This window comes from Bos mutus, chromosome 17 (genome assembly GCF_027580195.1).
Source record: "Bos mutus isolate GX-2022 chromosome 17, NWIPB_WYAK_1.1, whole genome shotgun sequence".
NCBI lineage: Eukaryota > Metazoa > Chordata > Mammalia > Artiodactyla > Bovidae > Bos > Bos mutus.
In genome coordinates, this window is record NC_091633.1 from 28,013,289 (window position 1) to 28,137,605 (window position 124,317).

Genomic DNA, 124,317 nt, shown 5'->3' on the forward strand with positions numbered 1-124,317 from the left:
TGATAAACTTTTAGTTAGACTCATCAAGAAAAAAGAGAGAGGACTCAAATCAATAAAATTAGAAATGAAAAAGAAGTTAAACTGACACTGAAGAAATACAATGGATCATAAAAGAATACTACAAGCAGTTACACACCAATAAAATGGACAACGTGGAAGCAATGGACAAATTCTTAGCCAAGTACAACCTTCCAAAGCTGAATCAGGAAGAAATAGAAAACAGACAGATCACAAGGAACAAAATTAAAACTTGTGAATTATTTAATCACAACTAGTGATTAAAATCTTCCAGGGCTTGATAGCTCATCACAGAGATGAGCTAACATCTATTTTTCTCAAACTCAAAAAATGCAGAGGGAGGAACACTCTTAAGTTCATTCTATGAGGCTACCATCACCCTGAAATCAAAATCAGACAAAAGATATCACCAAAAAACAACAACAAAAAATATAGGCCAATATCTCTGATTAACATATATGCAAAAGTCCTCAGCAAAATACTAGCAAACGGAATCCAACAACACATTAAAAGGATTTCACACCACCATCAAATGGGATTTACCCAAGGGATGCAAAGATTTTTCAATATACACAAATCAATCAATGTGATCCACCACATCAATAAATTGAAGAATAAAAATCATATGATCATTTCAGTAGCTGCAGAAAAAGCTTTTGATAAAATTCAACATCCATTTATGATTTTAAAAAAACCTCCAGAAAATGGGCATAGAGGGAATCTACCTTTACATAATAAAGACATTATTAAATTTTAGATATTAAATTAACTATTGGTTTACTAGTTTTTGAGAATTTTTGCATCTATATTTTAAGGAATTAGTCTGTTCTTGTCATGTCTTCCTTTTTTTCCCACAGAATAATACTAGCTTTGTAGGATGAGTTGGGATCTGTTCCTTTCTTTTTTAACTTTTAAAAGTTAACATTTAAAGAAGAACTAACATCAATCCTTCTCAACCTTTTCTAAAGAAATTGAGGGGTAAGGAACACATTCTAATTCAATCTATGAGGCCAGTATTACACTGATACCAAAGACAATACAAGAAAAGAAAACTACAGACCAATATTCCTCATGGATATAGATGCAAAAATCATCAATAAAATACCAGAAAACTAAATCCAACAGCATATTATAAGGATCACACACCATGACCAAGTGGGAATTATTCTAAAAATGCAAGAGTAATTCGACAATGAAAATTAGTCAGTACAATGTACCACATTAATAGCATCCAGGGTAAAAAGTGCATGGTTATCTCAATTGATGCAGAAAAAATTTTTCTTACAAAATCCAACATTCTTTCATGATAACAATCAGAGAAGTAGTAAAAGGCAGGAACTTTCCCGACGTGCTAAAAGGCATTTATGAAGAAGCCACACCTAACATCACGCTCAATGGTGAAAGAGTGAAAGTTTTTCCCCTTGCATCAGGAAGAAGACAGGATGCCTGCTATCGCCACTGCCATCCACACTGTGCTGGAAGTTCTAGCCTGAAAGATCAGACAATAAAAATTAAAGGCCTCCAAGTCAGAAAAGAAGTCTGTTTGTAGATGATAGGGTCTTTTTTAAAACTTTTTATTGTGTATTGGGGGTATAGCCAGTTACCAATGTTGTGATAGTCTCAGGTGAACAGCAAAGGGACTCAGGATCCATTCTCCCCTAAACTCCCCTCCCATCCAGGCTGCCACGTAACATTGAGCAGAGTTCCCTGTGCTATACAGTTGGTCCTTGTTGGTTATCCATTTTAAAATAGGATCTTATATACAGAAAGTCCCAAAGAATCCACAAGAAAACTACTAGAACTAATAAATGAGTTCAGCAAATTTTCAGGATAGAAGAACAACCCATAAAAATCAGTTGTGGTTCTACACACCATCAAGGAACAATTAAGAAATTGAGAAAATCATTCTCTTAAAGTAGCATCCAAAAAAATTACACAGAAATAGATTTAACCAAGGAAGTGAAAGAGTTGTATAATAAAAATGACAAAATATTGCTTAAAGGAATGAAAGAAGATGTAGATAAGTGGGATGACATCCTATGTTCATGTATTGGAAAACAATATTGCTAAGATACTACTACTCAGAGCAAACAAGATTCAATGCAATCGCTATCAAGATTACAATGGTCTTTCCTGCAGAAATGGTACTACTGATCCTTAAATCCATATGGGATTGCAAGGGGCACTGAATAACCAAAACAATATTGAGAAAGAAGAACAAAGTTGGAGGATTCACATTTTCCAATTTTCCCATAAAGCTATAGTTATCAAAACAATGTGGTGCTGGCATAAGGACATACAGATAGAACAATGGAATAGAATAGACAGAAAGACCAGAAATAAACTCTATGCCTATCAGTTCAGTTCAGTTGCTCAGTCATGTCCGACTCTCTGTAATCCCATGGACTGCAGCATGCCAGTATTCCCTGTCCATCACCAACTCCCCGAGCTTGCTCAAACTCATGTCCATTGAGTCAGTGATGCCATCCAAGCATCTCATTCTCTGTCATCCCCTTCTCTTCCTGCCTTCAACTGTTGTCTTCAGTCCTCCTGTCTTCAATCAGTTGTCTATGACAGAGACAATTGATTTTCCACACAGGTGCTAGACTCTCAGTAGGTAAAGAATAGTTTCTTTAACAATTGGTGCAGGAACAACCGGATATTCACATGCAGAAGAATGAAGTTGGAGCCCCTACCTCACATCGTATGCAAAAGTTAACTCAAAATGGATCAGTAACCTAAATATAATGTCTAAAATCACAAAACTCTTAGAAGAAAAGAGGGGCAAAATTTCACGACCTTGTATTTGGTAATGGATTCTTAGAAATGACTTCAAAAGCAAAAGAAACAAAAAAAAAAAAACAAAAAAGGATAAATTGGGCTTAATCAAAATTAAAGACTTTTGTACATCAAAGGTCATCACCAATAAAGTGAAAAGACAATTAATAATGGGAGAAAATATTTGAAAATCATATATCTGATAGGGGTCTACTATCCAGAATACATAAAGAATTCTTACAACTGAATAATGAAAAGGCAATCCAATTGAAAAATGGGCAAGGGACTTGAACAGACATTAATCCAAATAAATTATATAATTTCACCCAGTAGGATGGCAATTCAAAGTGAGTGGAAAATAACAAGTGTTTACAAGAATGTGCAGAAATTGGAATCCTTGTATATTGCTAACTGGAATGTAAAATGGCCCAGCTGTTTGGGAGACATTTTGGTGGTTCTTTAAAAAAGTTAAATACGGAACAGAATTACCATGAAAAAAGAAATTCCACTCCTAGGTATATATGACAAAGAATTAAATGTAGGTGTTCAAATACTTGTACATAGATGTTCATAGCAGCACTAGTCACACTAGACAAAATATAAAATACAAAAACTCAAACCTCTATTGGGTGAATAGATAAATTGTGGAATACCCATACAATACAATATTATTTTGCAATAAAAGGGAATGGAGTGCTGGCACATGCTACAACCCAGATGGACTTTGAAATCATCATGCTAATGAAAGAAGTCAGACACAAAAAAGGCAAAGATTCTGAGTCCATTACTTGAAATATCCAAAACAAGTAAATCATAGAGAGACAAGGTATATTGGTGGTTGCCAGTATGTGGGAGGATAGGGGAATAGGAAGTTCTTGTTAAGCATGGGTTTTATTTGGTGATGATGAAAATGTTTTAGATGTAGATGATGGTAGTTGCAAACTATTGTGAATGGACTAAATTTCAACAAATTGTTCATTAAAACAGTTAATTGAATGCTGCGTGCATTTCATCTCAAACGTGACATTATTCATTTGTGAAACACTATGATATCTGAGATTTGATCCAAACTAATGAAGTGAGAGTTGCTGCTGCTAAGTCACTTCAGTCGTGTCCGACTCTGTGCGACCCCATAGACGGCAGCCCACCAGGCTTCCCCGTCCCTGGGATTCTCCAGGCAAGAACACTGGAGTGGGTTGCCATATCCTTCTCCAATGCATGAAAGTGAAAAGTGAAAGTGAAGTCGCTCAGTCGTGTCTGATTCTTAGCGACCCCATGGACTGCAGCCTACTAGGCTCCTCCATCCATGGGATTTTCCAGGCAAGAGTACTGGAGTGGGGTGCCATTGCCTTCTCCAATGAAGTGAGGGTAGAGATACAAAAAGTAAAAACAAAAACAAAGCACAACAGAGTCGGAAATGGATAGAAACCTGGAGTGTCAAGTTATTGCCGAAATCCATGTGAGAAACGAGGCTGGGCGCTTGGGTGGAGGAAGAGGCTAGAACCGAACAGCGCTGAGGTGTGTCTGTAGATAAAAGCAAGAAGACTGGGGAAAGAAAGAAATCCACATTTTTATGTGAACCCTGGAGGCAGGGGTGTCTTTGCCGAGCTGCGGAGAACCGCGGGCGCGAATCAAGGGTTGCCCTTGGGAAATCATCTCCTTGTACACCTTAAACTCTACTTCACATGCCAATTGTATCTCAATAACATTGGGGATATACATATATTTATTTTTAAAGAAATTGCTATTCGGGCTTAATGCGCGCTGCACATTCGACACCAGTGGAGAAGCCGAGGAGGCGGGCCGTGCTCGGGCGTCTTCCTCCCGCGTCTTAAGTGTCTGATCTCCGAGGGACGCGAGGGCTTGGTCCGTCTCCACGCCCTGTCTGAGCGGGCTGGGTCTGAGGGCTGCCACGACCCGGGCTCTGCCGGCTCGGGGTCCTACCTGGTGACACCTGCCAGGTGCGCTGGGCGTCTCCGCCCCGCGCCCCGGCTGCTCGGGACTGATCTGGGGAAGGGAGAGGCGGGATAGGGCGGGGCGCGCGAGGCCACGCCCAGGAGGCGGCGCGCGGGAGCCCCCCAGCCCTTGCTCCCAGCCCTATCGAGCTCCGGGCCATGGCGGCCGCCGAGCCCAAGCCCCCCACGGGGGCGGTTGCGGCCCGACGCCTGGCCCAGAGCTGCTGGTCCGCGTTCTGGGACTACGAGACGCCCAAGGTGATCGTGGTGAAGAACCGGCGCTTGGGCATCGTGTACCGCGCGGTGCAGCTGCTCATCCTGCTCTACTTCGTGTGGTGGGTGCGCACGGGGCCGGGCGCGGGGAGGGGGCGCGTAGGGCGTCCGGCGGGAGGGGATGTCTGGCGGGTTCACGAGGGTGGGGAGTGCTCGCGGCCAAGGATGCTCGGAAGTCCCAGGTTGGAGGGGCAGCTCTGGGCTATGAGCAGGGAGAACGGATCGCAGGAGATGGAGAACGCGGGCGACCGCCGGGCTGGCTTCTCGGGCCCCCGCAAAGCCTACCCAGCCCTCGAGAGGCGGTGACGCAGCCTCGTTCCCGCCGGAGTCGAGCTCATTCGGCGTGGGAGACGTCCCAGTCCTGTCCCAGGATCGTCCCGAGAATCGGCCCTGCCCGTCCGCACAGGTACGTGTTCATCGTGCAGAAGAGCTACCAGGACAGCGAAACGGGCCCGGAGAGCTCCGTCATCACCAAGGTCAAGGGCATCACCTTGTCAGAACACAAAGTGTGGGACGTGGAGGAGTACGTGAAACCACCAGAGGTGCGCAACCCGAGCCCCGCCCTGCACCCCGCGCACCACGAGGGTAGGACTGATCGGTGGCCGAGCTGCCCCGCCGGCCGACCGTCCCTTCTTTCTGAGCCCAGGGAGGCAGCGTGTTCAGCATCATCACCAGGATTGAGGTCACCCCCTTCCAGACCCTCGGAACATGCGCCGAGGTGAGGCTGCGTCGAAAGCAGAGCTGGGATGGGAGGGGCCCTGCCTGGTCAGCTGCGCCTGTCCGGCTCCTGAGCAAGCGGTCTCCTCCCTAGAGTATGAGGGTCAGCAACGCCACCTGCGACTCGGACGAGGACTGTGTGGCTGGGCAGCTGGACATGCTGGGAAACGGTCAGTGTGCGCCAGCTGGGGGTGGGGGCGGGCCGCGCCCCTCGCCACCTGAGCGCGCATCTGCCCGCAGGCCTGCGGACCGGGCGCTGCGTACCTTATTACCACGGGTCCTCCAAGACCTGCGAGGTGTCGGGCTGGTGCCCGGTGGAAGACGGGGCCTCAGTCAGGTGTGCGCGCCCGGTGACCCCACCCACCTGGGACCAAACTTCTTCGCTCCTTTCTCCTCACTGACCGGGGGAGTCGGGATGCGTTGGGGGAGGGGGAAGGGAAGGACAAAGCAGCTGGGAGGCTGGGAGAGGCTGTGGAAGGGGAGACTAAACACGCCCAGTCTGCCTCCTCAGCCAATTTCTCGGTACGATGGCCCCCAATTTCACCATCCTCATCAAGAACAGCATCCACTACCCCAAATTCCAGTTCTCCAAGTAAGAGCCATTAGGGTGTGGTGACAAGGGGTGGGCTGGGGTGGGAGTTGCCTCTTGGAATGTGTTGTTTGGGGGTGCATGGCTTCTCAGCATCTGATGCCAGTGGGCCTTGTCCTTAGGGGCAACATCGAGAACCGGAAGGGTGGCTACCTGAAGCACTGCACATTCCATGAAGTCTCTGACCTCTACTGCCCCATTTTCAAGCTGGGCTACATCGTGGAGCAGGCAGGGGAAAACTTCACGGAGCTGGCACACACGGTGAGGGTGCCCGAGAGCGTGCAGGACAATTGTCTGGCCAGGTGCTGGCTGTCACCTGCATACAAAGGGTCTCGTTACAGCGCAGTTCCTTTTCAGTTTTGGCCAGCCCCGGCCCTGCTCGGGTAGAGGAAAGAGAAACAAGATCAGCTGACCCATCTGGGTGTGTGGCTGCTGCTAAATTATTGACTTCTGGTCACAGTTGGCTGCTGGCACCCCTTGTGCCTTGGAAGCAGGGCACTCAATAAGCCCCCTTCCCCAGTGAGCTGCCCTGAGCTGCCTAGGGTGCCCAGAATATGCACCCCATGGGCAACCTCAGTAGGACCCCAGGGTTGTTGAAAGTCCCCTGTGAGCCCGTCCTGACCCATCTCTGTGTCCACTTCTGGGCAGGGTGGTGTCATTGGGGTCATTATCAACTGGGACTGTGACCTGGACCTTTCAGCGTCAGAGTGCAACCCCAAATACTCCTTCCGGAGGCTGGACCCCAAGCACATCCCAGCCTCATCTGGCTACAACTTCAGGTATCTTGGCCTTCGGATGCTGGCTCCTTGTCTGCACTGGCTATGGAGGTCCAAGAACCAACAGGGCAGGTGCCCCAAGGCCCAGGGACGCCAGTAGTTGATGGTCTTGGAGCCACCCCATTGGGCAATGGGCGCACCCCGCTGTCATGCTTCCCAGCGCTCTTGCACCCGGGTCATCCCATCCCAGGTACTGACGTGCTTCTGGGTCATTCTGCCCTAGGTTCGCCAAGTATTACAAAATAAATGGCAGCATTACCCGCACACTCATCAAAGCCTATGGGATCCGCATTGATGTCATCGTGCACGGACAGGTAGGCCAGCCCACCCTGCTTACATGGGATCCGGCCGACCCAGTCTTGGTCTCCCTTACCACACCCCACACCTCCCTTGGGCCCCACTCCTGACTGTCTAAGGTAGTGCCTTTGCCCCCAGGCTGGGAAGTTCAGCTTGATTCCCACCATCATTAACCTGGCCACAGCGCTGACCTCCATTGGGGTGGTAAGAAAAGCACACTAAGGTTGGGGATGGGTGTGTGCCGGGGCGAGATGGGGGGCAGGTGCCAGGCCCTCATGCATCTGTCTTGCTGGCCTCAGGGCTCCTTCCTGTGCGACTGGATCTTGCTAACATTCATGAACAAAAACAAGGTCTACAGCCATAAGAAATTTGACAAGGTGTGTACTCCAAGGCACTCCTCAGGCAGCTGGCCTGTGACCCTGGCCCTTGTCTTGGGCCAGGCCCCTCCCCAACCCTATCCCTGCTCTCCAGACCCAGGCCAGGCTGGCCAACTGCAGGGTGAGGGGCAGAGCCAGGCCTGGGCTGTCCCACCTCCATGGCCTTGCCCCACCTCTGCCCCATCTGAGCAGATGGTGGATGCTCCCGAGCGGAGTGCAGGACCAGGGCTTTGTGCCTCCGAGCCTTCCCAACAGGACTGCGTGCTCACAGACGCCCGAGGTTTGGCCCAGCTCTGAGCCTACTTCCACCTTCTGCCACACTGCACTTAAGGCCTCGGGCGTGTCAGGGACCCCTGACATCTGAGGCCCCAGCACAGCCCCTGGCTCTCAAGGGCAGCACAGCTGGGACCATGGACATGGGCCCTGCCCATACACCTCAGCAAAACCAGCAGCCAAAGGCTTCCCATGCAGCTAGACCATGGGGTGACATGAATGGGACGACGACTCCTGCTCCATCTTATCCCCAACTGTAGGGGCAAGTCCCCACCTCCTCCCTAGCTGCCTTCCTCCCAGGCTTTTTGCTCCTGCCCACTCACCCAGACCTTCTGCTTGCCTCACAGCTAAGAAATCACACATCCACTGTGCAATAAAACTGTGACCAGAACCTTCTAGCCTCATCTTTGGGGGAGAAGCAGCTTGAGGCTCTTGACAAACACAGCATGGCAGGTCTCTGCACGTGGTGGGCGGTGGGTGTGCTGGGTCCTCATCTCCCCTAGCCAGCCTGGGCAGTGTGTGGGTGCACCTGCTGCCCCCAAATCCAGTCAGGTTACAACCAGGTCTCACGGGTGGATCAGTGGTGGGGGACACAGGCTGAGTGCATCCCAACACCTGTCCTTCAGCTTCCTGTAGGCATCATCCCAGACCCCAAACCTCAAAATAGGGGAAAAGGGTGGTGTCTAGAGGAGGAAGAAAGCCAGGAGGCGGGCAATGAGGACTGTTCCCAAGGAAAACAAAAGCTTAGGCTGACACCAAAATGCCCACCCAGAACCCGAGGCTCTATTTAACATGGGGATGGGGGCCAGGGAAGGAACTGGGTCCTGGGGAACAGGAGCGGACACAGCAGCAGGGCGAGGTTGGAACAGCCGGCACCAGCCGGATCAGGCCTATGGATAATCTGGTTATGTCCTTGGATGCTACAATGGTCACTCCACTCAGCAGCTCTGACACAGCTTGGCCAGATGGCGGTTTCAGTTTTCTCAGCAATGGCAATGACCAGTGCACAGGTCTGAGGAGGCACAGTGCCTCCCACAGATTGTTTCACCTGTGACCCTGTCACAACCAAGGTCAGAGCTGGTCTTCCCACCTGCTGACTGGACCAGCACCACTCACTGGACCCAGCAACCCCCCCAAGAAGCCCCCCTCACCCCTGCAGATCCTCCTGTGCCTGTGATGTCAGCTCCATGGGCCACTCACATGCTCAGAGTTCCAGCTCTAGTTTTAGAGAAACTGGCTTTTCCAGTTGGGGTTGGGCTGTAGCTCAAGAATTCGGGCCAGGGGCTCAGGTTTCCCATCCCCCACCATGAGAGTGACCCTGGGACCTCCACCACCCCCAAATACCCCCAGCCCCAAAGCTGGCCTCTGAGGGAACCATTGGGAGCTGTGGTGCCCCTGCCCTGCTGCAGGGAGGGGGTGAGCCACACAGCCCCAGCTCCTCACTGCTCGGTGCTCCCCTGGGACTTGTCTGGCTCCATTTCCAGGAAGACTGGTTAGTCCTCCTCCCCCACCCAGCCCTAATTTGATTTGATCTCCATCTGGGGGCTGCCGGGCGCCATCACCTTCCAAGCAGAGTCAAGTTTCCTGCAGTCACTGGACCTGGACGTGCCAGTGGGCAACAGCAGTACCCAGCCGACAAACCTAGCCGGACAGACGTCAGTTACTAAGTCTTTTTTCCTCCTTCGTTCCAGAGACCCAGGCGCGAGCACACACACACACACAGTAAAGACTCTAGGAAATGTAGAAGTCAAAGTGTAAATTAGGTAACAGGGACAGATCTAAACCAGGCTCCAGAGCCAACAGTGCGACTTCCACTGCCCACCTGTTTGGGTTTCTGAGTTTATGATTTACATTTAATGTGCTTGCTGCCTTGCCAATCTGACTGATTTTCTTCTGCTTTCAGTCGCATTTAGTTAAAAATGAGGTGCAGGCAGGCAGTCTTATGTTCTGAGGTTGCTGGAGGAACACAGGGAGCAACTCCTGCTCAGCAGAGGGTTCCCTGGGCTGCTGGCAGGCAGACTCTCCAACCCAGCTCCGTCCTGGAGGGGAAAACAGCACAGTCCACATCTCTGTGAAGCAACAGGGTGCTGAACACACTGGTGGTGTCACCTTTTAAAGGCGGCACAGGCCAAGGACCCTCTTTGCCTCAGGCAGTCAGAGGCTGGACAGGCCCTTGGGGTCAGAGGTCTCGGACTGACTCAAGGCTGAGGCAAGAACACAGTGGCCTCCATCCTGATAGCATTTCTGTTGCCCTTTTCTCCGTCCTCTTCCCCCACCGCTCAGAGCTGAAGCAAAGAACCTTGTGTCGCACATGAAGAAATACTTTTTGAGAATCCAGGTGCTGAATATGATGTCAGAGTCTGTGATAACGGTGTACCTCATCCCCCTGGGGCCCCAGGCCTCCTGCTGCGGTGGTCCCCTCACAGCAGGTGCAGAGGGAGAGGTGCTGGGCCCCTCTGTGGCTGAGCCCCAGTCTGAGTCCCGCCCCCTACTCAGCCTTCCTGCCCCCAGCCCAGTCTCGCTGCTGTTGACGAGGTGACTGCGCCATACACAAACAACCCAGCAGACCTCACTCTGACCCTGAGTGAGGGTCAGAGAAGCCCAAGCCCCTGAGCTCAGTGTATGAGAGACGCCCAGGTGACCGCGGGTTCAGCCAGGATCCCTGGCACACAGCCCACAAGCTGCCAGCGCAGAGTGTAGGACAGCACTACTCCTGGAAGCCGGGGCTGCGCACTCCGCTCAGGCGCCCCTTCGCCCTGGGTCTGGCTTCCAGCCCTCTTCAGAGTCTCAGCTCAAACAGAGGACCTCCGAGGGCACCCCAGGTCAGCAAAGGAGGGGGCAGCAAGGGCTGAGGCTGCAGGAAGGGCCCTGCAGCAGCAGCAGAGTGTGTTCATCCAGTGAGAAACCAGCCCTGGGACCCCCTCGCTGGAAACGCTTCCTGGGCCTAAAGAGGGCTGCCCTGCTTGAGGCAGGGAACCCCAGAGCCGGGAAGTGAAGTCAATTCTTGCTCTGACTGGTTCACGCTTCTGGGCTGTGTGACCTGCTCCCCGAGGGCCGCCCTCCTGGGTGCCCGTCTTGGGTGTGGGACATGGGAGCAGAGAACAGGGACACTGCCCAGACTGCTAATGGCCCACTTGGGGGTTCTGAAGCTGCAACCAATCCAGGGTCTCCTTGAGGTATGACATGCCATAGTGCTGGGCGATGTTCTGGAAGATTCTGATCTGTTCCATGAAGACCTACAGAAATGACCAGTCATAGTGAGACCTAGTCCCAGAGGAGGCACAGGGAGGCAAGGCCAAGGCTCAGAGACGACAAATGGCCCGGGGTGGGAGAGGGAGGAGAGGGGTGGGCAGTAGGGGCGGCTGTCCATGGGAGCCCCCACCTTAGTGTGGATGGTGAGGGAGAAGCCCCCTGCACAGCTGCAGTACACGGCCATGTTGGTCTCCTTCACACCCCGGCACTTCAGGCAGACCTGCAAGGAGAAGCGGCCCCCGTCAGAGCCTCCCCGCCCCAGGCCAGAGCCGGCCAGTCACTTGGCACCGGACAGGCTTTTCACAATTACAAATAAAATCTGAGACTTGATATGGGCTTTATCCAAACATGCCAACTGCTTCCCAACACCCTCCCTGTGGACACCTCCCTTTGACTCTGGGTCTGCGGTCCCCTATCCATCACACCAGGCACCAGCTGTTCCCTGCCTGAACCCCAACACCTCCCTTGGGTCTTCACTCCCCCATCGAAGGCTGAAAGCTTCCCTCTTTCACACACACACTGCCTGTCAGGTCTTTACTCTGCCCGTTACTTTCTTGTCTTGTTTACTGTCCGTCTCCCTCTACTAGAATAAAGGTCCATGAAGCCAGCAATCGGCCCCTATAGGTGCCCAACAGATGCTATAAGAAAGAGTCAGCTGGGCCCGTGGACGAGGCCTGACCCAGGAGGTATCACCTTGGAGGATCAGGCTACAACTTGAGACTTGCACACACATAAGAGGTGTGAGAGCTCTCACACCTCTCACATAGGAGATGAGAGCTCCTATGGGTGCAAACTGCTTACTGATGAGGCCTCCACCTACTGGAGGGGTGGTCAGACTGGTTGCAGACCCAGCACTAGGCCCGCTGCTCACCAGGTCCTGCAGGGTAAAGGCCATCAGCTTCTTCTGTAGGGCTTCCACCAGGGCCATCTCAATGACTGATGAGTCGTAGGCAACCTGACAGTTGGAGCAGAGCCACTGAGGCAGCACGGTCCCATCCTGGACAGACAGGCAAAGGGACAGGTCACCTTCCTTGGTCCCCAGTGCTGAGAAGGGATGGAGGGATTCTCAAGAAGTGTGCCACCACGCTCACAGCTCCAGGGCACACTCATGTCTCCACTGTCATCACCCATGTGATTACCAGGACAAGGTTCTGGCATGTGGCAGCTGAGTGGCCTGAAAAAGGGTGCTTGTTTCTAATTCACATCAGAGTTGGTTGGGGGCCCTGCAGGAATCCCTGACCCGCTGAAGCCTGGATATTCTGACTGGACCAGCAAGGGGCCTGAGGGAGTCGGCCCACCTGAGAGAAGGAGGGGTCTTTGCACAGGTCCAGGTCCCGGCAGAAGTTACAGTTGTGGCAGATGACCTCAGGGAGCACGTAGGAACGGCAGGGGTCTCGGAACTGGGCCTCCTCTGAGAACTCGCCTACGTCTACCAGGCGCAGCAGGTCTCGGGTTAGCTTGTTCACCTGGTTTGTGATGTTGGTGTCCAGAGACAGGACCTGCGGAGAATAGAGCCCATGTCAGGGACGGCTCCCAGCCCTCCCTGTGGCTGTCTGGACCAGAAAACCCCGCAGCCAGTTCTTTAAGCTACAGTTTCTCAGAAGCATCTCAGCTCTTCCTTTTCCTGTTAGAAGCATCAAAGGTAAGAAGTGCCTCCTGCCCATCAGTGATTCCCCAAGTTAGGGTCACAGGCATGGAGGCGCTGTCCCCAGGCCTCAGGGTGTCTGGGACATACCAAAGCATGCTCTACCTGTCACCCTTAGGGACTCTTTCTTCCTCAATGACGAGCAGCCCCAAGTTCACCAGAGCTTTACCATCTCAAATGCAAAGGGGCTGACTTCAACCTTCCATGGTGGAGGGATTTCCAGGCCAGCCCAGAAAAGTCCCTGTAGCACACATGTGTGTTACAGCCTGCAGTGTGGACATGGGAAGTCTGGTTCCCACCGTGGTGCTGGCAGAGCCATAGGAGTCATCAAGCTTCCTGTCTGTAAATGAGAGGACAGGACCAACATCTTCCCCAGGCCTCTCCCAGCCCTAAAGCTCCTGTCCTAGCACAACGCTAAGAACACAGAACCAAACACCACTTAGAAAACACATCTCTGAGGGGAGTGTTTATGGTCAATGTGAAGCAAAGTGGGTGAATTTGAAAGTACATTTACAATGAAGAAGGGTGGCCTATTGGGAAGTATTGTTTAAAATATATATACATTACACATATCCCTTACATAGAGAGAACACTGGACTTAATTAAGAGATTAAAAAGATGAAAGTGAATTTACCAAACATGAAAGAAGAAGTGATACTGTTCTATACATAGTATCTTCCAGAAAACACAAGAGGGAGAACACTTCTAACTTCATTTGAAGGCCAGCATCACCTAGGTACCAACACCAGTCAAAGACTGTGTAAGGTAACTAGTGACTGTTATGTGCACAGACTCAAATATCCTCAACAAAATAAGGGCAAATTGAGCCCACTGATATTTTGACCAAGTGGGATTTACCCCCAGAATGCAAGGCTGGATCAACACTAGAAAATCAGTGCAATTCACCATATCAACAGACTAACGAATAAAAGCCAATATGATTATTTCAACTGAGGGAGAAAAAGTCCTAAACAAAATTCAACAACCATCCTTGATTAAAACTCTCAGGATGGGACTTCTTTGGGGATCCAGTGGTTAAGACTCTTGTGGTTCCAAAAACAGAAATATAGACCAATGGAACAAAATAGGAAGCCCTAAAATAAACCCATGCCCCTCTGGGTACCTTATTTTTGACAAAGGAGGCAAGAATATACAATGAGGCAAAGATAGCCTCTTCAATAAGTGGTGCTACGAAAACTGGACAGCTGCATGTAAAAGAATGAAATTAAAACACTTTCTAACACCATCAGATCAGATCAGATCAGTCGCTCAGTCGTGTCCGACTCTTTGTGACCCCATGAATCGCAGCATGCCAGGCCTCCCTGTCCATCACCAACTCCCGGAGTTCACTGAGACCCACATCCATCAAGTCAGTGATGCCATCCAGCCATCTCATCCTCTGTCGTCCCCTTCTCCTCCTGCCCCCAATCCCTCCCAGCATCAGAGTCTTTTCCAATGAGTCAACTCTTTGCATGAGGTGGCCAAAGTACTGGAGTTTCAGCTTTAGCATCATTCCTTCCAAAGAAATCCCAGGGCTGGACTGGTTGGATCTCCTTGCAGTCCAAGGACTCCTTGAGAGTCCAAGACTCTCAAGAGTCTTCTCCAACACCACAGTTCAAAAGCATCAATTCTTCGGCGCTCAGCCTTCTTCACAGTCCAACTCTCACATGCATACATGACCACAGGAAAAAATATAGCCTTGACTAGACGAACCTTTGTTGGCAAAGTAATGTCTCTGCTTTTGAATATGCTATCTAGGTTGGTCATAACTTTCCTTCCAAGAAGTAAGCGTCTTTTAATTTCATGGCTGCAATCACCATCTGTAGTGATTTTGGAGCCCAGAAAAATAAAGTCTAACACTGTTTCCACTGTTTCCCCATCTATTTCCCATGAAGTGATGGGACCGGATGCCATGATCTTCGTTTTCTGAATGTTGAGCTTTAAGCCAACTTTTTCACTCTCCACTTTCACCTTCATCAAGAGGCTTTTGAGTTCCTCTTCACTTTCTGCCATAAGGGTGGTGTCATCTGCATATCTGAGGTTATTGAGATTTCTCCCGGCAATCTTGATTCCAGCTTGTGCTTCTTCCAGTCCAGCGTTTCTCATGATGTACTCTGCATATAAGTTAAATAAGCAGGGTGACAATATACAGCCTTGATGAACTCCTTTTCCTATTTGGAACTAGTCTGTTGTTCCATGTCCAGTTCTAACTGTTGCTTCCTGACCTGCATACAAATTTCTCAAGAGGCAGATCCGGTGGTCTGGTATTCCCATCTCTTTCAGAATTTTCCACAGTTTATTGTGATCCACACAGTCAAAGGCTTTGGCATAGTCAATAAAGCAGAAATAGATGCTTTTCTGGAACTCTCTTGCTTTTCCCATGATCCAGCAGATGTTGGCAATTTGATCTCTGGTTCCTCTGCCTTTTCTAAAACCAGCTTGAACATCAGAGAGTTCACGGTTCACATATTGCTGAAGCCTGGCTTGGAGAATTTTGAGCATTACTTTACTAGCGTGTGAAATGAGTGCAATTGTGTGGTAGTTTGAGCATTCTTTGGCATTGCCTTTCTTTGAGATTGGAATGAAAACTGACCTTTTCCAGTCCTGTGGCCACTGCTGAGTTTTCCAAATTTGCTGGCATATTGAGTGTAGCACTTTCACAGCATCATCTTCAGGATTTGGAATAGCTCAACTGGAATTCCATCACCTCCACTAGCTTTGTTCATAGTGATGCTTTCTAAGGCCCACTTGACTTCACATTCCAGGATGTCTGGCTCTAGGTCAGTGATCACACCATAGTGATTATCTGGGTTGTGAAGATCTTTTTTGTACAGTTCTTCTGTGTATTCTTGCCACCTCTTCCACAAAGGTAAACTCAAAATGGATTAAAGACCTACATATAAGAGCAGAAACTATAAAACTCTTAGAGGAAAACACAGGCAAAATACTCAATGACATAAATCAAAGTAGGATCCTCTATGACCCACCTCCTAGAGTAATGGAAATAAAAACAAAAGTAAACAAGGGGAACCTAATTAAAAGCTTTTGCACAGCAAAGGAAACTATAAACAAGGCGAAAAGAGCCCTCCGAATGAGAGAAAACAGCAAATGAAACAGCTGACAAAGGATTAATTTCCAAAATATACAAGCAGCTTATAGAACTCAATGCCAGAAAAACAAACAACCCAATCAAAAAGTGGGGAAAAGACCTAAATAGACATTTCTCTAAAGAAGACATACAGATGGCTAACAAACACATGGAAAGATGCTCAACATCACTCATTATTAGAGAATGCAAATCAAAACTACAATGAGATATCACCTCACACTGGTTAGAATGGCCATCATCAAAAAGTCTACAAACAATAAATGCTGGAGAGGGTATGGAGAAAAGGGAACTCTCTTGCACTGCTGGTAGGAATATAAATTGATACAGCCACTATGGAAGACAGTATGGAGATTCCTTAAAAAAATCTAGGAATAAAACCACCATATGACCCAGCAATCCCACTCCTAGGCATACACCCTGAGGAAATCAAAATTGAAAAAGACACATGTACCCCAATCGTAGCACTATTTACAATAGCTAGAACATGGAAGCAACCTAGATGTCCATCAACAGATGAATGGATAAAGAAGTTGTGGTACAAATACACAGTGGAATGTTACTCAGCCATAAAAAGGAACACATTTGTGTCAGTTCTAATGAGGTGGATGAACCTAGAGCCTATTATACAGAGTGAAGTAAGTTAGAAAGAGAAAGATAAATATTGTATACTAACGCCTATATATGGATCTAAAAAGATGGTTCCAAAGAATTTCTCTGCAGGGCAGCAATGAAGAAAGACACAGAGAACAGACTTATGGACAACTGGAGAGGGGAGGAGAGGGTAAGATGTATGGAGAGAGTAACATGGAAACTTATATTACCATATGTAAAATAGATAGCCAATGGGAATTTGCTGTACGGCTCAGGGAACTCAAACAGGGGCTCTGTATCAACCTAGAGGGGAAGGATGAGGAGGGAGATGGGAAGGAAGTTCAAGATGGAGGGGACATATATATACCTATGGCTGATTCATGTTGAGGCTTGACAGAAAATAACAAAATTCTGTAGAGCAATTATCCTTCAATTAAAAAGCAAATAAATTTTTAAAAATCCATAAAAAAGAAAAAGACTCTGCTTCCACTGCAGGGGGCACAGACTGGATCCCTGGTCGGGGAACTAAGTACCACATGCCGCAAGATGCGGCCGAAAAACAAACTTACTCTCAGGAAATGACCATTATCAAGGCACCAAGGAACCTTCTCAACCTGCTTCAGGGTGTCCCTTCAACAGTCTACAGAGGATTTTTTTTTTAAACGGAAACTGATATACTGATTTGAAATTCGTAAGTAAAGGCAAATTAAGTCAAAATAATTTGAAAAAAAGATTAAAGATAAAGCATTCACACTACCTGGTTTCAAAACTTATTGATAAAGTTACAGAAATTAAGACAGTGTGGTGTTTTAGAAGAGACAGACATGTAAACCCAGAAACAGATCCATATACATACACAGCCAGTTAAGCTTTGAAAAAAGCACAAACATAATTAAATGGAGAAAGGCGAATTTTTTAACAAATGGTGCTGGAATAACTGGATATGCTTATGCACAAATATGAAAGTGTTAGGCACTCAGTCGTGAGTAACTCTTTGAGACCACATGGACTATAGCCTGCCAGGCTCCTCAGTCCATGGGATTTCTCCAGGCAAGAATACTGGAGAGGGTTGCTATTACCTTCTCCAGGGGATCTTCCCAACTCAGGAGTTGAACACAGGTCTCCTGCATTATAGGCAGACCCTTTATTGACTGAGCCACTAGGGAAGCTTCAATTTATAACATACACATTGTACAAAAATTAACTCAAAATGGACTGACTAAATATAAAACCTAAAACTATAAAAATTCTAGAAGAAAACATAAGTGACAAGCTTTGTGACTTTGGTTAAAACAAAGATTTCTTATATATGACATCAAAAGCTCAACCCTTAAAAAGTGAACGATTAGATCAAAACTAAGATCCATTGCTCATTGAAAAATACTGTCAAGGAAATTTTGAAAAGGCAAGGCAAAGTCTGGGAAGAAATATTTGGAAATCACACATTTGACAAAGGACTTATATCCAGAATATATTAAGAACTCTCAAAACTCAACAATAAGAATAATAACCCAATAACTGACTCACTTTGCTGTACACCTGAAACTAACACAATATTGTAAATCAACTATACTCCAATAAAAATTATTAAAAAAAAAAAAAAAAGTTCTTAATAATGGGCAAAAGATCTGAACATTTCACCAAAGACAAAGAGCAAACAAACACATGAATAAAATCTCCACATCATTAGTATTATGCAAAGTAAAAGTGATTCAGTCATGTCCGACTCTTTGTGACCGCATGGTCCATGAATTCTCCAGGCCAGAATACTGGAGTGGGTAGCCTCTCCCTTCTCCAGGGGGTCTTCCCAACCCAGGTATCGAACCCAGGTTTCCCACATTGCGGGTGGATCCTTTACCAGCTGAGCCACAAGGGAAGCCCAAGAATACTGGAGTGGGTAGCCTATCCCTTCTGCAGCAGATCTTCCTGACCCAGGAATCGAACCAGGGTCTCCTGCATTGCAGGCAGATTCTTTACCAACTGAGCTAACAGGGAAGTCCAAGTAGTATTAGGGAAATGCAAGTTAAAAACATGATGATATACCACTACACATCTATTTGGACAGATAAAACCTTGAAAATTAACAATTAAAGTTCCAGCGGGGTGTGGAGCAGTTGGACTATAGTCACTCACCACCGATGAGAATGCAAAACAGCCACTTTACAAAACACGATATGACCCAGAAATTCCTCTGCTGGGTTTTTACTTGAGAGAAATGAAACTTATGTTCACACAAAAACCTATATGAGAATGTTTATAGTGGCTTTATTGGCAGTCACCCATAAGCGCAAACAATCTGAATGTCCTTTAATCGGGAAGCTGTGGTCCTCCCATACAGTGGAGCACTGGTCAGCAATGGAAAGGAACAAGCAACAACATGGAAGAACCCCAAGTGCGTTTTGCTCAGTGAAGGAAATCAGACCTAAAAGGCTACGTGACCAACCACTCCACTCGTATGACATTCTGGAAGAGGTTTCAACGCAGGGACAGAAGACAGATTGGTGGTTCCAGGGATGCAGGCGAGAGGAGAGGCTGAGTCCCAAGGGGAAGCAAATGGAAAAACTCTCAGGGGTGGAGAACGTTCTGTACTTTGCTGTTGGTGGCCAGTTCACATATCCATATGTGAAAACACAAACAACTGCACTTCACAGAGAAAAATTTTTAAAGTAAATAAACATAGGGACATGGGGGCTTCCTTGGTAGCTCAGTGGTAAAGAATCTGCCTGCCAATGTAGTAGACACGGGTTCAATCCCTGATCCGGGAAGATCCCACAGGCTGAAGAGCAGTAAGCCCATGAGCCACAACTACTGAGCCTGTGCTCTAGAGCCCAGGAGCTACAACAACTGAGCCTTCGGGCCACAAGTACTGAAGCCTGTGTGCTCTAGAGCCTATGTTCTACAACAAGAGAAGCTGCCATAAAGAGAAGCCTTTGCACCACAATGAAGAATAGCCCCTGCTCACCTCAACTACAGAAAACCCAAAGAGCAACGAAGACCCAACACAGCCATAATACATAAAATTTTAAAAATAAAAAACAAACATAGAAACAGACAGATCAGCATGTACCAGGGGTGGGGAACTTTGGAGAATGATGTACGACTCTGTATCCTGACTGTGGTGGTGAATACATGACTGGCTGCCCCATGAAATGCACTCTAAAAATGGTAAATTTCACTGTATGTAAATTATACTTTAATAAAAATAGAACTTAAAAATTCTGAAGTCTACCAAGGAGTTAAAGTGTTATATTAAGCCATTTCTTAACCACCATGAGAAGTCACTTGATCACTGTGAAACAGAGTGCTGGGAGGTAACTTAATGGACAGTAAAGTGCTCTGTAAGGGGACGCCTGCCAGGTCCTTATCTGGTAACATTATCCCTCGTTTGAATCAGCCTACCTTTCCCAGAAGGCATTCAGCGTCCGAGCAAGCTCTCCTCTTAGGTTCCACAGCAGCCCGGATGCTGTGGGTGCCCTGTCCAGTTCCTGGTCTGGCCCACTGGCCTCATGTGACCCACGAGCTGGCTCTGCTATCCCACTGCTCACCTTTCACAGCATCGCCCCGTCACCCCTCCTCCCAGGGGCTCTGTATCCCTCTGCCCAGACTTCATTCTTCCGTCAGATCCACCCACTGCCAGGCCCTCTCGGTCCTTGTGGTCTCAGCCCAGGACCCATTAGAGGTCCTTTCTCACCTGCCCCTGCCCTGAACTCACCTCTTGGCACCTGTGCTCTCTGAGCTCACCTGTGCCCTCCAGGGGAGTGTGAGCTCTGTGAGGACAGGGGTCTTTCCCATAGCGACTGCACAGACTGGATGCAGTGGGTGTTTGTGGAATAGAGGAGTGACTTGCACACCCATCAGTGGGAGTGTCCTTACCTTGCACACGTATTTGATGAACTCCAGAGCAGGGTTATTGAGCAGCAGGTGAGAACCGGGGAGAACAGGAAACATTTCTGAGAGCTCAGTAGAGTTCCGAGAGCCTGTGACTTTCTTCTGAATCTTCTGAGTGATGGTGAAGAAGTTCTGAGTGAGTTCATTTGCCACATAATCTTGTGAGAAGGTGATCATTCCTGGGAGAGAAGCAACATGGCGCCTGCTCGCTACCTCACAGGGCGGCAAGGACACCAAGGGAAGGAGATGGGGACCCTGAGAAGCACACACTGGTGGCCTCACACAGCAAGGATGCTCACCAGGAAGGGCTCCGGCCTCCCCCTGGGCCTCCTGGGAGAGCTGGCTGGCTCCCCTCCTCCTCACGGGGGTGCTCCCTGGGGTGCTGCGCCTCAGTTCTTCCTTCATGCTGTGGTACACGGCCACGATGTATGCTGCAGAGAGAGGGCAGGCTCAGGCCACGAGAGTCGGCGACGCCTCACACATCCCAGAATCCGGAGGTACCCTGTGGCTGGTCCCGCAGCTAGCCAGACAAGGCTGAAATGTTATTGGTGATGATTCTATTTGCTGCACTGAGATGAGCCAGAGTCAATTAGACAAACAGGAACAATCAGGGCACTCTCTGATGCCCAGGTTCACGCTTAGAGACTGCTGCACAGCTGAGGCAGCAAGCACCAACCTTCACACCAACTGGTGCAAAAGAGGGCTCACCTTGCCTCTCGGGGTCAACACACTTCTCCAAAAACTCCACGGGTCCACTCGTTCCAAAAGAGAACTTGAGAAGGTGAAGAACTCAAATATAAATTGACAGGGGATAAAATAATCATAAGCAGAACTCCCTCTGTCGCTATATACACAGATGTACCTGTATCTATGTCTGCTGACAATTTATGATGCTCTTCATCAACTCTTCTATTCTATTGATTAGTTCTGAATTACAATGTGTGCTTAACTTCTCATTTCTTTTTCACATCAACCTAAATAACTTGGTTTGCAAACACTTTTATTTCTTTTTTTAAATTTTGATTGGAGTATAGTTGATTTACCATGTGGTGTTAATAATGACCACTAATGCCTTTAGCCCCAAATGAAAATATAGGGGTTTCTCACACTAGAAGTTAAGCCTGAGAGACCAGCCAGTGGGGCAGCTGATTTAGGAGTACCTAAACTCCTCTACTTTGGCCACCTCATGCGAAGAGTTGACTCACTGGAAAAGACTCTGATGCTGGGAGGGACTGGGGGCAGGAGGAGAAGGGGACGGCAGAGGATGAGATGGCTGGATGGCATTACTGACTCGATGGACGTGAGTCTGAGTGAACTCTGGGAGTTGGTGATGGACAGGGAGGCCTGGTGTGCTGCGATTCATAGGGTCGCAAAGAGTCAGACACGACTGAGTGAATGAACTGAACTGAAACTCCTCTACATGGGATCTCCTTTAGTCACTGTAAGTGTACATGCACAACCTCGGGGGTGGGACTATGAAGCCTTCGTGATGCCCCAGGGCAGCCTTCCTCACCATGGGGTTCTGTGAGAGGTCTGGGGCCTGGGCAGAGCCCGAGGGTCTTCTTTCTGCCTCTCACAGTGCTATGCACCCAGGGCACGCACGCTGGGCAGGCTCCCACCAGGGCCACATTATTCCCACCGAATGACTCAGATGTGATGGTGAGTGTGGACCACTCACCTGAAACGATCATGAGGAAGTAGCTCTGGCAGGAGGCTGCCTGGGGCAGGAACTGCAGGATGTTCCAGTTGTTTTCCAGCAAGTCCTCGACATCCAGTTCCTGTGCGCCTCCCTCGTCCTCCTCCTCCTCCTCCTCGTCCTCGTCCTCCTCCTCCTCAGGTTCCCCCTGCTGTGCTCTGCCCTCTTCTGGGGAGTCCTGCTTTGACACAAAGACAATCCCAGTAATGTCTGCCCACAGCACCACCGCACGGTGGGGAGTGTCCCAGTGGAGCCTGGGTCTGTCTTGTGTCCTGTTCATCTAGTCGTTCCAGCCCCCAAGCCCAAGATTCCTGCAGGACGGCTCCAAGAACAAGGTCATGTACAGAATGTGCCTGGTACATTCTCAGTAAGGCACTGACTGTTACTTTCATTTGCTGTTTCACAGGATTCACTTTAAAATTATTCAATTCGCACTTCTCAGGAAGGGAAGAATCAAGGGTGCTTCCTGGGTGACCACCTCTCTTGTTGAATTCTGGATCTCTTCCTGGGACGGTCACAGTTCTGAGAACTGATCCTTAGGTAGGTTGATAAGGAGTCCAGGCCCCTCAAGAAGGAGAAAGGGGTCTGGGGCTCTCAAGGAAGAGCAAAGGACAAACAATTTTTTTCTACACTCTTTGTCTTAGTCAATATAACAATGCATCTTGCTCCTTAACAAGAGCCTTCTGACTAATCTTGTTATCTTTAGACATATGTTGTGGGAGTGGGTCTGCTAAGACCTCTCTATTGTTAGTTCTAATCTTATTATCTTATATTGAGGGAGTGGGTCTGGTAAGATCCTTTACTGTAATAAAGTATATAGCTCCCTTGCTAAGACTAGCGAGGGGGGGCACTCTCTGTCCCCTTCTGATGTCTATGTCAGAAGCTTTCTCTGTCCCTTTTTCACTTTAATAAAACTACTACACAAAAGCTCTTGAGTGATCAAGCCTGGTCCCTGGTTCCGAAACTAAATCTTTGGAGACCACGAATCTGACATCATAAGTTATCAGTTCTACCAAAGATCTAGTTCTGGTGGACGACCCCCTGCCACCCTCCGACTAAGGTCCCCTTTCTATAGAGCACCTTTATTTCAACATCTGAACTCTGACAGCCACCATCCTTATTAAGAGCAGCAACTACTCCTGCCTTCCCCTATTCGTCGACATGGCTGCACTTCCTTCCCTTGCATGTGGTCTCAGTGAGCCTCCCAACTCCAGCACCAAGGGCAGCCTTTGCTTCTGGTCTGCTCTCGGCAGATGGCGACTTCCTTCTGGGGGTGCTCTCCTTCTGACACCTGAGGCCCCACCCCCCCAGCTCCCCAACCCACTGGTAGCTTCCTCCATGGGGACCTGCCCTGGGGGAGCTGTCCTCTCAACTCATACTTACCTCCAGGTGATCTCACCAGCCCCAACTGCCAGGCTCACAGATGACCCCAAGTTTCATGCCCCCCACCCAAGATGCACAGTCACTACCTGACCCCTGCATCTCCACCTGTGCACATTAAGCAAACAATAGGGGCAGCAAACACCACGTGACCCAGATAAGCACGGCTCCCTTCTCCCCACACTTGCTCTCTTGCCCTGCCCACTGGGGTTCACACATCCAGGCGCAGCCCCCTCACATACAACATACATGCTCAGACATCACCCCTGTGTCCCAAGCATCACCCCACTGGCCTGTCCACACCCACTTCAATACCCACCTGAGTCATTCTCCCTGACTCTACCTTGCCCTGCATCCTCCTCTGGGCCGACACTAACTAACTGAGCTCCACTTAGACCTTGACATCCTGCAGTAATGTCCACTCAGGACCCAAGTGGAAGTCAGGCCCTGACACCTGCCCATTCAGAATCTCCCCATCAATAAAAGCCAAGTCTCCATCACAGCCCTCAGGCCCAAGTGGCCTGGTCCCAGCCAGCTCTTTGTCCACATCTGTGACCACTGACCCTGCCTGTGCCATAACTCAAGGCAGCTTCACATCTCGGTCCCATCACCTCCTCGGAGGACTCCTAGACCCCTCATCCACATTGGCTCCTGCCCCAGGCCTCTCTGCCCCTACCAGCTTTGTCTGCCCTGAGCCCTTACTGTTGTCGACGCTGCCATATACATCTACTTGTCTGCTTGTTCATGATCCTTTCCCTTACAGAATTCATGACGTTTACTGCTGCATGACTGGGGCCCAGAACCATGCGTGGAACTCGGCTTGTGACCATCAAGTGTGCACGGAAGGGACAAAGTGGACCCTTCAAGTTGCTTCAGATTCCAACCTCAGCTCTCCAAGACTGGTTACCTCTTACCTGTCCACAGTGAATCCTAGATGGAACAGTTCCTTTGATTCCACCATAATTAGAGGGATCCATCCAGAGAAGAAATTCCCAGCATCGAGAAAAGGAAATTGTCAAAGAATGGAAGATCTCTTTAGAGTGGATGCTAAAAAGAAGCAAGACAGAAATCGCTTAAATGAAATCAACAGTCTTCCCCTTTTACTCTACTTTCCTTTTTTTTATTATCTGTTCACCCTCTACTTATTTAAAAATGAATTTAAAGTGGATTCACATTTTATCATCCCTCAGGCTTTCTAGGGAAAATGATTGGTGTGGCCACTATGGAGAACAGTATGGAGGTTCCTTAAAAAACTGAAAATGGAGTTACCATATAACCCTGCAATCCCACTCCTGGGCATATAGCCAGAGAAAAACATGGTTCTAAAGGACACACGCAACCAATGTTCACTGCAGCACTGTTTACAACAGCCAAGACATGGAAGCAACCTGAATGTCCATCAACAGAAGAATGGATAAAGATGTGGTACATATAGACAACGGAATATTACTCGACCATAAAAAGAGAATGAAATAACGCCATTTACAGTAACATGAATGGACCTAGAGACTGTCATGATGAGTGAAATATGTGAGAGAAGGAGAAATATCATATGACATCCGTTATATGCAGAATCTAAAAAGAAATGATGTAAATGAACTTATTTACAAAACAGTGACAGACTCACAGACTTAAGAGAACCAACTTATGGTTGCTGGGCGTAAGAGTTGGGAGAAGGGAAGTTAGGGAGCTTGACTGGGAGAGACATGTACACACTACTATATTTAAAATAGATAACCAACAGCACCTACTGTATAGCACAGGGAATTCTGTTCAATGTTACATGGCAGCCTGCATGGGAGGGGAGTTTGGGGGAGAATGGATACATGTATATGCATGGCTGAGTCTCTTTGCTATCTACCTGAAACTATCACAATATTATTAATTGGCTACACTCCAATATAAAATAAAATTTCAAAAACAAATAAAATAAAATGAATTTAAGGTGAATTCACATTATCCCTCAAGCTTCCTAGGGAAAATGATGATAAACATAATACTAAGGAGACATCTGAGGTAACCAGGAGTGGGAAACAGGGACCAGTGTTGAGAGAACGACAGGTGAGAGCTGCAGAGGGAACCCCAGGGAGTACAGTGGCTCGTCCTCCAGCACTTAGCAGAGCACAGATCACACTCGTGTGTGAGAAAAATCACACCAACCTTGAGTACCTGCTCCCACCAGTGTCAGAGCCTCACACATAGGGGCCTGTGGGGCTGTGCTCACAGAAGTCTTGCTTCAACAGAGGTAATAATGAGCCCTAGACTAAACATTGCTCTGGCTCTGACTATAAATCTCAATAAATACCCAAAAGGATCAAACTGTTTTCAAGTAACATAAAGCTCAAGAATATTTACAGGAATGCAAAAGTAGCCGACAGACAAGCCAAGGTTCTTAATGTCTGTCATCCAGTCCTGTATCACCAGGTGGGCAAAGAAGCAGAGAAACACAACAAATGAGAAGAATCTATCAGTTGAAAACAAATCAGAGTTGACATAGATATTATAATGAGCAGAAAAGAACATTAGAACAGTTATAATTGTAGTTATTATAATTGTATTTCATGTGTCAAAAAAAACTAGAAGGAAGACTGAACATGTTAAGCAGACTCTAGAAATGTAGGAGACCCAAATCAAGCTTCTAGAGATGAAAACTATTGTGTCTGAAATAAAAAATATACTGGATGGGATTAATGGCAGATAAAAACTCTAGAAGATCAGTGAGCTTAAAGATATAACAACAGAAACTTATCCAAAAAGAATCACACAAAGGAAAAAAGGGCTTTCAAAAAATATCTATCTACGGGCTTTCCTGGTAGCTCAGTGGTAAGAAATCCATCAGACAACACAGGAGACATGGGTTCCACCCCGGGTAGGTAAGATCCCACATGCTGCAGAGCAACTAGGCCCCTGTACCACAACTACTGAGCCTGTGGTTTAGAGCCCGATAGCCACAATTACTGAGCCCATGAGCCACAACTACTAAAGCTGGTGCACCCTAGAGCCTGCTCCACAACAAGACAAACACTGCAGTGAGAAGCCGGCGCACCACAACCACAGAGCAGTGCCCCTCTCTGCAACTAGAGAAAAGCCCAAGCAGCAGTGAAGACCCAAGGAAAGGGAATGAAAGTGGAGTCGCTCAGTCATGTCCGACTCTTTGCGACCCCACAGACTGTAGCCTACCAGGCTCCTCTGTCCATGGGATTTTCCAGGCAATAGTACTGGAGTGGATTGCCATTTCCTTCTCCAGTGGATTTTCCTGACCCAGGGATCGAACCCAGGTCTTCCGCATTGTAGACAGATGCTTTACCGTCTGAGCCACCAGGGAAGTCAATGAAGACCCAGCACAGTCAAAATAAATAAATAAATAAAATAAAATTATATATATATATATCCATCTGCAATTCTATGCCCAGCAAAAGTATCTTTCAAAAAAAACGGTGAAATAAAGGCTTTTTCAGATACCCAAAGGCAGAAAGGATTTGTTACCAACAGAGCCACACTACAAGATTTGTTAAGGAAGTCTGTCAGCAGCAGGTAAATGGAGCAGATGAGAACATGAGCAAACGAAGGGGACAGGAATGCTGACACCTGTTGGTGATGTACTCCACGTAGGCCAGGGCGTCCTCCACCCGCCGCTTCTTGGTGCAGAGGATGATGCGGTTGAAGTTGGCATAGACGACCGATGACCCCAGGCGCTTGAACTCAGCGATGAGCCTGCAGACCAAGTTCAGAATCAAAGGTCAAAACATCACAGAGAAAACAGTTAATGGTCCCGAAGCAGAACATATACCTAGAACCCAGAAGTAACAAAGAACAAAGAGGTCTGCACGGCCAAACCCTACCACAGACAAAACCATAGACAAAGGTAGGAAAAAATCTGCAACTCATATCACAGAAAAGTGGTTACTTTTTATCTAGGAAGAGCTCATACAGATCAATGAGAAAAACACAAAAGAAAACTATGGAAAAACGGTCAAAGGAAGTCCAATTTCATTCATAATTAGGACTGCAAATTAAGGGTATACCAAGAGAGCATTTTATCCCAGCAGGTTGTTAGTGGGGCTTGGCATGGGGACATGCATTCCCAATCTGGTTCCCAAGAGTTGGTAGTACAGCCAACTGTACAACCTTTACAGGGAGCTGACAATATTGATTCAAATTAGCATTTACCTCTCTCAATTTATCTGAAAATATCCATTAGACCTGCAGCAGTGTTACTTCCTGGAGATTATTCTAGACATGTTTGCATGACCTCATGCACAAGACCATTCCTTGGTTGGTTACCGTGACAACAATAGTTATGGAAGCAGCCGAAACATCCATTAGTGTGGTACATCCACACATAGCTCTCCAAGACCTACTGTTAACGAAGACAAGCGAGGTGCCGAATGATAAGCACAGTGTGCAATGACTTACAAAAAAGCAGCAGAGACTCTGCACCATATAGCGTGTCTCTGGAAGCTGTGACGGCAGCTAAGCTCTTCCTGGGCCCCATCTGATCACTATGGACCACTAGCCTAGAAGTGGACTCTTGATCCAGAGGTGCTGACTAGCCATCTTTCTGGTTTGGGGACCAAGGGATCAGCAAGCCTGGAGAAAGCCACTGGCAGCACTCACTGAAGGAAGAGCTTCTTCATCATGCTGTGCAGCGTGCGGTGCAGGGCAGGGTCGTGCAGCAGCGAGGACGGTGACCGGAGCCAGCGGTAGAAGTGCATCACCTGGTTGTCGGCGTAGACGTTGCGGTACTGCGTGATCTCCTTCACCCAGCCCACCACCATGCTCTTCAGGATCCTGCAGGAGGGGGTTCAGAGGGTGCCCCCCACTGTCGCTGGCACCAGCTCCTCACCATTCTGCTGTCGCCTCTGCGCCCTCTCTTCTCACTGTCCAGACTCCATTCCTTGCCCCTCTGTAACTCATCTGCACCCCCAACTCAACACCACCTTTCCGGCTTTTCCAACAGAGCCAGGACAGAGCTGAGAAGATGTGGGTGCCCTTCAAGGAGGTACCTAACTGCTGCGAGAACCAGAAAGAGACTCACAGCAGAGACCTCAAGGGCCCCCTCTCCCTTATGCCAGTCAGGATCCTAACGGACTGCTTCATCACAACTGCCCCTGGTTAAATCGCCCCAGATGACTCTGCAAACGGTATCACAAAGCCAGTATGATGGTTCTGTCACCTGCAGTCTGACTGCACCACCTTTTGGGACTGAACTGGCTGCTTCTCTGCCCAAACAGTCCTTGGCCCTGACTACACCACGTGCATTTTGGCTGCTGAGGCTTTCTTTCCACAAATCCCCTGGCCTGAAACCCCCTCCCTCCAGTTCTGTCCTCTTTCTGTGAGAAGGCAACAGGGTGGCAGTTGTAGAAAACAGTTCTGGAACCACAAGACTTGCTCTTGAGCACCAACCTTTCCCCTCAGCTGCACTATGGCCACAAGCCTGGGCCTCAGTTTCCTCATTTCTACAATGGGTGACAGCCATCTTGCCTAGTGGGGCTATGCGAGCACATGCTCCCTGCCCGTGCCACCGCTGCAGTTCTCTCCCGATACCCACACCTTACAACTTGCACCACTTTCTGTGTGGCTTTACCCATGTTCATATCCTGCTGTGCACCCCACAGCAGATGCTCGGTGAACACCCACACTCCAAGTAAATTGGCGACTTCTTGCAGGCACACCTCTGGCCATAGGAAGGGGGCCAGAAGGCAGCACCTGCAACTGTTACCGGTACCTGCAGGGCGGCACTTGTGAGTGCCACCCGTGAGCGAAGAAAAGAGTCTGGCCCCGTGCTGGTTTCTGACCAGGCAGAGGGAAGCCCCCCTGACACTGACTTAGCTCTCAGTTTCCAAAACAAGGACAGAGGATAAAAGGATTTCTACTGCTCCTTCTGGAGGCAAACTATTGTTCTGCCTTTGGAGAGCTGAGGGTACAAGAACCAAAGGGCAGGTGACGTTCTCAGGGTGGCAAGCCCCTGGGTACCTGAAGGTGTTGGAGCAGAGGGCTGTCTCGTCATAGCTGGCAGGGGCGCTGGCAGCCTGATTGCCTGTGATCATGTCCTCCAGGGAGGCCTGCTGGATCACATCGAAGCTGATGCCAATGCTGTCGGCCCCCTCCATATCATTGACGTGGTGAGACTGCAGGATGGTGTTGACGGCCAGGTTCTGAATATCCAGTTCCACGCACACTACACACAGACATCACCGCTTGTGCACTGACCCCTCCTGGGTGTGGAGCCTGATCCCAGCAAGCACCATCTCAGAAAAATCACTGCTGCTTAGGGCAGCTGACTGCACAGCTCACACCCACAGAGGCCCCCTGCAGGCTCAGCTCCCAGCCCAATACACCCGAGTGCTCCCACCAGCCCAGAATGGCAACAAACAGCAGGAACAGCAGTCCCTGGTGAGCCTTGCCCACCCACCTGTGGAGTAACAGCCGGAACTGTTGATCTCCACAGGGGCTTGGTCATCAAACTCCATGACGAGCCTGTTGTCGTCAGCCTCCTTCCCACCCAGGTCTGGGCGCGACGTAGGAGAGAGCCAGAGCAGGTGGTTGTGGCGCTGGAGGTGGCGGGCAAAGAAGAGGTCGGAGCCAAAGGTAGAGATGTCCTCAGGCAGATTCCCAACGGGGACGTGGAAGTACCTGCAGGGGCACAGGGTCAACCCCAGGAGTTGAAAATGACTGGGGAATGTCTTCTTGCCCCCAGAGTCCAGTGAGGCCAGTGACAACCAAGATGGCCAGAAGCACCCCTCCCCTCGGCCCACCTGCTCATCTCGAAGGCCTGTGACAGATACGTGTCCAGGTTGAGGTAGTGCCGGATCATGCGCCGGGCTCCGTGGCGCTGCCAGTCCAGGACCCCGTAGCTGATCTTGTCAGCCACGCGGACAGGCACCAGTGGGAATTCCTCCAGGACAGGGATGTCGCCAGTCAGCCTCTTCAGGTCCCAGTTGGACTGAACAGCAATGAGAGTTGGCCCACGGCGCTCCTCCTGAGTGCAGGGAAGGAAGCAGTGAGGTGGACCAGGCCCTGGGGAGGGGGCTCTCACAGCATGGGATCCCGATGGCACTCACTTTGTAGGTCAACAGGAAGCGCTGGATGGCTCTGCAGACGATCTTCAAGTCTGTTTCAGCACGAACTTCAAAAGCGTGTTTCTGTGGGGGCAGAAGCTCAGGGCCCACTTTCTCCAGCAGAAGGCTGTGCTCGGTTGAGTACAGGGCACTGAGGCTGGGCATCTGGTTGCTTCGCACCTAGACAAACAAGGGGTGGGTCAGCCGTCTTCCCGCTGGGAAGGAGGGGCAGCCCTGTGAGTGGACATAGGCGGCAGGGCTACCTCTGCAGATCCACTTCTCACTCTCGCAAGAACAAGGCAGTGGTGGGAGGGAGGAGGGAGCAGGAGCTTCCTGCCCAGGGCTGTGTGCCTCCCCCAGCGAGGCTGTCCCATGGCCTGCCCAGAACTCACCGTATCCAGCACAAACACAGCTGCCTTGCGCTGTGAGGGTATGAAGATGCCAAAGAGAGCCTTGTGGCCCTGTGCGTGGTGGTACAGGTAGATGTGGCGGATGCTGCCTGCAGGAGGACATGGCCTGTCACCCTGAGATGTGCAGGAAGTAGGGCCAAGCAAGGGCAGCCGGCACACGCCATACCTGGTTCCAGGTAGTTGAACTGGGCCAAGGAACGCATCTCCAGGTGCTCAAGAGTGAAGGTTTCTGCTTCCCAGCCTGAAAGGTGCCTCACCAGCTGTTTACTGACCACACACATGCAGCCCAGCTGCACCAGGGCCCGAAACACTAATGGAACCTGGAAGAGGGGCAGTCGGGGCTGTGTGAGGGCTGATGCGGGAAGGCAGAGGCCCAGCTGCTGCTGCTGGCCTGTCCATGCCTCGGCTGGGTTTGTTTCCCTCTATTCCATTTAGGTGGATCCTTGCACCGTTCAGCTGGGAAAATAATCACCTGAGTCTCATACACGCCCTCGATGTCTGGCGCCGCCAGCTCAGTGTTGATCTCGTTGATATGTTCTTGGTACATGTCCTCTGGCACCGAGTATTCGTAGAGGTTGTAGACCATATTGGAGCGAGGAAGGACTCGATTCACCTGGTGACACCATGTGACAGTGACCTCACCCCACAACTGAGCTAAGTGGTAACGTTTGCAGCAATGCACAGGCAAACACATGTGCACACACTCTTATACACATACATGCATTGTTTAAACAGTCCTAGGATGTCTGCACACAACCAGAGAGTAAAGTCCTATAGCCCATTTCTCCCTATCAGTAAAATTAAAAGGTCTGGGCCTGGCTTCAAGAAGCCGCCTGAGGCTTCAAAAAGTAGACAAGTTCCCAGACTGTGAGGGGCAGGTGCTCCTGCTACATTTTCCTCTGTTCTCTCCTGGGTGTAACCTAAGGGTGCAGGAAGCAAAAACCCAGAGAGAAGCTATGTTTTCGTGGACAGAAGACTAGGAATGGAACCCCTGTCCAGCCAGTGTGGGTACCTTGGCGAGGAGGGAGCAGGAGAGGGATGCCTCAAGGGGAAAACACCCTAAAGGAAGGATGTTCTACTCACTCACATCACACACATCTAAGAAAGCTCAGAATCCTAGATCATTTGTTCTCTGTTGCCCACTCCTTCCCTGTCCTCTTCCAGGATCCACATTCTGCTGAATCTTCTGGTGGGAACTGGATTTCACCTTTTCCAGAAGCATCCTCTGTATAGCTGCCAGTTACAAATACTCTAGTCTCATCTCCTCAATCAGATGTCATTTGCTCAGTAAATGATCCCTGGGCAGAGCTAACTGGGAGCTCGGATGGAGACACTGGGCAGGAGCCTCTGAGGACGCCCCAGCTGAGAGGAGGACCACCTGCTGTAGGATTCCACATATGTGAAATGTCCACGGCAGGCTAACCTAGAGGCAGAATCTGGACCAGTGCTTACTGAGGGCTGGGAGAGGGGAAAGGCTGCTAAGGGGCTGGGGTTTCTTTGTGGGGTGGTGAAAATGTTCTAAGATTGACAGGGGAGATGGCCGCATAACTCTGAATACACTAAATGCCACTGAGTCGTATACTTTGAGAGAGCTGTATGGCATATGAATTATACCCCAATAAAGCTGTTCACATCAGAAGAACCTATGGAGACAGAGCCCGCAGCCTCTGACAAACGTCCACCTAGCGCTTTCCCTGCTACATGGACAACAGATACAAGAGATGGTCCACCAAGACAATGATACCCGCAGCTTCCTCACTGAGCATTCACTCAGTGCTCCACAGCATCATTTCAATTAATTTTTGCAGCATCCCAAGAAGGTTCTCAGGAGAGATAGAGGCACCAGAACACCTTGCTCAAGGTCACAAAGCTCACATGGTCTTTGTATCTGCAAAGGCTGAATCTGTATGTGGCCTCTGCCATAGTGGAGGCAACCTCAGAGGCTGAGCAGGCCGCTGACCTCAGTGACCAGAAACAAGAGCTGCCCCGTACCTTCCGATAGGAAGGGCCCTCCTCCGCTTTGGCCACCCGCTGGTTCACGTAGAACACCCGGGGAATGTTCAGCTTGATGCAGTGCAGGTCACTGCCGATGACAGCCCATACCCTGAACAAGCCAGCCTGGCTGGTCTCACTGATCTGAAAAGGAAACACAGATCGTATAGCACTCCATGTCTCACCCTGTCACAGAAAGCACTCAATACCTGTGCACAGGCCATCTCCCAGGTGGCCTCCAGAACCAGCTCCTTTACAGAGGCACACAGGTAAAGCCCTGCCCCTTCTGCCCCACTCCAGACCAGGTCCCCAGGATCGTGAGCTGGTCAAATACCCCTTCCCATCAGCCATGCTCCTGCCCTCAGGGGTGTCCTGCCCTCCCTCTGATCACTGTCTGCACCTGCACAATCTGCCATGGAAGGTCCAGAATGCTGCGAGCTGTTCTTCGAAAGAAGCCCCCCAGTCCTGTGGAGGGCCCCTCTCGGATGGCCCCAGGCCTTGGTGTGCCCTCTGCCCCCTCCAGACGCCGCCTCTTCTTGTGAGCAAGGCGCTGTTGAGCCTGCAGCTGCCACTTCTTCTTGTGGAATTGGAGCCAGACCAGCCACTCTTCCTGGGACAGGTCAAGAGGAGGAGATGGCAAACAGAGCTGAGCATACAGTGAAACAGAAACACCCTTCCACAGCAACTAAATCTCACAGCTCCCAAGCTCTGTAAGATCTGGGCACATCATACCAACTTCCTCAGGGGTCAAGCCCCATTTCTAGGCCCCTGCACTACTCAGGAGACCCCACAGGGAGATGGCTTGTCACAGGTTAGGCCTGACCAGCATCCCTGCTCCCCTCTCCCACCAGCCACTCCAGACTCCCTGAGAATTCTTGCCTGGGTGGTTCCGAGTGCCGGAGGCTGCCCCAAAACCTCCTGCCAGGGCATCGTCAGCTCCAGGTCCTGCGATCCCTCTTGCCTCTCACAGTGGATACGCTTTCTCTTGGTAGCAATAGGCACTGCCGAGTGAGGTGGCTTTGTGAGGCCAAAGTCCTCCATGTCGGGGGAGCCAAGGCTTTGGGAACCTTCTGAAGCTTGGGCCATGCCCACCTGCAAAGATCCAAAGGAGCCTTAAAATAGCTCTCTCTCTTGATAAATCTCCCTTCTAGAAACCCACCCAAAGTGAACTCCTAAATAAAGTAAAATACTTGAACACACTCATTTACAGACTAACCTATTCTTTTAATATTTTAAAAAATCCATTTATTTGGCTATGCCAGGTCTTAGTTGTGGCATGCGGGATCTTTTTAGTTGCAGCATGCAAACTTTTAGTTGTGGTACGTGGGAGCTAACTTCCTGACCGGGGATGGAATCCGGGCCCCCTGCAGTGGGAGCAAAGAGTCTTAGCCACTAGACCACCAGGGAAGTCCCAAACTAACCTACTTTTAAACTTTTAACAGTGAAAAGGTCAGAAAGAAAACGTCACTTGGGTACCACCATTACAAAGTGAATGTTATATTTTTCTGTGTTTGCTTCAGAATCCTCTCCTTTTAATAAGAAATATTGTAAAACATAGGTAAAGGACTCCTCTTTCTCAAGCCCAGCCCCCAAGTGTCTATCACTCCCCGCACATTTTGTACTTTTACTCTGAATCTATAAACCCATAAACTGTTCCTTTCAGCTGCAGTTTTATATGAATAGAGGTACATGGTACACATACTGTGACTTCCTTTCTTTACTCAATGATACATTTTTGAGATTGATCCCTGTTGATACATGTGGACACTGTCCATTCATTCTAACTGTAGAATACTCTATTATGCATATAAACCAGCTGACCTATCCATGATATTCTAAAATGACGAACTGTTCATTTCCACTCTTTCAGAACCAGAAACTGGGTTCAACAACCATCCTTTCACGTGCTGCCTGAAGACCTGTGCTTACACTCCCATCAGAAATACAGACAAGATCCTATTTCCCCACGTGTTAACACCTGATGTCACCACACTCATTTTTTTTGCTGTGATGTGGTATCTAAATATTTGATTTTCCATTTACCTAATCAACAGTGGGGTTGACCCTGGGGTAGACAGTCTTCTAAAATGACCCCAATGACCCCAACTCCAGTTGTTCATGCCCTGTATGACTCTCCTGAGTATGGGCTGGACCGTGACTGACCTGCCTTTAATGAAGAGATTACAACAAAAGTGACAGGACGCCATTCTGAGACTAGACTATAAAATACAGTGACCTCTGCACTGCGGGCACCCGCTCTGGCTGATATCTAGGGCCTGCTCTGGAGTCAGCCGCCAGGCTGTGAGCTGTCCTGTGGAGAGGCCCGTGGAGCCAGGAACGAGTACGGCTCGACCAGAGTGAGCTTGGGAGCACATCCCTCCTCACCTCCTGGGGAGGCCTTCATATGGGAGCACAGCCCTGGCTGACACCTGACTGCAGTCTGCAGGAGACCCTGGGCCAGGGGACCTGGATAAGCTGTGCCCAGATTCCAGACCCACAGGGCTCAAAAAGTGCAAGATAATAATAAACCCATGATATTTAAGCTTCCAGGTTCTGGGATCACTTGCTACACAGTAAACAGAAAAATAACATACGTGTTTATGGATCATTTCTAATTTTGTACATTTTAAATATCTTCTTTGAATTGTGACTTTTCTCTTCCTTTTATGGTGACTTCTGTGTTAGAAAAAAGTTTGTTTTTTAATTACAAAAGTAACAGAAGTATAGTAATGAACACCCATGTTCTTATAATGCAAATTCAGTAAACACCAACATTTTGCCTTTCTTGTTTCAGACTACAGAAAATTTATATTTTAATTAACTGAATTTATTGGTCTTTTCTTTTGCGATGTGTGTTTTTTAGTTATGACTTAAGAAGCTCTTTCTACCCCAGCATCATAAAGATAGCCTCCTGTGCCTTTTCCCCAAAGAGTTCTCTTTTTTCAACTTACATCTTTCTTTGGAATTTGTTTTCATACTCTGTGAGATAGCTACTTTCTCCTTAAAATATGAAAAAACATTTTCCCCAGCATCATTTATTGAATAAGCACTCTATTCTCCTTAATAGTGTATAACACTACCTCTGTGATAGACCAAGCTCCCAGGTGCGTTGGGATCAGTTTCTAGGGTCCCTATTAGTAGTTCCACTGTTACATGGTCTTGCTTTAATAAGAGTAAGTTTTGTTACACACTAAGACAAACTTCCCCTTTTTAATCTTCAAAATTGTTTTCGTTTTTCTTATCCTTGTTCTTCACATGAATTTTAGGATTGTCAAGTTAACCCAGATGACTTCACCTAGGCCCCTGTTCTGGTGTGCATTTAGTGTGAGCTTTTGCCTGCCTGTGCTACTCTTACTTGTAAAGCTAGAGCACTCAAGTTTCTGCCTTCTGGAATACAGAGAAATAGTTTCACCCCTATGCTACCCTTATTCTGTAGTTACTCTAATGACAGCCAGTGGGGTTCTTAAAGTCGGCAGTATTCTCCCCTAATTTAAATGGTTGAAAGAGGGGAAGTAAAAGAACATGCTATTTCTTTTATGATAGAGAAAATTGGCCAGTTTAAATTACTTGTTTGTATTTCCTTTTAATCAAAATACTGTTCAATTTGTTTTTTATAGACAAGAAAAAATATTTTGCGTAAATTGACTCCCACTGTTGAAAACAGGATGTTTTAGATGGAACCATTAGAGCTTCAGACTCAATCTTTTCCTAAATAAAAAACATTAAAGCCTCATGTCTGAAATATATTTAAAAATTTTTTTTCTGGATTTAAAGAATTATAGATAAACAGATACCTCTCTGTGATTTTAAGTACTTAGAGAGTGAAGAAAAATTATCACCTAAAATATACTCATCAATATAAGATAAGCAGAAATCTTAACCTGGCAGCCATTCCACCATTGCTATGACACTGTCCTCTAGTTCATGGTAGGTTTATTTTTACTTTTGCAGAAGAAACTTTAGTAAGCTAGAACTGGAAGGTACTTTAACTTTTTGTATATATATATTTTTGTTTTCTTTAATGAAGGCTCAATTACTTGAAATGTAAAAGCATTCTCTGAATACAAATGAAAAAGTGACGTGTTAAATCATTATTGCTTTGTGTCCATCTTTGTGGATTAAAATAGTCTATCCTCTTTGTATTTTTCACCTACAAAATTGGCAAGCTAGCAAAAAATTTTTTGTTTTTTTAAACTGGGAGAGAGGAGACCTGCCCAGTTATCAAATCTCTTTATGTGTTAAAAGCCTATCTTCTGCAAAACTGACTTAGCAGACAAGTTGAATTTAAAATGGACTGTGAAGTAGGCTGTAAATTGTAGAGTAATCTAAATTTTTTTTAACATCAGTCACTGACTTAAATAATGTGTTGAAAACCAAGATAAAAGAAAATGCACCTAAAAACTAATTAAATGTGTCTGTGGTCACCAAGTCAAGGTGGTATTGATCTGTGTTAATAAGAGTAACTTATTGCCCAGCTTACGAATAAATTCCAGAATATCCAATTAAAAAAAAAAAAAGAAAACTTTTTGTAGATATTTTAACTGAAATTACACTGAATTTTACAAATTACCTTGGGGCAAATCACCCCAAGGATTCTAATATTGAATCTTTTCATCCATGAACATGGTATGTCTCCTTTTTTATTTAGGTGAATTTCTCTACTCTTCAATAAAGTTGTATAATTTTTTTCCATGAAAGTTTTACACACATTTTGTTACTATGATTTATTCCTTGGTATATTATTTGCCATCATTGATAAATAGCACCTTTCAAACAATACTTTCTAAGGAATTCTCTAGTGGTCCAGTGGTTAAAACTCTGCGCTTCCTTTGCAGAGGGTGCAGGTTCAATACCTGGTTGGGAAACAAAGATCCTGCATGCCACATAGCCAAAATTAAAAAAAAAAAAAATTAATCAATTTTTAAAAATTCCTAATTGTCTCTAATATAAAAGAAAGATATAGGTTTTTATATACGAGCTTTGTATCTAATGACCTTGTTGAAACGTCTTAAGTTAAAATAATTTTGGGGTTCCTTACATTTTCTGTGTTGTTATATTTACCTTCAAATGATGTTTTATATCTTTCTATCCTTAAAATTTAACTTCTTTTTCTTGTTGAATTATGCCAGCCAGGAGTTCCAAACAATTTTGAATAGAAGTGGTGGTAACTAACAGGCATCCATCTCCTCTTCTTCACTTCAATTATTCTAATGTTGTGCCATTAAATATGATGCGTGCTATTGAGTTTCAACAGATGGACTTTATCAGAGAAATATATCGTCTTTTCTGATTTTGACTGTTCAAAGTTTTATCATGCACAGACATTCAAGTTTATCAAATGTTCTTTCTTGACTCTATTGAAAATGACACCTTAAGTCTTCTCTTTGTGATGAATTGATTTTTCCTAAAATGAACTAAATTAGCAGATTTCTGAAGTTAACACCTGCCATTCCTTGCATAAATCATACTTGGACACAATGTTACTGTCTTTACACAGTACAAAATTTAGTTTGTTAGTATTTTTGTACCTATAGTTCTATCTGCCAATGGCCTTCCTTTTCCTGGCTTGTTAGTTTGTTACCAGGGTAATAAAAGTTATAAAGATTACCAAATGAGCTAGTGAAAGTGAAGTCGCTCAGTCCTGTCCGACTCTTTGCGACCCCATGGACTGTAGCCTATCAGGATCCTCCGTCCATGGGATTCTCCAGGCAAGAGTGCTGGAGTGGATTGCCATTTCCTTCTCCAGGGGATCTTCCCAACCAGGAATCGAACCCGGGTGTCCTGCATTGCAGGCAGACTCTTTACCGTCTGAGCCACCAGACGAAACCAACCAAATGAGCTAAGGACCTTCTTTTTTTTTAATTCTCTGGAATCATTTGTTTAAAAAGTTTGGTAGGGGGCTTCCCTGGTGGCTCAGTGGTGAAGAATCTGCCTGTCAAAGCAAAGGACACAAGTTTGATCCCTGGTCTGGGAGGATCCCACATGCTGTGGAGCAGTTAGATTCCTGTACCACAACTAGTGGCACTCTAGGTCCCAGGAGCCCCAAGTACTGAGCCCATGTCCCTAGAGGCCATGCTCTGCAACTAGAGAAGCTGCCGCATTGAGAAGCCTGCATACCACAATGAAGAGTAGCCCCGCCACCTGCCACAACTAGAGAAGTCCACATGTAGCAACGAAGACCCAGCAGTACCAAAACAAATTTTTTTTTAAAGTTTGATAAAATCCCTCTGAGAAACCATTTGGGCCCAGTATTTGTTTCTTTTTAATGCCTGAAGTTCTAATCAGTTCTTCTATTGTTTCTTAGGCTAATTTGAATAACTCTTCTAGGATATTGCCCATTCCATCTAAGTTTTCCAATTGTTTAGGAAAGATAATTCAGTCTTTATTTTTTTTAGACTTTATAATAGCTGCACTGATAATGTTTCATTAACATAAAACCTGAAATATCTACCTTGACAAAGATTTATCTATTTCATCAGTCTTTTCAAATATAAAGGTTTTGCCTTTATTGTTTCATTCATTGCTGCTCTTGCCTTTATAACTTCTTTCTACTTTCTTGGTTTCTACTGTTTCTGAATTTTTCAGTTGGAAGTTACTTAATTTTCTATTGGTTTTTCTTTTCTATATATTAAAATAGATTATGTGCTATTTATAGTCTTCTTTAGTTGCAAACTACAAATTTTAATAGTATTTTCATTTAGTATTTCTAATTTGCATTGTGACTTCTTGACCCATGAGTTATTTATAAATATATTTCTTTATGGTTTTCAAACAACAAGATCTGTATATATATAAATTATTTGGAATCTGTTACAATTTGCTTTGCAGCATTCAGTCTTATTTTAGGTGTTCTTAAAAAGAATGTGTATTCTTTAATTACTGAGTGCAAAGCTCTATTTGTTAACTAAATCTAGTTAGCAATTCTGTCATTCTAACCTTACATATTTTTACTAGTTTTTGGTCTGCTTGATCAATCGAGAGATGTGTTAAAATCCTAAACTGATTAGATGTCAATTTTTTTCTAATAGTTAAGTAAATTTTCACATTATTTAATTTGAAGCTAAACTATTAGAATTACTAAATATTTCTAGTGAAATTTGACTACTACTTTAATAGTAGTATTTAATACTATCGTTATCATTACTAATACTTTTTAATTTTTTTTTTGGTCTTGCATTAATATAGCTACATCAGCTTTGCTTTGCTTAATATTTACTTGATATATATGTTTTTGCATCCTTCTAATTTTTGTGAGCCCTTTTAGGTATAACTCATGAAAATAACTGATTTTAAAATTCAGTCTGAGGATCTGGTTTTTAGCAGGTGAGTTTGTATACTGCTCTGGTTTAAAGCTCAGTTTCCATTTTTAGCATCTGAGAATTTTCTTCTTGCTCTTCTGATTTTAGCTATGCTTTTCATTACACTGGTCTTCAGTATTTTTTTGCATTTCTAACAGCTTTTTTTATAGTTTAGAAAACTGAAGTCTCAAGGTGAAGTGATGCATTCCAAGTTACTGAGTCTATTTAGTACATCATATATGTAGATAGTTTTTCATCCTAAAGTGATGCATTACAAAGCTTCCTATCACAGAAGAACACAGAAGAACTAAAGGGTTAAGTATCAAGATACGTATTTTTGGAAAGAAAAAAACATTCCAGATGCTTGAATGGAAGTATCCAAAATGATGAGCAGCAGTATGGAGACTGGTGCCTGTGCGCCCACAGGACCCAGCCCAGCCCCGACTGTCACAGCCTCTGTTGTCCTGGGCCAGGCCCCATTACCTGTCTCTTGCCCTCAAGGACGAAGAGCTCACTGATCTTCTTCTGCTTGTAGACGTCATTTTTCTCTAGCAGTTTTTTGTGCAGCCAGTCAGGGTGTTTGACACGCGGTACTGGGTTCTTCACCTACACGAAGGCGATACTAATCACTTGTCTGACTCTGTTAGTTTAATCAGGTCCAGGTTTCACACTGGGCTCTGTTTCTGCTGGTCTCAGCCTCACCTGCTGCAGGGCCGCAGGGATCGTGATGATCTTCTGTATGGCACTCCCCAGCCGCTCAATGTAGTAGTCCCAATCCAGAATCTGAGCATGCAGGAAACCAGCAACGGAGTGCATGAGAAAAGCAGAAGAGCAGCAACACACCATGCCAAGCACTGTGCTGAATGCTTCATGTGTTTTATTTAATCCTCTTAGAAATTCTATGCTGAAAGGCCCCATTTCACAGAGGAGGAAATGGAAGTGGAGAGGATAAATGATCCCCCAGGATCAGAGCAAGTAAAGGAGCCAGCAGTAGAACCTTGTGCCAGACCCCAAGCCTTAGTCCATCCCAGAGAAGAGTTAAAAAGGCTTCCCCAGCATCTAGCTTTTCCAGGTTTTCCCTAAAGTGTAACTATTTCTTCATTCATTCCATAATAGAAAAGAGGAAATCAAGAGTGAAGTCTCCAGACAAAAACATGACCCGAGTCTGGGATTCTCTGCCCTATCTAGTTTTTCTCCTCAATTTCTAAGAGTAGGAAAAAAAATCAGCACTCACTGTCCGAATATCAAAGTCCTGAAGGGAAGAACTCTTTAGCCATTTTCGGAGAAAGTGCTTCCTCACAGTGGGCTCTGCCTGGAAAATGGCCAGTGGAATGGCTCTGGTCGAGAAGAGATAAAAAACTCACAAATGTGAAAATCTCCTGTAGTTTACATGGAACTAAGTACTTATGACCTACTTTGTAACCTATGCTTTTAGTTCATGTAGTTATTTTGTATAAACTATACCTGTATCTGATGTTTATCATAATAAATATTAATACTTCATATTAAAATGTCATGATTTCGTGCACCACCCCTCACCATTGGCCACCTGGTGTATGTCTGACCATTGTTATCAGAGCTATTTACAGATGTCTTTACATAAATTATATATTCATGTGCATGTATATAAATAAACATTAAAAATGTTATTCACTGAGTAAAATATAGACAGAGACCACCGCTTGCCTGAAAATGAAACCAGTTTTCACATCACTAGCAAAGCAACACGGCAACTGTCACTACCCCTCTTTCTCTCACTGGAAGAAGTATTTGTTATTTTGAAATATCATAAAGAAACTTAGAAAGAACAGAAACCTGTGCACCCACCACCTAGTTCTATCAAACCGGCCATGCCATTTTCATGTCATGGATGAAAAATAAAGATGATGATGAAGTCCCCTGTGTAGCTCTGTCGACCCTCCTAATATAGAAGTGAATACAGTGTTTATCTTGGTGCGTATCAATCCCCTACGTGCTTTTATAGTACTCCTACTGTACTTTCCCTGTGTGTAAACTTAAATAGACAGAAGTACACTCTGCCTTCACGCATCACCCTGCTTTTCTTGCTGTCAGTGTGATAACATGTAGCTGTGGTTCAATAATCCCAACTCGAGAAGTGCAGCATCAGTCTGCTTGTGTGTGAGTGACCCAGAGCTCTGTCCTAAACCTGAACTGAACCTTGTGTTGTGCTCACTGTAGCAGACCCTTCAAGACATTCCCACTGCCCTATGCCTGACTGAGAGGGTACTCTCAGTCTGCCCACCCAAGAACCCATATTCTCTGGGCTCTGAGTGGACAAGCTCACTATACCCTCTCAGGATTCCCACCAGGGCCCCAGCAGCCTTCCCAGCATCTGCTCTAAAGGAAGTCCAAGGTCTGGTTCCTCCCTCTTCTGAGTCCTGACTACCCCTGCTCTGTTTAAGGAAGCTCATCTCTCTATGGAGGGACACAGGCTCTACAGAAGATGCAGGTTTTCAGACAGCAACCAAGACCCTTAAGGAATTCCTTCCTTGACACTGGAAACCCTTACCTCTCTGTGACTGGAGACCCCTCAGGCTTCCGGGAGATGATGTAGCGGCAGCTCAGCCCTGCATCCTTCACCATCTGATCTCCCAGGAACTCAGCCAGGCGCTTGGCCGTGCTGATGGATGTCGACTTCTGCTCCCCATAATCTTCCAGCTTCCGAGACATGGAACGGTTCTCGGAGATCAGCTCGAACAGTTCGGAATCAGGCATGTTAGCTGCCTGGAGAGAGAGGCAACGAGCAAAAATATCATACAGAGGAAGGGAGCACCAGCCTGAGCTCACCCAAGACTTTCTCCATGTGAAACTGCGTTTATCTAACCTGATGAGCTGAAGGCAGTGGTGTAAAAGGGCTGTCTCATACCACTGCACAGCAACACACCACACACAAAACCTTAACTTTTATTAAACTGTGCAGGAAAATATCAAGAAACATTTATTGAGCTTTTAGTACCAGGACTGCAGAATAATAGGAAAGACAAAGAATTGATTTTTGTCCTAAAAGGAAGAGAAAGACAGGGAAAGGAGGAGCCAGGAGGGAGAAAAGAAGAGAGACATGGGCAGGTTGGACAGCAGATGGACCAACTGAGGAACCAGCCACTTTCTTCAATGATGAGGAGGAGCCCAAGGGGCCTGTCTGAGGTTGAACAGCTTACAACTGGCTCATTATCATGCTAATATTTGTTTCCTTCACAGATTTCTGTCACTGGACACAAAACTTAAGGGGGATTCGGGGTAGCCCTGGCACTAAAGAAGTTACAGGATTTCATCAGAATTAGCCTTGAGTTCATCTGTCACCTTGCTTACCAGGACTCTGACTGCAGGACCCTCAGAGCCAGATGAGGAGCCTTACCTTGCTGTATAGTACGTCCAGCCAGTAATCAGCCACCTTGGCGACAGAGCCATACACTTCTTCTAGGGTGCTGCCCTTAAGAAAGGCCTCAAACACTGAGGACTGGAAGATTTTAATCAGCTGCAGCTCCCCACGGCGTTTGACCTCAAAGCCCTTGAGCTCAGCCAGGGAACCATCCTCATTGAACACGGCATACCTAGAAACATAGGCAAAGAGAGCAGAGGAGAGAGCCTGGGATGCTAGCTGCTTCTCATCACCCCTCTGCCTTTTTCCTTCCCTTTCTCATCCTCCCTTCTAGCATCCATCAAGCAGCAAACATCTCTCTACCCTGATCTCCAAAATGAAAATGACTTAGGGCCTGCAATCTGTAGAACCAGAATATAATAGGTGGAGAACAGAGTTTGTGGGTGTCAAGAAAAGCTTTCCAAATTGAATCAAAAAGGTCAAGAAACCAGAACCGAGGTCTGTTCCTGTTGTGGGTCCTGGTCCATTTACTAGAGGAGTTGTTAGACCTTTCCCAAGCATAAAGACTGTGGGATTCCTACCTCTTCTTCAGTTTCTTGCCTTCTTCCTTGGAGGCTGGAAGGATCATGGCAAGGTAGGGCCCATCAACCTCGAAAAAGATGCTGTTCTCTGAGCGAGTGACATAGGTTAGTGAAGAAGGCTCAGCCAGCTCCTGGTACTGATCATTGGTGAAGCCTTCCTGCCAAGCAAGAGTGAAGAGGGGGTTGGCCTCACTCATCATCACCCTAACCTGGAGACGACCAGCTGCCCTCTAAAGGGTGGATGGATCAGCAAGCTGGGGCTCTTCCATACAACGGACACCACTTGGCAAGAGAAAGGGATCAAGTTCTGACATATGTCCAACATGGATGAACCAAAGTGCTTCCTGCTTGGTCTACCAAGGTTACACAGCATGTTTCAATTCACAGGACACGCTGGAAAAGACAAAACCATCGCACAAAAGAGCACATGGGGGAATCAGGGCTGGGCCTAATGAGAAGGGCCGACAACAAAGGGGCAGGGCCCAGGAGCCTTTGGGGTGGCAGGCTGTTCTATATTGCTCTGTGATGGTGGACATACGCCTCTACGTCTGGGTCAAAACCCATAGAAGTGCTCCCTGTAAAGCATGAATTTTGGACTTCCCTGGTGGTACAGTGGATAAGAATCTGCCTGTCAGTGCAGAGACACAGGTCGATCCCTGGTCTGGAAAGATTCCACATGCTGAGCGGCAACTAAGCCTGTGTGCCACAACTCCTGAGCCCACGTGCTGCGACTATTGCAGCCCACGCACCCTAGAGCTCGCGCTCCACAACAAAAGAAGCCACTGCAATGGGAAGCCCATGACCAGCAACAAAGACCCAAAAGTAAAGAAATGAATAAAAACAACAACAGAGTGAATCTACCGGAAGCAAAAGAAACAACATTCAACTAGGATCTAGGTGGACCCCAAGAACGCCTGCAGATTGGAACAAACGAACTCAACTGCACTATCATGGCTTGACAGAACCCTGCCAGAGGGCTGGCTTAAGTGACTCTGGCAAATCTCACATGGTGTGGGTGGTGTAAGATTAAAGACTGAACATTGTATGGCAGCTGGTGGGCTGACTGCTCACAGACACACGGCTCTGAACCTACTTTACACAAATACTAGGGTTGAAAAAATAAATACACACACTGGGAAAATCAGAGATAGGCCAAAGGAGTCACTAATAAGGAAAGGAGAATAGACTGGAGCTGGATATATCGATATGCTCATGTTATATCTATTTAAATGTGTATGCAGATAAACAGAGAAATAAATATAGACACACATGTGGGGTTATTACACACACACACAACTTCCTAGCCAATCTGCTGTGAGCAGCAGAGACACCCCATCTTGGTTTCTACCACTGCTTCCTAATAAAAGGAACCTGGCGTCCTTGGAGAAATGGGTGATTCCAAGGTGGGACAGGGGAAATACAAGAGGAGGCTGGAGTGTCTTGTATTCCCAGGAAGTAAAGCTCCCCCAAAACCCAAATCCAAACCACATAACAGGGTATGTCTCAAGGACACAGGGGGCTAACGTGAAGGAGCCCCTAGTGGCCAAAGTGGAATAAGCTGAGTAACAAAACACACCAGGATGGAACTGGGTTGTTACCCCACACAGCAAACACCCACACACCCACAATGACCTAACAAATGACTCAATAAAGTGATAAGTGAGGGACTAAGTAGGAGAAAGGGGCTTCCCAGAAGGTAAGAGGAATTGATACAGTGGTGAAGAATCCGCCCACCTAGCAGGAGACTTGGGTTCAATCCCTGGGTTGGGAAGATCCCTCGGAGAAAGGAATGGCAACCCACTTCATTATTCTTGTCTGGAGAATTCCATGGACAAAGGAGGCTGGAGGGCTACAGTAAGTACGTGGGGTCACAAAAGAGTTGGACAGGACTGAGTGACTTAACAACAAAAGTAGGAGAGAAGTGCGACAACTCTTCCTTACAAAAGGTTCCAATTAATAATGTACAAAGAACGAGGGAAATACAGAGTAGCCTTGGGCAGACTGATGCCCACTGTGACAGGATACTCCCAGTGCTAAAACCAGAGGGCGAAGGTTCACAGTGAAACAGCACATCTGCAGGGTCTCAGTGCAGAGCAGAGTATCTCCTCCACGGTCTTTACTAATTACCGGGATGCTCTGCTGTGTGGCTGGGATCTGCCACTCCTCTTGGGAGTGTGGACTCATGGACTAGTTCCTGTACCGTGATAGTTGGGAAGCCAGCAGGAGTGCTGATCCTGATTCAGTGCTCCGCAAGAATGCCAACACAGCGCACGTATCTCTGTTTTTTTCCTTCAAAAAACCCAAATAACCTCAATCTAGTAACGAAGAACAAGGGACAAATTCAAATGGAGGGTGAGTCCGCAAAGCACCTGACACGTATTCACCAGAGTGTCTGGGTCATAACAGACTGGAAAGACCAAGGGGGCTGCCAGGCTGGAGGGGACTAAGGAGACAGGCTGGCCAAATGCAGGGCGTAGTCCTGGAAAAGCTGAGAAATACAAAGCTGTAGTTGAGTTATGGTGTGGTGCTGGCACGACTTCTCAGTTCTGACAATTACACTGGGGTTTATAGAAGATAAATAGAAACAGGCAGGACTTCCCTGGTGGTCTAGTAATTAGGAATCCGCCTTGCAATGCAGGGGACGTGGGTCAGATCCCTGGTTTGGAAACAGCCCATGTGCCACAGAGTAGCTAAGCCCGTGTGCCACAAATTACTGAGCCTGTGAGCTCCAAAGCCCATGCACCACAACAAAAGACCCCAGATGATGCAACGGAGACCCCATGTGCCACAACTAAGACCCATCACAGCCAAATAAAAAAATAAAGAGAAGCAGGCTAAAGGATATACAGGAATTCTTGTTCTATTCTTCCAATTTTGCTGTAAGTCTGGTAATTATGCTAAATAGGAACAGAGACACAGGTAACTTTTGAACACAACATCTCTGGAAGATGTTCAAGCTAGAGAAAGATTATCTGAAAGTCAGAGACATTCAGAAATGGGAGCACCCACTCAGAAAGGGGAGCACCTCAGTGTAAGGGCCAACGCTTTCCCCTTTCCCACACTCCTATCAAGAGAGGTGGCACGAAGAACCCCACCCCAGACAATAGGTCTTTGCTAGAGATGCAGGCTCACCTTGACCATGATGTTTAACATAGCCCCAGGGTAAGAGATGGTCACCTTGGGCTTTTTCACATTGGTGGTCTTGATGACAAAGTTTTCGGGGAAGCTGTTGGGCAGGACACACCATATCCCATCTGTGTCCAGCTCTAAGGGCCTCCTTCAGAGAAACAGAGAAATGAGACCATATGAATGATGGGCACGGATGTCTACAGAGCAAGAACCCTGTGTCAATGCCTGACAGTGGACAAGGTTCCTCCTGGCTGGGAACCCACAAAACGAAACACCTTCTCAGCCCCTGAGTCCAGCCTCCTCACCTCAGGCCGTGCTCCCCCAAGTCCCAGAAGCTGGTGACCAAGTGCAGCACTCACCCGATTTGCTCGATCAGCTCCCGTGCCTGGGTGATGATGTTGGCCCCTGTGAAGCAGACGATGCCAGCCATCTCCATGGAGTACCAGCGGGCCCTGGGGGGACAGTCACAGCTGAGGGGTGGGAGGGGTACCCTCAAGAAGGACGTTAGAGGAGTCAGGGTTGGGAGGAGGGGACATCTGAAGCAGGGAAGAACTAAGGTGGGATTAAGCTCTGTGCTGAGGATATTCCTCTGTTCCTACTTCAAAGCAGTGCTCAGCTCAGGAAAGTTCTGAAAGGATGCAGCATGCTGCCACGGCAACAGCTCACAACCTCAGCTCAGCAGGACTCTCCAGGGCAGTGGCCGAGAGAGCCCCCTCGAGTTCCCTCCCACTCTCCCAGGCACCACCTCAAGCCTTCCTTGTTCTCCCAAACCCCACACTCATCCTCTAACTTCTCAGGCAAAACACCAGCCCACCTGGCTCAGCACTCACATCAGGTCTCACAGGTGTCAAGTGACCCGAGGCCAGGCCCTCCTGCCCCAGGGAACTCTGCTCAGGCTAGCCCTGCTCTCAGCCCCTCCCTCTCTGCCATTAAAAGGCAACAACAAATAAATAAAGCCACTTTCCCTCAAACCAATCTGCCCTACCACCACCTTGCTCCTCCAGGGCCACCTATGTTGACCCTCCTGGGTTCCACCCACAACAGCTAGGCCTCACCTTCAATGACCTGCTCTACCGAGGCCCCACCTACCTAGCTGCTGGTTCACCGGACACACTCAGGTCCCACCTTGCCTCATCTTCCTTTGGCACCCTACCCTGGGAACATACTCCATGTTGGCTTTAGGATGCCCCCATTTCTGGCTTTCTTGACTTCTCAGAAGACTTTGCACCCCTCACTAGTCATATGCTCTGGAGAAGGAAGTGGCAACTCACTCCAATATTCTTGCCAGGATAATTCCAGGGACAGAGGAGTCTGGTGGGCTACAGTCCATGGAGTCACAAAGAGGTGGACGTGACTGGGCACGCATGCACTAGTTGTATGCCAGAGACTACCAAACCGCTCTGCAGCCTGGGATGCTCAGAAGAACATGTCCAGGAGTGCTAACGCCCCAGCTTCCCAGAACCCTCTGAGTCAGTGTGACCTTAACCCCCACTCAACCCACCCTCTCTCGCACTCCTTGAACAAGGCCCTGACTCTCCCCTTTTGCTTGCGCCCACAGGCCCCACCAGGCAAGTGCCTACCCCTTGCGCATGACGTAGCCATAGAAGGAGTTGAGGATGCACTTGTGCGCCAGCTGCAGGGAGTCGTACAGGACCTCCATGTTCCTGCAGCGCTTCACCTCCGCCGCGTCCCCCACCTCCACGGCTGCGGAGAGCTTCTTTTTCCACACCTGCAACCCACACAAAGACTGTCACCTCCTAGACTCTTCCACCTCACATTCTGGACATAGGCCCAAAGTTATGATATTTTGAAATTTTCAAATCTATAGAAAACTTAAAAAAAAAAATTACAACAAAGACCATATACCAGAGGGGTTACTGTTGATACTTTTTTACCATATTTCCTTCATTCCATTCTAGAGAAAAACTCTACCGGCAACACCAACGGCAAGTTGAAATTATCATGACCTGACCCCCCTAAATACTTCAGCAAAAAATTTCCAGGAACAAGGACATTCTATATAAGCTCAACGCTATCACTACACCTGAGATATTTAACATGGATACATCAGCTTGTCCCCCATAGTGTCTGCATGCTTAGTTCTCACCTACCCTGAAACACTTTCAATCTAGAACTGCCCCATGTAAGACAGATATCCTGAAAGGACTTATGAATACAAAGAAACATATCAATATTACATTTTTATTACTCGTGAGACTAAGGACTAGGAGAAAATACTTTGTGATAGCAACAACCCACTTTGACACCTCAGACTTAGGGCAATTTCAACCCCCATAGAACAGAATCCAGAACCTGGCAGCTAACTGGAGAAGCAGATGAAACCTACATCTCAAGACCAGTGACAGAGGCTGGGGCTTCACTCCACCGAAGAGGCCCAGGGGCTCCCAATCCAAGTCCTGTTACTTAATTTACTCTTATTAATGCACTCAATGGGCTGAGTTATAGGGTTTCTCAAACAACAGAACTCAGAAACCACTGACAGGCTGAAAGCAAAGTGCACATTCTTAGAGGCAACATCTGGGAATAACAATTTACTCCTTAGCCAATGCTCATGGACCAACAACTGTTTATCAGATACTATACCAACCGCTGGAAGATGGACACAGCTGTACTAACAAGGGCTGTGTGCTATTGTAAATGGTTGAGAAGAAAATGTTCTTGTCACTGTGGTGGTGGTTACAAATTTTTTGCTTAAGTATTTAGGGGGGTCAGGTCATGATAATTTCAACTTGCCTTTGGTGTTGCCAATAGTTTTTCTCTAGAATGGAATGACGGAAATATGGTAAAAAATTATCAACAGTAACCCCTCTGTGTATGCATTTGTCAAACTCTATAGAACTGCCTCGGAGAAGGCAATGGCACCCCACTCCAGTACTCTTGCCTGGAAAATCCCATGGACGGAGGAGCCTGGTAGGTTGCAGTCCATGGGGTCGCTAGGAGTCGGACATGACTGAGCGACTTCACTTTCACGCACTGGAGAAGGAAATGGCAACCCACTCCAGTGTTCCTGCCTGGAGAATCCCAGGGACAGGGAGCCTGGTGGGCTGCCGTTTATGGGGTCGCACAGAGTTGGACACGACTGAAGTGACTTAGCATAGCAAAGAACTGCCCATCTGAAAGGGTCAGATGTACCCCACATCAATTCTACCTCAATAAAGCGGACATGGTCACCACCAGGGAGGGTGAGACAGGGATGTGACTCAGGGGTATCTGAACTCACTTCCGGCCTGAGTGGCATTTCTTTCTGTTTGCTAGGCTAGCTGCTGTCACAGTGGTCAAACACTGGGTATTCTCCTTCATCTCAGAACATTCCACTGTTACTTCCCCACCTGATGTCTTTTCAGTACCTAGAAAAGGGTCTGGCACAGAACAGGTGCTCAACCAACGTGCTGAGTGATACAAAATTTGGATCACACTGAAAGACATTAGATTGTTACTGCTGAGGGGAGTGGGGAAGGGGCATGAAGGACCTCAGGAATGCCCAGTGCCAGTCGGGGCTGGGGTGAGGCGCAACATGGTGACGCCCATCTCTCGCATCCACACAAGCTGCACCTCCTGGGATGCTGAGCTTCTAAGAGGCCAATGGACAGCTCAGCTCCCCAGCATGCTGCAAGGCTTGCGTTTGGCAGATTAGCTCCTTCTGCTTCACTCTGACAAAGTGAGTCTTAGCTAACAGGAACTGTGGGGCGGGCTTGTGACACTGCACTGGCAGCTTCCACGATGTGAATGGCCATCCAGAAGTGTCCCAGGACAAGGAGTCAGGCCCGTCTGTGTCTTATTAACTTAGGGTAACAAGAGCTACTCAGGAGGTCCTTAGTAAAAGTGACTGATAAAGAAATGCAGGGAAGGCCATAAATATCTCAGCAACTTTCCCATCCAACGTGAGAAGAAAAATTTTTTTAAAAGTTTGGAATTTAAAGAACAACAACAACAACAAAAAACCCAAAAGACATTTACTAAGTGCCTACTATGTGCCAGGCACTGTGTTAGATTCTAAAAAATAAAATGGACAGTCACAACACTGTCAACACTCATCTGATGAGGAAGACATAGACACGTAACTCAAACAGTTTAATTAAGATAAACTGAGGCAGCATGACGATTCCTCTGAAGATTAAAAATACAATTACCATATGATTCAGCAATTCCACTTCTGTGTATATACCCAAAAGAACTAAAAGTTGGATCTTAAAGAGACGTCTGCACACCCATGTTCACAGCAGAATTATTCAAAATATCTAAAACATGGAAGCAACCCAACTATCCATCGATGGGTGAATGGATAAACAAAATGTCCATACAGTGGAGTATTATTCAGCCTTAAAAAGGAAATTCTGATACATGCTACCATGAATGAACCTTGAGGGCATTAGGCTAAGAGAAATAATCTAGTCACAAAAGGACAAATCCTGTATGAATCCACTTACATGAGGTTCCCAGGCTCACAGTCCACAGAAACCAGAATGGAGGATCATTGTTAAGGGAATGCAGTGTTTCAGTGTTGCAAGATAAAGAGTTCTGCAGATGGGTGGTAATAGTAATTGCAATGTAAATGTACTTAATGCCACTGATCTGTACACTTAAAAATGTTAAATTTCATTGTACATATTTACCATAATAAAAATATAAACTTAACAATGATAACAAAGCCTGATGATGACAGTCTATCAGGGCAGTTCGGGATGTGAACAATGAGTCTAGCAGTGAAGGAAGGTCTCTCAGAAAAAAACTCGATATGCTTAAATATAAAACACTTACCTGCTGATATTACAACTGAGGTATTGTTGTGTATTTCCCTAGTCCTACTGGTAAAACATGTCAGTGAACACACTCCCCTCACTCCCCCTGGTCAGAGGCTGGCAAAGTAAAGCGCCACACCTGTACACACAAAGTAAAGGGCCACGTGTGTGCAGTGCTCGCCCTCAGTCTCTGCTGCCCCCTCCCTGCTTCGGGCAAACGCAGCTCAGACCCAGGAAAACTTATTTATAAACATGGCCAGCCCAGCCGCAGTTTGCTAACCCCTGCTCTAAATAATTATTTTAAAAGCAACCATTCAGAATAGCTTCAAGGCCCCAGGCCCTTAATTCTTCAAAGTTAAAAACAACTGCATGTTTATTGTCTGAGTGCATGCACTGGGCTCAGAGATTGGGAGTAACACATGGAGACAGTGCTGAGCAAGGATTTTCACCCCAGAAACTAGATCCTGCTCCAACCTCACTAAGGTCAGGCTCACCTTGTGGAGACCTTTGAACTCATAGCGCCTGTCCCGAAAAGCACGTACAGTGTCCACATAGAAGGAGTTCTCCCGCTGGCAGATGGTGGTGAGACGCTCTTCCACCTTGGTCACGTGGATTTTCTTGTATGCCTTCCGGCAGTAATCTGAAGCACAATTGAGAATGGTGGGCACGTGAGACTCCACACAGGGGACAGGCCTCCTGGACACAGCCAAAGAAAGCTAGGCAATGGATGCCAACAAACATGGGTTTTTTTGGTTAACTCAAAGGAGCAGAAAACTCAGAAAGACAAGTTCCTAATCAATCACATCAAAGGGCAGCCCTGTATGAACAGACCAAATACACAAAGACTACAGGAAGGAGGGTTTGGGAGCCAGAAACTTGCAGAAGGATAAATGACAAAAGGAAGCCTATAGGACAAACTAATTCACAGTGGTCTCATCTACTTCAACTGGTTCGACTGACCTCAAGGTGTGACACACCAACACGGCCCAACTGCTCACCTGCCAGCCTCCGCTTCTCATATTTAGCCTGCTCCTCACGGGACAGCTCGTGAAAGGCCCGGGCTGGGCCCTCGGGGGTCAAGGGAGGGAACTTCTCTGACTCCAGTTGGTGCTGGATCCGATGATACTCACTGCGACTGGCTGGCACTAGAAGGAGTGATGGGAAGAGAGGATGTGACAGAGACCCGCCCACCCGCTTCCTGCTGAGCAGCCCCCCAGGGCTGACACTCACTGAACTCTCCCCTCCACTGCCAGGCCATCTTCCTCTGGCAGTTCGCTCCAGGCTTGTTGAAGTCACAAGCTGCGCAGGTGGCCTCATCCACCATGGCAGAGGGCTGAGAGGGGACAGGAAGAGAGCAATTAGGGTTTAGGCAGAAAGAGCTTGATTCTGATTTGAGAATGTGTCTCACCTGCAGGCGGTTCGTCAAGATGATGTTGGGGTACATGGCCCCCACGTCCAGGTGGTAGATGAGGGGACACTCAATTCGGTTAGGAACATCTTTCAGGGAGGTGAGCTTGGTCTTAATCTGATCACACACCTACAGAGAAAGTGGAAAGAAGTGAAGGCTGGTGACCAAGATGGAAACTGGAGATTGTACAGAGTAACAGAGAAAACACCATGGGTCCCAAATGGACGACAGACAACATGCACCAACACACCAGACCCTGGAGGTACAGGACAGAGCACCGCAGCACGGGAAGCAGCAGACTCCACCCCAAGAGAACTCTGGGGTTGGGAGAGAAATGCGTAATATGTGGCCTCATATGGCACGGCCCATCTGCTAACAAGTAGGGAGACCCGCTAGATTACCAACAGCCACACTTCCTGGGTGCCCCGAGTGCCCCCACAGTGCAGGCAAGTGACACACCATCAATGTCCTTGCAATTCCTCATCTCACGTATGAGAAGCTTCAAGTTAGTATGGACCCTCTGAGGGTCCTCTGAGACCAAACACCACGCTCTCAACTGTGATACAAGATGGTTTCCAGCATTACTTTATAAACCAATGAATCAGATTCTGTTTCCAGCCAAGGCTCTTAGCTTAAAAACCCTCTTGACACCAAACACATGGAAATCCTAAATGAAATATGAAAACTATCCGTGTAAATGCAGATGTGATCTTCTAAGTTATCCCCAAAGAACAAATGTGATGAGAAGACTCAACATCAGAGCAGTGAGTTGACTCAATGGTGTCTGGCAGAGGCTGGGCCCTGTGTTGGGATCCCCAAGACCACCCCTAGATTTGGTGACTCACAGGGGAAAGACAGAGCTCAATGAGCAAAGGGCAAAGGCACTTGGGGGAAAGTTGGGAGGAGCCCAGGTTCAAGCTGGGACGAGCTTCATTCTTCCAGCAACAAGCCGTGATAACACACGAGAAGTGCTGTGAAAAGCACTGTCCCCCAGGGAAGCTCATGGAGACCCAGTGCCCAGAGTTCTTACGGAGGGCTGCTCACGTAGGCAACTCTGCCTGCCTGGACCAAAACCCAGACTCCAGGAAGGAAAGTGGGCGCTTAACACAAACCACTGTTTGCACGAACAACCTGAGCACGAGTGAGTGAGCCATTCTTATTAGAGGAAGGTGAGAAACCTCCTGAAGTCCAAGTTCCTGGACACTGGCTAAGGGCAGCCATGCAGCAGGCCTTTCTGAGGTTTGTGGCCTCAGGCCTATGCCGTGAGCTCTTTAACTCACATTTCTCATGCTACCTCAAGGAGGGGCAGGCTACACACAACAAAAGGGAGACAAAGTGCAGAGCCCCAAATAAAGGCAGGACTCTCAAAAGCCACCTCCATAAAAGAATAAACTACAACAAGTCTGCTCACCATGTCTATTTTGAACTCTGGGCAAAGAAAGCATTTTCCTTGAGCATTTATCATAACAGGCACTAACAGGTCTCCACTGGCTCTGGGACTCTTCAGCCAAGGAACCAGGTAAGAAGGGGCATCGGGCCCATGTTACATTTGGGGAACCAGGAAGAAACTGTCAAACTACCAACGGCCCTCCTGCTGAAGAGGAGTTCAGATTCCAAAATTGCAGAGCGACAGGACTTCCCTAGATGTCCAATGGTTAAGACTCTGCACTTCCAATGCAGGGGGTGGTGCATGTTCGATCCCTGATTAGGGAACTAAGCTTCCACAGGCCACATGGTACATCCAGAAAGGAAAAAAATATCTCAAAATTGTGAAGCATGGGGAAAAAAAAAAACTCTACCATGACAGACAGCAGACACAGTGGGAGGAGAACCCTAAGAACATCAGACAATAAACCTCCTGGAGTAAACATGGTAAAATAACGCTAAAGATAAGTGAATATGCAAAATCTAAAACACAGGATGAGAAACAACAAGGACCTACTGTAGCACAGAGAATTATATTCACCCCTTGTAATAACCTATAATGTGAAAGAATCTGAAAAAGAATACATGTATACACACACACACACACACACACACACACACACGGGCTTCCCTGGTGGTTCTTGAATTCACCTGCCAATTCAGGAGACACAAGAAATACTTCCTGATCCCTGGGTCAGGAATATCCTCTGGAGAAGGAAATGGCAACCCAACTCCAGTATTCTTGCCTGGGAAATCTCATGGACAGAGGACCCAGGCAGGCTACAAGTCCATGGGGTGTGAAGAGTTAGTTGGACATGACTTAGTGATTAAATAACAGGAACAACAATATATATACATGGAATTCCCTGGTGGCCCAGTGATTAGGACTCTGTGCTTCACTGTAGGGGGTACACATTCGATCCCTGGTTAGGGAACTAAGATCCTGCAAGCCACGTGGCACAGCCAAAAAAAGGGGGGGAAAAAAAAAAGAATATATATGTGTGTGTGTATTTTAAAAATTTGAATCACTTTGCTGTATACCTAAAACATTATAAATCAGTATACTTCAATAAAAAGGTTTTAAAAACAAAACACAGAAAGAGAAAGTCCACTATAAAGAAAGAAATAAAGCACATTTGAAAAAGAACCAATAGAGAGCGTCTAGAAATAAAAATATTGTCCCAAAACACAAAAACAGTCACTGAAACTAAAAAAGGCTAAACAAGCTTCTGATAGTCATATACTTTTATTTTCTCTCCCAAATGTAACACCTAAATCAGAACATTAGATATGTATTTATTTGATAAGTTCATTTTGTCCAAAACTTACACAACAATAAGAAATACAACGTTAAAACTTGAGAATTACTGTACTTAGGAGTTATTTCGAGAAAAATTGGCTTTAAAAAAAACACCTTTAGATCTGGGGTCAGCAAACCTCTGTGAATGCTCATGCTAATGCTAAGTCACTTCAGTCATGTCTGACTCTGTGCGACCCCATAGACAGCAGCCCACCAGGCTCCTCTGTCCCTGGGATTCTCCAGGCAAGAACACTGGAGTGGGTTGCCATTTCCTCCTCCAATGCATAAAAGTGAAAAGTGAAAGTGAAGTCGCTCAGTCGTGTCCGACTCTTAGCGACCCCATGGACTACAGCCTACCAGGCTCCTCTGTCCATCTGATTTTCCAGGCAAGAGTACTGGAGTGGGGTGCCAGGTTTTGTGGCTACGGTCTACTTTTTCTTTTAAAATATTTTAAAAATATGAAAACCATTCTTAGCTTGCTGACTGTACAAAAACAGCCCTTCTGTACTATAGCTTGCCAACCTCTGGACATTCAAAGTATAAATTGGAAAACATCTAAATCACACAAAAATCAACCAGAAGAAAAAAGGAATATCTATCAAGTAGAACAGGAAATACCAAAAAGATAATACTTGTTTCTAACTGAATTCTAAGCAAATGAATCATTCAGAGAATAATTCCCCCATCCTTCTCTGTGCTAGGGCATGCTCTGAAATGCTGCTCGGAGAGGGAAGATGAGACCACAGTAGTGGGAAGGCTGGGATGATGGGATGACACCTGGACAGGCCAGACGCCGCTGTGTGCCCCCAGCTGACACCTCCCACTAGCTATCACCACACTACTACCGAGGCGGTCACTCAGGAACAAAAAGGTGAACCTGCTACCCTTTCCCTAAAGACCCTAGGCCACCCTACAGAGAACAATTTCAGGGACTCTGGATGACCATCTGTCATCTATAAAAGTCCACGTCCAAATTCACTAAGGTGTCTGGGGTCCCTCCAATTAGCACACCTTCAGCCCATTTCTCACTCATTTCATTGGTTCATAGACTTAAAAGTAGTATCTTCGGGGAATTCCTTGACAGCCCAGTGGTTATGACTCAGAGCTCTCACTGCCAGGGGCCTGGGTCTGATCCCTGGTTGGGGAACTAAGATCCCACAGGCCTCACGCCAAGGCCAAAAAAGCAGTTATCTTTGTTTTGTTCAAGTTGCTCTTTAACTTCTATTTGTCATTCAGCCTACACTCTCTTCTTCCCAAGTTGGTTCATGGAAAGTTCCCAAAGCATATGAGCTGTAGCTGACAAGAGCTGTACAGAACTTTGTACTATGCAGAGCACGTGCACACGTTCTTGTTTGAACTTTGCCTGGTGAATATGTTACATTTCTTGAAATCAATCCTAGAAGCAGGGCCTGACAGAGACCCAAAATGCGCCACATCCAAAGGAATAGGATCAGCAAAGCAGGCGGTGCCTGGTGCCTCTGGTCATGTGACACACTTTGCAAATGGTGCTTTCTAACTACTACGTGAAGGACTTTGCAGTTATGATATTCTACCCTGTAATTTATAGGAACTCCTATCATTTTTAAAGTCTATAGACAGAAAGAAAGTAAAAACCTCCAATGGCTCCTTGCTGCCTACAAGACACAATTGTATCTACCCTTCATTTGCCTTTCTCTCCCACATCAGCCCACCACTTTGTTCTGAAAGCCATCGCCTCCTCTGTGAAATTCTCCTGTACAGAAAGTCGAGTCCCTCACTGTGCCAATACACTGTCCTGTCCTAACTACATGGGACCAGGCCCCGTGTCCTGTCTCGGCAACCAAGCACTATCACACAGTAGGTGCACAATGAATAGGCCACTGAGAGAAGCCACTCTGCAAGGCAGGGCATGTAAACAGACTGTTCTCCCCACACCACTTCCCTGAGCCTGTGCATCACCTCTTGGAAGTTGATGACCTGCTCCATGGGCACCTTCTCCTCTTCCTCGATGGCATGACGCATGGTTTTCTCCACCCGCTGCAGCAGGAAGTCAAAGGCAGCAGGATTCTAACACAAACAACCAAGAGAGGATGTGAGAAAGACAGGAAAATGGCCCCACACCATGTAACCTACTTCAGGTGGGACTCTACCAAGAGAACACTCCAGAAGGAGTGGCACCCTAAAGGGCAGGCCAGACAAAGGACAACTGGTGAGGGGTCCATGGGTGAGAAGGGGGAGAGGGCTTTATTTCAGCCCTTGTGGCTGGGTCCCTCCTGCGTCCTCCCACAGCACTAGCGGGATGAGGCCCAGCCTCAGGAGTGGCGCACCATCCGGAACCGGCAGGGGATGTCACTGCGGAACACGCCGGACTCCAGGGCTTCTACGTGGCCACCCACGTAGGTCTCAGCATCCAGCACGTGGCCGTCATCTGTCAGCTTGTTGAACTCCTGCTCCTGCTTGTTGGGGAAGATGATGTTGGCATGGAAGGCCTGCACCATTAGCAAGGCCTCGCACAGCGTCCCAGAACCTTTCCGCAGCACCTACCGGGAAATACCAGGCTGTGAGCCAAATACAGAAATCAACGGCTGCACCCGCAATAGCTGCCTGGGACCACCCAGTCAGGCAGCGGGCCAGGAGAGGCACTGACCTCATCGGGCTCCATGGGGATGATGGTACACAGGGCGAATATAAACGGGTGGACATACTTCATGTACAGGTAGTATGTGGCCACTGCATCCGACACCGAGTAGGTCGCCAGAGTCTGAGGAGAGGACATCAGACAGTAAGGTCAGTGAGGGGTCCAGAGGCCGCCACCCCCCAGCAGAAGGTGACTCAGCGAGGCAGCACACGTGCCTGGGGCTGCTCAGTGGCCATCCGGCACATGTCTTCAGGGTCCAGTTCCACTGGGTCGTAGCCCAGCTTGGCTTTGGCCGCCGCCTTGAGGTTGTGGCTGCCCACGGGCAGGTAACTGTCCCTTTTCACCCACCTGCAAAGGAGAAGAAAAGCAAAAGCCAGAGATAATTCTGAGACGAAGTCTAGGAACCTGTGAGATGTGGTGAAGCTGGACACTCTACAGGAAGATGCAGGGTCCTGACAGGTACCCCAAAAGATCACCAAGACCTCACGTGGTGCAGGCCCCTTGTGAAAAGCTTTCAGCTGGACCCAGTCAACTTCACAGAGAAACCCACAAACACAAGGAGACGACACAGCCGGTCCTCCAGTCCTTGCGAGGCCTTCCTCTCACCCTCAAGGAGAAATACAAAGGGGACCAGGCAGGAACCTGCTGTCTGATTCCTGCTGTAGATTCCTCCACAGCTTATTCGCTACAGGTGCTGCCAGGCTCTGCCCTGCTCTCCCTGCCCCTCACACTCTGCTGTCAAACTCCCATCCTCTTCTTACACAATCCCTTCTGTATAAAAACACTTGAGGTCCCTTCGTGCCATCTCCACCTCTTCCTTCCTCACAACTCAGCCCCACGACAGACACCACTGTATCTCTAGGACTTACAACTTCCTACTGGCAGCATCCGATCTCACCTTCTGTGGCCTCTCTGCCCTGTGGGGCCGTCCTCCCCCTCAGAAATGCCCTGCTGAAGGATCCCCAGTATTGCTGCCTCCACTGAGGAACCCCACCTCTCTTTTACTCCTCTTACTTAAAAAAAAAAAAAAAATTATTTATTTGACTATGCAGGGTCTTAGCTACAGCCATGAGGGATCATCAATCTTCATTGTAGTATGTGGGATCTTTTTAAAAAATCATTTTTCTGGCTGCACTGGGTCTTGGGTGCTGCGTGTGGGCTTTCTCTAATTGTGGCGAGCAAGGGCTACTCTTTGTTGCAGTGGCTTCTCTCGCAATGGAGCATGGTCTCCAGGTCTGTGGGCGCAGTAGTTGTGGAGTATGGGCTTACTTGCCCCTTGGCATGTACAATCTTTCCAGAGCAGAGATCAAACCCATGTGGCTTACATTGGCAGGAAGATTATTAGCCACTGAAATACCAGGAAAGTCTCTATTTCTCTTCTTGAGAATCCATCAACTATCAAGTTTTTGGTCTTATCACCGAGCCCCACAGTCTCCAGATCCTCCATGTGGATGGAGCTCCCAGGTCTGCTTTTATTCTGAACCTGAGCTCTGCCCTATTTCTCCAGGAGCCCAGCCCAAGCCCTGAGAACCAGAATTTCCTAATGCCTCTTGCACCTGTCCCCATATTTATAGATCTCAAAGTCCTTGACTCTCAGATATCTCAAGACCAGCCCTCTCTTCGCTCTTGTTCTTGTTGCAACCTGCCTGCCCTTCAATCCACACACCATAATACCAGGGGTAAGGAGAAAATTCATCAAGCTTTAAATGTGTCAGTGGCTCCCCATGACCACCAAGATAAAACCAACCTCCTCACTGGGCACAGGAAGCCCAGGTGACCTTTCTCTCCAGCCTTCCTTCTCGACACTCTGGGCCACCTTGCACACTTATCCTGAGTCTGGACACCCCAGCCTATCTGGACACCATGCTTGTCCTTCAAGAGAGCCTGGCTGCCACATCCCAATCTAATGTGGGGAAGCCAAGGCCTCTCTGTGACCTCCCATAGCACCAGACCTCACTCTACCAGGTCTTTCTTTCTGGTCTGGTTTCTATACCCTGGGGACCATCAGCAGCCACTGTCCACAGGTGACAGGAGCTACTTCTCGGCAGCTTCTGTAACAAGGTATGGAAAGGACCAGTGTATGTAAGGGAGTCTCACTTACAGAAAGCCCTCATGAGACACTGCGATAAGCCACCACGTGAGCTGCAGGGCCTACCTGAGACAGTCCATGTGGATACACTGGGGTGATTTGTACTCCCCCTGGCTGTCCTTCTGGAACCCTATCTCCTGGTACATGCTCAGTCCATGGACCGCTGCTCTGGCCTCCACAAATGGCCTAAGGACAAGAGGACGGAAAAACATGTGGGACAGTGAGTCTCTAATTTCCACAGGGGCCGGGAAGACTGCCCCAGGGGCCGGGAAGACTGCCCCAGGGGACACCTCACACCATCTCCTCTTAAACAGGGTGAGCAGCTCACGCGTGCTACCAGGCAGTGCTTCTCCTATCTCTCCCTCCCCTTTTCTGACTCACCAGTCAAAAAAGTCCCCATTATAGGTGACCATGATGGTGGGTTTGGCCTCCTGGATGTGTTCAAACCATCTTTGGATTAGATGAACCTGAATTTAACAAATTTTGGCAGTCAAAGGGTTACTTTACTCTTCCTCAAGTGTAAACACCTCTTTTTACACCAAGTTTTAACACCTCTCCAAAGCTGAGGAGTAACAACTTCACTGATCCCTTTATTTCCATCTTAACCTTATGTGAACAAGGACCAACCACTGGGGATTGAGCCCAGCTGCTATTATGATTAAACAAATGCTGAGGTCTAAGAGGATCACCACGCTTGCCTCCTCTTCCTATTCCCAAACATCAGGCACTTTCCCAAATGGCATCTCTACCTCATCGGGCTCATTGAAGACACAGAAGGGTCCTTCATATTCTGGCTTGGGGGTAAATTCGAAATCTTCTATATCTTCTGAGACAATCTCCCTGTTGGTGATGAGGTAGCCCTGGGAAGTTCATTAGCAGTCAGTGTGAGTTACAGAAACAAAGCCTAAGACACACCTCCCACATGTAGCCTGGAGATTTTTGCTACAAAACCTTTGCAGCAACTTGAAACACCATGGCTTTCCCAAAAAAGACAGGCTACTTCATCCTAAGACTTGCCCGGAGGGCAGAGAGTGGCTAGATGCCAGAATAGCTTGCTTGTTCACTTGTGTGGACTCCATTCTCTCATTAGTCACCAAACAAATACTAACCACGAGTGGACACTGTTCAGGTTTGGAGACCAGACTTGGTCCCGGTTCACAGAGAGCTCATACTCCAGAAGGCACCCACTCACCTGACCATCAATCATATAGGAAATCATCATAATCTGGTCGGTCTCAGCATCTGGAAACTTGAGGGGCAGTTTGGTTGTCTCAATGTCAAATGCTAAAACCACGGGGTCCTGAAGGGACAAAATGTAGCATTAAGTTGGCCAAGAACCAAGCTGAGCTCTGGAGACCCTGGTGGTTGTCTTGACACCCATGACATCTCCACCTCTACTGCCAGTTACTAAAAGCAAGAGTTGAGCTGCTGTGGGGAAAGGTCCAGGAAAAAGCAGGACAGGCATCTTGGGGTGGATTGATCTACCATGATGGTATAAAAACTTGAACATACAAGATATGGCTGGAGCCACTGTTCACAGGAAAAGTCTAGAATTACAGAACACTTGAGTCTCAAGACACTTTAAAATGAATCACCTCATTTTGACCTTTATGACAACTTTGACAGAAGACTGTGATACAGAACTGACAATCTCATCTTAGATGTGAGAAAACAGAGTATAGACTATCCCAAGATCACAAAGCTGTTCCCGAACCAGTTTTGAATCCATTTTCAACCTAACATGCTGAAACCATGCTCTTAACCATCAAAAATGGAAGCCAGAGCTTTCCCTCCAATGTTCCGATCCAGCCTAGCTCAAATATTGATAGCACGCGATGATATATATGTGCAAGGTCAAAAACTGATTTTAAAAAACCCAATTACTTCAAAATTCTTTTAAGAAAGTATTTGAGGAAAAAGAAGCAAACCAATCTCAAAATCAAATTCACCTTTCACCTTTCTCACCAGAAACAACTAGAAAGTTTAGGATGGAGGAAATGCAAGCAGTACTTACTGGTCGTTCAACGAGGTCATCACGGCGGGCAATTTCCACTGGAAAGGCACTTCCTCGGTACCGGACATTGTACCAGTGAGCCTGAAGGACATGTGGTGCATTAACCAAAGACTTCTACACCTGTCCAGGGAAGTCTACTCTATGGATCTATCCTTCAGTATCACCTCCTGGCTGTCAGTAGCAACAGCCCACTCACCACGTGGATCTTCAGGTCGATGGAGAGACGGATGTGGTAAGGCACATCATACTCTCGCATGTCCACAATGTTGTCCAACTGGTCGGCAATCTTCTTAGAGGTTTCCTCTTCATCAAAAATTACACTGCCCCCTTGCAGAACACTGCAAAATAAAGAGAGCAGCTTTTTCAACTATACTCTGCTAGGGACTGAATCGGGGAAAGGCCAGAGTCCAAACAATGTAAACACAAAGGTTTACAAGGTGGCTGAGATGATCAGGACAGGCCCTTCTTAAGGAATGACCTTGGATGACCCCCATCCGACCAAGCAGCAGGCCACGGACACAAGGAGGTTCAGTACACTTAGGACGTGCATTTTATTGGATGTAAGTTCCACCCCAATTAAAAGAGCAAAGAAAGGAGACTATTACTCGAAAGGCATGTCTACAGACGTGACCCACCTTCACTGAGGTTATTTCTTCATCAAGAAAACAAAGATGACAGCAACAGGCCCACCCAGCACAAGCATCATAAGGTAACGTGCTCATAAGCTCTTAGCATGGTGAAGTGACTGGTAAACAGTAACTACTTCTGCATCATAATTATTCTTACCATATCTAAGTGGGAATCACTGTCACTAGAATGTTCACTCCAATATTAGTCCACTAAGCTTCCAAATACTGAATGGACTATTAAGGGGAAGAAAAAGGCAGTGAGTTTTAGAGAAGGCTCAGGCCTCTGGGGACTCAGTCTCCAGATACAACTTGCAGTGTTCTGAAAAATCATTAATGAGCCACTGGGCAGGGGGTGCTGGTGCAGAAACATCCAGGGTCCCAAACTGATCTACTTTTGCCAGAGGATACGATTAGCTCTCTTCTAAAATCCTCATAAATTTCTGCATGTCTTTTTTTAGTTGATTTACAATGTTGTGCTAATTTCTGCTATACAGCAAAATGAATGTTATATACATAAACACATTCTTTTAAAAATCATTTTCCATTATCATTTATCACAGGATGTTGAATACAGTTTCCCGTGTTATACAGTGGGACCTTGTTGTTTATCCATCCTATATATAATCGTTAGCATCTGCTAACCCCAAACTCCAGATCCACTTCTGCCCCGTGGCAACCATAAGTCTGTTTTCTATGTCTGCGAGGTTATTTTTGTTTCATAGATAAGTTCATTTGTCAAATTTTAGATTCTACATATTAAGTATTATCACATGGTATTTGTCTTTCTCTTTCTGATTTACTTCACTTAGTATGATAATCTCTAAGTCCACCTCGGCTGCTGCCAATGGCATTATTTCATTCTTTTTTATGGCTGAGTAGTATTCCACTGTATATATGAACCCATCTTTATCCATTCATCTGTTGATGGACATTTAGGTTGTTTCCATGTCTTAGTTACTGTGAACAGTGCTGCTGTGAACACAGGGGTGAATGTATCTTTTTGAATTATAGTTTTATTTGGATATATGCCCAGGTGTAGGATTTAGGATTGTTGGATCATATGGCAACTTTATTTTTAGTTTTTGGAGGAACCTCCATACCGGTCTCCATAGTGGCTGGACCAATTTACATTCCTACCAATAATATAAGAGCATTGCCTTTTCTCACACCTTCTCTAGTGTTTGTCATTTGCAGACTTTTTAACGACAACCAGTGTGAGGTGGTACTTCATTATAGTTCTGATTTGCACTTCTCTAACATTTAGAAATGTTGTGCATCTCTTGATGTGCCTATTGCCCATCTGGTATGTTGAAGGCATCATACTTTTATTTGCCAAGATTTCTTCTTAATCTCTTACCCTGTTTCTTATTACTGTTGATATTTAAATGTTTAATGAACAGTGTGTGTTGTCCTTTATTTAAATTTCTCTGTATAATAACCAGGATTCTCTAGAGACAATGTGCTACATAAATCTAGATATTTAATAAAATTTGTAGACATCTTAACGCTTTCTAAAAACCATGAAATCAGACTCTGTTATGGTGGTGGGATTAGAAATCTAAAATGTCTTTATTGTTACAGAAACTCAGTTTGAAGCCAAATCTATCCCCATATAAGAAAGAAGGGACAGCGGAACTATAACCTGGGAATCCACCATTAATTTAACACAAAGGGAACATATGAGAAAGTCTAACTAGTTGCTCAAAAGTGTTTCGCACTGAACAAAGCCAATCATTACTGTAGCTTTATTGCTGAGTTTTCCCATGTCCTATTCATCTTGTAAACTTAGGAAAAATGGGAAACAGTCCTATGGACCAACTGGCTGCTTTGCTTATGTGAACAAAGCCTACCTGGAGAGCATTGTTGTGTAGGCATCACTGGTATGACTCTGGTCCCGGTTTTTCTTCACAGCTGGGGAGATCTCCTTCCTCACTTTGACGAGGTCCTCCACAGTGTTGAAGGACAGCTTAATGTAATTTCGTTTCAAACCAACCAAGTGATTTGGCTACAGAGTGAAGAGACGGTGTTCATGAGTTCAAGAGAAAAAAATACTACGTTGGAGAGAGAAAATAAATAAGGGGAGAACGAGTCAACAGTACATAAATGAGTTGAAGAGTTGGCAACTCCAAAGCAACTTGTTCAACTCTGCATGTGGCACCAAAGACACCACTAGAGTTTTGAGGAGGAGGTGGGGACAGCCATGGAAGTCCATCATCTCTGCTGCCTCACAGGTACCAAGCATGTCCTCCCCCACCTCACCCCACGGACAAGCAGACCCAGCCTAATTCACCCAGAAAGGGCTGGGTCATACTCACCAAGTCCAGATCCTCCTTAGGGACAGTCTCTACTTTGGCAATTTTACCCTGAAACTTCTTAGAAAGAAAAGATGAAACTTCTCGCTCACAACCCTAAATCAGGATCAGAATGAAAAGACATCCCATTAGTAAAATCTATTTCCTTCCTTGCCTGTTTCTCTAGAAGCCTCTTTATTTCCAGTTTTGACTCTCCCCACAAAACGAAGCTCAGGTCATTTGACCTAATGCCATAAACGACAGACCTACCTTTCTGGTCGCAATGTAGAAATATGGCTTGTAGGGCAAGGCCACCTGTAAGAATCACAGCCCATGTGGGGTGATGACAAAGAAAAAAAGGAGAAAAATGAAGATAGGCTGTTTTTATTATACCTTTGAGCAGCCTAGATTCAATGCATCATTGACCTGGACATATCTTAAGAGAGATGATACAACAGAAAATTAGACTTGCACATATCACAAGGGCAAGAGTCTAAGAGACACAGTACTGCTCATCTTTCAGTCTTCCTGAGCTAGCTTCTCTTAGGACATCTTAAGTGGTGACTAGTGTGGCTCCATGGGGCCCATGTTCCTAAAGAGCTTTGGGCAGCTGCCTGCTACAAGTCTCCCATAATCCCTCTCTCCTCACAGCTGCAGAGCTAAAAGGACACTTATCATTTTGGGCCCAATTATGCCTCATCACTGAGGGGTTTTTAGCTTCTTTGGATTCAAGGGCCTTACCTTAAATCTGCTCCCATCGTCTTGAATAAAGTAGTAATCCACAGCACTAACTAAGCGTTTATCTTCATCTAAAATCTCAGTCTGCAAGAGAGTTGGTCAACAAGAACACAAGGTTTTCCTCTACAAAGTACAAGAGCCTTTTCTTCCTTCTCTAGGAAACTGAGTACTTTAAAAACAAAGTCTTTCTCTACCTTTGCATAAACCCTACCAGACCCATTCACAAGATTTGTGTCATAACAGCATCCAGATGGGAATATCTCTGTCTCCTCATCTTTGAAAGCTTTATTCTTATGGGTAACAGGGATGCCCCTCACCTTTGTTATCCCAGTGACCTCTTAATGACCCGGAGAAGACCCCGAGAAGTTAAAGAGGAAACCCGGAGAGCTGCAAACAATCCCATCTCTACCTGGATGGTCCACAACATGTTCCCGCCAGGTGTCACCTGCTCTTCAGTAAGGGCTGTGCTGCCCTCCTGAATGGGAGGAGGATATGGAGGAAAAGCACAGGTGCTTACAGGGTGCATGTTGATGAGCCAGCCTGTCTTCTCACCAGGCTCCTTGAGTCTCTCAAAACCAAACCGCAGATCCATCTTATCTGTCCACTGACTGCGCTCCAGGCGCTTGAGTGCCGAGACAGAGGAAGAGGAGCCATCATCCCTGAGTGAAAAGAGGGAAATCCAGTCTCCACCGATCATGACACTCTACACCCGCAACCCTCAGTCCACCCAGTATAAGCATTTCAGACGTGACATGGTAGGAGCATCCCCGAAAAGTGCTCATTAAGAAAACAGGACTCATAGGAAAAATATGACTGGGACGTCATATTGTTTGATGTCATACTCACGTCAAAACTTGTTTAACTATGTAACCAGAACACTAAGAAAAACAACAATCTTGGCTGGACATGCCGCCTCATGGGGTAGTTAAAAAGGAAAATGCATCAAGTCCAGTATTGCAATCTTGAGCATTTATCCCTGACGAAAGAAAACTCATGTTCACACAAAAAACTCATACGTGCATATTCACTGCAACTTTGTTCATTATAGACAAGAAGTGGAAACAACCCAGATACTCTTCAACAGGTGAATAGTTAACCTGTGTTATATCCTTCCCACGGAATACAATTCATCAGTAACAAACTTATTGATACATACAATAACCTAGAATGGTTTCAAGGGAATTAGCCTGAGTGAAAAAACCAACTCCCCCAAATTACATACTTTATTCCACTTATATAGCATTCTTTAGAGATGGAGAATGGATTAGCCATCAATGGGGGAAGGGAGATGGCTGTGGCTATAAAAAGGTAGCATGAGGGACCCCTGGGTCAGAACTGTTCTGTGGCCTGACTGTGCTGTTGGTCATGAATACAGAAAGTGCACAGAACTAAATCTACACACACACAAACGAGTGTTCATGCACTGCTGTATCATGTCAATTTCCTGGTTGTGACTCTAGTTATGTCAGCTGTTATCACTGGGGGAAACTAGGTTAAGGGATCTCTGCGTAATTTCTTACAACTGCTGCTGCTGCTGCTAAGTTGCTTCAGTCGTGTCCGACTCTGTGCGACCCCATAGACGGCAGCCCACCGGGCTCCCCTGTCCCTGGGATTCTCCAGGCAAGAACACTGGAGTGGGTTGCCATTTCCTTCTCCAATGCATCAAAGTAAAAAGTGAAAGTGAAGTCGCTCAGTCGTGTCGGACTCCTAGCGACCCCATGGACTGCAGCCTACCAGGCTCCTCCGCCCATGGGATTTTCCAGGCAAGAGTACTGGAGTGGGTTGCCATTGCCTTCTCCGTTACAACTGCTAAGAACCTACAATTATCTCAAAAAGTTTTCTCTATTTTTAAAATGATGGTACCCAAACTTATTATTAGTTTGTTTCTTGCAAAAAATGCAATTAACCGTATTTGACCACACAGGATTTTCAGAACTTGGGTTTGATCCATGGTCTGGGAAGATCCCACATGCCATGGAGCAACTAAGTTGGCGCACCACAACCACTGAGTCTGTGCTCTAGAGTCCAGGAGCCCATGTGCAACTACTAAAGCCGGTGGATATGGGCACCCTAGAGCCTATATTCCCCAACAAGAGAAGCCACCGCAACGAGAAAGCCTGCTCAATGTAACTACACAGTAGCCATGGCTCACTGGTTCTCTGCAAGTAGAGGAAAGCTCCCGCAGCAATGAAGACTCAGCACAGCCAATAAAGAAGTAAATAAATAATTTTTTTAAAAAATAAAGAATGACCAAGTTGGAGACTAGTTCTACTAAAAATCAGTGGTGATGATTAAATCACGATACATATGATGGGCAGACAGAATTTTTTGTAGAGTGTATGGCTGATAAATAGCATTTGTGATATTTATTGAAGACCAACAGAAACAGAGAAATACTCACTTTTCGTTGTCTTCAAGATAAAATTCTGTAACGTCAGAGTTATTTGAAATAAGCTGAATGAACTAATTCACTTGTGTTTTCAAGTCATGTAATTTGAGTTGGAAAAATATTTACTGAACACTTTTCAAGGCGCTCATACAACCACCGAGGTGGCTGCAGCACATCTAGGAAAGTGCATTTCACGCTGCTAAGTCGCTTCAGTCGTGTCTGACTCTGTGCGACCCCAGAGACTGCAGCCCACCAGGCTCCACCGTCCCTGGGATTCTCCAGGCAAGAACACTGGAGTGGGTTGCCATTTCCTTCTCCAGTGCATCAAAGTGAAAAGTGAAACTGAAGTCGCTCAGTCGTGTCCAACTCTTAGCGACCCCAGAGACTGCAGCCCACCAGGCTCCTCCGTCCATGGGATTTTCATGCTAGGAAAGTGAAACAAGGATGGCTGCAGTGTGCTGGGCTGCACAGTTCAGTGTCTGAGTGCAGAGACAGCAGTGTTCCATGCTAAGCCATTTTTCTTTTATCTGGCTTATAAACACTGAAAGGTAGCTCTAATTTCTATACAGCAAAGTCAATAATCATGTTTCTACAGAGTTGTTTGCTTTAAATGCATAACACAAGAAGCAAGGTCCTGGTTTATGACTGTTGAGTACAGGAGAGAAAAGTGTAGCCTGCCACCTGAGATTGGAGGGGAGCACTGGAACAGGCACTCAGATAACAGAGCCAACAGGGCACATATCTGTGCCACACTCCAGCCAAGGGCTCTTTCCTTCTCTACTGAAGACTTGTTTAATTCTACTCGATTCTGATCCCCTTGCCTAGGGAAAACTGCAAATGAACCAATACAATCTCCACATTTTACTGATATTCTTCTGTTTACTAACTACATGTGAGCAAACTAGGGTTACAGAAATACCTGTTGTGGTAGAATGAACTGTACCTTAAAAGCACGATATATCGTGCTCGCTTCGGCAGCACATATACTAAAATTGGAACGATACAGAGAAGATTAGCATGGCCCCTGCGCAAGGATGATACGCAAATTCGTGAAGCGTTCCATATTTAAAAAAAAAAAAGCACGATATATCTTCTGGGACACCTGAGTCTGGATGTTGGAAGAACCACATATGGATAAAAATGGGGATATAACATTGTTCAATGTGAGAGGAACTATCTCAACTGAGAAGGGAAATCACTTCCCAGCTCAGTTACATCTGCCTCAAACCTCCCAAGCCTTTCTCTGCTTAGGGTTAAATAACTTTATACAGATTTTATTATAAACCTTAAATTAAGTACTTGACAAAGACTTTCCATCAACAGAACTATCCAAATCTATTTTGATTCCAGAGATTAGAATAATCCCAAATTGTTCACAATCTTTTAATTTCACAGGTGTGATCCCATCTAGATAGAATACAATAATTATGGCTTATCCATCTTCAAAACAGAATAATTACCATATTGCCATTCCAACTTAAAAAGCAAATGCTATTAATAGTTTCTTCTTTAAACTGCAGTTCTGAGATTCTGGCCCCTGTATATTTTGGGCTGAAGGCCTCTTTATTAGTTAAGCCAACTATATTCTCCACTCCTCAAAAATGTACAGCTAAGAATCCATACCCCATGACTTTTTGTCTTAATGTAAATAAATGAGCTACTTTTAAATCAATGAGCAGAGGAAAAAAAAAATGTATGTGTCTAGAATGGTGCAGTCTAAGAAAGGAAGCAGTCTAAGAAAGCTAAATATACAAAACAGAAACTAGAGAAAAAAAAAGATCTGAACCAAGCCTGTGCAGAATTCATGTCTTTAATTACTGTAACATGATTCATTAGTTATTAATTTATAAACATAAGTGGTCAGAGAATTTTGCTTAAGAAAAACTCCTTTGCCTGAAGATATTCCTTGGGTCACCTACACCTGAAGAACAGAATGATCTATTTCAAGATGAGGACCCTTATTTTTCACAAAAAATTATAGCCACCTGCTGTAGAGAATAATGACAGCCCCCACACCAAAGATGTCTGTGTCCTAATCCAAGGAACCTCTGTTATATTACATGACCAAAGCGAGTTTGCAGGTGTGATGACTTTAAGTATTTTGAGATGGGGATTATCTGGGTGGACCCACTGTAATCATAAGGTTCTTTATAAGAGCCAGAAATTAGAGACAGAGAGAGTGAGGCTGGAAATGTGACAGTGTTGTTTTGGAAAACAGAGGAAGGAGCCTCTACAAACTACAAAGGGCAAGAGAAGAGATTCTCCCCTAAAGCTTTCAGAACGAACAAAACCCCGTCACATCTTAATTTTAAGGGCTTCTGACCTTAGAACTAAGTCAGAAGCTGTTCTCCTTACTCCGCAGCCTCGCCGAAAACTGCGGTCAGGGCCGCCCCGACCGCGCGAGGCAGTGGGGCTGGACCCTTGCGGCCCCAGCGCCCTCACTCCAGCACAAGACGCGCCGACCACGGGCCTGCGGCGCCGACCGGAGGTTAGGCTGCAAGGCCTCCGCGCGCTCCTAGCATAACCGGACACCCTCAGCTACTACCCTGAGAACTCGTGCGCAGCGCAGCACCAGCAGGAGCCAGGCTCTGGTGCGTTCCTCCTCCCCGCCCCCGTCTTAGAACCGCCCTTTCCCCGTTGCGCTGCCGCCGGGCCGCAGGCGGAGGGCCTCGGACACAGCGCCAACAAGGAGACGGCGGGGAGAGGGGGCAGCTTCGGAGAGCTGCCGGACTCTCAACCAGGAGCCCACGTCGGGCGGCCGAGTGGAGCGCCGCAGGCGCTCTCGCCGGTGCTTAAGGACGACGCGCGCGCGCGCTAAGGAGGGGGCGCTGCTGCGCCGCCAGGCCGAAAGGAAGGTCCTCGGGGCCCGCCTGCCACCTGTCTCACCGGCTGGGCTCCCCGTCCGCGCCCGGCTCCGCGCGCAGTCGCCCGGTATTCCTCAGAACCATAGCACTGCCGCCGCCGCCGCCACTTCACTGTAGAAATTTGGCGCGCTCGCAATGACTCTCGCGAGAAGCCGGAAGCGCCCCACCGCCCAATCAGGAGGCTCGTCGCACCCCGCCCCACAAAGCTCCAATCGCCGCCGGCGCCCGAGGGGGAGGTGGCCGGTTAGGGAGTCCGGGAAAAGTGCGCGGAGGTGCGCGTTGCGTAACCAGGGGTCTGTACCCGGCGGCACTGCGGGACGCGGCGGGGCGGGAAATGTCCGGCCGTCCCCGCCCCGCGCCCTGGGCCCAGCGCCCGGCAAGCCAGGAGTGGGGTCCGTGCCCCCCGGTGGGCGTGGACCGGGGAAGACGATGGCGCCGGCGGCGTCGAAGCTGCGGGCGGAGGCTGGACTAGGGCCGCTCCCGCGGCGGGCACTCTCCCAGTACCTGCGCCTTTTGCGGCTCTACCCAGTACTCACCAAAGCGGCCACCAGGTCTGCGCGGAGCGGCGGAGGAGGGCACGAGACGGGGCCGGGGTGGGGGTGGGGGGGTGCGGGTGGGCGCGGCCCAGAGCTCGGTCGGCCGGTGACCCAGCCCCATAAGTGCATCCAACGTGGGGGTTTGAATGTGGAAGGCAAAATCCCGGTGTGTCAAAATGACCCTCCAGATGCCTTAAATTAACCAGAACTCTTAGCACGTGGTGTTCTGTATATTTGGTTCCGAGCTGTAACTCGTAAACACCCTAAAATGTGGACCCAGGGACCAGACTAAAGGAGTGCACGAGCTGAAGGACCTGCTGCAGATCTCGGGTCTCCGGCCCCTCTGCCCCGGAGGTGGCGGTCGTCCGGGGTAAAAGGGCCTGGGGGAAACATCTGTCACCCGCTCGGCTCTGCGCAGGTTCTGCAGCTACCTTCCAGTTCGTTAGTACCTGCTCTTGTTTTGAGGCTAGGTTAGACTGGGGCTTCCCTGGTGGCTCAGTCGGTAAAGAATCTGCCTGCAATGCAAGAGACCCGGGTTCTTGTTTTGAGTCCAGGATAGGCTGGGGATTCCCCGATGGCTCAGTCGGTAAAGAATCTGCCTGCAATGCAAGAGACCCGGGTTCTATTCCTTTGTCGGGAAGAGCCCCTGAAGAAGGAAATGGCAACCTATTCCAGTATTCTTACCTGGGAAATCCCATGGACAAAGGAGCCTGGCGGGCTAGGGCTACAGGCCCTGGGGTCCTAAGAGTCGCACAGGACTTCCCGACTAAACCACGACCACCACAGGATGGACTAAATGGGTTGAGGAAGGGCGAGGAAGGCTAGACTGGGTGGGAGGTGTTAAGACATGCTTCAGCAGCTTTGCATTTGGGAGAAAGCTGACACAGTGCCCTCCTTGCTCGTTAGGTGAGCCCTTTGATTTGGAGTACTAAACATTTTATGAGACATCCCCTCTTCCTTTTAATTAATCCGTTTTACAAGTTTTTCCCCTTTTATTAATATAGCCTTTCATACATGTGTACAGCTGCTTCCTGTCTGGGGGAGCATTAGCGATGATTGAGATAAGTAGGTCCTGTCCCTACCCTCACGGATCTTGCATTCTAGTAAAGAACTAGTCAAAAAGTAGATAAATGTATAACACAGATAAAGTGGTCAGGGAAGTTTTATTTGAGGAGGTGACACTTAAATAGAAGCCTGAAGAAGGAACAGGCTGTACAAAAAAGGGAATCAGGGCACAGCAGGAGCAAAGGTCCTGCGGGAGGAGCAATCTAATAGTGGTGGAGTGGAAGACAGGCCTGTGTTCCTGGAGAAAATGAACAACAACCAAGAGAGAGGAAGATGAAGAAGTAGTGAAAGATCAGATCAAGAGACTCCATGTCTCGTCCAAGAATTTTGGACTTTATAGCTTAGAAAGCTTCTCAGAATGCAGGTATAGACCAATTATTGACTGGCTGGGCCCGTCTCCACCTTTCTATTTGAAAGTTTTATTGTGATGATTGTAGATTTACATGTGCGTGTGTGCTAGGTTGCTTCTGTCATGTCCGACTCTGCGACCCTGTGGACTGCAGCCCACCTGGCTCCTCTGTCCATGGGATTCTCCAGGCAAGAATAACTGGAGTGGGTTGCCAGTCCCTCCCCCAGGAGATCTTCCCGATCCAGGGATCGAACCCATGTCTCTTGCGTCTCCTGCATGGCAGGTTCTTTCCCACTAGTGCCACCTGGGAAGCCCCAGATTCACATGTAGTTGAAAGAAACAACACAGGGAGATCCCTTGTATACTTTCCCCAATTTCCCCCATTGGCAACATTCTGTAAAACTGTAGTATCACAACCAGGACACTGCATAGATAACAGACCATAGGACTTATTCAGATTTCCCCAGCTTTTCTTGTTCTCCTCTGTGACTGTAGGTGTTAAGTTCTATGCAGTTTTGTCACATGTATAGGTTTGTGTGTCTACCACCGGAGTCAAAATACAGAAAATTTTCGTCATAAGGAACCCTTGTGTTGCCCTTTTATAACTACACAGGGTAACGTTTCCCAAAATTATAGGATAGCATCACAATCCAGGTATGACACTTATACAACCCACTGATTGGAAATCTTACCATGCTTCTGTGTGTGTATTAAGTTCTGCCGTCTCCACCTTTTCATGCAGGGAACTTACATTTCGCTGCTCTGATAAGGGTTCATCTCCACCCATCCCCAGCATGTTCTTCGAACCACTGTGCTGATTATGTGCAGGAATAGATATCCGCCCCCCAGTCCCGGTAGTTCACTTCTGTTTTCTGAATACCCCTTTCTCCACAGTGGCATTTTGTCAGCACTTGGGAACTTCCTGGCACAGTTGATTGAGAAGAAGCAGAAAAAAGAAAACTGTTCTCAAAAGCTAGATGTCAGCGGGCCTCTCAGATATGCCATCTATGGGTGAGTTCCATAAAGGGACCGGTTTACTCAGTAGCAGGCTAAGTGCGACAAAGCTAGGATATCAACACCTGGAATTACCTAATTTGGAAAAGTAATTTTTAAAAAAGCATTGAAGTCATCATGAGAGAAAAATCAGAATGATATACGTTAGCTTCACTTGTTTTGTAGTTTTATTTGGTTTTTATTTTGAATTGCATGGGTGAGGGTGGCCATAGTAATTGAGCTGAGAGGCCTGAGGGCACCTAAACCTGAAATCGACTTCAAGACCCAAAGACTCTGAAAGAGGGAAACAGACTCAAATATGACCAGTTAGTTTCTGTTGTTAAATTCAGAGCATAACCATTCAGAAAAGAAATCCTTAGGTATCCTGAAAATTGTCATTTCTGAACTACTTTTTAAATTGCAAAAGCACAGAGATTCAGAAGTTTTATCTATTAAATCCACCCCGAGTTCTCTGGCCAACAACACTGTTTGTATAGATGTATTATTTAGAAATCTTTTGCAATAGGATTGATTTTTTTCAATTCAAAATTCACAAATAACATTTTTGTATTGTAGGCATGCTAACTTGAGTCATCACAGCTTTTCCCATAATGTATTTAAAGTCCCAATCCCTCCAAAGAGGGGTTGGTAATCCCTCCACCTGGGAGTGATTCTGATGCATTCCCCTTATCCAGTCACAGTTTTCCATCCTCAAGACTTCCTGTTTTTCTTCCTCCTGAGAAGCGCTGCTCTGGGCCAGTTAACATTCCGTGAAAGGGTGGAGAAAGACGAGGGAAAACCACTTTTTTAAAGGCTTGGCACTGTGGAGCTGGAAGGCCCCTGGGCCCCTGCTCATCTTTTGATTCTGGATTTCATGGAGTCTAAGATCTGTTGATCCAGTAGACATGGTGGCAGGGTTCAGTTTTCTTCCTGAGTACACTGTGCTGTTTGGAATGAAAAATAATACAGACAAGCCAGTGCACAGCACCAGATCTCAGCCCTGATAATGATCGGAGAGAGTTTGATAAAAAGCTCTGACACCCGGGATGCTTCTGTTTATTTACCGAGCACCTTCTCTGAGCCAGGCCCTGTTCCAGACAGAGCAGTGAACAGACAGACACAATCCTGTCTTGTGGCATTTACCTTCTAAGGGTGAAGAGAGGGCACTGTATAAACAAAGGAGACCATGACATCCAGTGATAAATGCTTTGAAGAAAATGGACAGGGCCTGGAATAGAGAGTGGCTGGGACAGTGGTAGGTTCGTTATTCAGGACAATTGGAAGGAACTCTCTGAGCCAAGTGTTGAGAAGGAGCCAGCCATGTGATGACAAGGGGGTGCAAAGCAGGAACAGGCCTGGTCTGTCAGAGGCAAAAATGAATGCCTGGAGCAGATGCATTGAAAGCATGTTTTCTAGAAGGGCCACACAGACCTCTGTAGTCAGTGCTGAGGGACTCCAGGGAGGCAGGTTTTAGGATCTGGGGTTTGAGGGTGAAGGGTGTATCCAACTCACCCCCACCGCGGGCCTCAGGTTTTTTTTTACAGGGCCACTGGGTCACTTCTTCTACCTCTTGATGGAGCGCTGGATCCCTTCCGAGGTCCCCTTGGCAGGCATCAAGAGGCTCCTCCTGGACCGCCTTCTCTTCGCACCCGCCTTCCTGTCTTTGTTCTTCCTTGTCATGAACTTCCTGGAGGTTGGTCTCTAGCACTCATGCACGCCAGCTATTCTTTGGCATAAGGATAACGTGGTTGGAATTCAGAGGGTCTCTGAACTTTTGAGTCAAGTTGAAGTTTCACATTGTCCTCTATGAAATATCAGAAGCAAAGCACAGTAGTATTAGCAGTACGTGTTGGCCTGATGTAAGCGTCCCAGGTAGAGAGGGCTGTCACATGTCCATTGTCACAGTTACCCCAGAGTATTGTTTATGCTCATCACTCCTTACACCTTTCGGCAGGTCTTATCACTGAATGTGTTAGTGAAGAAGCACATATACTGGTTTATAAGAATGTTTCTGAATGTTTCAATAGCTGTTTAGTTCAATTCAGTTCAGTTGCTCAGTTGTGTCCAACTCTTTGCAACCCCGTGTGCTGAAGCATGCCAGGCCTCCCTGTCTGTCACCAACTCCCATACTTCAGTATAATTGATTTCTTTGTACTCCCACATATTTTATTATACATTTCAAAACATTCTGGGAAGTGGATGCATGGGCTTCACCAGACGCCAGAGGGGTCCATGGACCTTGCAGAACCCTGTGCTCACTCGGGGTGTGGACATCACAAGTGCTCTGAAGAGTTAACTTATCAGCATAGACTTAACATGGCAATGGAAAACTTGAGAGGTGTGTTCACCCAACCTCATTCCCACTACCTACCACCCTCACCATCTCCTTTCCGTCCTCTGTGTGCTGAGATGTGTCACGTTCTACCCTGGAAGTCATTTATTTCAACCAATCACAGCAAGTAAACACTTCTCACTTGGGTTTTATTTTGAAACCACATCTCAAGTTCTTGTTAGTAAGGAGGACACCCATTGCTGTCTAAAGTGATCCTGGTGGGAGGTAGGAAAGATGTTTAAACTTCCCTGTGATTCCTAATAAGTCCCTAATAGTAAAAAAAAAATATCTGGGAAGTCCTTAGGAAATCAGATAGGAGAAAGTGGAAGGGTGCCTGTGTTAGGATTGAGGGTACCACAGCAGTTTCTCCCTATTTTTTCCTTCCAAATAGGAAGTGAGTATATTTTCATTAAAAAATAAATACCCTACATGGATAAGGCAGATGTTACCAAGGCACATAAAGTTCCCACCACATAATGACACATGTGAGACCACACTCTCCATACGGCACACACACTACAAGCTGCTTCCACATCTGGCATTCTGTGATCCAGACGTGCACCTGTCCCTGTTGTATAGGGATTCCGTCATGGTCAATTCCTAGAATTGTTATCCAAAAAGGCTGTCCTTGTCTGTCCTCCCTACAGTGGTGCAGAATGATAGCATCAGCTGACATCTCTTGAGCACTGAGCTCTGCATCCAGTGCTTCAGGTCTTTGAGCCTAACATCAATCCACTTGACAGCTGAGGAAGCTGAGGCCTTCAGTTATTTACGGGGTAAATACTGGCCTAAGGTGCTGTAACTGTGAGTCACTGAGTCGGGATTCAGACACAAGCTTTGTGATCCCAGAGACCTCTAAACTCTTGTTGTGGAGCACAAGCTCTAGGCAAGCAGGGTCAGTAGTTGCAGCTCTCCAGCTCTAGAATGTGGGCTCAATAGTAGTGGTGCCAGACTCAGTTGCTGTGCAGCATGTGGAAGCTTCCCGGACCAGGGATCAAACCCGTGTCCCCTGCACTGGGAGGCAGATTCTTAACCACTGCCCAACCCGGGAAGTCAGGTGAGAAATATTTTCTGTATCTTTATGAGGTTGGGTGTCTTTTTATATGCTTATCTGTATTTCTTCCACTAACTCTGCTCATTTTCTCTTAGAATGTTTGCATTTTTTCTTTCTTATTTGTATGTTTGTACCTATTAAGGATATCCATCCTTTGCCAAATAAAAGTCACAGATATTTTTACCATTTTTAGGTGTTTGTTTTAACTTCATAAAAATGTTTGTGTAAGTTATAGAAAGTATCTTATAGTGTCTTTCTCCATACAAAAGCTTAAAAAGTCATGTATTCAAATCTTCTAGTCTTTTCCTTCATAGGCTTCCTTAAAGGAAGATACTGGAAATATTTTCCTATATTTTCTTCTTCTACTCTTATGATTTTATTTTGTACATTTCGATAGGTCCAAAGATAATAGAAATATTTTCCTATGCTTTCCTGTAGTATTATGTGTTTTTAATATAGTGTGAGATATACTTTGGTCTATGGGCTTCCTGGGTGGGTCAGCGGTAAAGAATCCGCCTCTCAATGAAGGAGATGTGGATTCAATCCCTGGGTGGGGAAGATCCTCTGGAGGAGGAAATGGCAACCTATTCCACTATTCTGGGAAATCCCATGGACAGAGGAGCCTGGTGGGCTACAGTCCATGGAGTCTCAACACACTTCAACGATGAAACCACCACTGCCACCACCAGACTTTTTAATTGCCCTAACTGTACAGAATTTTAAAAATCTCTAGTAAAGCAAGCCTTCCTTTCTTACTCTTTTTCATGATGGGTATTCTTGTGCATCTATCCTTCCAGGTGACATTTAGAATCATTTACTGGGGTCTGTTTTTTAAAAAGAACTCCTGACAAGTTTTGATAGGAAATGCATCAACTTCGGAGGTTATTCTGGAAAGAACTGACAGCTGAGCCATCAGCAGCTGCAATTCTGGTGCCCAGACCAGCAGTGTGAATCACACCATCATCAACTCAGCTCTCAGGGGTCTCGGGCAAAGGTCACACACAATGAGAGCACTGTTCCGATGATCTTCCTACTGGATTGTTAGTTCATCTGGCTGTATCACTGATCAAGCACACGCATGTGCTATGTCCATATAAATGGAACAAAACATGAAGTTTTAAAGAAATCATTGAGTTAGGCTTTGGGGTCCTTCGCCTAGAAGGCCGGTATTGCTCATGGTCTGCGTTTCCCCACCTTTGCAGGGGCAGGACACCGCCGCTTTCACTGCCAAGATGAAGAGCGGGTTCTGGCCAGCGCTGCGGATGAACTGGCGAGTGTGGACACCTGTGCAGTTTATTAACATCAACTATATCCCTGTGCAGGTGAGGCCAGCCAGCTGCCAGCGTGGAGCCACAGGGGGCTTCAAGCTCCCCTACAGCCTAGCCTTTTTCCCGAGCCTTGGGTCATCCCAGGTTCTGGATTCCTCCCGAGGCTTTTCTCTCTGCTCCGAGTTGTTACCATTACTGGATTTGAGGAGGCAAAGCAACACAGTGGGGCCCAAGCTGGGTCCACGCTGTGCCCCTTCATCCCAGGCTGTGCTCAGCTTTCTAGGGTTGGATGCCCACCCCCACCCCCAACCTCCAGGGCTTCACAGATTGCAGCCCAAGGCAGCCTCACCTGCAGGGACATCAGAGCCAAACCTGAGTGAGGCGGGGGCGGGCTCTGAGTGGTAAGGGGCACAATGTCTGGGCATGAACCAATTCACTGACCTCTGGCCGCTGGCCCTAGGCAGGCAGCTGAGGGGCCACCCTCCGGTTGGTTGAAGGCCCTGCCATTGTCCACTGTCCTCACACCCAGTATAGCTCACCTGTGACTGGGTCCCAAGACCACTGCCAGGTGGACGGGCTCACAGCTGAGATTTATTAGGGCCACACAAAAGGGATGTGCGACTGGATCCTGGGAAGCCATTGCAGGTGCCCCATGCTCCCTGCCCTGAGGGCTACGGGGAGCAAGCGATCATTTACCCACAAAATCAGCCAAGGCAATATTTCTGGCCCAGGGTTTTACTTGGGGCTGGCACATGGACACTGCTGCCTGCACCAGAGTTCCAGACTCCGGAGAGGAGAGCAGCCACTCAGCTTCAGCCACACTGATTTTGTAGGCACTTTAGGCCCAGGGAACCATTCTCATCAGGAGAAAGGTGGAAACCCACATCCAAGTTCCCAGACACCAACCTCTCAAACAGGCCTTTGCAGAAATTCCCAGGCCTCAGCCTGCTGTGTTGCCGTTTTTCTGCACACTATTTAAGTAATCTACCTGAAATTAGCTCATAAAAGCTGGTTTCCACCCTGCTTTAGATAGAGGAAAGACACCCGGGGCAAGAGCCCCCTTGGGAAAGAGCTACCTTGAAAGGGTGGGAAGGGGGAGAAAGGAGGGCTTGGTAGTCACACACCACACACACCAAGGATAGCAGAAGACCAGAGGCAGTGAGAGACAGCAGTTGCTGATGTTGGAAGTTAAAAATCGCTAAGTCTCCATTAGCTTACATGACCTTTTCAAGAGCAATTTCAGTGGCTTGATGGGGCTGAAGCCAGATTGTTGAGGACTGAGTGGGTGAAAAAGTAGAAGATAAACTACAAAGTCTAACTACAAGTTTGTGAAGCATAGGGGGAAAACCGTAGTTAGCAGTGGTCCAGGGAAGGAGAAGGTTTGGCAGCTAGAAGAGTGGCCATGTGACAGGCACACGGCACCCCAGGCTGCCCCAGGGAGAGGGGTGGGGATGGGAGTGGCACATAAGCAGAGAGACACTTCTTCCCGTTGAGCAGAGGAGAGGAGGTCACTGTTGACTGGGGACCCCCGTTTCCTCTAGGAGGGAGGCGGGAAGGGCAGGGGAGGCTGATGGGTATTTTGAGGGGAATAAAGTAGTGGTCAGCTTGGCATTGTGAAAGATAGGAGAGGAAGCTGATTGGTGATGGGGGAGCCAGCAGCCCCAGGCAGGGGCCTGGGGCAGGTGAGAAGCAGGGAGGATCATGGTTTTTCAAGGGAGTACAACTGAGGAACAGGAAGGGAAGAAAACCGGGGATATGGACCACAGGTTCTAAGACATATAGAGAGTGAAATAAAGACATGAGAAAACAGAATGGCTGAGGATGTGGAGGGGCCTGTGGATGAGAGTAGAGAGGCTGGAAAATAGAATCCTTCTGAGTAGCTTAGGGGCAGTACTGCAAGCTTGGGGTCAGAGAGCTCCCTAAAAGGTGGTTGCAGGTGAGTGCTTAAGCGGCAGGGAGTTTATTCAACACGTATGTATTGAGCACCTGCTGTATGCCCTGTGGCTGTAGACTCTGGGCTAGAGCAATTAATGAGATAGGCCAGACTGCTACTTTCCTGGAGCTTATGTGCAGGGGAGACTCAGTAATTAACTAAAGGTGATTTTAGGTGGGAGTACGTCTGTCAGATCATTGAAGCAGATAGTGGCAACAGGATGGGTCTGAGTGAACTGGTCATGGAGTTGTCAGGGAAGAGCCAGGTGAAGCTACCCACATGATGTCTGGTCCTGGGGTAAGAGGCCTACCAGGAGCTGAAGTGATCAGTGAAGGAGTGTTTTCCCTACTGTCCAGTTAACATCATCAGGCAGGGAGACTGTCTTCCTCACCCTCTCTGCTGGAGCCCAAGCACAGTGCCTCATGCAAAGTAAAGACTCAGTAAATCCAGCAGTGGGTGGATGGGCTGACCAGTGGATGAGCACTGTCCTGGGGGCCTCATACTTGATGAGTGTGCCCAGGGCCTTCCTCTTACTTTTTACCTTACCATCTGTTCTCTCTGGCAGTTCCGGGTGCTTTTTGCAAACTTGGTGGCTCTGTTCTGGTACGCCTACCTGGCCTCTCTGGGGAAGTGAAGATGACCTGGAGAGGGTGTCAGACATACTGATGACTGGGGTGGGGTGAGAGAACAGAAATAAGCCAGCCAGGCTCTAGATCATGAGATTCAAGATGACTCGAACATGATGGATGGAGAAACAGAAATCTCTTAATGTCAGAATCGTGTTTTAAAAAGGCAATCGCTGTCCTCAAGTGGTGCTGCCCTAGAAACTTAAATATAGCAGAGATGATTTCACCTGTCACCTTGGATTGAATTATGATCACAATAAACTATAATGTAGCATTTTCAGTGGTGATTTTAATTTCTCAGAATAATTGCTGTTGTTTTGATAGAAATGAGTGACCAGAGGACTGCTCTTGGAATTTTTTAAATGTTTAAAAATTTGTAGTAAAATATATCACAATACAACTGTTTAGCTACTTGGCCCCATAGGGCAAGGGCCCCTTAGACCAAGACTTTCCCTGACCTTCTGAGAGGCCCTATATACCACCCTTTCCACTGGGTCTACTCTCCTGTTGCTCATTTACATTAGCCCTCCTTCCCTAGTTTTTCATTCTTAACATTCCTTCCTGATAGTCTCCCATCCTTATTTCATGGATACAATATCCCTTGGGATCTCAACTGTATATATTTTAAAATTTTCTTCTGTCTTGTGTGCTGTTTTCTGTTTTCACAGGGTTCTTTTTTTTTTTTTTCTATTTGATCTTTGTTGTTGTTCAGTCACTAACTCATGTCCAACTCTGCGACCCCATGAACTGCAACATGCCAGGCTCCCCCGTCCTTACTATCTCCCACAGTTTGCTCAAATTAATGTCCATCGAGTTGGTGATGCCATCCAACCATCTCATCCTCTGTCCCCTCTTCTCCTTTTGCCTTCAGTCTTTTCCAGCATCAGGGTCTTTTTCAATGAGTTGGCTCTATCTAGTCATTCCAATGAATATTCAGGGTTGATTTGATCTTTGTTTTACCCTATCAGGATTACCTGAAATGTCTGTAAATACTTGGATGTGTATCATTGTTAAAAGAGTCAAAGCCACTCAGACATTCTTTGGAAGATTTCTGTACATGGGTTGCACTTGTGACACCGTCCTTGGTGGTGGGCTGGCCAAGCAGGGACCCAGTTTTGTTGGGGCTAGTGCCTGTAACTCATCTGGCTCTTCCAGATTCACAGGACTGGATGAGCTTGCTTCTTGGCTTCCCTCAGTGAAGGCAATTGATATTCCATCTTCTCAGATCAATAACAGTCTGATTTCCAGCTTTCAAAATTTTGTCAGCTGATCTCTTTGCTTGGTTTCTTCTGTGAATTCAAGCACATCTTTTTGAATTTGTCCTTTTAAAAAAAATTTTTTTTTGCTATCATTTTTCATAAGTGACCTTCTGGAAGGAGACATAAATATATGGGTTTAAGACACCATGTTTATGCAGAGGTCTGGGTATTTCTGTGGAATACGTTCATTCTTCAAAATCCAGAGTGACTTTATAATGTAAATCGGATATCACTTCCCCATTTAAGTCTGCCCAGATGATCCAGCAGTTCCATTTAGTTGTATACCCAGGAGAACAGAAAGCAGGGACTTGAAGAGACGTTTGTATGCCATGTTCACAGCAGCATTATTCTCAATAGCTAAAATGGGGAAACAACCCAAATGTCCATTGATGAATGAAGAGATGTCCGTCAATACAGTGGAATATTATTCACCCTTAAAAACGAAGGACATTCTGACAGATGACTCAGATGAACCCTGAGGACATTGTTAAGTGACATAATCCAGCTCCAAAGGACAAATACTGTTTGACTCTATTTCTTTCGGATTCCTGGAGCAGTCGAACTGAGACAGGAAGCAGGATGGTGGATGCCAAGGGCTGAGGAGTTTAGTGTTTTAACAGGCACAGAATTTTAGTTAGGGACGATAAGAAAGTTCTGTAGATGGATGCTGGTGATACTCGCACAACAAAGAGAACGTGCTTAATATCCCTGAGCTGTACACCTAAAAGCGGTTACGTTGGTAAATTCTGCAGTATGTGTATTTTGCCACCGTAAAAACAAAGCAACCAGCAAACCCTGCTGGAGTTTCCTAATTCATCTGAACCAGACCCTCAAGTTATCCAAGGGTTCCACCTGGGCTTTCTCCGCAGGTGCAGGTGTAAGTACTTGGGTCGGGTCCCTGCCCAGACGGCTCAACCGGGGCGCCGTCCGAGCCCTCGCTCAACGGCAGAAACGAGTCGCGCAGCAGGCCTCCGGCAGCAGGTCGACCAAAGGTCTCAGAACCACTGCCTACCACCCGGCTCCGCCTTTATCCCTGGAAGTCACCGCGGCGAATAAGGCGATTGCGGCGGCGATCGCGGCGGCTCCCACGCAGCCAGCCGGCCGGAAGCGTACGTCCGACGAAGCGTGTCCCTCGCCGCACGCCGTCCACACCCGAGCGCGCCTGCGCGGAGCCCGTGTGGGGTCGACGCGGGACTTGACCGGCATGGCGTTCCGGCAGGCGCTACAGCTGGCGGCCTGCGGCCTGGCCGGAGGCTCGGCCGCTGTGCTTTTCTCGGCAGTGGCGGTGGGGAAGCCCCGCGCGGGCGGGGACGCGGAGCCGCGCGTGGTCGAGCCCCCGGCGTGGGCGGGGACCTCGCGCCCCGGGCCCGGCGTCTGGGACCCCAACTGGGACAGGTGCGGGGCCAGCGGCGGTAGCCCTTCCCGGGCCCTGGCCTTCCCGTCTGGTCGGTGTGGTGGGTCCCACGGAGGGGCGGGCGGGGCAGGTTTGCGTGCTGGTTTCTCTTTCGGTTCTCGCCGCGAGGCTGGCTGCGGACATGAGGCTTCCCTCGACCACTCTTCTGAGCGCCAGTTTCCTTGTCTGCCCAGGGGGTTGTTTTGACGAAGGAGTACCGGGATGCCCGGAGTGGTCGTTTTCAGTCCTAAACGGAGGGGTTGGACCTTAATAGGGCTCTCGTCCTTGTTTCTGTCTCTCAACTCATGAATATTCAGATTGGGTGACGGCATGCTAATCCCATATTTGGGATACTGCCGAGAGGGTCAGGTGGAGGTGGGTTCTGGAAGGGGCCTCTGCAAGGAGGCCGGGCAAGGCCAGGGCCAGCTGACATACTGAGTAGGAGCATGAGGTCCAGGGGTCCCAGGCACCCCGGCCGCGCGCTGTCAGTATTTTTATAGAGCACTTGGAAATAGTGGGTTCTGTGATCAGGAAGCAGTTTTTAGCCTTACTTAATGTTAACTTAAATTTAAAAACCAAAGCAGTGCAGATCTTAAAATATTGTATTGAAACGATAGTATTTTTGATATGCTGGAGTGAATAAAGTGAGTTACTGAAATTTTTCCTGTTTCTTGCTACTCTGTAAATGTGGCTACTTGGAAATTTTAAATAACATACGTTGCCGGTGTTCTCTTTCTATTGGATGGCACTGCTCTGGGTTGTGGGATGGTTTACCCAGTCCCAGCTCTTTCCTACTTAACACTTTGAGTGTGGGGCACAGAACTAATGTTTATTGTTAGCCTCATTGTATAGAGAAGAGGTATTCTTTTTAACCTTTAGTTTTTAAAGATAAATTCATTTAAAAATAGTCTTCTATTTACAGAAAAGTTGCAAAGACAATAGAGTTCCTATTTTGTTAGAGTTCCACACCTAACTTCCTCTGTTGTTAACACCTTACCCTCACATAGGGTATTTGTTACAATCAGTGAACCGGTATAGGTACAATATTATTAACTGATGTCCATACTTTATTGAGATTTCCTCAGTTTTTACTTGTAGTCCATTGTCTCTCCCAGGATCCTAAATGACAATCAGGCTTTGACAGTTTTTCAGACTTAACTTGTGATGACCTTGACAGTTCTGAAGAGTGCTGATCAGGTATTTTGTAGAATGTCCTTCAGTTGGGATTTGTCTGTTTTTCTCATGATTAGGCTGGGGTCATGTCCCTTTTAAACATCAGTACAATCTTCTTAATTTCTTGTGCCTTTCCAAAGAAACGGTCACTCTGAGGTTAAAGGACTTACTTGAGGGAGAGCCAGACTTCAGCTTTGTTTGAGGCTGATATGCTATATTTGCTTGCCAAGTCTAGATTTATGAGGGAGTAAGGAAAGTGGTATCCTGCATCTGTGCCTGTGGTACCAGAGGTCTTCTCTGGCTAAGCCCCAGCTCCCCCATGACTGCCAGTGTGGCATCTCAGTCTGGTTATGTTACGGTACCCCAGGTTCACATGGCCCAAGCAGAACCCTCAAATTCACCATGACTTCCCTCAAAACTTGTTCTTCCAGCACTGTCTTAGCAGAGTACATTCTTTCCCAGCTCTGCCAGTCTCACAGACATTTAACTTCTATTGACTTCTGGTCCATGAGCTAACAGAGCCTGTCTTCACCAGACATCGTTTCTCAGCATCTTTGCTACTGCTGCGCCCTCCCAGCCACAACCCCCGCCATCAGCCCTTTCCCAGCACTCAGCAGGGCCAACCAGGGGGATTCCCGTGATACTGGGAACATTCTTCTCCCTGTCTGGTGTGATGGCCACTGTCCCACTTGCTGCTGAGCTTTGAAAATGTGCTTTGTGTGACTGAGGAAATGGGAGTTTTAATTGTACTTAATATTTATGATTTTGAGTGTAAGCAGCCACACGGTCAGTGGCTGCTAAGGGGCAGCACAGCATCCCTGTCAGCGAGGCCGCCCTGTGGGCATGTCCCACCTGCCCTCCCACAGCCACTCCTTCCTCCTATCTGTGTCACTGGTCCCCTTGCTGTGACTGTCTGTCTCCTCACAAGGACATGAACAGCACAGAGGCTTTGCTTATCTGTCTGTCCAGATAAGCCGCCCAGGGCAGGCCTAGCACCAAGAACAGAGGACGTTGGCTCCTCCCCTACACCTCCCAACACAGGAAGCCCCTCTGTCAGAAAGACTAGGGGTGACTTGAGAGCAGGGGCACAGAGGACGCCGTCTTGTGTTTCAACATCAGGAGAGAACCACTGTCCCTGGTCAACCTGCGGAAGAGGAACCTAGAGACTGGAGAAGAGGAGCTGACGTCCAGGCTGGACCACTGCAAGGCCAAGGCCACACGGCACATCTTCCTCATCAGGCACTCGCAGTACCACGTGGATGCCTCCCTGGAGAAGGACCGCACGCTGACGCCCCTGGGTATGTGGCTGGGCTGTCTGCTGATCCGCTAGGCAGGCCTCCTTGGACCTGTGTCAGGTGTTCTTGGCCCAGATGTGAGCTTTGTCATTAATAGTAATAATCAGCTTAATCTGACTCAGACTTCGAAAATGCTCTCAACCTTTTTATTTAAATAAGTTTTAAAAAATTTATTCATTTTTGGCTGTGCTGGGTCTTTGTTGCTGTGAAGGCTTGTCTCTAGCTGTGGTGAGTGGGGGCTGCTCTGTACTTGTGTGCGGCCTTCTCTTTGCAGTGGCTTCTCTTGTGGAACACAGGCTCTAGGGCATGTGGGTTTCAGTTCTGGCACATGGGCTCAGTAGTTGTGGTTCCCGGGCTCTAGAGCACAGGCTCAGTAAGTTGTGGCACATGGGCTTAGTTCTTCCACAGCATGTGGGATCTTCCTGGATCAGGGATTGAACCCATATCTCCTGCATTGGCAGGCAGGTTCTTTGCCACTGAGCCACCCGGGAGGCCCCTCAACTTTAAGAATATTATGATGGATCCTGCCTGCAGGTGCTCTGCGGTGGCTCCGCCCGGTGTCCATGACTTGACTTAGTTGCTGAAGAGCTTCAGAGGCTGCTTTATAAACGGTGGCATGTCTCAGGGCCCCACCCGGTAGCAGGTTCTTGCTACTGTGAATGGTGCTGCTGGGCACATCCTCCCACCTTGGTCTTTGTGTGCCTGTATCCACAGGAGAAGTCCCTCAGACAGGAAACGCAGGGTGTTTGGAGATGGAGCTTACATTTTTACAAATTTCTTTGTTGAGTGAGATAGTACCCTTTTGTGCGAAGGGTCTGGTGGCCTGTCCTCAGGCTCAAGATAGAAGTAAAGCTGCATCTGTGGTGTCACATGTCCAGCTGAAACTGACTCTCCAAGGGCGTTTCAGTTGGATTCTAAGATACATTTGAGGAAAAACATTTGTATTTGCACCCAGACCTTAGCAGTGCTGGTTGTCCGTCCTCACCTGTTGACATCTGTAGTGAGTGCACGTCTGGTCACTGGAGCATTAAAACCCAATCTTTGGATAAAGTTGAGTAAGAATAGTGTAATGGACCCAGAAATAGTAAACAGGACTCCACCCAAACTTCAGCCACGCTGAACCGTGGCTGGGTGTTTTGTTTTTTTTTAAGATTTATTTATATATGGATGCTCTGGGTCTTCGTTGCTGTGTGTGGGCTTTTCTCTAGTTGTGAGCGGGGGCTATTCTTCATTACGGTGCATAGGCTTCTCATTGTAGTGGCTTCTCTTGTTGAGGAGCATGGGCTTGGTAGTTGTGGTGCACAGGCTTAGTTGCTTTGCAGCTGTGGGATCTTCCTGGACTAGGGATCAAACCCATGTCCCCTGCATTGGCAGGTGGATTCTTATCCACTGTGCCACCAGGGAAGTCCTTGAGGCCGTTGTTTTTGATGCTTTTTCTGTATGGGCCTGGAGGTAGCTGGTCTGTCTCACTGACTTTACCAGTTGAAAGCCTGACCTCTTCCTTAGGCCTAAGACCTGGGAGGGGCTGCCCATTTTGTCCCCCAGCCCTAATGGTCCTTGGTAAGGACTGAAGTATTTGTGAAGTAGAAACAAGCAGGAACTCCCACCACCTGTAATTCTCCAGTGTATTCCACCTTCAAGGTCGTGAGCAGGCTGAACTAACTGGTCTCCGACTTGCAAGCTTGGGGTTGAAGTTTAATAAAATCGTCCATTCCTCCATGACCCGTGCGGTAGAAACCACTGACATCATCAGCAAACACCTGCCGGGTGAGTGCCAGGCACCCTAGGTGCCCAGCAGCAGGGAGGGAGGGGTGGCTGCTCCTAAAGGGGCTGAGTCCTGTGCTTCTCTGCAGGAGTCTGCAAGGTCAGCACAGACCTGCTGAGGGAAGGCGCCCCCATCGAGCCCGACCCCCCCGTGTCTCACTGGAAGCCGGAGGCTGTGGTAAAAAAAACTCCCCCCGGGGCAGCCTCCTGTGGGGAGCAGCCTCCTCTCTGCCCTTGGGCTCCTGGTGGCAGCGGGGCCCACACTGCCTCCATACGCACGATTCCTTCTTCTGCCCCCAGCAGTATTATGAAGATGGAGCGCGGATCGAGGCCGCCTTCCGGAACTATATCCACCGGGCGGACGCCAAGCAGCAGGAGGACAGCTATGAGATCTTCATCTGCCACGCCAATGTCATTCGCTACATCGTGTGCCGGTGAGGGGTCCTGCCGGATGCCCTTGGCCCTACTTCCCCTCTTGCCAGCCACAGCGTGTCTCCTCCAGCTGGTGGTCTGGTAGAATGGCTTTCAGTCCAGTTTTCTCATGACTGTGTTTTTGGTGGGAATAGACCAGACCAAGTGCCCTGTGTTGGCAGTCTTTCCTGGGCAATGTTGTGGTTGCTTGGTTCAGGCGCATAGCTGGCTGCTCACACTGCAAAGTCACGTTTTACATGCCAACACCCCATTTCCCTGACATGCAGTGACTGGTTTAGCACCTGTCACTGGATCATGCTGCTGTGGTTACTCGATGTTTGCCTCATAGTTTCGTATTTCCCTTAGCTTATTAACTGGAAATTTTTTGTAATTATAGGCTCACGGACCTGTTTGTGCAGGATTATAACCTGTGAGCATGTTAGTCACTTCCCTACTCCAGCTGATCCAGGGTACGAAGTCGGGAGCTTCTCCAGGGGCTCCTGTCATTGGAGCCAGCCAACCACTTCCTTACGTCCTGGCCCCACCAAGTTCCAGGCCTTCGCAGTGATGCCTGCCCTGAGCCACATCCATGAGTCACGGAGGGCCTGGACCCGGAAAGGCCAGCAGGGTGCTCATGTATTTGACCAAATCCTACGTAGAGCAAGATGTGAAATAACTGTAACCCTGCCTCCCCCGGATCCATTAGAAGCTGTTTGGCAGGTGCTTCAGGAGCTCAGGGGATCCCCCTTCTCACATGGGCCCATTTGTCCAGATATCACACAGGGCTCCAGGCGAGAAGCGCCATGCTGGGAGAGCAGGTTCCAGGCCAGGTCGAGTGCTGCTGGGAGGAAGGGCTGGGCTGCAGGCTTGTAGCCTGAGCCTTTGTGCTGCTTTTTCCTGAGCTTTGACTTCTGGGCTGTGTAAAACACACATCTTTCCATATCCCAGGACAGCACTGACCGAGTATCACTGGGAGGCGAACCCAGTGCTGAAAATGGGCCAGAAAAGACTGGTCTTAGAGCAGTGGTACCTGTGCTAAAGACAGGGTTGCTGGGATCCAGGGCCTCTGCCCCAGGAAATGGGAGGGCGACCTGCCCCCTAACTCAGGACAGTTTTTTAAAGTGGTGAGTGTGACGTTGAGACTTTAAAAAGCAGTGTGTGGGTAGTTATTCCTTTAAGTCGGTAAAACTCTTGACAGAGTAGTGGTGAGACAAGCCACGGGGCTGCCACATGTCGACCCCAAAGTTCTAGGGCAGGAAGAGTGTCTGGTGACATGGACAGAGGCTGTAGTCCTGCTGGGCTCTTCGGCAAATACTAACTGTGCCTCAAAAGCACTTTTAAGAGCATGAAAACGCTCCAGGGGTCGTGGTTGCACCTGTTGCACCATTTGGCTGCCCTCTGCCCCCTTCTGGTTACACTGGGAAAGCAGGTTAAGTTGCATGCATTTATTAACCAGTGTGCTTGTGACTTACCTGCAGGCCTCGAGCGTGGTTGATCCCCATCTCAAAGGGACTGGACTCTCCCCTACCCCTTGTTGGACTGTTAGGTTGACATCTGCCTGGCAGCTCCTTTCTCTGAGAAACCCCATCTGAAAACAGGAGGGACTTACAGATGCTGGATCCAGCCTCTGGAAGTCTGACCAGGGGCTTCTCATCTGGGGTGGGGGACCCTCAGCTTTGTTGAGACCTGGCCCACCTGGCCTGTTTCTAGCACATTCTTTCTTCTCCTCAGGGCGCTGCAGTTCCCACCAGAAGGCTGGCTCCGCCTTTCCCTCAACAACGGCAGCATTACCCACCTGGTGGTCCGGCCCGATGGCCGAGTGGCTCTCAGGGCCCTTGGGGACACAGGGTTCATGCCTCCTGACAAGATCTCCCGTTCCTGAGGGCCGCTTGGAGGCCCCGCGTCCTCCTTAGCCCCTAGCCGGCCTGGTGTGGGTGCCGCCAAGACCACAGCTTCCCCCGTGTCCCCCCCACAGGCTGCGCAGCGGGGACGGCCACCTCTAGGCAGCAGGAAGGCAAAAGGATCTACAGCACAGAGTTCTTAACTCACGGTCCAGGAAGGAAAAGGGAAGCACTTGGATCAGACCAGCTTCATCTCTTTCGCAGGGTGTCTGCCTCCCTCTCATCCAGGACGAGCCTGAGGGGTCCAAGCAGGCCTGTTTGAGGGACTGGATGAGGCCCCCCAGATGCTGTGACTGTGGGGACCAGGCAGACACGGCAGCAGGCTGTCTGCCAGCAGAGCCCGTCAGGCAGGAGGAAGAGGAGGAGGGCGCAGTGCTTTTTCCGTTTGTAACTTATTCTGCTTCGTATATTCGTTTCCTAAAACTCTTGTCACTTACATAAAGATTTTCCTCATCTGGTTCTTGCTTTGAAAAGCACTTTCTCACTCCAAAGTCACACCTCCCTGAAGCTGTGGGATCTGAACTTTTGTGTCGTGACGCCTTTCTGGATACACAGGAGGAGCACCTTGGCCGGTGAGGGAGGTGACTCAAGCTGCTGGCCTCGCCAGAGAGGCAGTGATGAATGCCTCAGGAGTGGCCCATTTCAGTAAAACGTCCAACTGACAGTTCAGTCCTTGTTTGCCTCTGGCTGGTAATCTTTCATGCTTATGGATTAAAATATTTAGTATGTCCTCCCAAATTTCTGTTATTTTAGGAGAAAGTACAGTTTTTATTAAGTGGTTATGAACATTTTCTGTAATCAGTGCAACTAATTGGAGTATTTGATGTTTCTGTCAATTTTGGAAATAACTACAAAATAAATTTTATTTTACTGGTTTTTCAAAGTACTAATTGTGAATGTTTTAAAACAAGAGGCCTGTGCATGACAAACAGCAGCCCCAACTAGCAAAGAAAGTCTCAGCAGAAAGGCCTTTTCCCCAGTATCTTGTGTACCCCGGGCTGAAGTTTTGCAGGGTATCTGCCCAAGAGGGGCCTTGGTGAGAGGCCCTGACCCAGGACAGGGAGCTTAAGTGGTTTTCTAAAAGTAACAACCGTGCACCAATCTGTAGAAATAGTTTTGACAAGTTAGCCAGGGGCTGTGCCAACGTCCAAAACCAGAAAAGTGCAAGGCAGCACCAGGTGTCTGGCCTCGGGTGCTGTGAGATCCCGTAGTCGAGCCCTGGGCACCCAGACCGTCAGCACCTGCAGGTCCTCCCTGTTTCCTTGGGTTTGTGTGGTCATATTGCTGTCCTGTCTGCAGACCTGTCTTTTCAGTGGCGTGTCCACCCTTTGCACCTGACTGCTGAGCAGGGCCAACGTTTCAGAAACAGGAAGTGAGCCCAGGAGCGGGAGAAAGGTGTCTTGATGGGGTCAGTTACAAGGGCCCAGGAAACCACCCTGAGGTGGGACATATGACCGAGAACTTACAAAATGTCAGGAAAGACATCCTAAATGTGACCAACATAAAAACCCACCCCAAGAGCCTGTGTGTCAGGAGGGATCCCAAACTGACAGCAGTGAGAATGAAAGTGGTTCTTACTGGCTGCATTGCTGTTTGTTCCAAAGTATCTCAAGACAGCTGAGGAAGGAACCCGAGGGCAGGTGTGACCCAGAGCTGCCTGCGGGTCTCCACACGGAATGAGAAACACGTGCCTCCGACTGCCTGAGCACACCTGGCTTGGGGATGGGATGGCGATGTGCCCAGTGACTGGCAACTGTACCCTACAAGACAGTCACCCTACAACCATCCTCTCTGAGCTGTGAACGCTTCTGGAAACATCCAAAAACTACCCCAGAAGATCTGGCTGCACGTGTGGAGCCTGCTCTCCCCCAGGAGAGGGGACCCTCTGGAGCCCCCTGCACGGTAGCCCACGGCACAGCCACCACCCACCATGATGAGGTTCCCATCACCTCTTTCCAACCAAAGACATTACACACTGATTGTCAACATCACAGAAAAAGGCTTCCTGTTTCATGGGACGCTTAGGAAATATTTGCTAGTTTAACTGATGCCAAGCAAGGCTTTTCACAACTGTGTTAGGAATGAAAGGACCCCAGATAGCAAATAAACCACTCTCAGATTGATGTTCTATTTAACCCAAACACTGCTTAAGAGTTTGCTAAAAAGGGCACTTTTCCTGGGCACAGTTGAGAGAGGTCTTTCTAAAAGCTTAGAATGATTACCACATGGTTTTAAAAATAATTTATTCCATTAAGTAGTTTTAAAAAGATGTAAAATTGCCACGGGACACATGATAATGCATTTAGTGGAATCAGGGCCAACTTATATAAACAAATGGAGAAATAATCAAAGGTCTAAACTTGAGAAAACAGGAACAGCAGTCTGCAAAGTTAGGGCACATCCCTACTTTAATTTCCGTCTGAATACTTATAACAATATACAGGATGGTATGGTCAAATTTTAGAGAAAACAGATCATCACTATGACTACATCTGTGTTCTGATTTCTTTGAGGCTAGAGATGTCTTTTAAAAACGCCATTTGGTTTGTAGAACAGAATGTATTTTTCTCTTATGTCTAGGTTGTCTGCTACACAAGTGAGAACACCCTGTGTAACAACCTTTTGAATTTTAAAACCTTAATCTCAGGTCCGATATTCCTGACCTATGTCTTGTTATTGTGTGAAAGAAATAAGCTCTTTTCTTTTTTTTTTAACATAAGTTTCAATTCAGAATCTTTACAAATAAAAGACTCTCACTTATGTCTACCTCCTATCACTGTATAGTCTCAAAGAGTAGGTTCAGAAGAATCAAAGGGATTTACAAAGGCACTGGACAGCAGACGCATTGGTAGTTTTCACTTTTGATCAAACACTGGCAATGCCCCCAGAACCCTGCTGTGAGCGGTCACTGGTAACACGGGAGAAACAGCCCTCCCCTCGGCTGCAATGCCCTAGCCCTCCGGGATGCAGAGCTCTGTATGTGCAAACCCTCCAGCAGGTATGGCCCAGGGGGAGGGAAGACAAACCACACCGAAAGGACAGAACTGGGATCAGATATTTCCTCCAAAGCAAATCTTTTGTCTCTACTAAAACGTGATGCTCTTTCATAAAGCAATCCAACTGAAATGCATTCTAAAATACGAGGTACACCTCAAAACCAGGGAACAACATTCAGGTTACTTTATTACACTGCACTGGCAGCTACATAAGGTGCACTGTGAAAGGCCAAGTGCTGGTGAGAAAGGAACACCCTCCAAGGACCGCTGGTGAGTGAGTCCTGTGTGAGACTATTCACATGACTCCCAGCGGCTACCATTTCTCCTCTAGAAAAAAGCTAGTTTCATCTTCTGGTCACTCACTTAAATGTCTTCAGTGACTCCCAACTGTAAGTGTCGCTGCAACTGTCCGACACATGCAAGGCTCCTTTACTCCTGGATGCCCACCTTGTCAGTGTCTAATCAACGGTTGACCGGCAAAGCAGAGAGGATTTTTTGTCATGAACTAGAAAGTCAAAGACCCTTCCCAGAAAAGGCAGAGGTACAAACTTCACCTGTGTTTCAGGAAAAGAGCGGAAGGGAGCGCAGCACTGTCGAGGGAGCAGGGGGCACCCGGCCTCTCTGGTGCCCTCTTTCGTCACGTGTGCACCTGGGGCGGCTAACAGAGCCTGTGTAACCACACTGAGGGTTTTCAGAATATCTGCAGCAGTTTGTATTCACCTTCTCTCTAAATAACAGAAAGCTAAATTTTATACAGAATATTTGCAATTTCTAAAATTATTTTACTCTCTAAATAAGGACTGATAAATTAATCAGAATATTATTTTGGCATGTGAAATTTCAGCAATAAACACAGTACTTTTCTTAACAAACAAAACAACAAAGAACAAACCAAGAACCCCAGCAGTGTGCATGGGCCCTACAAGGTGGCAAGCTGGGCCAGGCGCGCCATCCGGCGGAGGTGGCCCCCGTTGGCGGGGCTGTAGCGCCCGGGGCTGCCCAGGCCGGAGGCGTGAGGTGTGGAGCCAGGCTTCCCAGGGCTGCTGCCTGCAGGGCTGCTTCTCCCAGGGCTGCCGCTAGGAGGGCTACTGACGTCCAGGAGCTGAGACTTCAACTTCCCTTTCAGCGAGGGGCTGGACCAGCTGAGGAAACCAAGAACGGGCAGTCAGCATGGATGGCTGGATGGGATGGGGCGAGTGGAGGCCAAAGACAGGATCTGGGCCCCTGCCCCCGAGAGAACACTGGCAGAGGTGCTGCAAGCCTGGGAGCTGTGAGCCCTGAAGACTGAAAGCTCATTACCATTCCCCACACGAGTGGCATGTGACCCTGAGCAGGAACCTGGGCTACTTCCGTCCCGTACCCACTTGTCAGCAGCACCCTTCCCCTTTGTCACCCCCAGCCACACGTCAGGGAACTTCCCACCAGCTTGGCTAACGGATCTGTGTGAATTTCCCCACGAATCTAGCAACTCTGATCCCTGGGCCTGTGGGTACCTCTGTCTGTCCGAAGGCGAGTAGCAAAGGACAGCGCTCCTCCACCTGTGTACGGCCGGGTACTGGCGAGGGTCCACATCCGTGCACTCCAGGGCTGCCAGAACATCCCGATCCAGTTTTGACGGCTCTTCTCTAGAAGGCACGAGAAGAAGCAAGAACCTCCATGATTACACCCAGAAATGCAGCACCACTGAGTCCATTACCAGCACCGCAGGCACTAGCTGCAGGCTGCAATCCAGTTTGGGGGTGGGGGTGAGGGTGAGGGTGGGACTAGCATGGGCGGGGATGGCAGAGGGAACGTGCTACCCACAGGGAGGAGACCCCAGCCCCAGCCCTGCTGATAAGACGCGCTCTGTGTATTACCACCTCCAGGAAGACAGAGCAGAAGTGGGAACAGGCCATCAGCTGGACAACTGAGACTGACCCCAAGATGGCCTTTCTTCCTAAAACTCATAGGACAGCTCAGTCATGGTGGGAAGTACAGTGGACGCAAGGAGGAGCCAGGAAGGAAAATGCTGTCTCCCACTGGCTTGGAGGACCAATGAGGATGGATAGAAAGCCACCAACTCGTGAGACAGATTGAACAAGTGCCTGTCAGACTGGCCGGGGTGGAGGGAAGTGTCCAAGAATCATACTGGTGCCTCTGCCCACCACCCCCCAACACACGTGCGTGCTCCCCGACTCATACCCAAAAAGGAAGAGCCTCTGGACAGGCTCCTTTGAGGCGGGAATCTCCGAGGGCTCCGAGCCATTGCCATAGCGGGGCTCGTGCACAGAACTGTCTGGATTCAGGCACATGTTAGCAATTCCAGCAGACATCTCATTTTCTGTCCTTCCCTGGTTATTTCCAAGTCTATCAGCAGCAAGAGGTTCTAACACGTCACTTCCTCCCGCGTTCACTCTTGATGTCAGGACCTTCTTATCTCTAGTTTTCACTCTTTGATTTGGTGTCTTAGAAAAGCTACTTTCTAGATTCTGCAAATTCAGTTTATCAAACTCAACAGTCAAGCCGGAGATGGGTGAGCGGAGGTCTTCCTCCCCACTCTGGGCCTTGGGCCTCTTCCCACCCAGGGTCTTGCCATCCCTTAGAGCGCTGCAAAACCCATTTCTGCTGCTGTGGGGACTGGTCGGGGCTGAAGCTTCGATAAGTTCTGTCTGCTCCAAGGGGAGGATGTCACACCCCAAGTCTCCAAAAGCAGCTGCCCTGGGCGGGGTGTTGTTTCGAGCTGTGTTTTGCCGGTTTTTTATCTCTTCCAAACTCATGTCATCGTCTTCATCTAGAAACGCCCTCACAGAGATGGAATTGCTGCACTTCCTCTGACGGCCTGTGAGGGAGAGAAACCAGCTCTCAGAGGTGTTGACAAGGGGACTTCGGGATGTCACCGCGGATAGCACAAACGCTGTGCCAAGTCACTCCCATATTCAAAGCCTCCTCCTTGTTGCTTAAGACAGAAAACCTTGGAAAAAGTCAAGCAGGACCTTGCAGACAGAATTACAGGCTCCAGGCCCAGCTGTGCCCCCTCATGGGCAAGAAAATGAGAAGCCACAGGTTCCCACAGACCTGGCCACAGGACGGCTGCCAGTCTCACCAGCCTTGGATGCACTGCGTGTCCTTACCTAGGGCTGAGGCATCCTCCTGGCGACACGCTGCATTTTCTCCCATGTCTTGTAGGTGCTTTTTGCCTACTTCCTGCTGAGTAAGGTATTCTTCCAGCTTTTGCAGGCCTGCCTGGGAAGACAGATCAACAAAACAGCCCAGAAAGTCCCAGTATTCGACCCAGGGATACCCCAGTTCATGAGCCAGCTCCCTGTAAGAATAAAGCAAATTAACCAGTTTTGAGAGCAGAAGAAAAACTCACAGAACTGACTACACAGAAAAGAGCCACTTTATGCTAGAAATGCCCAAAATGCACCTGCAACCTTGGTTTCATTTTATCCTAAATTTGGGGCTGAAAGAATATGCTTAACTTCCTGAAGCAGTGTCCCCCTCACAGGGTAAGACCGTGCTATGGAATGAGTCAAGGTCACGGGTGAGAAAGGTACCACTTACAAACAAACCATTCCACTCACACCAACACTCACCAGAAATAAAAAAGGGCAAACTGTAAAACTCCACTAACAAAGAACATTTTGGTTTTCATAAAACAACAGTACAAAGTTGAAGACAATTCTGGTTTGGGCCAGACATAAATGTTTAGAGGTCTTTTTCAAGTTGTGAACTTAAAGCTGGGCACATATTTTACGAAAAAGTCTCCCTGTGTGGCTCCTTTCCCCACACAGCCTCACGCTCCTTGGATGCCCCACCTGACTGCCAGGAGGGACTGTTTTCATGGAGCCTTGCTGCACAGGCTGCAGTGTACACCTCTGCAAATTAGACCTTAGTAAAAAGGCTTTAAAGTCTACCAGTAAGGACTTCTGGCAATTACTATTTTGAAAGTCCCAAGCACCAAGCACACTGGCACACAGCACACAAGATACCACCACTCGGCTCTTTGGCACTTCGTGCTCTTTAAGTACCTTCCCACTCTCTCAATGCCTCTTTCTGGATCAGATTTCCTGACACTGTGGAAGAAGCCCGCTTTCTCTCGAGGCGGGGTTTTCCAGAGTCGGCGAAAATCTTCTGCCTAGAACAGAAAGTGTGTTGAGATGCGCTATGCACCCACATTGCCAGGCAGTGCCCCCGCCCAACCCCAAACACAGTGCAGGCAACATGCCCTCCTGCTCTGGAGCTACGGAACTTCAGTTGTATCACAGTAGAGGCCAGGAGGGACCCTGGCAAGGTCTGGGCCGGGATGAGGGTCAGAACTGAACCAGGAGGCTTTGAGGGAGACCCTACAGACCTGCTGCCCAATAATGTGTGTGCTTTTTATGTTTCATGCAGCAAAATCTATTCCTAACATTTTATAGTTGAAGGTAACTAACTACAGCTTTCTTTTACTAAGAGGAAAGAGTGCATACAGGTCAGTATATGAAGTACCTCCGTCTGGAAGGTGAACTTCAGAGTCTGCAAGTGGAAGTTTCCTAGTGACAGCACAAATCCAAGTACAATGGAATGGGCATATGCTGTGCAAGGTCCATGGGCACAGATGGGGGGGCGCAGGTAATGCCAGCATGGGGAGAGTAAGCCCGGGTAAACCTCATTTCTTGGGAGCACCGCTTGTCACATACCTGCTCTAGCTAACAATAATAGAGTCAAGACACTTGTTCCTCCAGGAAAGTTCTGAAGCCTCACTGACAACTCATTGGAGTTTCATGAGACCTGGTCTCCAGGACCAAGCACAAAGCGAAAGGCTGGAAAAACCCAGCACATCTGGTGGGGACAGCCAGGAGTTGTTCCAGAACCTTCCACAGATGCTCACCTTGGATGGACTCAGGGGCCCTGCGAAGGCTCGAAGGGTTAGAACAGGGTCTTTGGGGAAGCCTCCAGTGTGGCCAATGTGAGAGACCTCGCCTGTCTGGTCTGAAGACCACAGCTCCCCGATCACAGGAGAAGACGTGTCCTCTGCCCTCAGGAGGGGCACATAGTAGTGACCTGGGAGGAGAAAACACATGGGGCTAGGTGATGTGTGTGGACAGCCTGCACCACAGTGGCCGTTGCTGCTGCTAAGTCGCTTCAGTCGTGTCCAACTCTGTGAGACCCCATAGACGGCAGCCCACCAGGCTCCCCCGTCCCTGGGATTCTCCAGGCAAGAACACTGGAGAGGGTTGCCATTTCCTTCTCCAATGCATGAAAGTGAAGAGTGAAAGTGAAGTCGCTCAGCCGCGTCCGACTCTTCACGACCCCATGGACTGCAGCCCACCAGGCTCCTCCATCCATGGGGTCTTCCAGGCAAGAGTACTGGAGTGGGTTGCCATTGCCTTCTCCAACAGTGGCTGTTAGGCCCTGGGAATCAGCCTGAGAATCAGCTGGATTATTACCCCACAGGCTCTGCATGCCAGTCAAAGATGTTAACTGTAAAAAGGCTGAGAAAGCTCTGGAGCCAGAGCAACTGAAGAGAGGTCAGTCTGTGCCAGACTCCTGCACCTAAAGAGCCCCACACTCTTCCTCTGCAGAGAAATAAGGAGGAGAAGAAAAAAGGAAAGGGGAACAGCAAACACATGCTTGTTTCCAGGTTCGTAGGAGGACTGAGAGGGACCTGTGAACCAGAGCAGCTGAAGAGGAGCTGGAGAAACCTTACAAAGAAGATGCATGTCAACCTCCATCCTCCCCCAACTCCTATTCTGTTTTGTGTTACAATTTTAACATTGTAACACATATGTTCAGAACACATATCTGAACATATGTGTTCAGGTATCACTGAACACATATCTCCGAACAGACCTGGAATCACACACTTTGGTATGGAACCTGGAAAGGACAAAGGCTGTGAGGCCACAGGGACAATGTGGCAGGAAAGCACCAAGGACACCACGCAAGCGATGGTGGTGGCTGCTGGGGGCCCGTAAGACTTCATACCAAGAGGCCTCACCAAGCCCTGCACTAAAGAAACCACCAGGGATCTGGGCAGGAATGGAAACCAGAGAGAAGTAGATAAAGATGAACACACAGGGGAGGCAAAGAGCTTCCAGTATCTGCAGCAAGGCCATTCAGCAAGCTGCTGCCAACTGCTCAAACTCCCTGGAAACAACAGAGAGGAAAAAGCGGGTAGGAAGCAGGGCTTTCCACCACCAGGTGCCCTGGAGCCTGTAGGCTGGCTGGGACACAGCTTGGGCACTCTGGTCCAGAGGCTGGAGGCTCCGGGAAACCGAGCAGGAAGGACTGCCCCACGGGCCCTGGTCTGAGAAGCCCTTGGCCTGGAGAGTGGTGATCCAGGGCCGGGAGGTCGAAGAAACGGAGATGGGGACAGCCTGGGCAGAGGGCGGTGAAGGACAGGGAGCCACCAAACGACTGACACAGGGGCTCCAGGCAGGCCTCTCCCGCCTTCTGGCTGCCCTGCAGGCTGTGGCCAAAGAAGAGCGGCCGGAGGCACCTGCTGCCCAAGAGGCTGCAGAGGTCAAGGCGTGAGGCTGCAAGCAACAGTCAAGTGACAGACAACTTGGTCTCCCAGAAAAGGGAAGTGGAACCCAGGGTAATTCTGAGGGGGTCCCAACAGCCCCCTGGCTTCACTCCCACAGACAAGGCAGCCTAGATGCTGCCAGGACCTTCATGGAGGGCCTCCTCCTCACTCTGGGCGCCCACTCCCCACCTTACCCTTTAAGTAGTCTCGAATCCGCTCCTTCAGTTCTACAGATTTGTTTTTGCTTCTTTCACAAATAACCTATTAAAAAAAAAGATAAGTGAACACTCTGAATCGAATTTATCACGTTTTCTTATCATGAAAATGATTTTGCAGAAGCAAGTATTAAAGTCAACACAACAAGGACAGATAGATCCTAACACTGAGTATTTCATAAAGCCCACAATAAAAAATGTATGTTTAACAATGCAATCTTCCTTCTTCAATGTTTTGTAAAAGCTCCAAGGGGCCAGGACAAGGAGAACAAACTCTGAGATTACAGGTAAATTTTACCTTCTTTCTTCATGCTGTCTACATTTCCTAATTTTCTGCAAGGAAAGGAAACCTTAAGGTGAACCATCAATTCAGAGCAGACATGTCCATACCTCAGGACTATACACTTCACTGCCTGGGAGCCTGTCTTCTACGGTTTGGCTGGACTGAAATACAACTTCTACTGAACAGGGACACAGATGTTTCATTTTTGCAACTACAGGAATCAATGTTCTCAGACATTAGAGAATATAGAGAACTGTAACATTTTAGCTACAAACAATAAAAAACCAATAACCTTAAAATAAAAAGGAAGGAACCACAAAAGGTATTACCATCTCCTGCCAGCCTGTGAGAAAAACAAATTACCACTGCACAGTGAACCCTTCAAGTAGTGCAACATTTTCTTCTAAACTCTGTAACTGGTTGTGAGAGAAGTCCAATGCTTTAAAGAAGTGTCACCACCTACTGTATGGCACATGGAACTCTGCTCATGTTATGTGGCAGCCTAGATGGGAGGTGAGTTTGGAGAATGGATACATATATATGTATGGCTGAGTCCCTCAGCCAGTTTACCTGAAACTATCAAGGCTATCATCATGATACAAAATAAAAAGTGAAACAAAAATGTGTCACCATCTTACATTGAGAAAACACACACACATGCACACAGAAAGTTGAGTCAGATTTATCCAAAATAATGGTAATTTCTGAGTTGCAGAATTGGCTGGTAAATTTTATTCTTTTTATGTGAATTCTAAACTTGCTACAGAAGTGGGTGCAACTTACATAATCACAGCAAATGAAAAGGAGGTGCCACTGCCAGAACAGGATCTTACAAATTCTATTTCCACAGGGTGGGCAGGTCCAAGCCAGCCAACAGCCCCGTGCATGTTACAAAGTAACCCATCTTCCAGTTCTCTCAGGTCCACCTTTCTCGCTGCCTCACAGCACAGAGGCACTGCTGCCTTCTCTAAAGCGCATTTTGCTCAACTGCTGACATACATTCTGACAAGGCCTGTTCCTAAGGCTTGTATGGGCCAGGTGAGAATATAGAAGAGGGGCGCAGGACAGCTCCTAGTGCACACCGAGAGAACACACGAGCAGCACCATCATCATCACATCATCACCACCGTCTCCATTATCCCTCACCAGTTACCATCATCCTCACCATCGTCTCACATTACCACCACCACCGCCGCCATCACCACCATCACAACCGACTCCATCCTCACCATCTCTATCATCCACGACCACCACCATCAGCAGCACAAGCACCACCTCCCATGTTCTCTCTGACCCTGGTGAGCTGAAGGATGCAGAGGGAACTTATCAAAACACAGTGAGCCACCAAGGACAGCTTGACCACCCAGTTCAGGAAAATAAAATCTGCAAACTAGGGCAGTTCACTCCCTCCTGGCTCTACAGAGGCATCTTCTTCAGAGTACATCTTACTTGACAATCAAGCTTCTGTTGCCATAAGGCAAACACATGCACACAGTTACTTGTGTCTTCACAGTAGCTGTGGTTGCAGACCTTGTAATTATTTTCATTTCTAAAACTATGTAATAAGATTTTAATAGGTACTTACGTCTTCAGGTGTTTTATCATATTTATTCCTTGGGTTTTTTACAATCAAAGGGTGTGAAGAAAGCACATTGACCACATCTACATTTCCAAACTTACAAGCAAAATGCAATGGTGTGTCATAGCCCTGGGAGAAATGCAAAAGAACACTTATATAAACTTTTTGGGTTCATAAAGTTGCTTCAAGTTACTAAAAATAGGTATTTAGTAAAACAAACAAAAACCCTTAAAAATAAAAGACTATAAAAAGGCAGTGTCTTTATAGCTGAAAAGTAACTGGCACACTAGCATACACCCACTTTATGCCAGGGCATTAGCCCAGCTTAACGCTCCGTCCCTGTGTGTCCAGTGGCTGGGGGGAGCTTACAACAGAGCTAGGGTGTAACACCCGGTCAGCAAACAGCAGCTTTAACAATTCAGGGCCCAGTACAGTGTCTTATAATCAATGCTCATAAGGTAAAACAAATAGATTAAAACAAGATCTAGAATTGAGCAAAGCCCATGATTTGGTCTGTAGTCAGAACTCTCTCCAATGGCTAGTATTGCAATAAATGAAACTCTCCCCTTCTGACTCCACAAGGTTTTCCAATTCAATCCCTCCCCAGTCTCCCCACAGACCAGCAGGCCCCTGAGCTGTGGAGCCACCGCCCCTGGCATGTTCACTTGGATGGCCGCAGACTAGGAGGCAGTTCGGCCAAAACAGAATCTGCTTAGGTCCACCTGCAACCACCACACGTTCCAGCCCTCGGGTTCCTCCCTCTACATGCCATGCTGCGTGCTCAGAGCATCTTTCCCAGCTATCTAGAGTCCCCAGGGCCCTGCTGTCCGCACCCACACTCCCGGCTCCAGTCCCCCTTCTCCAAGGTGACCCCAGGCCCCAGTGCAAGCAGATACCCTCAGAGCAGCTCCACCCCCGTTCTGCACCTTCTAAGGTCATCTCACTGTCTCCAGGAGCTGCTGACACCGCCCCTGGCTACCCCACACAGTAAACAGCCAGGGCTCCGAAGACCACTAGGTTCTGCCACACACACCCGGCCCACCTACCGTAGCTGTAGACACACAGAAGGATCAGGGCTGGGCTCCAGTAAAGCTATACTGACTGAATGGGACAGGCTGCCCCTTGCCAGCCCTGGCTTGACTGCCTTCTCCTAACCAGGCCCTCCCCAGTCCACCATCTACCTGAGCCGCCTCCAGCCCTGTGGCCAAGGCTACAGCATCACCACAGCTCCCAGCCAGGCCCAGGGGGCTGTGTCCACTCAGTGTTCAAGATATCAGAGTGCAAAGCGCCCTCCACACTCCCCTTCCTTCTGGCTACCCCTCTTCCTCAAGCACATAACATACTTTCCTAACCTGCTCTGAGCTTTAGCAGCTTGACCCCAGTCACTCCCCTCACACCTGCCAGCAACTTTCATTCCCGCACAGCTGGGGGCCTCTGGGTCCTCTAGCCACTCCTGGCTCATCCAGCTTCTCCTTCACACCACACCCTCTGCTGAGCCCTGGGCTTGGAGGTCAACACTTTAAGCAATTCCTACTCTCAGTGCCTCATGGTCGAAGAATGGGATCTGTAACACCTAATTTCAAGAACTTATCCAGAGGCCTCTGTGGACACACACGCATGTTTTCAACGAGCGCTACACAGGCACGAAAAACACTGTATTACACTTCTGGCAGGGCACACGGGCCTGTATCGCATCAAGAAGTCACACTTCCCAACTGCACTGTCACACACCCTGATTCAGTTTGTTCACACTTAGTCTAATATACTATGACTTTGTTCTCTCTGGCCTATTTCACACTTACTACTGCTTTCATGTAACTACTGTTTCCTCTTTTATGCTCTTCTTTAATTTTGCCAGCATGGCCAAAATTTTTCCCTTCCTCCTTTTCTCTCTTGTGAGAAGTTATTCTTGCTTCCAGTTCTGCATTTCAATGTATCATATTCAGTATGTTAGAAAATAATCCACTAGGCTGTCTTTATTTCCTCTCCTGCCAACCATGATTTCTCAAACTCCTAGGTTTCGCTCAGAATTTACAGCCCTTGGCTCTCAGCCATCATTGGGTTCTCCCTTGTATAAATATGTAAAACTCTTCTGTTTCAAGAATCCTTACTTAAGCCTTATGCACCATTAAAAATCACCCCACTGGGAGGCCCCCTGGTCAGTCAGTGGTGAAGAATCTGCCTGCCAATGCAGGAGATACAGGTTCAATCCCTGGGTGGGGAGGATCCCATGAGCCGCAGAGCAACTAAGCCTGTGCACCACAGCGACTGAGCCCTGCTCTAGGGTCTCTGAGCTGCAACTACTGAGCCTGCATGCTGCAACTAGAAGCACGCACGCCTCGAGCCTGCACTCTGCAACGAGAAGCCACTGCAGTGAGAAGCTTGCACGCTGCAGCTAGAGAGGAGACCCTGCTCTCCGCAACTAGAGAAAAAAGCCCGAGCAGCAATGAAGACCCAGCATAGCCAAAAATAACTGAACATTTTAACCCCACAGGAAATATTCTTCACATAATGTTAAATGTAAACAACAGACATACATAGGACTGTAAGGCACCAAAACCTTTTTACTTCCTGCTCCCTTTAGCTTTGGGGCATTCACTCCCCCTCCTTTCAGCTCAAGCCTCTCTGAACAAAGGCCAGGAGGGAAGTGCCCTGGGGGCGGCTCCACCCCACTTGAGATCCAGGCCAGGGGGCTCTTCTCAAGTGTGACCGGGTCTGCTCTTCCTCAAGGAATGCGCGTCTCCTCTGAGCTGACGCCCAAATACTGTTTCCACCCCAGGATGGCTACAAGGCATACCGCTCTGTCCGGTGTGTTGAGGTACAGGTCCACCACATAGCAAATGCGCTTCTCCAGCATGTGCGGCTCGTCATCTGGGTACATGAGCCGCATGAACTCGGGGTTCTCCAGCGTCTCTAGGGTGAGCTGGCACACAGCAGCCTGGTTCTCTTTGGCAGCCACATGCATGACATTGTACCGACACCCTTCCTGAAAGAAAACAGCAGACTCTGAGCTTCGCTTTCATCACCTGCAGTCTTGATGCTAATGATGCTAGAAGTAGGTTTACCTGTACGATGGTTGGGTTGTCCCCTGAACCAATCAGATACCGGGGATTACTCCAGATGAGGTCGGAAAAGGTGTCTTCGTCTCCCTTCTCCACAGCTTTCCGAAGTTTGGCAGTGAGGTCTTGTGTGCGTGGATTTTTATAGCTGTTTGCTCGCTCTTTGCTGGCTGTTTCTGACTCAGACAGGTACAACCCGTCTGTCACAAAAAGACAATTGAAAGACATTGTATTTCACAAACATTTTATCATTATCCACTATGTGCTTCACTGACAAGAAAAATCTTTCCCATAGACGCTGATGATCTACTTGGGAGTAAAAGCTTAAGAAACAAGGACGATCTGCAGCAGATGTATGCGTGTCCCAGCCTCGGGCAGTGAAGGACAGGCTGTGAAGCTCAGCAGGGGGAGGAAGGATATGGGCACAAGGCCAAGGATACGATCCACTCCTGCACGGGACCTTGCAAGAACAAGGAGCATCCCCAGCAAGGCAGAGTCAAGAGGAAGGTCTTCTGGCTGAATCACAACACCTGTGCGTGTGTGAAAGCCATTTGAGGAACTGTCACCAAACGTGAACAGGGAAACCTGTAAGTGTTGGGAATCATCCTGGCTTCCATGGAGGAAGTGCCTCCATGAAGCGATAGAAGAGGAGGCACACAGCACTCTTGATCAAAGGCCAACTGCCTGCAAGGAGAGCCACTTGCTTCCTCAGGAACCCCAGCCAGCCTGCGAAGCAGGGCCGCTGTGAGCTCACGGAGGGGCCAGAATGAGGCTAGTCCACTGGGGTTTTGTATGATGCTGAAAGCAAAGGCCCCTCACAAGACCCTGGTCCTGAGCTGGGAGTGGCAGTGGCCACGTTTCCGGCTGGACAGCTCCCGCAGGCAAGCTCAACTACTGGAGAACTCTTTTGAAGCCAAGCAGGTGCCACTTGGGCTTCCCTGGTGATGTGGGGGTAAAGAATCCTACCAATGCAGGAGATATAAGAGAATGCAGGTTTGACCCTGGTCGGGAAGATCCCCTGGAGAAGGAAATGGCAACCCACTCCAGTATCCTTGCTTGAAAAATTCCATGGACAGAGGAGCCTGGGGGGCTACAGTCCATGGGGTCACGAAGAGTCGGACAGGACTGAGCACATGCACAACCAAGTGCTTTCATAAGCACAGGTACAAGCAAGTACCACGAGTCTTAGAAGAAGGTGTAGCTTTGGGGCGGAAGTAGATAGGTCTCAGTACCTAAAAAGGCCTAGAACCCAACAGGCTGCAGGAGAGAAAGTGCAATAAGAGGGACAGAACACAGGGCAATGGAGGCCCTTTCGCTGCTTCTCCCACAGCCCTGTCAGCTTTGGGGCCTCAACAGCTGCCTGGCCCACTCAGCTCCTGTTGCCTCAACCCAGACCAGCCAACTGACCCATCCTCCTCCAGTGCTCTGTGGCCCAGGCCTCAGTTCTCTACTCCCAGCACACTGGACTTCTCTCAAAGGTGGAGAAAACTAGTTACCAAGAAAGAGGGTGTAAAATACCCAGGAGTAAATCTGACAGTAATGCCAGATATGAACTGCTATATAAATGAGCTTTTAACCCACCATTGCTAAAGAGTGGTGCTGTTTTCACAGGAGAAAGTGGTAAAGAGGTTTTGCTTGGAGAAGGGAAATAATCACAACTTCCTCTGGCAAATTTCTCAGCATCTTCTCGGTTTGTAAAAGCTTTAAATCGGGATCCTTTGTTCATCTTGACAGCTTGTAAGGCTTCCTTTTTATCTTCATAAACGTGAATCCTTTCTGTATGGGAAAAGCGACAAAGGAAAATCAGAGACGATTAACAGGAGCCCTTGTCACCTAATTCACACTTGAAGCCCCCTGGGTTTGTTAATTAACAATTGTTACCCAATAGCCTAATTTTTCTCTCATTAATATTTCAGATTTTTAATCTTCGAAAAAAAAAAAGGGCTTCAGTTAGCAAAAAGAATACAGAAAGTTTGATCATATGAATATGCATGGATATAAATGATAAATATTTTATATATGTATATGCAGTTTTTACACCTAAGGACATAAAAATAAAATTTAATAATTTTAAAAGTAAGTCAAATAACTATGACTATTGGACTTCCCTAGTGGTTTAGTGGTTAAAAATCTGCCTGCCAATGCAGAAGACATGGGTTCAATCCCTGCTTTGGGACGATTTCCACATGCCACGAAGTAAGGCAACTACTGAGCCCTTGCCCTAGAGCCTGTGATCTGCAACGAGAAGTCACAGCAATGAGAAGCCCGTGTACTGCAACTAGAGAAAGCCCAAGTGTAACAACAAAGACCCAGCACAGCCATAAATAAATAAATAAAAAATACACACACAAAAAGGGTACTAGATATAAAAATAAGGCAGGTTTCCCTTATTTGAAAAGACCAAAAGGGAAGTTTAATAACATGAGTATGGTTGACAGAACAGAAACAAGATACTTGTTTTCCCTTTTCAGATAGACAAAAATGTACATTTCATATTATAGCGAGGCTAAAAAGTCACTCATTCATAGCAAATAGTAATATCTTTTGGAGGACCGTAGCTTTCAGTTTTAAAAATGCATACTGAAAAAAAATACAAAAAACCTTTTGACCTGACACTCTTACCAATTTTATAAAAATAAAAATAATGTATGTACTTACATATATATGTTAAATGTAAATTAAAATATATTAAAAATATAAAAGTAATTAAAATTTAAATACATAGATAAAACATAGTAAGCAGGGTCAGAATGATACACAAAACAGTAAGATCTGGGTGGGGAGGAATAAATTTCATCTTTATGGACCACACATATATATATAAAATGTACATATTATGTACACTGTTTTACAAAAAGTAACTTCGTTCTGATCAATATCAAGCTTTCAATACTTCTTTCCAATGCTATTTTAGTCTTATTTAAAATTACAATTCTTTAATGTTGAAAATTATAATTCACTGGCCATTTGCATTCATTAATATAAAAGGTGGTCAGGTTACAGAGAATTAAAAAAAGTGAGGGAGATGATTAATCAAAAAATGGAGCCAGTCCATAAATATTTATAAGTGAACTATATCTTCACAGAATCCAATTTCCTTAATTTCTAAAAATTCCTATAGATTTACAAAAAATTTAGGAGCGTTCTATATAAAAATGTGAACGATGGTTAGTTTGAAGGAATGAGATTATGGTGACTAAAGTCTTCTTTATTCTCTTCTGTAGTTTGTGATCTTTCAAAATCCCTCTCCTCTGATGTAAATGAACCACCTGTGTAAGAGGCACCCTACTGGTCACATTACCATTTCTTGCTGGAGTATCCTCGAAGGCGGCTGGGCACACCCCGTAGTAGAGAGGCACCTCTGCAGAGGCCCTCAGCACGGCTTTCTGGCTGTTGATGCCGCCTGAGGCACTGAAGGGCGCTGAACAGGTCTTAGATGTCACGGCGTCTTCCTCTGGAGGATTCAAGCCCACACTATAACCAAAGTCTCTGTCTTCAGAAAAGCTGACCTGCTCAGCTGGGCTCCCTACTGCAGACTTCACAATCCTTTGTGTGTCCTGGCCCAGGGATGGGGCATCTGCGGCACCAGGGTCGGACAGGTGTGAAGGCAGTGTACCACGCTCTAATAAAGCCTGCGCCAGTTTTTTCTCAAAAATGAACCTGGTTGTTGATGTAATGGGTCCACATTTCAATCCAGCTTTGACAATCTCTTCTCTAAGCTCATCTGGATTCAGGAGCTTCAATCGCGCCAAGATGGTATCCATTGTCATTTTACCTAGGCCCAAAAGAACGAAAATCAATTTGATGGTTGTAAGTATGTCTTTCCTTAAACAAATTCAGCAAAGTTGCAGGATACAAGATTCATGTACAGAAATCTGCTGCTTTTTTATACACTAATAATGAACTACCAGAAAGAGAAAGTAACAAATCCTGTTTAAAATAACATCAAAAAGGATAAAATGCCTAGGAATAAACTTAACTATAGAGGTGAAGACCTGTGAAGACAGACATTTCTCCAAAGATACACAGATGGCCAACAGGGACATAAAAGGTACCCAACATCACTAATTATTAGAGAAATTCAAGTCAAAACCACAATGAGATATCACCTAACACTGTCAGAATAGTTATCATCAGAAAGTCTACAAATATCAAAGGCTGGAGATGTACAGAAAAGGGAACTCTTGTACACTGTTGATGAGACTGCAAAATGGTATAGCCACAATGGAAAAACAGTATGGAGGTTCCTCAAAAAACTAAAAACACAACTACCATATGATCCAGCAATCCCACTTTTGGGATATATCTATCTGTCTATATACACACACCCAAAGGAAACAAAAACGCTAATCTGAAACGATATGAGCACCCCCAATGTTCATAGCAGCATTATTCACAATAGCCAAGCTACAAAAAAATGAAATTTTGCCATTTGCAACAACACAGAAGCGCTTGGATGGTATTATGCTTAGTGAAAGAAGTCAGACAAAAAGACAAAAACTATGTGTAGTTACGTGTATGAGGAATCTAGAAAATAAAACTAGTGAATACAACAAGAAAGAAACACTCACAGATAAAAGAGAACTAGTGCTTACTGGTGGGGAGGGAAGGGAGGGGCAAGATCTGGTATGGGATTAAGAAATGCAAACTACTATGTATAAAATAGACAAGGATGAAGGATAGGTTTACATCACAGGGAATTATAACCATTATCTTGTAATAACTTTTAATGGAGTACAATATGTAAAAATACTGAATCACCATGCTGTAACCTGAAACTAATATTATATTGTAAATCAACTATACTTCCATTTTTTAAAAAAAGTGGCAAAAGAGCTGGCTTCAGGGAACTCCCTGGTTAGGACTCCATGCTTCCATTGCAGGGGGCTTGACCCTTGACTGGGGAACTAAGATCCCAAAAGCAACACACTGTGACCAAAAAAAAAAAGGTTGACTTCAAAGCTTCATCTCAATCCATTATTTCCCCATACTCTTTGGAGTCTATGACACAATCTCATCACAGCGACATTCTAGGGAGGCCAGCATGCTGGAGAAACAGGTGCACCACTTGTCGCCAGTTGCAATATGTGTGTATGTGCTAAGTCGCTTCAGTCGTGTCCAACTCTTTGTGACCCCATGGACTGTAGCCCACCAGGCTCCTCTGTCCATGGAATTCTCCAGGCAAAAATACTGGAGTGGGTTGCCATGCCTTCCTCCAGGGGATCTTCCTGACCCAGGGATCAAACCTGTGTCACTTCTGTCTCCTGCATTGACAGTCAGGCTCTTTACCTCTAGGGGCACCTGGGAAGCCCAGCTGCAGAATAATTAGGAAGAAATCCCCAGGAAAGCAACTGGACAATGTCCATCAAAACTCCAACTCCAGAAATTTATCCTACAGATACATCTGTACTTTATTCCATACATGATGAGAAATTATACAAAGATTTAAACAGAAGCGCCACAGATAGCTCTGGAAGTCATTTTGCTAATACTGATGACAAACAGCGAACATTTAATGTGGGGGATTTCCACGTGCCTGGTTCTATCCTAAGCACTCTGTCAGCACTAAGTTATTTAAAATTCACGGTAACTCCGCATGAAAGTTTATTGCCATTGCTCACCCTTGCTTCATAGATGGAGATCCTAAATCAGAGAAGCTAAGTGACTTGTTCAAGTTATACAGTCACCAATCAAATGGATGTGAACTAGAGCTGGAGCTTTCATCAATACATTTAGAGAAAGAGCAGTTAAATCTATGGTACAGGTTTAAGGATGGTTAGCTAAAATTGGGAGAAGGTAAGAAAGGACAGAGCACGGGTCACTGCTGCAGTTACTGGGGCTGGAGGTGAGGGCTCAGACTAGAGAAACAGGATGTCTTGACCACAGATGAGATGCAAGGGTTGGGGTTTGGAGGGACTGTAGTGGGCCCATAGTAATACCTAGATTTCCAGTCTAGATGCCTAGAAAGCAATTCTCCTGAGGCAGAGAATATGAAAGATGCAAATGGGGATTTAGGAATTGAGCATCAGAGACACCCACTGCACATCAAGTAGGCATTTTGATTTTCAAGTCTGAGATTCAGAAAACATTCAGAGTGAGAAAAACAGAGATGGGTGTCAAGGGTACATAAATGAGTGCTTAATCCTTGCCTCAACACCTTGTCTCCAATTCACTGGCCTGTCATGCAGCAAGCAGAGTGAGCTTGGATTCAGTAACAGCTGAATGATAGTTATTTCTGTATTTTTCTTTTTAAATAAATTTTTATACCACCTTTCCCCCATTCACATACTCCAAGACTTCAAAAATCTTACTGAAGCCACATGCAAGGCAAAGCAGGGGTGGGGAGGACTGGGGCAGATGTTATGAACAAATGGACAGAAACTCCACCTGATCCTGATAATATTCTCTTTTGCATATACCATCCCTGTGTCCTGACTCTAAAGCTATCTTTTAAAAAAATTTATTAGATTGATGAAAAAGTAATTGCAGTTTCTGACCATGAATTTTAAATCATTATAACCAGCCTCAAACACATCTTTATTAATCAAAATAGGAACCATTACAATCAACACATTTTTTCCCAATGAGAAAAAAAAATCCATGCTTCAAGACTTGACAAACTTTTGGAAAGCATTTTCTACCTCCTACTGGTGTGGAAGTGCTTTCCCTGCAAAAAGTTGTTGAGATGCTTGAAGAAGTGGTAGTCAGCTGGTAAGAGGTCAGGTGAATATGACGGATGAGGCAAAACTTTGTAGCCTAATTCGTTCAACTTTTGAAGGGTTGATTGTGTGATGTGTGGCCAGGTATTGTGGAGAATTCGGCCCGTTTTGTTGACCAATGCCAGCTGCAGGCGCTGCAGTATCCAGTGCATTTCATCGATTTGCTGAGCGCACTTCTCAGATATAAGGATTTTGCCAAGATTCAGAAAGCTGCAGTGTATCAGTACAGCAGCAAAGCACCAATGGTGACCAAGACCTTTTTTTGCTGCAAGTTTAGCTTTGGGAAGTTATCCTTCTCGGAACTTCTCGGTCCAACCACTGAGCCAGCTGTTGTATACAATCCACTTTTTGTTGCATGTCACAATCTGATCAAGAAATGGTTCGTTGTTGTTGAGTAGAATAAAAGCTGACGACACTCCAAAATAACGATTTTTTAAAATTTTCGGTCAGTTCAAGCAGTACCCATTTAACAAGCTTTTTCACCTTTCCAATTTGCTTCAAATGCCAAATGACCACAGAACGGTCAATGTTGAGTTCTTCAGCAACCTCTCGTGTAGCTGTAAGAGGATAAGCTTCAGTGATTGCTCTCTATTGGTCGCTGTCAACTTCTAGTGGCCGGCCACTAAGCGCCTCATCTTCAAGGCTCTCGTCTCCTTTGCAAAACTTCTCGAACCACCACTGCATTGTACGTTCATCAGCAGTTCCTGGGCCAAATGTGTTGATGTCTCAAGTTGTCTCAATGCTTTACGGCCCATTCTGAACTCAAATTAAAAAAAAAAAATCGCTCAAATCTGCTTTTTGCTTAACATCATTTCTATAGTCTAAAATAAATATAAAATTAACAGCAAGTAATAAGTCATCAGCAAAAGAAAAAAAAAGGGAGAAACACACATTAAAATGATAACATAACCACATGTATTTAAAAATGCATTCTAATATCAAATGGCAAAATTTAACAATGCAAAACTGCAACTACTTTTACACCAACCTAATATTTTTAATTGGAGGATAATTGCTTTATAATGTTGTAAAGATTTCTGTCATACATCAACATGAATCAGCCATAGTTATACATATATCCCCTCCCCTCTTGAACCTCCCTCCCACCTCCTAGCCCTCTAGGTTGTCACAGAGCACTGGGTAGAGCTCCCTACAAAATATAGCAAATTCCCATCTATTTTACATATGGTAATGTATGTTTCAACGCTACTCCCTCAGTTCCTCTCATTCCCTGCTTCCCTGCTGTATCCACAAGTCTGTTATCTACATCTGTGTCACTACTGCTACCCTGCGAATAGGTTCATCAGTAGCATTTTTCTAGATTCCATATATATATGTTAATATATGATATTTGTTTTTCTCTTTCTGACTTGCAACTTCACTCTGTATAACAGTCTCTAGGTTCATCCACCTCACTAGATCTGACTCAAATTTGCTCCTTTTTATAGCTAAACAATATTCCATTGTGTATATACATACACACATATATATGTATATATATACACACACATATATGTATATATACACACACAACACAACTTCTTTATCCATTCATCTGTCAGTGGATATCCAGGTTGCTTCCATGTTCTGGCTACTACAAACAGTTAAAGCTACCTTTTTAATATAGGCTAATCTGAAGAGGGGTTTGTCCTTGTAACCAAGTAAGCCATGAAGAGAACAATTATATTATATCACCAACTGTGCGACCCTGAGCAAGTTATGTAAACTCTTAAGCCTCAGTTTCCTCATCTATAAAACAGATATAATAATAGCTCTACTTCTTAGCTTAACAAGAATTAGATAAAATAATGCATGTGTTTGACACTGACAAAGTATCCATAAATGTCAGGGATACGAAGTTATTACTAAGTAATACAAGCTTATTAGCCTTGCAGAATACACAGTATGCTAGAAAGTCAACTTGAATAAAGACAAACATATATCCTCTGTTACTGATATCCTTAATACACAAATATTTGCTCATGTGTGGGAAAGAAAAGATAAAGCAGAAAATAATGAGACTAGTTAGCTTCAGGGGAGGGTGCGAAACAGATAGGAAGGCCAGAGGGCAGGGGAGAGGACACTTCTGAATGATTTTATGTTCTGACTTTTAGTAACATGTCTGTGATTCACACACAGAAAAACTATGTAAATAAACAAATAGATAGGGGAGACCTCCAAGTGGAATACAAACCAAAACAAATGTGCTCATCAGTATTACAAGTTAGTAACACAATGAATGGGAGAAGGAATATAGCCACTGAAAAATAACACATGATGCTTTCCTCTAAGGGTAAAGACAGGAAGGGTACACAGACACTCTAGCTGGAAGGTAGGTGTTCACAGTGGTATAAGTTAGTGATTCTGAAGCTTTTTGTGTGTCCTCTAGGTATCAGCAAATAATTGGATATATTGTGGCTGCTGAGACCCAGGCTCCTCACTGACAGAGAAGGGAGAGGCTACAATAGGACTCAGAAAATTTCTGTAAAGGGCCGAGAGTAAATTTTGAGGCTCTATGAGCCAAAGAACCTGCAAACACTCAAGAGCCATAGATGAAAGATGGCTGTCTTCCAAAAACAGGTAGGAGCCAGATTCGGCCTGTGGGCCATAGTTTACTGACCCTTGGGCTAGAGTTAGAAGTATCTGCAACATGTCCATTCATTTGATAGAGACATAAATATACAGATTAAGAAACTGAGGCAGGTCTGCAGACTGTATAACACTTCCTGACTTTACTACTAGCAAGCAGTATGATTACACAAGATCCTAACATTTGGGAATCTAAGTGGATGTATACAGGGTTTCTTTAACTATTTTATATTTTAATTATAAACACAAGAAGTTGGAAAATGGTACAGAGGTCTTGTGGACTCACCATGTGGCTTCCCTCAGTGGGACACCTGAAACACTGCATCCAACCCAAGCAGCAGACCCCGGCACTACACACTGAACTAACCACATCCTCACCGGGTTCTGCAGTCACTCTCCTCTTGTGTCTTTGTATGTAACTCCGTGACCACTTACCATATGATCGTTTATCACACGAATAGCTTCACACAGACATGCTAAATTACTGAACTGTTCCATCACCACAAAGATCTTCCTGCCAACTCTTGACTGTCACATCCAATCTCCTCCACTGTTCTCTACCCATGAAAACCACTGAGGAGTCCTCCGTTGTTATAATACCTTCACTTCACGTTATATAAATAGAATTATACACTACAGACCTTTTGAGGTTGGCTTTTTTCACTCGGCATAATGCCCTTGAGATCCATCCGAGCTGCTGATGGATCAACAGTCTGGCATCACTGCTGAGCAGCATTCCACAGCATGAAGGTGCCAGTTTTATCCTTCAGACACATCTGGGCTGTTCCAGTTTTTGGCAATTACAAATGAAGTTATAAACGTTTGCATAAGGGTTTTCATGTGAAAATAAGTTTTCGACCTTCTAGGATAAATGCCCATGAGTGAAGTACAGGTTCAACTATTTGAGAAACTGGGAGTTTGACTTCAGAATGATTGCACCTTTAAATTTTTTACCAGCAGTAAATTAAAAAAAAAAAAAAAATTTCTATCAGCAGTAAATGAGACCCAGTTTCTCAGGGTTTCCACTAGCATTACCAAATGTCATTGGTATTTTTTATTTTAGCCATTCTCATAGATGTGTAGTGATATCTCATTTTAAGTTTAATCTGCAATTTCATGACTGGCTAGTGATGTTGAACATCTTTTCACATGTGTTTATTTCTTCTGTACCATTTTTGTAATTTTTTGTCTTAAGTGACTTAAAAATATAAGTTAAAAATTTAAAAAGAAATAAATAAGACACTCCGAACTGTAATTTCTTAGACTTTGGTGGCTGAGACCCTAAATAAAGAATCTGCCTGCAATGCAAGAGACCCGGGTTCCTTGCCTGGGTCAGAAGATTCCCCTGCAGAAGGGAAGGGCAACCCACCCCAGTATTCTTGCTGGGAGAATCCTATGGACAGAGGAGCCTGGCAGGCTACAGTCCATCAGGTTGCAAAGAGACTGACAGCGGCTTTCCCTTCACTTTTCAGACCACTGGCCCCAACCGTCTTCAGTCTTAGTGTCTGCATAGTCTTTCACTGGGGCGTTCTGTTTTCTGACAGGGTTTTCTGTCACAATGGGCTTTCTGACACAGTGCTGACAGTGTACCTGGACATAGCAGCATGCTATTCACTAAAGACATCACCTGAAACTTCCTGAAGGGGTGAGAGAAGGTAAACAACCAAAAACCCAACAGGCTGGAGGGCTAGCTGGACCTGTGTCAACAGGCCTGCATCTCCACACGGCTTCTGCCTGGGACTTGTCATCCCCGCCGTGCGGGACCTTCCTGAGGCCTGCTCCCTCAGCTGTAAACACTAAGTCATCTGTAAGGAGCGCTGCAGCCCCGAGAGATCTAGGTAGGGTCATCAACTGTGCTTTCTGCTAATAAAATTCTATCTCCTTATCAGGGTACTTGAGAAACTGTTGTTTATCCTTCAGGAAGAAACCAAACTTGCCGGCAACGCGGTGAAAGAAAACTGAACGAAGGAGGATCTGGGATGCACGCGGGATGCACGCAGGGTGCACACTGCCTTCTCGGTCAAATCAGGGGGCTCAAACCCACAAAACTGGGCACAGACGTGCTCCCGGGCGTCCAGCTTTGCGGCGCTCTCACCGTCTGCAAGCAAGGACTCGAGCGTTTTACTTCAAGTCTCTTCCCAGAACACCGACTCACGCCGGGGAGAGGGATCCAAGCTCGGAGAGGAGAAGCTCGGGGGAACCCGAGCCGGGGAGGCGGGTGGGAGAAAACGGGAAGGAGGACCCAAGCCCGGGCAAGGGAGCGGGCCCACCCGCGAACCGGTCTTACCTGAATCCGGGGCTGGGCCCGCGGCCGCGCGGGACGGCGGGTCGGGTGGACCGCTCTGACCCAGGCCCCGCGGCCGCCTGTCCAACCGCCGCACAAGCCAGCGCACCGCGATCAGCAGCACCGAGGCACCCAGCAACTCCCAGGCCAACGCCGCCCACTCAGTCGCCGCCAGCCGCGGCCACAGCATCGCCACAACTGGCCCGGGTGCCGCCGCCGCCGCCACCGCCTCCGCCTCCGCCGAGGCCCGCTCGCTCGAGGACCCCACGCGCCAGGCTGCCTGCACCACTGCCTGACGGCGCCGCGCCCGGGGTCAGCTGGGGCGGGGCCGGATCCGCACGCGCGAGACAGGGCGCTTGACCCCGCGCCGGCGCCCGGCGGCTCGACAAGGGAGCGCGGCCACTATCGCCGCGTCTTCAGACTCCGGGCGCGTGAGGGCGTGGTCGGGCAGTGGCGCGGGCAGCCGGCACGCGGGGTCCTCGGGCAGGCAGACGGCCCCCAAGGGGCGGGTCCGAAGACGGGTCCACGGATCCCTGAGGCCCGGGCCTGGAGCCCTAGAAAGGGGTTGTCCAGGCGCTGGCAGGTTTCCGAGCGAGTCTCTGGGGTCAGGGAGGAGGTTGTGCTGGGGGTTCAGGCCAGGGCCGGGTTCCAGTCGCGGTGGAACCACAAATGAACCGCTCTGGTTTCTCTTGCGCTAGATGGAAACACGGCTGCTTTGCGGTTCAAAGCGACCAAATTCCTACAGGCTAGCTCTTGGTATTTTTCTTACGGACATACTTTCAAACAAGGTTTCTGACAGCTCGTGATTCTAGGAGACAAGTTTCTCCGTGCACTTTCCAGCTGCAGCATGACTCTGTTACCGAGCTGAAGCTTGCTCTGCTCGCGCAAGACAGGCCCGATGAGTCCAAGAGAGGAGGTGTAGTGGCAAGGAATAATTAATTTGGAGAGCTGTCTGACTGAGAAGATGGCCGACTAAAGGCTCAAAGTAACCATCTTGTCGGAGTCTGGATGGCATGTTTTTTTCATATAGGCAGAGAGAGAGAATTAATGAGGAACTAAAGTCAAAAGGCAGAATAGAGAGGGAGAGGTAATGAGGTAGTAAAAAGGGCCATCAGTCTTGCAAAACATCTCTGGAAAAGGCCAGTCTTTGGAAGGGATGTGTTAATCTCTTCTCCCTTGCAGCCATGCACAGGTGGGCAGGGTCAGATTATCTATGAGCTGAACAAACCCACTTTAACAGGCAGAGGAGCAGGGTCCTTTGAGGTGTGCCATTTATGTATGATAATAACAGCAACGAAAAGTGAGTCAAAGAAACAGTTCCAGCATGGAGTCAGAATTGGTTCTTCTCTGCAACAATTCCTCTTAACTTGGCAGCAGACTCATGTCTGCATTTGGCTTGTCTGGCTTATCTGACTTGGGTTACTTTCTTAGCCAGTGTAGGTTACTTTCTCACCATCCTATCCCTGGAGACACCCACAGCTTCCCAGACACAGATGAACAGCTGTACCTAAGGTGACCAGGTGACCCCATTCACTGGACTTCCACGCAGATGGACAGGCAGGGGAGTGGTAGCTGCAGGCAGGGGAGGGGCTGACTATACAGTGGCTTAGGCAATTTTAGCAACTGGTGGAAGCATCTGTCTTAATAGTGGTGGGGTCACACAACTATGCTTGTCAAAACTCTCAGGCATGTACAATAAAAAGGCGAATTTTACTGTAATTTATACATTTACTTTTTAAATTAAAAAAACCTAAAGAAATAAAATTGACTTCCTTGGTTAAAATAATTAATTGGACAGTACTAACAGTCAATTGAGCACAACAATTGAAGAGTCAGTGAATTTGAGAATGGGTGAAGTCCAGATTAAACCCACAATGATACTGCTTTCCACCCACCAGGAATGGTTAAAATTAGAAGACTGACAGTATCAAATGTTGGTGAGGATGTGGGGCCTTTTTAGAATTCTCATACACTGCTGGTACGAGTGTAAAATGAATCAACCACTTTGAAAATCACGAAGCAGTTTCTAGTGAAGTTAAATGTATGCCTCCCTGTGGTTCAGCAGTGCGGCCCTGGGTGTGAAAAATGAAAGTTCTCAGAATGTTCACAGCAGCTTTATTCAGAATAGCCAAGCAAGAAACACCCGGCTGTTTGGGTAAACCCCAGAAGAACGGATAAACAAATTTAGAATCGTCATATGATAATCCTGCACAGAGGTTTATTATTAGCTACAAGGTGGCTGAATCAAAACACTGCTAAGAATGCCACACAAAAACAATACTGCACAATTCCATTTAAGAGGCTCAAGCTCAAGGCAAAGCTTCTGGTGATAGAAATTGGACCAGGGGTTGCCTCTGAGTGGGGTGGTGAGCTGGGACGGACGTGAGGGACTTCCACTGTGTGAAGTGCTCTGCATCTTACTTGCGTTGACAGGAATACCAGTACACATTTGATTGACATTTGTCAAAACTCACCAAAATATACACTTAAAATCTGTGCCTATTCTAGCGTATGTTTTGTCTACATTTAAAAAGGAATAGGGACTTCCCTGGTGGTTCAGTACTTAAGACTCTGGGCTTCTACTGCAGGGTGCTGGTTTGATCCCTGGTAAGGGAACTAGGATTCCACATGCTACAGGGTACAGCCACTAAAATAACCATATTTGAAATGGGATAAAGAGCACCGTGTTAGATGAGATCTTACCTTATATTCTCTTTAATTTCTAAGTACCTGAGGATGGATCTCTATCCCCAGCCTCTCCTCAGACTTGACGTTTCTGAGTCTGTGACTTTGTTCAGTGATGAGAACTCCAAGCACTGGGTCAGATCACCCCTGCCTGCCATGTAACTTTAGGTGAATTCTTTAATTTCCCTGTGTTGTGTTTTTTTTTTTTTTTTTCAGGGATAAAATAGAATGATAATTGCACTGTCTCAGAGATAAGTATTAAGAAGTGCCAGGCTCTTGCTATAGTGCAAGACTTTATAAACACTAGCTGTTACTACCACTTCTATCATACTTTTTAAAAATTATAAAAGTTATATACATGACTTTAAGGGCTTCCCCAATGGTAAAGAATCTACCTGCAATGCAGGAGACGTGAGAGCAAGGGTTTGAACCCTGGGTAGGGATTATCCCCTGGAGAAGGAATTGGCAACCCACTCCAGACATGGCTCTTCCATGGACAGAAGAGCCAGTCCATGGATTCAAAAAGAGTTGGACATGACGGAGCAGCCGAGCACGCACACAAGCGGTAGCAGTATCAGCCTCCTTTGTGAGGGATTTTATTATAGTAATCATAAATCCCAGTGATTCAGAGCGGAGAGGACTGATTTGAGAGATGGTGTATAGTGATAGAGGCTGTTGCCAGTAGCATCCATTCTCTTAATAACAGAAGTCCCTTCTGGAGCTGGACACACTGTTGTCCAGCTAAACATACTCCTGTGGCCCAGTGACTAAGTGGAGGCAGCAGACAGTGTACACTGCTAGGGAGCGGTACCCTTGGATGAGGGTATGCAATATGCCTTCCTTCTGGGAAATGAAGACAGGAAGTGGGACCTGGAGCAGCTATCCTAGACCACAGGTGGGGCTGGAGGTTAGAAGGCACCAGAAGCTGCCCTTATCTGTTCTGTTTTACTGCTCCAGCTGTTTCACTGCTCGGGCTGTTTCATGAAAAGAGAAACTTCACTCATTTAAGCCACTAAATTTCAGGGTCTCATAGCAGCTTTACCAGCCTAACAAGTATCTTAATACCAGGATTTTCTGTGGAATCCAGCTAACAATAGGAATCCTATTACGGCTGGATCCTCCTAACTGCCATCTAATGCAGTCTACGGTCCATTAAACGAGACTGGGATGGTGTGGGGGTGGTGGTGGTGGTACACAATTCCACTGTTAAAAGAAGCCAACACTGTATTGGCCACTATTCACCTTTGAGGTAGAAATGAATTTGAGATGTAAATCCCTGTAGTTAGAAGTGGATTTCTACAAATGAAGAGAAAATTAAGTTTAAGAGACTTGGTCTTTTGGGAGAGGAGCTGGTTTAATCTAATTCATGATTGCAGTTTGTCTCCTACCCTGATCCCTACCTCCATTTTTCTTTTTTAAAAAAGATTAATTTGTTTTTGGCAGTGCTGGGTGTTTGTTGCTGCGTGGACTTTTCTCTAGTTGTGGTGAGCGGGGGCTACTCTGTAGTTGCGGTGCTCGGGCTTCTCATTGCGGTGGCTTCTCTTGTGAGCACGGGCTCTAGGCACTTGGGCCTTAGGAGTTGCAGTGCATGGCCTCAGTGGTTGCAGTTCCTGGGCTCTAAGAGCACAGGCTCAAAAGTTGTGGTGCAAGGGCTTAGTTGTTACATAGCACGTAGGACCTGGACCAGAGATCAAACCTGTGCCTCCTGCATTGGCAAGTGGACTCTTTACCACTGACCCCCCAGGGAACCCCCAGGTAAGCCCTCAACAAAAGTTGACCCAGGTCTATTTTCTGCTTACCTGTCACATCAGGAGGGGACAGCCTGGTGTTCCAGTCTCCTATATGTGACTGCCCACAACCCTTCCCAGCTCCAGTGACTTCCCAGTGGTTGTGTCCCATCTGTCCCAGTGGGGTGATTACACCTCATCAGATGCTAGGCATCAGGCTTCTTCCTCCTGCAGAGCTGGTTTTGAATAGCTCTGGGAAGTGTGTGACTGCCCAGCCTGACATGTGGTTACTGATCAAAAAGGCAAGGCAGCAGCAGTTCGCTACAAGGGGAGTGGGCGAGTTGTCCAAGCAAGGCCCAGGGCACTCTGGCCTGTTGTGGGCACTCGGACTAGCCAGGACAGGCTGGGTCATGTCGCATTAACAGGTCACCCCCAGTCTCCAGGGGCTTGAGAGAACAGGTTCACTGTTGCTGCCACCTGCCACCCATTGTGGGTCAGCTGCTGGTACCGTCTCTCAGGTGTTCATGCTGACTGGGAGTACCACCCGAGGACGAGGCTGTGACCCTGGGAAAAGATTTACAGCAGGTGGCCAATGTTGTGCACTGTCTCTCTGGCTCGGGTAGCTGAGCCTGCCACCTTGCCGTGCGCGTGTGTCTAGGGAGGCAGAGGAGAACAGCACTGGTGAGGGCTCTGGAGTCCGGTCAAAGCTCCACTGAGAAGCGAGAGAGGCCAATCAGGGTCATGTGTATAGAACTTACACATGCAGGGCTAGCAAGCCTGTGTTCCGGGCAGCAGAGCAAGGAGGATGCCTCTGAAGGCCTGGACACCATCACAGGACTGGGTCTATAGCTAAGCCAGGTTCCAAGCTGATGCGGAGAAGGAAGGGGGTATGAAGCAGAGACCTGGGCTGTGAAGGAGCTGTGGGCTGGGCCAGACCAGCGAGGAGACCCTGAGGGTTAGGAGGCCAGGGGGACTCTATCACTGTCAGTCAGTCAGTCAGTCAAGGGAAGGGGCTGTTTTCTGGATGAAGGCGAGCCCTTTGGCTTTCAATACACCAAGGCTCAAGTATAGGAAAATCACTTTGAAATGTCTTATCAGGTATTTAGAAATGCACACTGAAAGCTCACAAACAAAATGAAGGTCCTGTGAGAACTCACGAGCCCAGAAATGTTCCTGTGTCATGTTCTGACCTGGAGATTATGTGTAAGAACCCCGTGGGTCACTTCCTCCAGCAATTCCCAGACCAGGTGAAGGAAGGCTGAGTTGATGAGAACTTCTAGGTGCTTCCACCTCCAGATGCCACAGTGATCCACACGTTTCCAATTCCAACCCAGCCCAGAAGCATGCTGCTTGGGGCAGAAGCTGCTCTGAGCTCCTGGAGGCACCCACTCAGCACACGGATGGACTGGGATGAGAGAAGGGGCCTGGCATAGGAGTGCTGCCCCTCCGCCAATAGGCAGACAAAAGGATCAACAACACAGTTTAACACCTCCCCTGTTTCCAGGAAAAAGGCACTGCTAAAGAAAATTCTTTTTTACCAGAAGCTGCAACATTCTTTGCTAAAGTGAAACAGGCATAAAGGCAAGCAGAATTCCAATAAATGCTGCTTCTGGTATGGGCCGCTGCTGATGGCTAAGAATTCCGCCTCATCTAAGGGGAAGGCTTGGAGACTCTTCCAACAGCTATCATGCTTATCCACCACACTGGGCACCATGGCATCAGTAATCCTTTCTCTACTCCCCACCTAGTCTGCACAACGACAGGGGAGCCTGCGTGATCTGGAGGACTCAGAGCCACATCCTTGGCCCCGCACTCAGCATGTGTTTCTGCCAGTACTCCAGCCCCCTTGGAGCCACGAAGCAGCTGCCCATAAATCTTCACTTGGACCACTCCTGTAATACCCACTGTACGACTGTTAGGAGGGTACAGCAGAGAACTTCTATGTGATGAAGGAGATACAGCTTAAAAATACATCCATCAACTCATTTGTTTGGCGCCTGCAAATGTGTACCAGCTTTACAGAAAAAGGAAAAAGTTAATACCTATGATCACCCCCTTCATGACTACTGATTGTAGAGATGAGAATTTGCATCGTAATGTTTCAGGAAGTTAAGATCACAAAAGGAGGCAGTCAGAGCAGTTTCATTTAGGTCTGGGTGGTACACGGAATGCCTGACCCTAAATTGCTTATAGACGCTAATGAGGCAGAAGCACAATAAAACATGTATCTGTCCCATCACAAAATACAATTCTGTGATCACTGATTAACTTCTCATTTTCTGTACATTTTTTACCATGTTGGTTATAACATTTAACTGAAGAATGATAACATTTAAATGAAGAATCTACATCCGGTTTACTCTCATTGATTGAAAAGAAAGTGTGAATGA

The 124,317-nt window shown here is 47.3% G+C and overlaps 5 protein-coding genes and 1 non-coding gene across 9 annotated transcripts; 4 read left to right on the top strand and 2 right to left on the bottom strand.

Moving 5' to 3' along the window:
- Positions 1-4,910: 4,910 nt before the first annotated feature.
- Positions 4,911-8,438, top strand: P2RX2 (purinergic receptor P2X 2). The gene is made up of 11 exons (XM_070385602.1): positions 4,911-5,086; positions 5,431-5,566; positions 5,671-5,742; positions 5,836-5,911; positions 5,982-6,078; positions 6,253-6,333; positions 6,453-6,591; positions 6,979-7,109; positions 7,330-7,420; positions 7,542-7,607; positions 7,703-8,438. The coding sequence occupies exons 1-11, from the start codon at positions 4,911-4,913 to the stop codon at positions 8,075-8,077; spliced, it is 1,440 nt and encodes a 479-aa protein (XP_070241703.1). The 3' UTR covers positions 8,078-8,438.
- Positions 8,439-9,799: 1,361 nt separating this feature from the next.
- On the bottom strand, positions 9,800-72,089 carry POLE (DNA polymerase epsilon, catalytic subunit). 2 transcript variants are annotated; one of them, XM_070386361.1, is made up of 49 exons: positions 71,972-72,089; positions 67,214-67,355; positions 66,700-66,780; positions 66,229-66,273; positions 65,983-66,075; positions 65,518-65,672; positions 63,235-63,376; positions 63,039-63,119; positions 62,217-62,324; positions 61,774-61,884; positions 61,406-61,491; positions 61,091-61,210; positions 59,151-59,283; positions 58,945-59,058; positions 58,625-58,837; positions 58,257-58,364; positions 53,594-53,722; positions 53,416-53,518; positions 53,184-53,330; positions 52,680-52,825; positions 49,006-49,154; positions 47,785-47,877; positions 47,429-47,573; positions 44,297-44,454; positions 43,752-43,947; positions 42,906-43,120; positions 41,610-41,712; positions 41,078-41,158; positions 40,859-40,981; positions 33,957-34,169; positions 33,478-33,687; positions 33,078-33,221; positions 31,558-31,698; positions 31,252-31,405; positions 31,068-31,174; positions 30,679-30,855; positions 30,373-30,596; positions 30,030-30,250; positions 29,591-29,795; positions 28,232-28,405; positions 27,203-27,328; positions 24,529-24,661; positions 22,217-22,412; positions 20,838-20,969; positions 20,524-20,717; positions 12,604-12,804; positions 12,177-12,302; positions 11,436-11,525; positions 9,800-11,289 (listed from the first exon to the last, which is right to left on the bottom strand). In XM_070386361.1, exons 1-49 carry the CDS (start codon positions 72,031-72,033, stop codon positions 11,176-11,178), a joined length of 6,864 nt encoding a protein of 2,287 aa, XP_070242462.1. In that variant the 5' UTR covers positions 72,034-72,089; the 3' UTR covers positions 9,800-11,175. The 2 variants fall into 2 exon arrangements, with proteins under 2 accessions (XP_070242462.1, XP_005891267.2); XM_005891205.2 differs by having other exon boundaries at positions 22,217-22,415.
- Positions 70,048-70,154, top strand: LOC138991541 (U6 spliceosomal RNA). Its single transcript, XR_011467514.1, has one exon. It is a non-coding gene; the product is annotated as a U6 spliceosomal RNA (small nuclear RNA).
- Positions 72,090-72,184: 95 nt separating the features above from the next.
- On the top strand, positions 72,185-82,385 carry PXMP2 (peroxisomal membrane protein 2). The gene is made up of 5 exons (XM_070386367.1): positions 72,185-72,500; positions 74,794-74,910; positions 76,423-76,585; positions 79,481-79,600; positions 82,045-82,385. Exons 1-5 carry the CDS (start codon positions 72,379-72,381, stop codon positions 82,111-82,113), a joined length of 591 nt encoding a protein of 196 aa, XP_070242468.1. The 5' UTR covers positions 72,185-72,378; the 3' UTR covers positions 82,114-82,385.
- Positions 82,386-84,288: 1,903 nt separating this feature from the next.
- Positions 84,289-92,177, top strand: PGAM5 (PGAM family member 5, mitochondrial serine/threonine protein phosphatase). Of its 3 annotated transcripts, none has more exons than XM_070386366.1 (6): positions 84,289-84,759; positions 87,050-87,228; positions 88,867-88,992; positions 89,079-89,167; positions 89,290-89,423; positions 91,376-92,177. In XM_070386366.1, exons 1-6 carry the CDS (start codon positions 84,569-84,571, stop codon positions 91,401-91,403), a joined length of 747 nt encoding a protein of 248 aa, XP_070242467.1. In that variant the 5' UTR covers positions 84,289-84,568; the 3' UTR covers positions 91,404-92,177. The 3 variants fall into 3 exon arrangements, with proteins under 3 accessions (XP_070242467.1, XP_070242465.1, XP_070242464.1); XM_070386364.1 differs by having other exon boundaries at positions 84,503-84,759; positions 89,293-89,423; positions 91,132-92,177; XM_070386363.1 differs by having other exon boundaries at positions 84,506-84,759; positions 91,132-92,177.
- Positions 92,178-93,527: 1,350 nt separating this feature from the next.
- On the bottom strand, positions 93,528-117,764 carry ANKLE2 (ankyrin repeat and LEM domain containing 2). Its single transcript, XM_070386362.1, has 13 exons — positions 117,519-117,764; positions 109,225-109,698; positions 107,505-107,699; positions 105,930-106,123; positions 105,662-105,850; positions 102,871-102,993; positions 100,982-101,048; positions 99,150-99,322; positions 98,308-98,414; positions 97,408-97,598; positions 96,479-97,115; positions 95,791-95,922; positions 93,528-95,439 (listed from the first exon to the last, which is right to left on the bottom strand). The coding sequence occupies exons 1-13, from the start codon at positions 117,703-117,705 to the stop codon at positions 95,217-95,219; spliced, it is 2,892 nt and encodes a 963-aa protein (XP_070242463.1). The 5' UTR covers positions 117,706-117,764; the 3' UTR covers positions 93,528-95,216.
- Positions 117,765-124,317: the final 6,553 nt, after the last annotated feature.

Excerpts from the sequence above, each read along its gene's own strand:
- P2RX2 (XM_070385602.1), top strand. The coding sequence starts at position 4,911 with ATGGCGGCCGCCGAGCCCAAGCCCCCCACGGGGGCGGTTGCGGCCCGA. Across the intron at positions 5,912-5,981 it reads GCTGGACATGCTGGGAAACG|GCCTGCGGACCGGGCGCTGC; the intron begins GTCAGTGTGCGC and ends ATCTGCCCGCAG. Across the intron at positions 6,592-6,978 it reads TCACGGAGCTGGCACACACG|GGTGGTGTCATTGGGGTCAT; the intron begins GTGAGGGTGCCC and ends ACTTCTGGGCAG.
- POLE (XM_005891205.2), bottom strand. The coding sequence starts at position 72,033 with ATGGTTCTGAGGAATACCGGGCGACTGCGCGCGGAGCCGGGCGCGGAC. Across the intron at positions 53,331-53,415 it reads GCAGTGGAGGGGAGAGTTCA|TGCCAGCCAGTCGCAGTGAG; the intron begins GTGAGTGTCAGC and ends CACTCCTTCTAG. Across the intron at positions 47,574-47,784 it reads GAGCTGATCGAGCAAATCGG|GAGGCCCTTAGAGCTGGACA; the intron begins GTGAGTGCTGCA and ends GTTTCTCTGAAG.
- PXMP2 (XM_070386367.1), top strand. The coding sequence starts at position 72,379 with ATGGCGCCGGCGGCGTCGAAGCTGCGGGCGGAGGCTGGACTAGGGCCG. Across the intron at positions 72,501-74,793 it reads CTCACCAAAGCGGCCACCAG|TGGCATTTTGTCAGCACTTG; the intron begins GTCTGCGCGGAG and ends CTTTCTCCACAG. Across the intron at positions 74,911-76,422 it reads CTCAGATATGCCATCTATGG|GTTTTTTTTTACAGGGCCAC; the intron begins GTGAGTTCCATA and ends CGCGGGCCTCAG.
- PGAM5 (XM_070386363.1), top strand. The coding sequence starts at position 84,569 with ATGGCGTTCCGGCAGGCGCTACAGCTGGCGGCCTGCGGCCTGGCCGGA. Across the intron at positions 87,229-88,866 it reads CCGCACGCTGACGCCCCTGG|GTCGTGAGCAGGCTGAACTA; the intron begins GTATGTGGCTGG and ends TCCACCTTCAAG. Across the intron at positions 89,168-89,289 it reads ACTGGAAGCCGGAGGCTGTG|CAGTATTATGAAGATGGAGC; the intron begins GTAAAAAAAACT and ends TTCTGCCCCCAG.
- ANKLE2 (XM_070386362.1), bottom strand. The coding sequence starts at position 117,705 with ATGCTGTGGCCGCGGCTGGCGGCGACTGAGTGGGCGGCGTTGGCCTGG. Across the intron at positions 95,923-96,478 it reads CAGAGGCTCTTCCTTTTTGG|AGAAGAGCCGTCAAAACTGG; the intron begins GTATGAGTCGGG and ends CGTGCCTTCTAG. Across the intron at positions 95,440-95,790 it reads TCGCCTTCGGACAGACAGAG|CTGGTCCAGCCCCTCGCTGA; the intron begins GTACCCACAGGC and ends TGGTTTCCTCAG.